Source organism: Catharus ustulatus, chromosome 1 (assembly GCF_009819885.2).
Source record: "Catharus ustulatus isolate bCatUst1 chromosome 1, bCatUst1.pri.v2, whole genome shotgun sequence".
NCBI classification, from domain to species: domain Eukaryota; kingdom Metazoa; phylum Chordata; class Aves; order Passeriformes; family Turdidae; genus Catharus; species Catharus ustulatus.
In genome coordinates, this window is record NC_046221.1 from 128,841,025 (window position 1) to 128,975,220 (window position 134,196).

The window sequence follows — 134,196 nt, forward strand, 5'->3', positions numbered from 1 at the left end:
TGATTAAAGGATGCCTATTTTTCACATGCACAGGAAAATTCTAGTAGAAAGTGCTAAAGGTAAAGCATTTAAGGTCAAAGAAATATTCACATTGCTGTTGCAACTGAAAACTCTTAAAGAAAGCACATTTTCTATATCACGAACAATCAACAAACTACCTCATGTTCCAATACAAACTGTGTTTTATTGCTGTGAGCTTTTGTCTAAGTGACACTGAGCAAAATAGAGATAAAAATCCCTCTAGCTTAACTCCTGGTTATGAGAAGTTTTCTTTTTCTCTGATAAATGGGAAGCAAAAAAAACATGTGTTGGTGATGAAATGGAATGAATAGTAGAAGGAAAGGTGTCAATTTAAAAATAAAAATAAAAGTGGGACCATGTGGAGAGTGGAAACAGCAATAATTATTTGTATAACAGAGCTTATCTATCTTGCTGTGCAGGAATACAAGGTTTGAGAATCTTTCTGTTAAAAGAGAAATTCTCCCATAATTCTCACTTTAATGGTCAGCACTGCAGCGCCCCCCTTCCCACCCTTCCCCACCTCCCCCCCAAAAAAATATTCTGATCTATATATTCTTATTTTGCCCTAAATATTATGTATTATTCTTATTTGTTTTCCTTTCCTGATAATGATTAATAATGTTTTTCAAAGAAAAGTTCCATGGAAATCAGTGGATGTAATTCTAATATACTTGCTTGAGTTCATCTGTGAAAATAAACTGCAAATCAACATCAGAAAAAAAAAAATCAGAATACTCTGTAATCTTCAGGTTTTCATTCATTGCAAGCTCTAATTGCACAGTCTGTCTCTTTTTTTTCACCAAAAAAAATTGAACCATTTTTCCTTTGCAGTTTTGAGGTATGATTAATCCATCTAAGCTCTGATAGCACAAATGCATTTTCAATCTGCAGATAATTTTCGAGGAGAAAAATTAGAACCTATTCTTAATCTGCAGAGGTTTTTTTTACAAGTGAACTGATTTAGAAGCAATTTGGATGTAAAATACATAATATTACTTCTGTTGGGCAAAAGAAATGAATTCTTATTATTGTAACATTAGCAGTAACCAAAAAGTTCAAAATAATGTTAAGGACATTTCAGCTGAAGAATTCAAATTTTCACACTAACCCTGTAATTCCTGTTTCACAGCAGTTTTAATAAACAGTTTTCTTCCTTATACTGTGCTCTTCTGTACCTACTGTGAGAGACAATAGACATGTGGGACTGAAATGAACACTAAGCTGCGGGTCAGCTTGTATATGCTGATTCTTAGGATTATAACAAGAACTATTCCTGAATTTCAGATTGAAATACCCACTGAGATCTCATAAAGAACTATTTAAAGCCTCCACAATAACTTTGCAACAAAAAGGTCAAATAAGAATTGCAAGCAGAGAAGCTGCTGGAGATCAGCAATGAGATTGAAAGTAAGGAAACTGAAACAAGCCAAAGACAACAAGCGTGTTATCAGCCTCCCATCTACTCTGAGAGATTTGATAACAAGTTTGAAGGTCCTCTGGCAGGCATGCAACTCTGCTCCTTGACATCTATAGGCTGTGTATGTTTAGATAATTCAAGGTTAAAGCAAACATTCTGCAAAGAAAGCATATTTTCTGCTGGTTTTGGTAGTCAAAATTATTATTAATTGATAATGTGTCATGTTTTATAGACTCTGTCCATGGAAGTACCCCAAACCCAGATCTGACCAAACACCCAGACCTTTCAGGTGTGCCATCTCCTTACTTTATTCATGTGCCTGCTGCCAAAGAGTGATGCACTGAGCCACCCAGCCTTGTGCTGTCTCTGTGCTGCACTGTCCCTTTCTCCTGTTTTCATTCAGTGGTAGCTGACATATGACACAGACAGATTCACAGACATTCAAGGCCAAACAATAAAGACCAGATGGTCTTTGTAAACTCTGTTTACAGGGAAGCAAGGAGTTCCTGTGAGGTATTAGAGAGCTTTATAGTACCACAGTACCAAGATGAGACAGCCATTATGTTTAAGAAGTGTGTGGTGCAGAGCTGCACCCATTCTCATGCTCTCCTTAGCAGCAATGCAAGTTTTGTTCTAGAAAAGAACTAAGAGCTGCTACAGCTGGAATGACTAGAAATCATATTTAATGAATAAGAGTGCCACAAAACAAAAAAAAATAATCCTGACTTCTGAGCTGCTATTGACATATTTCATAGCTCATGCTTACATGCAGATAGTGAATGCAGTTTCAGCTAAAGCCTTAGAGGTAAATTTCCTTTTATCAGTTTTAATTCCCTTAATGAACTAATTTAATAAGTATTTGCGTGGCTTCCTTCTATCCTACCCAGAATATATGTATGTTGACGACCATATTGCTCTAACTTATTAAGATGCAAAACTAAGCAAGCCTTCAACTTCATGGTGCCATAGGGGAACACATAGGTCATGATATTTCTTGAAATAAGCAATAAAATAAGCCAATTCATTTTCATTTTATTCAGGATGTAGTGTGGAGTGTTAGCAGTAGTTTTAGTAACTCACTAATTAGGGGATCAAATATTTCTTTTCTATTTTCCATTAAGGCAACATGCAAAAGTTTAAAGGAGGGAAAATTTTTTGCAGTTCATGTAAAATCCAAAACAGCAAAGCCCCTTTCAAAAGCAATTACTGCTAATGCAATTTTACCAGAAGCCAGTAGGCTATGCTCATGCTCTGATTTTCCAGCTGACACACACCTGGTCATCATTCGCTCTCCATGCAAACACAGGGGCCGCTTTGTTTCAGTGATTCACACAGTTCTGTGCAGCTTATCTCCACAATATGAAACGTTTACTTGTTCCAGAGAACACATTTCATAACATTTATTTCTAACACAATTCTCATCATCCATTTTTGTAGAGACAGTGACTGGAAAGTACCGTGTCCTGAGTATTATAATAGACATAATTATTGCTGGGATACTAAAAGCAAGCTGGCTTCCTCGCTTCCAATTGTCCAAGCAAGCAAATTCTCCTTGGCCAAGATAATTAAGTTGTCTGTCAGCTTTATCACCTCAGTGACAGGCTCTCCTCATTTTAGCTGGTGTTTTTTAGGCTAGGTAGGAATTTCAAAGAACAGAAGCCTTGCAAGCCACTGCAGAACATAATTTATATCTGTGTCATTTTCTGAATAAATTTTAATCAATTTTACTGTAAGATCATCTGTGCATGGGATCTTTTTAAAAAATTAGGATGATTCAGCTATGGATTTTATTTTCATGTGCATGTGCTTAAACAATTTAAATATCATGGGGATGAATTCAAGTGTGAAGTAGCTAGAAGCTGGAATGGTCAAAGGACAGTTTACTCCTGAGTGCACGCATCTGTGTCGTTTTAATACCCCTTAACTAACTTCACAATGGCAAGCAATTTATGCTAATTTTCCTTACTGTTTTCTTACTTTTCTTGATGGTAAGAAACTCAGACTCATACCTGTGAATGGGTCTGTTAAATTTCCTTTACCAGTTTTTATTTGCCTGCAGTAAGCTTTCAGTTGAAAGGTGTCCTGAAGGAGGAATCAATTCTTACACACTTCTCTGAAAGACCATTTGATTGGATTTCTACCTGAAGGTTCTACTCTTTTCTGGGATTCATGGGAAAGAATTTTGGAACTTCATGCTTACAGAGTTTATGAGAAAACATAGGAAATAATAAAATATGTCATTGAATAGTGAGCTGAGGTGGACTTGTAGGCTTACTTTCAACAGTTTATGGTCTTATTTAAAAAGGAAAGTAAATAAAGTCTTCTCCAGTCCTTGCAGGACTTCTGCCTTGGAGTAGCACTAAAAAAAACCTCACGAACTGTGAGAAGAGCTTTTGTTTGTGCAAGATCAGTGACTGAAGGGCAGGAGTGTTGCAGGAGATTTTATATGCTGAGGATAGAGAGGGGGACTCAGTGTCACCTGGTCTTTGACATTCCCCTCCCAGACAGCACACAGACCTTCTATACAATTAGATCATTTGCACAGAAGGGACAAAAAAGTTTAGTGATAGCAAGTTTTGGTATGGGTATTGAGCAGGATAAAAATGACATTCCCTACCACTTATATCAAAGAAAGGAAATGGAGAGGGTGCACAGTTCCTGACAGATGCAGGTTGAGGGCAATGGGCAGTGAAGGAGGTGAAGTGAGACAAAGCTGAGTCAGCACCAGAGGCAAAACCCCTCTGCCAGTGGTAAGGATTACAGTAATTTCACCATTATAAGCCGCACCATTTTAACTAAAATTTTTGTCCAAACCCGAAGTGCGGCTTATATACGAACAAAGAACAAAAAGTTGCTATTTTAGTTTGGAGGACAGGTGTCTGCTGAGAAAGGCAGGAGCTTCTCTTTGAAATGGAGAATGTAAAACCCCTCCCTCCAAATTATTATAATTTTGAAATCAAGGGGCTTTCAGGCAAAGATATGGGAATTAGGAATAACAGTTCTTTACTAGGGAAATTAAAATAGAAATACAGTACTACATAGAAACAAACTCCAAACCCTGACAAAGTCAGAGTACAACCTGACACCCCGTCAGGCAGGGTGTTGGTAGCAGTCCCGTTAAATGGTGGCTGCATCCTCCTGCAGTGACAGATGTGATTCAGTTGGAGCAGTGCTCCTGTACAAGGTACAGTTTCCCTCTAAAGATGATGTGGAGAAATCCAGTTTCCCTCTGGAGTCCAGTGGAGAAAGGGGCTCCCTTAGTGTCCCTTAGGGTCCCAAAACCTCTGTTTTTATCTTGGTAAGAAATGTTGGGCTCTTCCCCCTGGCTGGAGCAATTTCCAATGGGATGAAGTAATTTTATCAGTCCCACAGTGGGACTCAATGGGCCATTAGTAGAAATTGACTGCTGGAGGAAGGATGGGTTGTGAAAAGATAAAGAACAATGCCCTGCCTGGTATCAGTGGATGGCCCATTAGCAGAATATCTGCCACTGAGATAAGGATCACTGCCCCCACCCTGAACAGATGGTGATAGAATAGATACCTTTTATCACACTCTGTATTGTAACGTGCAGTTTATAATCAGGTGCGGTTTATGTATGGACAAAGAACAAAACATTGCCAACACCTGGAAGTGTGGCTTATAATCAGGTGCGGCTTATAATCTTGAAATTACTGTAAATTGCAAAGAGTCTTGTTTCCCAGACTCAAGAGAAGTGTCAGGCAAAAGAGGGCACACTTCCCACAATGGTGTCCTGTTGGGGCAGAAGAGCTGAGCTCTGCAAAAGGGCAAACCAGCATTGTATCCTTTCTCACATCATGAGATAATGACATAGGTTACCTTTGAGAATTTGAGGAGCTATTTACTTATTACTCTTTCAAGGACAGAAAGGAGTTCTGCCAGCATGTGCAGCACTGCTTCCCACCAGATTTAGGCTAAGCTAACCTGTGTTTATATCTCACAGGGGTACAGGTCTTTGACATGGGGGGAATTCCAGCCTGTCTCGCTCCAGGGAGCTGAGACAGTCCAAAAACATTACATCACCTCTCTGGGTTGCTGTCTGCTAGAAGTACAGCGTTGTCTTTGTGATGTATCAGGATGCAGATTTATATTTAATGCATAATTTAAGGGGAAGAACAAGGCTAAGCAAATAAAGAATGCTCCACGAACTGAAACATTCACAGCTGAGTGAGGAGCTCCTTGAAAAGCCCTCAGTAGAAACCAGCAACATGGCTTAATCAGTACCTTTCCAGGCAATGCTATCTAACCACTGGGTAAAAGGTTTCAATAACTGAGCACTGGCAGAGTATATTGACTGTTTGTCATTGCACCAAGATGACTTCAAAAAACGCTGTGCTCATATCAGAACAAGCCACAAAATGCCAAGGAAATCAATAGGTCACTTACACACCTTTAGAGCCAGCGGTATTATGAGAGTCACGCTGAACTGATGGTTATTAACCCTGCAAAATTAAAAACTCACTTGAGTTCAGCACTTTCAGTGCACCAAGGGAGGTAAGCATAACCAAAAGAAATAAGTTTATAGCAATTGAAGGATTTGTAGTTGTCCTTCTGCTTGTCTGAAAAGTAGATAGAGGAAAAAAAGAAAACCCCTTAAAGGTTATTGTTAGTTTGTTTATCACGAAAGTTCTAAAAATTACTTACAATATCCTATCCTTTTTAATTATATTAGATGTTTTTTTATCAACAAGTAAAACCTAAAAGACCCACAGTTAAATAAGACTACTCTATAGGACACGAAAAAGATGATGATGAAGACAGAAATTTTAAAAATCTGAACCTCACTACGATCTGTCAGTTTTACACAGAGGCATGGTAGATATCTAAGTTCTGAAGTGTTAGGTTGGAAATGCTACAAACTTTCTCTCCTCCCATTCCATTTAACATACCTGTACAACTTCTCTGGGGAATCTATCATGTTCAGCAGACGCAAGTGCTTGAGATACATTGTGACACTCAGCTCTACATCACTTTCTCATTCAGTAAATTAACATTCTACTCATTGCCAACCAATAAAACAAATTGCCTTAAACTACCCCTCCCCAGCTGTCCTGGAACCTAAGAGGGGTTAGTGCTATGACTAGGAACAGCTGGCTGGACTAAACTTGGGCACAATAAAAGCAATATTGATAGGCAGAGGAAAATATTTTGGACAAGTAACCAACACAGTAATAAAATTTTTGCTTGAGGGACAGCTGCTCTCCTTTCTTAAGGTGGCAGGCAGCCTCAGTGTGGTTCTGCATTTCTCATTACACCATATGACAAGGAACACCATAAAAGTCTTCTTTCATTTATGGCCAGCCATGAGATTGGACCTTCTCCTGACAGAATATGACCTGGCCACAGTTATTACAACTTCTGTGGCTTGGTTTGCAATGAACTGAATTTGAATGCACTGCTCTGAAATGAATGCGACGGGCCTCAGACAGTCAGGATTCCCCACAAGCAAAATTCTGCATGAAATCTCATGGATATCACAAGGATCCGCAGGTTTAAGACCACTCAGTGCATTCTTTTTTTTCATAAAACTCTTCAAATGCTTTTTTCAAACCATTGAAACTTTTAACATCCATATAATATATTATGGCAAGGAGTTCCACAGTTTAAAGGAGTGTTATTTGGAGCAATCTTACCCTTTTACTTATTTTGAGTTTCTCTTGTATTGTTTCTTTCAGCGTACCAAGGTTTTGTAATGTATAAGACAATGTTTTGTTGCCCTATTTTAATGCCATTAATGATTTTGCAGAATTTTATATGTTCTCCCTCCTATCTTTACAGGATGGAGAAATGCAGTATGTTTGTTGATGCTTTTAATGAAAAACTCATATAATTTTGATAATAATTTTTCCTTTTTTTTTTCCATACTTTTCCAGTTCTACTATACTTTTTTGCAATGAGATTACTGAAATTATACCTGTTCTTCAAGATGTGAGCTCCCCACGGAATTGTAAAGTGTTTCAGTAATGTTCTCTGGTTTATTCTCTATTTCTTCTCTAATAATTTTCAACACTTGATTTGCTTCTTCACAGCTTCAGAGAACTGAACTGATGTTTTCCTAAAAATATTTATTATAACCACAAGATCTTTCCTAAATGGTAATGATCAGTGCAGAACATATAAAAGAAATTTTTTATTTCAGTGAACAAAAGGTTTTACTCCATATCTTTCTTTACATGTTCAGAACAGTCAGACTGATGTTATTAATTTTTAAATTTAACTTTAAAGTGAAAATATCTAAGGTTCCTTTTGTTTAATGGAAATAGTCAAGATTTCAAACCCCTTTAAAAGTATCAACAATTTTTCATTGTGTAAAAGTAAAATAGTGAAAGTATGCAAGAGTAGAAAATGCAGCTTCTTCTCAGTTCAGTGACTGTATTTCAGAACAGTAGATGCAAGGACACAAGGATTTCCAACCACCTACAGAAAAATCTAAGTCTATGGTTTGGGTAGGTCATAAGAACTATCCAGCTTTTCCATGTTGACTTGCTGTTCATTGTGAAGCCTAAATTATGAAAAAAAAAAAAAGAAAAAAAATGAAAAAAAAATGAAAAAAAAAACAAGGAAGAAAAAAAAGTAGAACAGAAGTTCAAAAGATTAAATCTTAACATCTAACATCTACTACTGACCTAGTCTTTGGAAGTAAAACACCATCATGAATTGAACAATCTCTAAACAAAACCTCTGACTCTTGCACCACAAGAATTTCTTGTAGGAAGAGAGACCATCTCATTAACTCACAGAGGTTTTGCTCCTACTTTCAGCGCTCTATTCAGAGAAAGTGTCATCAATCAGCTTTCTATTAATTTGGTTGGCTGTATCTTGGCAGCAACATTCAAATTACTCAGGGCTTACAATTTAGAAATATCCTCACCACTATATTGAATGGTGATTTATCATTACAGCAAGGAGATGTTAATTAGAGCAGAACTACAGGCCTCACAATTTAATCATATTTTAATGGGTTTTCAAGTTCTACTAAAAATATTTCCAAAAAATATTTGGTGACAGACTAATGTAATTAAACTGATGCCTCAGTTTTTCAAACTTTGAAGGGTCACCAGCTACAAGCAATGCTTCAAAATCAAATCTCGTTTTACAGTACTGTACCGTAATTATGGATGAATAATGGAAATCGATACAAAGGCAGGAACAGAAGCTGTAGAAAATTATTCTGGTCCAATCATTCATTAGTTTAATCTTTTATGTAGAATGCAAAGACAAGCAACAGCTAAGATCTCTATTGCTTATATTTTTTTAAAAGAAAACCTTTAATGAAGCTGCAACCAGAAATGTATTTTCATAACTGTGACCTGAGATATTGTATTTCTTTAAGTACATATCATTTTCAAACACAGGTCTGCTTGGCAGGATGAATAGGGCTCTCCTAATAAATCATCCATCCTTTCCACTCATGCATGAAATCAGTGTAACATGCATGAAAAAAGATAACAGATTATTACACCAAATCAGAATGGAGTAGGGTGTACTTACATTTTTAAGGAAATATGTTCTAGTAGGATTACTGTGTGTGCTTAATGCTTCTGCTTTGTGCTTGATTCTGAAAGTTTTATGGAATAAGTTTCAGTCTGAGTGAAAGCAAAGACCAAGTTATGGAAACATGGCATTTGCTACGACATCATAGCTAGGACACAAAAAGTGCCATGGGTGCCAGGTTGTTGCACTACCAAACTTTGAAAATTAAAAAGGGTGTGGGGAGGAAATTAAAAGAGTTAAAATACAAAAGTTGTTTAAAAGCAATAAGAAGGAAATAGAAGCACATTTTAGACGGTTTTTGCTAATTGCACTGCTGTCCTGTGTCCCTTGGCAGACCCGCAATCCGCGGGGCTGCGCTGACACCTAGTGGTGCTGGTCCGGCTGCAGTGGCACCTTGGGAGCATCGCCAGGGGCTGGCTGTGTCCCCAGGAAGCCAGCACCATCTTCATCCTCGAGAAATCTTCTCCAAAAGCAGCAAGAAACACTGTTGGAAAGGATACTTTCAGCACCTTCGGCCGCTCACGCAGAGTGGCTTCGTGCGGAACACGAGGATGGGTTTTCATGTTGAGGAAAACACAGCTGGAAGAGATAATGGGAAAGTTCACCCAGAGAGGTGCAGCAGTGCTGAAGGGACTGAAAGCCAACAGGGAAGCCCATCAGTAGAAAACAAATGTTCTCTTTCACATGGCTATTAATTCATGCATACAGAGCACACAGCCTGAGCGTACCATCAGACAACAAAATCCAGCATTTCCCTGTGGTCACTACACCATAGCCAAATGTTATGTCTGAAGAAATTAAGGGAAAACTGCTGACCCAACCCACGTATATCCCATTTTACTTGATATGCCTCTCAGATACTTCACTGTGGCTGATGCAAATGAATTATGACTCTTCAGTTTTATGAGGCTGCAGTGTATTTACACAGAGAGATGCGTCTGTGGAGGCTTTGGTGAAAGGTGCATTACATTCAGGATTTCACTATATTGAAAAGTTTAATAGTGAAAACCTTTAATAAGTTTCAAATATTTTTAAAAAGAACAGCTTCAACTATTCTAACCCGTTTTATTCTTTCCATTGTCTTGTCTAGATAATCAATTACTTGGTATTTTCTGACACGATTTACTGGTAGAATAGCATTTGGTGAAATTAAGTATGGATTATGGACAAAATCCAAGGACTCAGTGAGATTGAAGGGTATTTTGCCTATGAGTTAAAGAGGGTCAACCTGAGCATTTCATTTAGTAATTTAACAGTGCTCTTTCAAATACTGTTCCTTAAAAACACAAAGAGTCTGAATCTGTTCTCATTGATTATTAAATATGCATTGAATCACATGGAAGTACTGCATTTATATGCTGGAATAGGAGACATCAGAACTCTCCTTGATAAGAGCAACCAGAGGAGAAAATTAGGTTGAGAAAGTTGTCTACATATCATTGTTTGTAGGTCTACATCTATATGCAATAAACTCCCCAGTTACAGGAACATTCCCTGTATGTTATTCAGAACACTATATAAGCTCATCAGGCAGCTCCTGTTCAGACAGGACAATATTCAGCAGAGCTCCCTGGCAGCATGTGGGTTATGAAGCCTGTGGTACTATTAGGCATGCTGAGGAAAAGAAAGGGATTTATAGGAGCACTGAACCTCCGAATCAAATCTGGGTGGATATATGTCATCCCTGTGAGGGCTTCTCACAATCTCAGCCAATTTTATAAAAGGGCAGAATTACCAGCAACATTAATTTTATGTAAGTCTTCTGAAAATTAGAAGATTTTAGGGCTTCCTCCCACCTCATCCCAGCAGAGATGCTGGCACATTTCTGCCCTGTTGGTGCCTCCCTGGGAAACAAAACAGGGCTGACACCAGCCAAATGTTGCAAGGAGACAAGCAGGGATGTGAGGAGAAGTGGAGGCAGAGCAGAGTCTGAGGAACCTTTGGGAATAGGGGTAGAGAAGTTTGGAGTTAGCTGTTTGCAGCTATAGGTATTATAAAGCCTATCTTTTTTTGTAGAAACTCTTTGTATGCAAGTGGTGGAATTGTCAGTGCCTACCACAGTCAATTTCGTGTGGTTTGAAACAGAAGAAATGACTGTTGGATAGAGCATAGGATAAGATGGGAAACTTGGGGCAGACACCTTGCACTCACTCTAGCTAGATAATTTCCATAGGTTTTAATGTTTTAGGAATAATTTCTTTCAGAGAAAATCTTCAGATGTTGAAATATTTACTACCCTACATTAAGATCATTTCTCAAATAGCCTATGTAAAATGCTGGGTGATTTATATTTGTTCATTGAGGAAGGTATCTCTGTAACAAGACAGTCTTTTAGGATTGATCAAATGTACTGTAGCTTTGCTCATTTAAGATGTTGAGAGTACACTACTTACAGAAGTACTTTTAAGATATGAAATGCCATATAAAATTTGGGAGTGGTTTGTTGTTTTATTAAAATTTTCTCCTAAATATATTTTTCTCCTAATATATTTAGGAGAAAAACTACTTCTAGTAAGAAAGGTGATGAAAAATTATTTCTAACTATTGGAAGATTATGAAAGAAAAATCAGGGTGAAGATATTTTTGAGCTAACAAGCCATATCTTATAAGACATCATGGGGTATAAAGTGAAAGATTTTGATGTAAAGTAAGAACCCTTCCCAAGCTCTCTTCTACTCTATGTTGTACTTGGGAGATTCATTAAAGCTATGATGGGGAAAAAAAAGTGAAGAAAATATTTCTCTTTTGGTTTGTCAAGCTGAAAATACTTACACCTTGTTTTAGCAGTTCGAACAATGTTAATAGCATCTGTGAAAGAATTTCCAGATTTGTAGAATACATTCTTGCAACCAAATGGCCTGTTTGAATAACACACAATTTTACAAATTCTGCTCTCCTGTTCCTTTTTTTTTAAATTTTGCTCTCCCGTTCCTTTTATTTTTTCAAGGTAAATTTAGCATTGTTAATGAAAATTCTACAGATATCACTTAAACAGAGAAGGGACAATTAAAAGTAGCTATGTTTTTCATTTGATGATTTTTCCTTTATTATCGGTATCTTTAGAAGTGCATGGGGACTTTCCTTCTCCCCCCTTCTTTCGACTAACCTTTGCAAAATCTTCTAAAACACCAAATAAGCAAATGTGTTGCTTTGTTCATGGACCATACCAACCTAATGTTCACTGAGATAATTTGAAATACTCAGCATTGTATCTACTGAGGCAGAACAACTCACAGATTTTTCTGAGATGTGCAGAGGTGTACAGAAATGACACAAAGATGGACCAATGTCATGTCTGGAGTAATAACCTGTTCCTGGGATATTTTGCTACTGGAAGCACCTTTAGCTTGCATGAAAAAATCAGTCCTGAAGGCACTAATACCACTCCAAACAACCCAATGCTTTTTTTTCTAGATAACATAAATTTGTAAATCCATTATGGTGCTCTACTAATAAACCTCCTGGTGCAGAGTGGAAAGATGGGTATAATTTGTTCAGACATGCAGACAGGAGGACGTATCTGGAAGCTGTTCTGCAGACAGGGTACCACTCTGTTCTGATTTCAACCAAATAAGCTGGGAGTCAGCTACGTTTGTAAGGTTTTGGGCTTGGTGGGATGGGTTTTTGAAGGGGATGTCTGTGGTTTTTATGCATATCACCTCTCTTTTTTGCCCTGTTTTTACCATTGACTTGCTTTGTTTGAAGGTATTGGATTGGAATATATAATCTAGAAATGATACTCAGTGATCTGTTAAAATAAAGATTTCTCATCATATGGAGATTCCTCATTTCCTTTCCATTTTCTTTTAGCTACCTGATAAATTCTTTGAATATCTGTCTCAAGCTGCCACTAACCAGTGCTCAGTTTGACTCCTGCTGTGTTCTGTGTATTTTTCTTCCAGCAAAACACTCTGGCCATTGTGCAAGGGGCACTGCCATCCAAATATGTCGTATTTCTTCAGATGCCAAAATAATTTTAAGTTATACATCAACTAAAGAATAAATAAGCGGTCTGAAATTTCCTTCACTAACCTGGTTCCATAACTACAAAAACACTTCCCGAAACAGCATTTGTAATATTTTGTGACAAAAAGCTGTGGAAACTGTCCCTCATGTTTCTAATAATACCTGAATTTTCAAGATATACTGGAATATCTGAATTTTTAAGACACTCTGCTTTGACTCCTTTGCTAACTAACCTTACTGTTCTCACTCTCAGCAGTACCCTAGCGTGTGGTTTGCTGGTAGGAATGCTAATCAAATCAGATAGTTTACAATACCCAGTCACAGGTACTGCTCACTCTGATATATGGAGATTGTGCTAAAAATATTTGATTTTCAAAAGTAATTGGCTCATGTGGTACAAATAAAATGCAGTGCTTTGCTTCCACTGAGTATCTCTCTCCAGAGATACTTAGTTCTTGCTCCCTGTATTAAGTACAGACAACATTTAAAATCTGATAACTTTTTTTAATATATAACAATGAATGTCATCTCTTTAAGAGCAGGCCAATTATTTAGGTTCTTTAACAAAAACACTGAATTCCTTTAAATGTAACACCATGTACTTTGTACTTAATCAGAATGAATCTGTAAAGCACTATTCAATAAGAGCAAAGACTATTGATAATATTTGAGTGAATGTTCTAGAAGGAACAATAAAAAGTTCAGAAAGTCAAATAAAATTCTAGATAAAATTATTGAACTTGTTCTATGAAAAAGTGAACAGCACATTATGGTAATGCAGTTCTTAGACAATGATATAATGGTGTTTTTTGATATCAGGATATTTATGTTAAATGGACACAAATAGTTGTGGTTCAGTAGTTCTAGCAGCAATTTTCTCCAGTCTCTTCAGGTTCACTCTGTCTCAGACACGACTCATAACTTCTGGCATGTAGAACTCCATCCAAGTGCCCTCAGGAGCTCAAGTCTTCTTCCATAGAGTAACTCCACAGGAATGGGTGTTCCTCTCTCCCATCCTTAACCACATTTGAAGACATCTTTGCATAACTTTATTAAAAACCTGAAAAGGAAATACAGATTGTCCTTTGGCTTCCTGGAGGAGCAAGTTTGACCTTTTCATGTCTATATTTAATTTAAATATTTATGGAGCAAAAATAAATCCAGGGTGTTTTACTGTGTTTTCTGGAAATTTGCAATATTAGGTTTATATTGTCTTTGATTTTCCTTTCATTTTCTTATGACTCAAAGTAGCTGGGGTTATTCTGTCTGGATATGCTGCTAGGTTGTAAACAGCCCTTTGGCAGCCAGTCACTAGTGGTGTTTCTTAGGGCTCATTTTTGGGGCCAGTCCTGTTTAACATCTTCATTAATGATCTGAATGAGGAGATCAAGGGCATCCATATCAGTTTGTAGATGACACTGGGCTGGTCTGGTCTGCTGGAGAGCAGCAAGGCTCTGCAGAGGGATCTGGACAGGCTGAAAAGGACCTGGAGATGCTGCAGCAGCTGAACATGATCCAGCTGTGCCCAGGTGGCCAATAAGTCCAATAGCCTCCTGTTGTGTGTCAGCAGTGCTGTGGCCAGCAGGGCCAGGGCAAGGATTGTCCCTGTACTTGGCACTGGTGAGTGTGTTCTCCAATCCTGTGTTCAGTTCTGGGTCCCTCAGGATGGAAAGAGAAGGGCAATGGAGCTGGTCTGGAGCTCGAGTCTCACGAGGAACAGCTGAGAGATGTGGGGTGGTTCAGTCTGAAGAAAAGGAGGCTCAGGGAAGACAGGGAAGGTTTAGACTTCATATTAGGAAAAATTTCTTCATGAAAGGGCTGTCAAGCTTTGGAACAGCTACCCAGGGAAGTGGTGAAGTCACCATCCCTGGAGGTGTTTAAAAGGCACGTAGATGTGGCACTTAGGGACACGGTTTAGTGTGCGTTTAGTAGTCTTAGTTTAAAGGTGGGACTTGATGATATTGGAGATCTTTTCCAACCTAAAGAATTCTATGACTGCATATATACAAAATATTTTCAGAAAAAGTGTGAAAACCTATTGTTTTAACTAGATCAGAAAAAAAAAGAAAAGAAAAGAAAAAGTTTCTTTTTTAAATTACCTAAAAATAAATTTTATTTATTTTAATTTCATGGAAAGGATTTCTTCAGTGTAGTTTTCAAATATTTTTTAGAGAAAATTATTTCAACGAAATGGTCCCCTTTTGCTTTCTATACCTGAATGCAACTTGAAAACTGGAAGTTTATGTAGAAAATTGAAAATAGAGTTTTGAGCTTACTCAGTAAGAGAGGAAGCACAATAAGATTAATCATGCAGTTTAATTAATTAATTAAAGATTAATTTAATTAATTAAAGATTACTTGTGCAGGTTTTAATAATTTTTCTTTTTTTTAATATTATTATTTTCACTGATTAATGATCCAATATCAGTAAGTAAAGCTTCTCAATAAAACCAAAAATAATTGCTCTTACTTTCTGCATATGATGAGAGTACAAAAAATGGGTACAGAATTTGCATAAAGGAGTTCACCAGTGCTGGATGCTTATGCTTCATATTTGGGATGCTCTGTGTTCTTGTAAGATCTGTAGTTCTGAGGCCTTTTCAAAAGGCTGACCTGAATTACTAACTCCAACTTTAGCAGCAAGGGAGAAATCGTGGGTCTTTTGAAGTTAATAGCCAGACTTTCAAGGTTTTCAAGGGAGCTGATTTTTCATCACAGATCTATCTAATGTAATAAAATCTAGATCATCTAATCCCTAGTCCTTGAATTTAAGCACTGGACTTCCTTTTTACACTGATCACTGAATAGTTCAGAATCATAAAGAGAATATTTTTTCCCCTATTGATGTAACATCTCAGGGATTGGCAAATCTAGGTGGTCCTACCACCCCTAAGAGAACTGAAAATTTTTAATGGAGAGCATAGATGAATGAGCTAACAGCAGGGTTCAATTTTAATGACAGCAACAAGGAATTCTGTAATTAAGCACATTAAGGCAGAACAACCTCTTTGAATTTCAGAACATCTCTAGTTCATGCTCTAACATCTGTTTTTCTTACACCGCTTTAATCTGCATCCTCCCTTCAGGCATCTTACACTAAGGGCTTGACAGACTCCTAGCTGACAGTAGCTGGCATCCTTTTAATTGACAAGGGAAACCACTGTTGAAAGAGACTGGGAAGAGCTTCTTCTCTTCCCTCAGGGTCTAAATGCTCTGCTTTTGCAGAACTCCTGCAGGATCTGCTAGCTACAAACCCAACCTGAAAACACAGATTTTGCAGAATCCAAGGAAAAGCTAACCTGAGCTTCTCATATGCTTTAGACCTTCTTATTTGTATTTTTGCCCAGTGTCCCAAGTGGGTTTGGTACTTTATTTGTCTCATAGCTGTTATTCTAGCAGAAAGTGAAATAATTTCTGTGTCACAAAAAAAAGGAAGCATTTGTTTATGTTCCACTGGAAGCAGATGGAAATGAGAGTTTATCTAAAACTTCATGTGCATAAAGTTATGAGATGTAAGAACACATCCAAGTTTTTTGCTGCATCAGGCCCATTGAACGTACCTTGGAAAAACATAAACATTGTATAGAAAGGTATTTGTATTGCTCATATGCAATCCCAAGAAAATATTTTATGCCCCATTATACCAAATACATTCATAAATTTTACATCCAGTTGTGCTGGCTTTATTTGACTTACTCTCATCATATGCAATAAAAACTCTGTTTAGGCTGTAGCTTCTGGTTTAGAAACTTTGCCTTCCTGTTAGTATTTAATGCATCTGGTGCCATATAAGTAAAAGCAGTGTGGTTTTTTTAATCCCTTGTTCTGCCATTTCTATGATCTCAGTTATTTACTCAGCTTGCTGTCTATGATTTATCCTTCTTGACTGTATTCAGCTCGTTGAATAGCCATTACCTGGTGATCTGCTCAGATTAATAGTGCAGGTGCTTTCCAAAGCAGACTGTTTGATGTCTGTTGTCAGTGTGCTACATTTCCTGTGATCTGTTCTCATAACCAATACTCCTGGTTAGGTGTTGCTGACTGAAACTTCAGTTATATTCACGCATAGCTTTCAGAAAAGACTGAACTCCAACTTGTCAGGACTATTGCAACAATGGTGGAATGATTATGATTAAAGATAAACTGATATTTCCATTTCTGCAGCCAGTGTTTCTGGTTTTATTATTTAAGTCTTCCAAAGAATGAAAATGGATTATCCAGATGATTTTTTTTCTATTTTCCTTTTTTTTTTCTTTCCTAAAAAATCCCCAACAAAACAAATGCTCTAACTTCATTAATCTATTCTTTCTTCACTTCTAAAACAAACCAGCTCCTGTATGAAATGCTAGACATAGTAACGTGGTTAAAATAGCAGACTGGTAAAGACATAAGACATACCCTGAGACTTGTTATTAACAGACTTTTGAAAACAGAAGCCTTGCTGAGCTCTCAGAAGCCGTTAATGGCATGGATATTTCTCATTATTGGCTCAACTCTGTATTCTGTTTGCTAGTCACTTCAAATCCAATACCTCCCACAATCCAAAGTGGGCATTGAGCTCATTACAGATTAAAAATGTAAATAAGAAAAGCTTCTGAAGCAGCAGTAATTATCACGAGATACCTGCATTGCTTTGCTTTTCTACCCCACTGTACCTGTTGGTTTTGTTTGCTGAAAATAAAAAAAAGACTATCTTTTCAAAACCCTCACATTTTTCATCAGAAAGATATGCTCTCAAGTACTATATTCCATTAGAAATTGGAAGCCTAAGGCTTAATAATTTGGAAAATTATGCGCAGTGTAGCGACAAAAACAAAGTAAGTGTTACGAACCACCTTCAAAACGAGATACACCTACCCAGGAAGAACCTGCTCAAGGGGAAGTGGTTTCCTCTGGCAGCTTATTCCAGAACTCTTAAACCTGGACCTTGCAGTGTCCAGCAGTCGTTCCACACTCTGTCCCCAGCAGAGGACTCCCCAGCACTGACAGATGCTTGGCACTGCATCCCACACCCACCTGCCCCCAGGACAACATTTGTTTCATCAACCTGCAGGAAGCTGAATACATAGATAAACCACACTATTTTGCACACCTCTGTTTTGAAGAGCTGTCCAGGATAAGTAATGTTGGCCGGCGTTGTGAGAGTCTCTAATTATTTTTTTTGCTCAGAAACCACATGCAAACTAGTTGGCCCTTGCTGTCTCTTGTCATCTGATGTTACAAAGCAATCTACACTGTCCGTGAGCTTCAGAACACATACTGACAAAAGAAGTAGTTTCCCTGGTAACAAGGACCATATGAAAGCTCTCAGAACATATCCTCCCCAGGAGTTAATTTGTTTCAGATGGGAAAGGTGATTACTTATAAGAAAAAAGAGAAAACAGCTGAGCTATTAAAGGATGAAATAGTAAAGAGTAAGCAGTGTTATTTGTTCCACTTCCACTGTTTTCATTTATATGCATGATATATATTTATATAGAAATATATACATTTTTGTATGAACTATTATTCCATAAGTGCTAATAAAACATGTACTGTATTTGACAGTAAAGAACTTCTTTGAGGTCTTCATTACAGCACCAAAAAATGAAAATCAATTCTCAAATGCAAATTCAGATATTTCACAAAGTTTCAAGGATAGAAAGAGATGAAAACACTACAGGACACATGAACACAGATCTAGCTGAAAGCTTAGGATATGACAGGATTGGGAAAATTAAAGAAAAAAAAGCAGAATAAATAGTGGCAAAAGTCACAATAACAGTCAAAAGCAGAGCTGTGTATGCCAGTATAATGTTCTCATGAAGATAACTCTTAGGAAAAGTAAGCCTTTTCCTCTAGAATAACTGAAAGGATTATTGATCTAGATGATCTTTCAGATGTGGAGTGTGGGTTGCTGATGATTTATGGCTCAGTAGGCATTTCAAACAAATGCTGTGTGACTGTGATTGAAAGGGAAAACTGCCTGAGCGTCCCTGAGCTGAAGAGTAAACGGTGTCCACAACTGGGCATGGCAGAGGCAAGGAATGTCACACAACTCATGGTGTGAAAGGTGATCAGAGCAATGAGCACTTCAGCTGATCACCAATTCAAGAGTGGGCATTTGCTCAACTGTTTAATCATCATATCCACAGAAATCCTTTGTCATAACGTTCCAGTGAAGAAGGATTCTGCTATGCTTTAGAAAGACCCATCTCTTAAAAGAAAAAAAGGTAAAGACATTGCTGAAAAGAGGAGCAGCAAATGAATCAAATATATTTTAAAATGAAAGAATGAAAACTACCTAGATGAGATTATTGAAACCAAGGGGTTTCTTTGTTGATACTTCAGAAGTATTCATCAGCTTGCTTTTTTAGGTAGGGTTTGTTAAATTTGGTATTGGTAGGGTTTTTTTTTTTTTTTTTTTTTTTTTTGGTTTTTTTTTTTTTTTTTTTTTTTTTTTTGTTTTTTGTTTTGTGGTTTGTTTTTTTGTTTGTTTGTTTGGATGGTTTTTGTTTGTTTTTGTTTAATTTGTTTATTTGATTTTGGTTTTGGGTTTTTGTGGTTTTGTTTGTTTGTTTATTTGCTTATAGTTTTGTTTGTTTGCTTTGCTGGTTGGTTGTTTTTTTTGTTTGGTTTTTACAGACATGTAAGGAGAACCAGCTCAAAAACTACAGATTGGCCTTGGTCTTTACAGAACAGTACAACTGTTAGAGTTGAGATAGGGAAAATTAGAAATGTCTTGATCTCTATATTCTTTTCATAACTGTGATTATTTGTCTGCCATTTTTCAAAGAGATATAGCAATAGCAATTCCTTCATAAAGTTAATATTTTTCTTGTTAGTTCGTAAGAGCATTAGCTTTCATAGTGTTATTATTTTTTTCTTTTCAGCTAATGAAAGTATAAAAATGAATACTGTTTGAGAAATTAATGAATAAACTGGTAATAATAATGGATATATTTCAAACCATTTTGTTGAAAAAATAAAATATACATTACAATGTCTCTTTAATATCTCTGTTCCTGAAAATGTATGACTGTTCATACAATTTTGCTACATATTTAAAAAGTATGAAGGAATTCCTATGAATCATACTTTCTACAGTGTGCCACACCTCAAATTAGCTGGAAACATGAACTGAGCTCTGGCAGGAATCTGTGATTTTCTTGTAGAAGAGTTCTACTTTCGGGGAGTGTGTGAGTATTCCAGAATTTCCTCTTGGTCTCAAAGTGTTTCTGGTTACAAAAGATGTGACTGACTTGGAACAAAACTTTGAGGAATGTCTGAGTGCCTTCTCCCAATTTTAAAAGTGAGTTAGGCACACTACCTAGAGACAGTTAGGACCAAAAGATTTCTAAAGTGTCTGAGAAGCTAAATCCTTGTACTGCATGGACCCATACTTGGGATTCTGAGATTATTCTGAGTTGGAAGGGACCCACAAGGATCATCAAGTCCAACTCTTAATGAATGGACCATACAGGGATTGAAGCCACAACTTTGATGCTATTAGCCCCATGCTCTGACCAGCTGAGCTAAAGTGTTCTATAATCTAACTCTCCTAGATCCTAAAATGATGATGAGATGTTGTGGTAGAGGAATAGTGTTAGATTAATGTTCCCTGTGAAACACTCCAGAGCATGCGTCACTCTCTCACTTGCCCATTCCATTCCCCTTCGCCCTCCTCCCTGCAGTGGGCTGGAGAGGAGAATTGGAGGCACAACAGGTGAAGATTACAGGTTAGCATAAGAAGAGTTTACTGGAAACAACAATGGAAAAAGAGACAAAAAGTAACAGTGACAATACTAACAACAGAGTGTACAAGAGAAGAGAACAGTTCACACAGGAAGGTTCACCGTGCAGAGCCAGCAATACCTGGGTGCCCACTCCACACTGCCTGAGTAGGAGGGACTCCTTCCCCTCCTGCCCCCTGCACATGCCCTCGGGTGGTACAAAACAACCTCCTTGTCCTAGCCATGCCCCTCCTGGCTACTGACAAAATGAATCCTGTCCTAGCCATCCTGGCTAGAACCAGGATGTGAGATGTCTCAAGCCTTCCCATCTGCTTTTCTGTCAAACTCTTGGTACCTGTTCATGCACTGGTGATGCCTCAATGACCTGTGACTGGATTGGTTTTTATATCAACCACTGGAGATAATTTGAATGTTTTAAATATTTCTTTACTTTTTTTTGGTTGTTTTTTCATTTACCCTCCCCGTTTGTTTTAGAGTACAACCTCTCTAGATAGTACAAGTATTTAGAAAGTGTATTGACTAATGCACGCAAAACAAGAAATTTGATTTCTGTCTCCTTTTCAGAGTCTTTCTTACTACCAGAAATCCTCAGATTCTTTGTTTTTTTCCTAGGGAAGATAAAATCTCCCACATGTTTACCTTCCCACTTTAGAGTCTTTACCATTACAAAAATCTGTGGGTTGAGGAATCCAGTGTCCTTCAAGGAAGATAAAATCACTTATACTGTCATTTTTATGGCAGTGCTTTCTGTTTCTGAAGGGCTGCCCCCTTATACAGATGACCTCTCACTCCTAAAATAATTTGTGACACATTTTTCATTTCTATTCTGTGGCTGGTAATTTTCATTTCATATCTGCTTTCTCTCCCTCACCCATTACTTTTGGACAAAGAGTTGTTAAAAGTCAGTGTCACAATTAGTAGCAATCTCATTGTCCTGGAACTTAATACTGATAAGCTTCCTCCTGTCTTCTTTGGGATTTTATTTTTGCTGCAAAGTGGAGGATCTAAAATACAAATTAGAGCAGTATAAAGAAAGGTGGTAAATTTAAAAAAAATAAAATTAAAATAAGTGCTGACTCCCAATATCTGTACAGAAATATTTTTACTCTCACACTAAATATCAATAATTATTGTTGCTTTTGAAGATTTATTCTGTCCTAACTAGTTATCTGGAGATTTTCATATATCCCAAAGAGAACCAAGACATACTTTTGAACTGCAAATTAATTCATACTATGATCTGAAGTTATGAAACCTCAGACTAAAGAAAATCCTCTACGTTATTATCTAACTATAGCTTTTTTTTCCTCCCCAAATTGATTCAAGATGCATTTTATCCCATTTTTCCAAGGGGCAGAGCAAGAATATATGCTATTAGAATAGCTGTTGATACCATAAAGCCATCAAATAAAGAACATAATTTCAAGCTAAACAGTGGAATCCTGTCACAAACTAAACACTCCATCTGGTGCCATTTAACTGAAATAACTTCTTCAAGGCACCACTCCCATGAAACATACAAACTTCAAACAACATTATTTTACTACAAATATGGGCTATAAAACTTGATAGGAAAAAGGGAAGCCATAAAGCCCTCAAGTTCCCTCTGAGCCTGAGCTAGAATCCAGATCTTCCTGAATTAAGTCACTCTCAACATGTTGTAGCAGACGACTGAAGGTCCCAGTAGATGTTAGTTTTATTTTCATAATTCATTTTCAGTTTGGCTGGGAGCAAAGTAGCCACCTCCACATTTTTGGCAAGAAAACTTTCTTTACTGGAATAAAAGTCTGCCTCTTCAATGGGGTGTTTGGCAAGAGACCAGGAAAAAATAATATCTGATTTCCCTTACACTTGACTTCCTCTTTTTTTTATTTTCAAGCTTTAGCAAGAACATTCTCTTCCTCCTTCAAATCCTCCAGTGCAGCTATAATTGCTCTGTTAGCTCCTTCTTGATCCACTCACATACCAAATATTTTATATCTGCTTTACAAATACTGTATTTTTAATGACACCAAAACGTGTAAGTTTTGGAAGTTTTTTATTTGCATTAACTTCCCGGTTTATTAGCATCTGAATTATTTTACCTACGGGAAGATTATTACCCCAACATCATAAACCTGCATTTTACTTTCCAGCATAACAATGAGTTTTCTTTTCTCTTACAAGATTTTAAACATTCATCAAAAGTCTCTGGTCAGTATATATCTCTTGTCCCTACATTGTCTTTTCCTTGGGTATTTTTCTATTCTAATTATGAGCCAATCTATGCTGTAGACCTTTTCATCCCATTAACCAAATTTATCCTCACCACAACCAGCATGATAGCCCTTCCACAGTAGAATCCCTTGTATTTATTAGTACTATAAAGAAATGTGAAGAAGTTGCTACAAAAATTCAGCCTTCATGAACTAAACATGAGTGTTGTTCCTGCACTAACCTTAAACAAAGCACAATATCCTCGGTTTTCGCTCATAACTGAAAAAATTATTCTGTTCAAAATGGTTTTTACACTAGTCTGAGCAAACATGAGGAATACTTAACTACTCAGATAGCAAACCTCTGAATTTAATAGCATGAGATCTCTGTGCAGAGACTTCTACAGAACACCCCAAACATCCTGCTATCTACAACAAATTTCCCCTGACACAGATCATCTGCCTCATTTCCCTCTGAAATAGAAACTGAAAAAAGTCCCTAATGGAAATACACTAGTGTAGGAGACTAAACTAGGGAATTTATGGTCTGTTTGGAGCTTGGAAGAAGCCATATTTTACCTGAAAGTCATCAAAGGGAGTGGACTTGGAGTGGAAGAATTTACATACTATGCAAAAAAACTTTACGCCCTGAACCTGGATGAGAACAGCTTTCTGAAAGCTGCAATTTTTACAGGGGTCTGTTATCCACAACATTAAAGTTAGGATGGTTAACAAAAACATGTATATGAAATATGGTACAGATAAGTGTGGAAATTTAAGCAAAACCAACAGCAACAAATAAAAAAAAATTTGAGAAATTTGCAACAAACTGAACAGAGAGTTTTACATTACATTACTGTTCTCAACTTTATCCTATAATAGAGTAAATTTGTTTTTAGGCAACTCTATAGTGCTACAGGGGAGTTACATATAATAAAAAACTAATAGAAATTTTAATAGTGGTGACGTACCAAAACCAATTTAAAAATGCTTATAACTGTGTTTTAAATTCCATAGTACTTGCAGGGATATATCTAAGTTTTTAACAGAATGAGATGGTGACGGAAGCTCTCAAGGGTTTCTGGAAGAAACTTGTTAAAATTCTGTCACCAAATTGAAGGGAAATTGAGATTAATTCTAAAGTCTCTAATGAAATTCATACTTTATCTGGGTAGAAAAACCATCTCCACTAGAAATGGTCCCTGGTAGTAATGAAAACAACTAACAAAGAATAATTTATTTTGTTTTTGGAATGCACAGCCCTGGTCCGAATTATATTGTCAAAATGTCTTGGGGGTACCATGACCCAGGCACCTGCAAAGTCTTGATGTACACCCCCATCCAATTACATGAACTGAAGTTTATGCTGTTGTGTCACTAGAATGCATATAATATTTCTTCCTCAGTTGAAGGAAGACCTATGAGGTTTGTTTGTTTATTTGTCATGGGTAAACATATCAGTAGATTTTTCTGGTCTAACTTCTTGAAGTATGAGGATGGTGGGTAACTTTAACAGAAGATGTAGGAGAAAATGTATGTTGCTGCCCAATGGTTGTAGAATGAGAAGATTTAATGTATTAGAGCATTGTCTTCTGGATGCATCTGAATATGCAGATGATCTTAAAGAATTTGTGAATGACTTTGAAGCAACTTCATGCTTTCATTCCATTTTATTCTGTATTCTACTATGCATTTTATCTATACAGAAAGAGATCTTATGTGAAAATTTAGATTTCATCCCTGTAAACACACAGGCACTTAAACAATGGAATAGTTCCAATACTTTCTGGGAGACCAGAAGAATGTACAGTAATTTCACAATTACAAGCCACACCATTTTGATCAAAGTTTTGGTGGAAACCTGGAAATGCGGCTAGTGCTCTGGGGCAGCTAATATATTAACAAAAATGTGATATCTGCCCTTACCTGGTACTGTACCGGTCCTGTCCCAAGCAAAAATGGTTTGAAATCCATGGTTTCCCGTTGTTCCGATGATGAACCAATCAGAGAACAGCTTATTGCCTGCCTGTGGATGGCGGCGTTACTGAGGGCGGGGGGTGTTATTGGGGTGAGTTACCTCGCAGTTTGATAAAAGTGTGTGATATTTCTCTGTACTTTTTTAAGTGTTTTCAGTCTTGAGCAGCTGTGTGGCTGGCCGTGCTCGCGTGGATCAGGGCAGGGGCTGGGCTGGGCCGTGCCCGCGCGGTTGAGCTGCTGTTTAAAGGCAATGCGGATCTGTTGGGAAAGCTCGCAAAATGACCACACTATTGTTCGTGTCTTTTTCAGTTTGTAAATAAAACTTGCAGGGTACGCTGCTGCAGCTATGGTCTGTGTCTTTTTTCACTTGGAAATAATGTTTCCAAGGTTGGCAGTAAGCCAGTAAGCCCCAGCGATCCCGCGATTTTGTTACTAAATGACGACTTTGTGAAAGTTCACCATGAACGAAAGTGCAGCCAATAATCGGGTGCGGCTTGTTTATTGACAAAGACATCAACGTTGCCAACACACCAGAAATGCGGCTTATATTCTGTGCGGCTTGTAATCATGAAATTAATGTATTTGAAGTGAAGCATTCGAATCTACAGTTGCAAGAAAGCAGTTTAATGGAAGTATTATGGTCAAGCACTCTAAACTGAATTCTGTTCCAGCAGAAAAGACTACATCCTAACATAGCAGTGGTATGAATTTGGAACTTAAAATTTGCTTGTTTTTTTTTCCTCAATAGCCATATAATCCTAGCTATTGACAGACCTCATACACCATTCTAAACCTTAGAGATTGCTTTGTTTTTTACAGGTCCTGTCAACAGGCATGAAAGCACCAGTGGAGGAATCATATTTTTCCAACTAACACAATTTTTCTATATATATGTGGGTTTTTTTGAGCTAAGGCAAAGTGTGAGCAGTTTAAAAAAAAAAAAATTTAAAGCAAAAGCAAGAAAGAATAGTTTAGAGGAAAACACTAGTATGTCAAGATCAATAAAATACCCTTAACAGATGACATTCTTATAACAAAACCATAGATGTCAAGTATTTACCTCTTAGCATAAAATGCACAAAGTGTACCCTGAAGTTACTCATCAGCCAATATTATATTTTTAAGTTGTCCTACAATATTGTGAGAAATTTTAAAGACAATATATCAGATGAAAAAAAAAATCACCTTGAAGGTAAAGAAAACTATGTGTCCTTGGCCACTGAAACTGTTCTGGTACAATTTGGCAGTCAAAACCCAAAATGTGTATTTAAATAATGTATTTCTAAAATATTTCCTAATATAGTTTCCATTATGCCTTTTTAACAGGCAGAAGATCCAATTTATTATTTATGACAGAGGCGAAACAATCTGTTTAAGTAAATAACATTAAGCTATGTGTTTTTTCTCTGTAAGAAATACACAAATATGTTTCACATAGGATTTTGGTAGTGTCTTATTCCAACTTTCCCACATTGTGATGGAATTCTGTAATTTGATTTAGATAATTTTCACAAAGATCTAGTAAATGTTCAGATTCTTCACCTTGAATATCAATAACAATCTGGCTTTTGGCTTTAATGGCAGTGAATCAATGACATGTTACAGCTTATATAATGAACATAGAACAGCTGAGAAAACAGGAGCTTTGTCTGCCAGTGTGAACATTGTCTTATTACCCCTCTGCATTAATTATGTTTTAAGTACCTGACTATATTTTTATTGTTAGTTAACTATTTTTATTAGTTAATTAATAGTATAACAATGCATTTTTGAGAACTGTTACCTTTAGATTGAGTAAAGCATGAACAATTTTGGTTCAAAAGGGAAATGAATGATTATAATAGAATACTTTATTCAGATTATTCCTTTATCACACCACAGTTAGAGACTGAGCATGTTTGATTGATTGTATTGTGGTACTAGCACTGCCTGATACGTCTGTAATATACTAGCAATGTAAAATTGTTTTGTTTTCTAATTAAATGCGATAATAGTATGTAGAACAGGAGTTTGCAAAGCCTAGGTCTTTGTTTATTACCATTAAAACCAGTAAGACCTCAGTAATAGACCTAACTGGACAATAAAACGCACTTGTGACTGTCCGACATTTAACTATGCAAATACTTTACCTGCACAGCTGCTGCATCATATTTCAAACCATCAACATTTTGTTAAATACTCTAACCACGGTCCAAAGAAGTGGCATCACACTCTCCAAAATTACTGTATAGTAGGGAATGAAATTACAGAAACTCTTGCTCAATTACATTTTCAACTGATAACCCTGTGCCATGCATGACCACAATACATCTCTATTTCTCCTGGTTTAAAGAAAGTTAAACCTTGTAAAGACAGACTTCAGATGTTCACCATATGTTAAAAAACCCTTCAAAATAAATGGTGTACAGTAATGGTCAGTCCTAAAGGGAGAACAATCTGCAAACACCACTTTGGACAAACCAAGTTTTAATTTTACAGGTTTAAGTAGATGTGACAACAGAAACACAAGTCTGTTTCTTGTGTCAGCTCTCCACAGGCTTCACAGCCATCATATAAAACATTGTACTTTTGAAGCCATATTCCTGACATTCAAGAGGAATCTTTCTCTTTAGATGCAAAATACAAGTCACAATTACACTGATCCATGGCAACTTATTTTCCATAACTTGCAATTCTACCTTTCATCAACATCTTTTTATATCTTTAAATTTTCCTCCACAACAGGCAAAACCCTTAATTCTTTTGAGAAAAAAATGGACATGTGCAAACAGTCAAATATCAGAGCTATACAGACAGTTTTAACAGGAGCCAGTAAATATCATTATATATTTGGTACAAGCTGCAGCCAAGGGGAGCATTTCAACTAACAACTATGATCATACCAAGGATAATGGTTTATGGTATGAGATGTATGGCATAAGCATTCTTTCTCCAGAAACAGTATTAAACTGTTGGTGAAATGGTGCCTCAGAACTAATAAGAATTAGCCACCTCAAATCTTAACAACTGTCAATCAGAAAAATGGAAATCAATAATCAAAGGCAGATCCTATAGCTATCCTAGCATCCTTGAGTTTCAAACACTTCCAAAGAATATTGGAATTTCAAACACAGGCATTTACGTCTATGCAAAACATGCAAAGCCAGGCTACGATGTTCATACAACAAATACAGCTAAGCTGGTGTAACTTCCTTGATGTTGCTTAGCCCAGAAAACATGCCTGTTTCATCCTAATATAGTTAAGACCATTTCCTCAGTCTGAGAATTTAAGGCTCTCCTGCAGTTGAAGTGGTCCAGGAACTAGAGTAGCTGCTAAAACTGGGGCTGCGAATCCTGTGTGTGGATGGAGAATTTTACAATTATTGTCACTCTCCATTATGTTTAAAATTTGTTTCCATTCATTAGAAATGTATTCTTGTAATTAGTCCTTTGACAAATAATGGCCCTGAAAAAAGAATTGAGAGACCAAAAGGGAGCTTCTTTGGTCTTGAAATTTGGCAAAATGCTTTTAAGATCACCCTTAGGAACACGTGTGGTGATGTTTCTCCACGCGGCCCCAAGCAACCACTGAGAGATTTGTTATTTCACTTTAGGCAATCCTCTTTTTTTCTGGAGATTGAATTTTAAAGATGAAAACATTATAGTTTAAGGACAAAGGTTCAACCTGAACATCCAGTTTCCCTGTGGGTTTTATTGAAATTGTTTTTGTGATCTTGTGCCTAAAAATGAATTGAATGCAACACAGCAGGCACTGGGTAACACAATACTGACATTCAAAAACAATTAAAGTGGCCCCAGCTTTATTAATAACTAGGGAATATTGTGTTTTCTAAAACAGATGCTTTGGTAATACCACAGAAATTTAATACAAAGCAGTTGTTATAGAATCAAGGCATATGGTTTATAATGGTGAAAATTATTGATCATTTTCTTAATTGAATTTACTTTGTTTGACCATTCACCCATAGTCTTTCAGAAGCTATATTAATTATTTAAGCCTGAGATACCTGACAATAATTAATTTCTCATTAATACAAGTCACGGAAATAGATGTTTTGATAAGTAGATTTTATCCCATGTACAGAAGTGAGAAATTAATTTAAACTAGATAAAGCCACAACTCTTCAAGGTATTTGGAGGCAGAATTCAAAGACCAGTGAAATTTTATGTAATCAAAATCTACGAGAAGAAATACACAAAACAAGACAAAATTTCTCCCAACTTTTTAAAAATACTACTTAAGCAAGATTGTGTTTGGAAGTTGGAATACCTGGCATTTTTCCACAGATGCATTCTGCAAATATATTCCTACTTCATTAAAAGAACACTTCATCTACTAACACATCCACAATTGCATCCTATCTTGCTGTCATGCTTCCTTATCTAAGTTGGTATTTTCAAGAGACAATCAAAATACTTTTGAAGATTTACTAGCACTTAATTTAAAATTTATCTCTGTACAGTCCTTTTATTTGCACAAGACCTGTATCACTTTTCTCTAAAATTCTCTTCCATGGCTTTTTTGTCTCTCACATCAAGCCTGAACTTCTGTTTTTGGTCTTCAACTGGTTCTTCTTTGTCATCCCATTACAGCCTGCCTCAGTCTCTGAGCTACTTTCTCATAACTTCTGTGTACCTGTTTGTCCTGGAACCAGCCCCTATTTATATTAACCAAAATAGCTTTTTAAAATTAACTTTTTCTGTCCACTAAGGCTAATTAATTTCAATAAAGACATTGCCTGCTCAAATGAAAACACAGCAACATGCTTTGCATTTTGGGGTGGATTTGTCTGATCTGCATATTTAGACTGTAAAGTTCTCATGGCAGAAGCTCTGTCTCCATTTCTTCCTGATTCTGTGAACCAGCACAATGTTGGCACCTAAAAATAATTTGTTACAAGAATAATAAGCTGTGTTTTGCCAGGCGTGATCTAATGGTGTCCTTTCTAAGGTTATGTGGCAAGAATGTGAGACTAAAGGTACTTTTTTCTTGAACGAGGATGGTTTCTCAGAAATATTCACATTTTAAATGGTGAAAAATGTCATCTTATTTTTTTTCATTTAACCAAACTTCTTTTTCAGACTAAAGCTGTTTAAACAATACAGCTGACCTGATTCTCACCTCAGATAACTGGCAAAAGAGGCACTTTCAAATCTGGGACTTCAAAGTGTTCCAGAAAAATCTCACATGGTTTGCTGCTCACATTTAAAGGTAAATTAGACCATTAAAAAGGACACAAATGAGCTCTAAGCACAGGGAATTCAGAGCCTAAAGTTAAAATAGTGATAATTAAATCATTATAATAATAGTAAAATTCTTCCTTATTGATTCTCAGGCTTTGCACCTTTTGACTGCCTGCGACTGTTCAAGATAATAAAATTAAGTACATCCATACGTATTTGGAAAATGTGGGTCTAATTTTATGTTATGTTTTATAGCACATGTGGAGTTTTTTCATTACTGAGATAGCCTTTTCATTCCCAGAACCCAAATTCTCTATGTGTACATAAAAATTATTAATTATTAATTATTTTCCCTAACTCACTATTAATATGTGATATATCTAAAAAATAAATCCTTTAAAAACCTGTTCTGAAAAATATTCCACATGTCACTGCTAGAGGTGCAAAATACCCGAGGAAAGGCTGCTCATCAAGAGTCTTTGCTTTATTTTTGAAGGTTTGCTGGTTTCCTCTACACAGCACTCAGGAATCTGCCACACAGCAAACTCACCCTGCCCTGCCAGCCAGTGAATCCACAGCATCAGAGAATCCACATGTGTATGAAAACATTTGTTAGAAGAGGTTACATGGCTGATAGCAGAAGCAGGGAAAAACACAAATGCCACTTTGTTCAGCCAAGGATTTTGCCAACCTTCTTATCAATTGCACCAGCTCTTCTACTATTTGTAGGTAGAAAATGACAGCTGCCACTGATATATTTATTTATACACAAGTGCATATAAATCAATACTAGGTAAATACTTCAAGAAGAAAGATATTGTGACTGTCAAGACAAATAAGTGTTTTACTCTTGCCTTTTAAAAAGTGCTAGGTCAGTGAAAGAGCATGTTAAAAATTCCTTCCCAAATATTTTGTATTATTATTTCAAAAGATAGTAATAATCATAGAAAGCCTAGAACTACCAACCACCATTATCCTCTCAGCATAGCAGCTATATTCACAAAGATGGATTTAATAAACCAGTCTGTCAGAAGTATTTTTAAGGAAAGCATGGCCAGACATATGTTTTCAGGTAATGCTCCCCATCCACTGCTTCTTCGTCATGAAAGGATTTTTTATGCATATAGTTATTTGCATATACTGTAGCTTCATACATATGTATGTATGTATGAGTGTATATATATTACAAATTTTAAACCTGAAAAAACATTTCTTCATATGGAGGTAGATACATATTTTATACCAGAAGCTGTGAAATATTAAGTAAAACACTCATATAAGTAAAACCTCGGCTCACTCACAAGTATGTAAAGGATGAGCGTGATCTTGGAATTTATATGAAACTTTCAGAAGGCAATGAAAAATATCCTATTCATTTCTCAGTGTGCTTTTCACAATTCTTTTCACCATTCAAGCATGTTGTCCTCAGACTCATACTGAAACAATTTTGGCGCCAAGCATACTTTAGATTTTGCTCTGAATTAATTGATGATATGTGAAGAAGTCAGGAGAGAAAATTATTCACAGTGGTAAACTTAACACTCCTAACCTGTGATTTCTTTTTCTATTTCTATTCAGAATTGTATACCTCCACTTATAAACTTCTCCAATAAATTCCAATGTTAGGATCTGGTTATAAATAGTAAGTTCATCAAATGGATTTTGGATTGAGCCCAAAAGCCAAATCAATAGTTGGAGCAGTCATAAAAAGGCAAGAGATCTTTTTCTTACTAGTGAGCTCACATAAGAACTGAAATCATGATTAATGACAATTTCTTATTCTAATGTGCTGAATGCCTGTCTGGAAAACATCCACATTACAATGGCTAACTTGTGCATTTATCTGGACTTTTACCTCTTTCAGAGATAATGAGGTCGTACATAAGCTAATGACCAACTATCTTCTGACTGAATTCTTCAAGGCCAAATGCAGCAAAAGGAGCTAGTGTTACATGATGGAAAGAGCAGCAAGTGTCCATGGGTGGTGTTTGTAAAGAAAATAAGCAAACATGCAAAACTATAGGGTGCTGCTCCCTGTTTCTCCTGGCCCTGGTCACTTGGGCTTCTCCAGAGAAGTCTCTGCAGATCCCTTTATGCTGGATAGAAAAATAAATTATTCAGAAATTCTTGAGCGTGTCCTTTGTGAAGGTTTAGTTGCCTGGTTTCTCTGATTCACCAAACCACTGATAAACCTCTGACAACCAACTCCAGAACATAAAACTGAAATGAGGGGTAAATTTATTTGGGCTGAACAAGTCAGCCTTCTGATCTGTCTGTCCTCAAATTATGTAAGCATCTTTGAAACTGAAGCTGTACTGTCCTGTGCCTGAACACTTTGAATAGGGGGCAGGGTTTACACAGAGAAAAAGAGCGAGGTTTCAGATGGAAGTATTTCATTTTTGCAAGCATTATTAATTTCAGTGGGAAATATATAAGTGGAGCTAGATCAGGCATTGAATTAGAGAGATGAAATAATGAAAAATGACAGCAGAAAATGAATGGAGACAACAGAAAGAAAAGACTAGAAAATAAAATGAGTGGAGAAATCTATGTTAAGAAGAGTATCATTTGCAAAGCACGGTTTAAAAAAAACCCCTTACATTCAGTACTAACAGATTAAAAATGAACAAAAGACTGTTAAATGGGAGTTCTGATAAGAGATCTGATGTAGGAGGTTGAATAACTCCCAAATGTAAAGTTACCTCTGATTAGTAGGAGGCAACACGAGCTGGGGAAAAAATGAGGGGGCTAAGGGCTGGACAACAAAACACAAATCACCAAAAAAAAAAAAAGTAACAGAAATGAGGAATGAAAGCATGACCTTGACAGCTTGAATTCTGGGTGCAACAGGGAGCTGATGGGCATCCAATGCAGTGAAAATGAACTATAAGGAGAGTGGTTTGCATAAAATGAAGAGACAAATGTATAGACGAAGATTTAGAAATGTAAGATATAGTTTATTCAGAAATTTAATTATTTAAAATGTAGCTCATTTTGCACAAAATATGCACTTTTTTCTCAGATATTTATTAAGGACATTTCTACATAAACTAAGTATATCATAAAACTTGTTCCTATCAAAATATTTTTCTCAATGTTGTTTAACTAGAGACTTTTTTCATACTTTACCATTTCAAAATAAAAATCAAGGTTGTCCAAGCAAGAGGAATCTCAGGAATTGTAAGGTAACTCCAAAAAGGAAAGATTTTATCAAGACCGCATTCTCAAAATAATAAATCCAGAAAACAGTAACTATTTTGTAACTTTAAAAAATAAATGAAAAAAATCTCTAATTACAGTGAATTCTTTTTCTAAAGGAAGTCTTCCTTTAAATAATAATCAAATCAAAGAAACAAATCTCTCCTTTGTGTCTTTATAAATGCAAGGGAAATATGAGTTCCTCATATACTAGGTTTAAGAATATTACATGAGCTTATAGTTCACCTTATTATTTAGGAATTAGTTCTATACTTCAGGAAATTCAAGTGCTTGTTTTAAACACAGGCATATACTTCATGATGGTTGGAATATAACTTATGAGAACTGAATTAAAAAGTTACCACTGTCATGGACCTTTCCCTTCTTCAAAATAAGACCAGATTATTTTGATGTTCTTCCCCACCTTTGCTACTCATATTGCATGTGCCTTGATGAAAGGAGTCTGTCTTGTTAGTTGTCTGTGGACTGCCAAGCATAGTGAGAATTCAGCCTCACCTGGAGCATCTAAAATAAATAAAATTATTGAAAAGAAAACCATCAAGATGATGTTCAAAGCTGTCCACAAATTCCCTATTCAAAAGAGCTGTGAATGGCAAATATTGACTTAGAGTATTCCAGACAAATCAGAATAAACCCATTGTGCTGTGTAACATTAGGATAAAAAAGCAACAAACCCTCCTGCTGAAAATGATCCATAGTAAAACAGAAGTATCCATTTATTTTCTTCACTGTCATAATCTGGAACCAGTCCTAATCCCAAATCATAAACTTTTATTATTGTCATATTTTTAGATGCTAGCCACCTCAGCACTTTTTAACATAATCATGAGTTGTGAGATTGGTATTTTAGCATGCAGTGTATCTGTATAATTGCAATCTATACTATACTTTTCAACTCCTAAATTGAACTGCAAACCTCTGTGGTATTGGTTATGGAAAATTCCATATGTTTTTAGACTTTTCACCTAGATTATTTAATGTTTTTCAAACAAGAACTTCCCAGGCCTTATCAAGAGAGTTGTAAGGGCAAAAAAAACCCACAGGTAATTAAAAAAAAATACATTTCATTGGGTTGTTGTTTTGTTTTCGTTTTTTAAGTTAAAGATCTTTAACTCTGTTAAAGTACAGAGGAAAAATAATTTCTGCCAAAACACTACCACTGTGGTGAATAGCCATCTGTATGGTGATAGGTGCCAGTATCCTTCTGTTATAATTAACCTGTGAACTCAAATAAACAGCAATTTATGCTGAGGAAGTTATTGATAAATAAACTGAGCTATATAAATAATTTTATATAGAGATGGCAGTAAAGAAGTGCAAGTGCAAGGAAGACCTAGTAGTTTATAGAACTTGTTTTCTTCATCTTGCTGCAATCCTCAAAATTATTTTCCTGTGAAGGACAAAAAAAAGACAAAGCCAGTCTTAGTACAAGAAATGTGTATTAATTTATAATGTAGCACTTAATGGCATCAGTGGATGGTAACAGCAGGGTTTAGAGCCTTGTGAATTATCAAAAAGGGTTATTTTTTCCCCTGAACATGTGCATGAATAAGCAGTGGTGGAAAGCTGAAGAAAAAACTTGAAGTCTCTGATCTCAGGTTACTAGAGTTCTTTTCTTTAAAGACTTACTTGACCTTATGACAGCATGTCAGCAAATTAGATTTAGGTAATGCTGTTCCCAAGAGCTCTAATTATGGTTCATATGTATATTCCGTGGTTCATTAAAAAAACATGAATTATAACTGCCTTACTGTACACTAATTTGCATACACATCAAAACAGAATCTGTAAAACCAGAATCTGCAGAATGGCTTTAATTTTTCTGAAGCATTTAGATATTTCATAAATTCTCCTAACTATTATTCATTGTTGACATGCATTTCTTGAACTGTCTAAGCAAGGATAATTTACATTTGTTTTTGGAAGTGGCTAACACAGATAACTGGTCTGCTCAAGAACACCTAATAAAATGAAATATAATTCTTTTTAAAAAATAACTGAACAGATTGCCCTAGGTGTGACATCTATGGAGGACAACGAGAATACAGTAATGAGAATGGCTTATGCTTGCTATTCCTCATTCACATTGAAAACTTGTCATAAAAATGGATTACTTGCAGTTCTGTACTGTTTGCAATTCTTGTCTTACCATGGTAATAAGACATTAGAAGTTTAATATATCCTGTGAAATACAATATCATATAAAGATGTGTAGATATCACAACATTTGCTACCTCAACTTCTTATCTTTTACTGTGTATATCCCAGGTTGACAAATCAACATGCTGCGTACTGCTTTCGGGTTTCTGGGAATAACAGTACATGCTTGCAAGGACCACAGAGGTCTTCTGTGACAAAAGGAAAAAGCCCTATTAAAGGTGATAAATTTCTTGGGTAGGTGACAATGCCATGAACTGGGGTTACCCAGCTGATGTTGGTGGTGTGTTGTTGTATTAGTGGCCCAGCTGCTCTTCACTTTTACTAACTCCAGAGGAAAATCTGCAAGCTACTGAGTGCTTCTCAAAACGAAATGTGAGTTCCTGCCTTCCAGTGACCACAAGGAGGCCCTCTGCAATTTATCAAGACAACTTTAATTCCGCTTATTTACTAATGGAAATTCAGTGTTCAGGACCGAAACAAATCAAACTAAGGAATCTGAGGATATGAAAAAAAAAAAGTCAAGAGAGATGTTCCATATTACATTGTAACTCACATGGCATTAGATTTGAATGGCCATACTTTAAACATATACTCTAAAGCTGATGGAAAAGAGTGCAGAACTATAGAGGAAAGCCATCTCTCCCTCTTCCCCTCTCACCTCCACCTTCCCCTCACCAAGGCTGGCAAGCTAGGATACTACAGCTTCTGTCACCACTACTGTGTTGAGGGTACTCTGTTTTGGACTGACACATTTATTTAAAAGACTGTTAAATTAACATTAGTAAGACTGACTGAGCCCATAGCTATCTGAGCTGCTCAGTTCAAATGAAACTTGTCTGAATAACCTCAAACTTGGAAAAAAAAAAAAAAACTGAGCAGAAAAGATATTAGAGTAAGGCCAAAAATAAGTCAGACCAAAAGGAGGTTTTCTGTGGCAGTTAAACAAAAGCAGCACAAATTTATGTTAATATTAGAAAATGTGCCACAATATTATCCTATAGAACCATTTCCCTAATGTAGGAGTATGTGTAATCCTTCCAAAAATGTCATTAGAAGAGAATTTGTCACCCCAAACTTCAGTTACATTTACAGTAGAATATTTGTACAAGCTGTTTGCTGAAATACGTCTGATTCCTCAGTAAAGAGAGGAAAGGCAAAAAGCTCTAGCCTGTATTTACCATGGCACACACTCAAGATAAGCCTTAAAATTACCTTTTGGTGTCCAAACAGTGTGGTTTCCTCATCAAAAGGTTATTTGTTATAAAAGAGCTTTATTTGGCAAAACGTTGAGAACATTCACTTTTTAATTAGAGCAGCAAACTTCTGAGCCCAGAGTTATGGCATTTTATAATGCTTCTTTTCCTGATTATAAAAGAAACAACAAGTGCAGCAGAAGCTATTTCATCCCCTGGGAATTTCCCATAGGTCAGTTGCACTATGAAAAAATAAACCAGGAGTTGTAACACTGAGTACACTTTCTTAAAATCTTGAGGACTTTTTAAAAAGTTGTGGATATTAGCTTCTGATGTTTTTTCTTTGTTTACTCTCATAGTGCTAGAAATTTTAAAAAGGCCTTTTATTAATTTCCTTTTCTTATATATTCATATTCTTTTTTTAAACTCCATTTTTATTTGGAGTGTATTTGTATTTCATTTTATTAGTTAGGTGGAAGTGGGTCAAGTGCAACTTTAAGTGCCTTTTTTTCCTCTGTCCTTGAAGTAATGGGACCTTTTGTTTTACTGAGTATTTTAATAATTCTTGCTGCTCCCAAGTGGATATTCTGCTGAGTGATTGCAAGTCTCTTGGTAAAACTAATTCAGATCTAGCTGATCAACTGTGAAAATTGTATTCAAACCTTCCCAAAATAATAAATGAACAGATAATATTATTGATTTTTTAAAAAATTCTACTAGATTAAACTAGATTTATTCTTTCTAAAAAAATAAAATAAAAAAATAATTGTGTGACTACATTCAGTTTTTAGACAAAACAAATTACATTATGCTTGTCATTTCACATATAAGACCCAGCAAGCTCATTAATTAAAACAGCCACAGAGCAAATGCAGCAGTTTTGCATGAGTGCAAGGTAAAAACTGTCTTTATGGATCAGTATTTTTGTGAGAAGGTTGAGGGCATCATTACCTGCCCCAGAATCCTCTGTAGTTGTCCAGGTTGTTTATTTTTTTAGATATCAAGTGTAATGGAAGTTCTGCTTGAAACAGCCCAGTACCTGACAGTCTAACATTTTGCAAGCCATGTAGGTGAGGTTCAGCTGTAATGTTTCAATATTTGACAGGTTCATCTGTCTAAAAACTGCCGTAGATCACCGAAGGCTGAGATTCTAGGGAAGATTTGTTTGCCTGGAAGCAACATGGCTCAGAGCTACAGGACCCTCAGACTGATGCTAAAGAATCTTTTCTGGAATAAAATAGTTAAACTACCAAGAGCCTGTTTTGTTTTGCAGTAGGAATAAAACCACTGAATTTGCTTGAGATTAATTTTGGATAACACAAAAGGAATTTAAAGACAAAGTCCTACGAAATAACAATGATATTGATGTTCTACAATAGCTTAAGTAGAAATAATTTAAAAGAGGGTTTTAAAATAATGAGATTGATAATTTCTCATGGAATCATCCAGTTATGAAACTGAAAGTGAGTTTTGGAAGACACACAAAAACATTCATTTGAGCAGAGATAATAGAATTAATCAAGGCAATTTGCAAAGGAATAAACCTGAAACACTAACGAAAGGGGAAAATAGCATTGTACAGGTGATGAGAGTTTTAAGATTCACTTATCAAAAAATATGTGTAATTGAGTTCTTCATCAACATTTTAAAATGAAACTTTAATAATAAGAATATTCTTATCTATAAGAATCACTGTTCAAGTCTGCATTGGTGCAACATCTTGAATAGTATGTCCACTGTGAACAGGTTCCAGCCATACTAGAAAAACTAGAAAGAAAATGTAATCAGTGTTATCCACCAGCTGAAGAGAAATTATGTAAGCTAGGACTCTTCAACTGGGAAAAGACAGTTAAGGAAAGCTGTAATAGAACATCATTAAAATGAATGATGGCTAAAACTTTTACAACCAAAGAGGAAGCAGCATGCAAACAAATTATTTTAAATACAAAGCAAAAGTTTTCACAAAGAAAATAATGAAATCATGGTACTAAAAAACAAAATGTTGTGGAACTCAAAATGATAAAAGGCTTCAAAAAAGACCAGGACACTGTCACAAAGGATAGGCCCATCAGTAAGTAATAAGCATGATGGTCTATGCCCACTCTGTGACAGTTAATGCATGAGACACAGCAAAGCAAATATTACAACGAAACCAGCACAGATTATTCCCCTCTGCAGTATGCTTCTCACTCCCTTTCTTCAAATCTGTTTTATGAGGACGATGATATTTTCAGAAATGCTCCAAACAGCCATGACTTTCTGTAAGTCTCTACCTTCTCCACAACAGGACTTGCAGTCTCTGCCTGGGGCCTTTAGCCCTTTCCCCTCTGGAAAGCTGACACACTGGCCTATTATTTTTACTCGGTTCCCACTTCTGGTCAACAGGTAGATTTACCCATGACAGAGGTTTCCTGTAATTTAATTTGCTTTGACAGCAAGAGACTACAGCATAGTTAAGGGATGGGAAGAATATCCTAGGAGAAGAGAACTTTATGCTCAAGTGAGCCTAATAGCATCCTCCCAACAAGATCAAGAGGAACATGAAGCAATGCCCTTTGCAGCTGTGAAGGTCTGGAACACAGGAGATAATGGACACAAGCTGAAACAAGAAAGCCACATAAAGGGCAGATGGGAAAAATCATCACCTTGCGGACATCATGATATGAAATGGATTGCCCAATTAGTTTGTACAGTTTCCATCTCTGCAGGTTTTCAAGACCCAAATGGTTAAAGACCTGATCTGACCTCACAACTGAATCCAGTTTGAGCTAGGCATGATTAGAGATCTCTTGGGGTTCCTTTCAGCCTGAATTTTCTAGGATCCTATATTTAGCACTATCATGAATTTGATCCACACACATAATCCATAATAATTACTATAATCAGCAATTAGTGTAAATAAGATTTAAAACCAAAACACAGTTTGAATGTGCAGAAAGAGTATATTGCTTGACGGACATGTTTCAGAATGAGTAGGTGGCCCAGGGATGTTTAAGTTGCAGATGGTTTCTGAGACGTAAAGGATGATAAAAACAAATAATTGGGGAAGAAATGTCAAGACTTGTAAGGCAAGAGGTAGTGTGTTGATGCTGTGGTGCTTTTCCTCCAGTTCTCTTCCTACTGTGAGGGATGTTTTCACTGGAGCTCATTTACAGATGTTTTACCAGGTATGTGAAGGATAAGGAAATTCTGAAACCCTGGAGACTTCAAAAGAAGAATGCATGCATCTGAAGATACACGAAAAAAAAGAAAGGTAGAGTCTGTCTATTCTTGTAGAAATAGTTTTAATTTGGCATAAGTAATAATTTATAAATATAAATTCACTAAAAAGAATTAATTCAGTTTCCCGTTATTGCTGAAAGTCATAAGACAATAGCCTAGGGGAGGGTCTTTCAAGAAGGAAGTCTTAAGAGAAAATTTATTTCCTGGAAAACATCATGGTGATACTGAGTCAATAAGATAAATTGGTATGGGTATGATATAGGCTCTTTCCCCTCCACCTTTCAGTTGGTCATGAGTTTTGGTCATAACACCTTACATGGTATGAAAATTTTCTATTCTTGAGAAGTGTAAAGGCATTATACGTCAATTCTTAAGAGATATAGCGGAAATTGTCACTTGAAACAGCTTGCATGTTCTATGAAGGTTGTGTTGGGAAACAGCTCAGCATTGTGTGTGATAGACATCTCATTTGTGAATGTAGGAGAACTTCTTTGACACAGCACATTCTTTGCAAGCAGTGGAAGGAAGTCTGCATCAGTGTTTTCTGTTTCAGAGAGGATACAACATCATGGTCTATGCACCCATCACTGAGGACAGTGGTGCTCATGCCCTTACTACAAAAATTTTTTTCTTAAAGAGTATTATTTGCTCCTTAAGCAGCTTCACCTACAGTACCATCAATATTTTATAAGGCCTTTGAATGAAGTATGTTCATGCACTCCAGTATCTGCTATTAGAGGAGATAGATACTTTTAAAGTTTCCATCCCCATCCCCTTTGTCTGTGACTACTTCTTCCTATCCTATATCTTAGGGTGCCATATCAGTTATGCCCACAGAATCCTTCATTAAACTGCTTTGTGAAGTGGATTGAGAAAATTATTTAGATTAAAAATCGTGCTCCGAAACCCAGGGTTATTTATGTCTGACTGTAGGAAAATGGAAATTTTATTGTAAATGTTTGAATAACTGGTAGATTGGATACCAATATTCCTTTCCAGCACTGCTTTGTTCCTTATTTTGTATCCATATACTTCCTACTAGAAATGGCTAGGTATGAGCTTCCATTGATACATGATTACAGTCTGTTAGACCTTAGTTTGCCACAGACATTGCTAAAAAGTTGATCTTTTTATCTTAAGAAAATCTGGAATTTCAAGCTTTTAAATGTCTATGGCTGAGAAATATTATGACCTCTAAAATATATCTAAAATATAACATCTATATTTTTTAAGTTGAATACTGCAAACAGAAATAGACCATAATTTCAACAAGAAATATTAAATAGAGAAATATAATTGGAATGTAGAGGTTTTTCACACTGACGTGACAAAAATAGCTCACTACACAGAAGAAAAAAAAATCTTTTTTATTGTATATTATATTTTATGGTCTTTGGATGCATAAAAAAATAAAGCATATTTTCATTCAATATTTGTAGTAACTAGCTGGAAACATGCAATTAAAACCAAATAGTAGTCTGGCCAGCTCTGCTAGGGTACTTCTCTGGGACAATAGTATGTGTTCGGACAATGAATACTAAGGGGATCTTGGACAGTGCAGCCAAAAAATCTTATTTGCTCCTGAGATTCAAGTGTGCACACTTAGCAAAGCAGACAACATAGTGAGGTCTCAGAACTAGTTTGAGAGTTATTTTGAAAAAGCCTGAGTATTTAACTGGGAAAACCAAGTCAAATTATACTTTAAACATTTCATACTGTCAAGAATTATATTAACTTCATGAAATTTTGGACATACTTTAAGCAGAAAGAAGTTTCCCTAATTCTTTACTAATTTGATGATGTTTGTTTAGTTATATATCAATTATATATCAGCTATGAATTTTTAGCTGACATCATCACTCAAGTTACATAATGTTTACTAGAAATACCTGTAACATGTTTTGTGTGTCAATTTTTTCAGCTGTGTGTCTATAGTATAGAGAATTAATAATAGTGGAACCTTCTTGGAGTCTTTCACCTAAAATAGGATAATAAATGTCACAATGCATCCTTAAGTGGAATATGGAACATAGGGTGTTATACTAAAAATCATGGGGGAAAAAAGAGAAAATGTGAGGTGTCAGTGACCATGAAAACATTGAGTTCCTAGTGTTTCAGAAAAGTGAACTGGGATAGAAAGCTTTCATTTCAGAATGAGCATATACATAGTGCTACTGTCAAGTGCTACATGAATAGTGAAAGAGGTAAATTACAAGCTCAGGAAATCTGCCTAAGAAATCCATTTCATAGAATTAAATATGATTGTGCTTGTAACCTGTGATCTCCACGAGGGGAAAACCTGCAATACATTCCATGTGGAATCAGTGGCTACAACACTGTGAGTTTATTAAACCCTCTTGCCACAATGTCAGCAATTTGAAAATGCACACGTAACAAGCAGACAACATGCATGCTGAAGAAAAATTATGTTCACAGGTTTCTCCAGAAAACAAAAATGGTCATTTTAATGTCAAACAAGGAATGTTTTAGGTTAGCACCTCAAAGTTTCTATAATTTTATTTTGTGTTCTGTGTTGCTCTATGTTTACAAGGCTCAATTCAGTAATTTACTAGAAAGCACCAAAATCCATATTTTTTGTCAGTTTACAGTCTTATTACTAGGTTAGTGTAAAATGCAGATTGAGAACATTTTAGAAATATCACCAAAAAACATATTTTGATTGTTTTTCTTCTAAAGTCTTGTGTTAGGCTTCATTTCTTTCCCTTGGATCACCAGGAAGAGGACTCTGAGCCAAATAAGAACTTGTGGTAAAGATGGTAGCAAGACATTGCAAAGGTCACCAACTCTGCAAAGTCAGCATGACCTTCCACCTATTGATTCTGCAAATCAAGAAAATCAGAAGCTACTGCAAGTAAATCCAAATCCTATAAATATCAGGAACATGAAGGTTCCAATAAATAAGTCCTGTCAAAGTCAAGTCTATAAACAACTTGTTAAAACATGTCAAACTGTCAAACGTTCTTTATATTTTCAGTCCCCTTTCCAGCACAGGAGACAAAACAAGGACTTGATGATATTACCCTTATAGAGGACTGCTGGACATGATGGTGCCTCTCCAAAGGTCCTTAAGAACTATGAAAGAGAAAGAAGGATCTGGAAAATTTCTTGACAATACTCATCTCTCTGGTAAACTATTCAAAGAATATATAGTTGGAAAAGTTATGATCTTGGAAGCAAGCAGGCAGTTAATTCTACCCTATAGAAGTCATTATTTTTGACAGTACAGTGCCTGTCATAGCTTTTTAGAGAGCTTCCTTCTCAAGTAACCAGTCATGATAACAGTTGCCCTAAGAGAACAATCAGAGATCATCTAGTAACAGAGTTCTCGTAAAGTTCTAGCATAGCCCACTTTTACTGAATACAGCTAATGTAAGAAATTCAAGCACATTTGCATTAGTTACATTTAATAGTCAAATTTTGCAGGGAGGGATGCCTGACAGTTAAACTTATTTCTATGTTATCAAGCATCCTTAACTTTCATACAACTCTTACACTTATGGTGCCCAACAGTAGAAAATCTGTATGCTTAATCAAATTTCTGAATGAAGGATTTGTTCAAGAGTCACTACCTGTCTCCCCAAGGATCTACCTACAGTCTCCTGCAAGTTTATGTCTGCAAATGACATTGCATTGTTATTGAGTCTGGTGCCTAGAAACCATTACGTCAGCTCTTTCCCAGAACAGGCAGAAAGTCATTGTTAGAAAAGGTAGGAACTGGTAGGAAGTCATAAAAAGTCTCAAAATGTTTTTCAGGAAAACAAATTAAATTCCTGAATCAGAGAATAATTCAGGTTGGGAGGTACTTCAGGAGGCCATCTAGGCCACCCTTCTGCTATAAGTAGAATCAGCATGGAAAAAGGCCTAGGTTAGAGTTGCCTGCTGAAATGTGTTGGAATCTGACTGAAAGCCACTCACAGCTGCCAAACACATTTTGAGAACAAGCCAAATACAAGAGTCCAGACCTACCCATTAGAAGGTAATGGGAACTACCTGGGCTAGCATTGTATATGCCCTGAAGATTTTAAAAGAAGGATTTGTCCTATCTACAGCAAGAGCTGCTCATCTGTTTGATATAAGAGCCCTCATACATAGTTGATCCCCTCTGAAATAAATAGCTCTTTGAGAGTAATAAGCAGTGCATTAAACTCAAATCCAATTCCTTGGCTTTCAATACTATTGAGCATTCTGCCATCCAAATATTAAACATGAAGCAGCTGCACTATAAGAGTGCCAGAAATTTATGGCCAATAAAGATCTACCACTCAAGGCTAACATAAACGAAGGTCAAGCCATCTACCTAAAATCCAGAAAACTGTTTAGAATATGTGTCTCAAATCCTTGGGCAGAACATAAAGATCTCACATCTTGACAGTATTTCATATAGGTATCCTGTAGTATCCTAAATAAGAAATGAATATTTAATCCCACATAGTAATGCCAGAATTTATGTTACTTTGCCAATAAAAGTCTATCTAAACTAATTTGCAGCCAAAAAAGTCACAAAACGTGTACACATCTTCTCCATAAGCAAGGATAACATTTTAAACACAATTTCAGAGAACTTAATAATTCTCATAATTAAACAATTCTGGTTTGTGCAGTGATCTAGGTAATATCAAAGACATTCAATAGGTTGTTCCAGAATCCACAGTAGGTTTTCTAAAAATAAATATTGTGATGTTCTTTTTTGGAAAGTCTAATTGTAAGAGAGAAAGTGAAGTTCAATACATAATTCTAGAGATAGATGTTATTTTATAACTTATTGGGTATTTCCAAACTATATATAAGGGATTTTTTTTTATCATTTCTGCATTTAATTTCAGTGGGCAATGAATCTACCATTTTCATAAAGGTTCTCTCTTACTGTAATAGGAACCAAAACCATATGATGGAAAATTCCTACTGTTTCTATCAGAGATAGTGAAAACATGGGATAATGAAATAATGTGTAAAAACTTTGTTCAACCTGTGGAAGTCAAAGGCCCTGTTGAAAACAGAAGGACTAGTGTTTTTGTTTGTTACTAGGAATTTCAGAACCATATTGCCTTTTCAATGAAAGAAAATTATACTAGTTCTACAGAAATGTGAGAAAATAATTATTTCCATCAAAACCTTTGCAATTATTCAAGTTTTACAAACAAATATGAAGAATTTACAGTTGTTCAAAAAGAAGATATCCACTGTAAAATGATAAAGCAAACTTCATCCTAGAGTTATGTGTGAGGATGTTGAACAGTTTTGTTTAATGTGAATTTTTTCTCAAAGACTCCCAATCTCTGTGAATGCAAATTATCCACAATATTCAGATCATCTTATAGTCTGATAGATATGAAATGCCTCTTAACTTAGGGATTGCCACTAAACAGATTGTGAACATTTACCTATTCTGTGCAGCAGTCCTACTTCATGGAAATATTCTATGCTACACCAGAATGTACCTTGAAATATCACATAGGGATTTTTATCAGAGAATTTACTTTTCTTTGTAAAAAGATATTTTTTAAAATTAGTTTTACTACATCTCTTCTAGACCACAGGATGTAGTTATCAGGTACAATAAAAAATTGTGTATTTCTGACCCTAATGCAATCAGTCTAACGTGGGCTAAATTTTCCTGAATAATTTCCTAATGTGATATTATTTATAGTCATTCAGAACACCACAGGGGCTATATCATAATTAAGGTCTAACACGGCAAGAAGAAAAAGGCCAGATGGCCATCTAGCGCTCACTGTGAGAAAGGCAGGCGATCAGAACGCCCCATTTGACAGTGACTTTGCATACCTTCTTTAAGAGGTATCTTCTTTAAGCGACAATGTTTTCAGTCAGACCTCACGTTATTTTGCACAGCTGAAACCTAAAATTCTGTCTACAACACTGACAACCGTAATAAACAAGCTCATTTCACTGCTTAGGTTATATCCTTGTGTCTAGATTTTTACAGCACACTCAGCAGGGTGGAGCAGGAATACTGGCACATGCAGCTAGAATTTTCAGCCTCTCTCAGGTGCTACATGAATACACTGAAATTTGGTAGCAGCCAAGTGCCTAACTCCATTTGGTTATGTAAATAATACAAGCTGATAGGGTGATATGCCCAATTACTATTCATAGACTCAGAATGGTATGGGTTGGGTGGAACTTTTAAAACCACATAGTTCCAACCCCACTGCCACGGGCAGGGACATCTTCTGCTAAACCAGATTCTCCAGGCAACCCCTTCCAGTGCCTCACCAACCCCAGTACAGTAAAGAATTTCTTCCAAATATTTAAATTAAACCTACTGCCCCTTATTTTAAAGCCATTCCCACTTGTCCTATCACTTCATGGCCCTTTAAAAAGTCCTTCTCCAGCTTTCTTGTATGCCCCCTTTAGTAACTGGAAAAGCTAAATGAAGATTTCTTGCCTTCTCACATGCATAGTGTCTCTGAAGCCTGTGAGTACTCTAGGCTGCTCTGCAGGAGGGTTATGCTGAGCAGCCTTGCAGATCTCTGCCGTGAACACACAACAGGCACACCCTGGAATGTGGTGTCCAAGAATGTTCTGCAAGACTCGGGTCTGGTCTTGCTCTGAGGACAGTTTCATAGCCATAGCAAAAAAGATAAAGACAGATGTAATAGGATTCTTCGGCTGCAATATGACCTGGTGCTGAACCAGAGCAAGTATTTACAGAAGATTCTTATGGTTGTCATTACATGTCAGGGTGGAGTTATGATACACAATTGTTACAATTGTATGTTAATGTTTGCCTGTACATTCTATAATGGATCCAGTGCAAAAAAATCACATTCCGCCACAAACAAAAGTAATTTTTTTTCCCTTGAAGGAAAAAGCAATCTTACTATTGACTTTGGCAACATTCCACTTCATATGAAATTAACTCATTTCTGCTCATACACATTTACCATACTAGTTTTCCTTCACAGAAATGCAACATTATCATAGACGCATAGAAAGTTTGTGGTTGGATGAGACCACTGGAGGCCATCTCTTTCACCTCCCATGACCTGCTGAAAAGACACCCAAGTACTGACAACACCACTCAGAAACTCAAGCTGAATCTCTCTTGAAAAATAACAATATTTTCAATAATAATATCAATATAATAGTTTCAATAATACTATCAATACTTTCACAGTTTCTACTTCAGTGTGCCCTGCCTGTCACTGTGTGGTTCCACATAGAAATCAGCGACACTGGCTGAAATCCTTCAGAAAAACTGACACCCCTTCCTGGGAACAGAAATCTTTCATGAAAGGTATTTCTAACGCATCTGAAGATGCAAGAGATATAGCTAAACATCTCATCAGTACATATTCATTAGGAATGGCCCCTTTGTGTATAGTGAATTTTAATTAACATTACCTTTGTCCCTGCAGGGAATACTGACAGTGACAGCTGAGTTCACTACCTTGCTGCCACTGGGTAAACACCGTGATGTCTGCCACCAACAGGGATCTCTTCTGCACTCACATGTGGCTTCCTGTCCCACCTCTGCCTCATATTTTAATTACAGCCATGGAGAATTATGCCGCCAAGCTTTATTTGAAGGTACTTCCAGCATAAAGATGGAAGAAATTAAGTGACATTATAGCTAATGAGGGACCACCTGAGCCCTATAGCAATTTCTGCAGGCATAGGGGATCTGGTGGGCGATTCAAGAATGTAGAAGAAATATCTAAAGTGATTTAATTCATTAAATAATTCCCTAGGTTCTCACTAACTACTACACATACACAGGTCACAGTGCTCTCCTTCTCTTTTTTCCAGTGTACAATTAATGGCATAGCATACTGGGGAGTAGTTGGATTTAAATGTAAGAAGAGATGCCCCATAAGCAAATGTCCTAAAGGCAGGCATTCCACAGGAAAACCATCAGTGTAACCTGGCACTACAGCATTGTCCAATCTAGGTAACTGCACTTATCCCAGATAAGAAAATATTACATTAAGACAAAGGGGGAATCTTTTAAAAATTATCTCAAGGGCTGGAAACACATCCTTCAACACATTTAATGAAAGATATGCCTAAGTCCATGCAACATCATCTCCTGCTCCGAATCTTGTGACCCCTGCCACATTTCAAAGGACCAGGCTCAATCTTAAGAGACCTGCAACGAACAGCTCACTGTAAAGAAAATAGTAGGACTTGATTATGATAGGAATACTACAAGGCCTTATGACTATGTAGAGTATATCCAACATATCCTCTAGCTCTTCTCACTTCATTATCTAGTAAGGGGTGGTATAAAAAACATAGCACTACAGCTCATTCCAGCCTAACCTCTCAGGTTTCCTTCCTATAAAACCACAGGAAAAGAAGCAGGGCATTTAACTCCTGTCTTACCCACATCTCTTACTGTAGACATAGTCCAAGGGCCTAAACTTGCTCCTGCTAAATACTCCCTTGGTTGCACTTTTTTTTTTTTCCCCAAAAGGATTGAAATGAGAGACAAAACCCCTCACTTTCCCCATAAAACTAGAGGACAATGTTCGTGGCAAAATTTTTTGCTTGTGAGAAGACAAGCTCATTGCTGGTTGCAACTACATCACTGACTAATGGAGAACAAAAGGGGAATTTATTTTGTGCAATCTGCTATGGTCCATGTGAACATGAAAATACAGATCCATCAGAAACAGGGGCCATTTCAACTGTTCTTCAGATGTTTCACTGCACCTACATTCAAGGAAAGAAAAACTCTAACCATCAAAGGGTTAATCCTGGTATGGTCTTACCTCAGCTTCCTATCTGACTCATTTATTGGTAGTGTATCAGAACAGTTCATATTCTCTGTATATTTGTTTGTATCCTATATTGCTCTGAAATAGAGAAGTTTTTGCATATTTTCAAAGACTGGTTTCAGTTGGAAAGGACCTTAAAGATAATGGACAGCATCTACTAGATCAGGCTGCTCAAAGTGCCACTCAGACTGGGCCTGGAACACTTTAGGAAAATTCCTTTTAGACGAGAGAGAGAGAGAGACACAGAGACATTTCTCTCTTTGACTGAGATCTGTGGCAGAGGGGACAAGTGAAAATCCTTGTAATCGCAAGGCTCAGAGCACCATTACCTTTCAGAATTCTGGCAAATATACACAGACTTGATTAGTACTATCATATGATGTAAAATCAATACATGAAAATACACTTGTAAGAGTAATTAAATTATCTTGCACTTTCCTGTTTGCTGAAATTTCTTCATTTTCCCCGGTAATGCATAAAGCTTATAAAGTTTTAGCTTTCTAAACTTCTAGCAGCTTGACAGAAGGTTATTACATTGCATCTAACTTTCTTAGTTGTTTCAAGGATTTCCTGATGCATTTTAAGCTGCTATCAGGTGCCTTTTTGCAAATGAAGCAGCTTAGGGCATAGGATACAGAACCTACAACTGCGTGTCTGTGGTGGCCATCTACCCTCTGCCAACAGCAATTACAGTAAATTAAAATGAATTGGAATTCCAATTCTGCTTGCTAACTGACATCAGCTGCATCAGAAACTGACAACTGACATCCAAGTTGTGATGCCTCAGTGAAATGGTGAAGGAGGAAGTACCAGACTCCATTCTTATCCTTCTGGGAAAGGTTTGGAACACTAGATAATTTGTGGAATTACATACTACCCATAGTCAATGACCAAATAAGGAACTTCACTTTATAGGATTGTCAATCTATCACCTTTCAGGAGCTTTAAGTTCACTTAAAAAAATTAACTTTAGCAGAAAAGGATGTTATTGCTTTTACTGAGGTCACTTAAAGGGTAAGATCATTCTCAGTGATGCTAATGTGAAGGTACAGGGGTGACAGGAGTTAATTGCACAGTTACCACTCTATTATTGATTTATACTCTCCTGACATTTACAGAGAAATAAAATAGAGTTTACATTTTACACACTCTCACAAAATACAAGACACAAACTACTGTAGAGAGTTGGAATTCAAATTGGTAAAACTGTTACATGCAAAGGAATAAAACTGAGAAAAGAAAAGATGTAATTTCTCTCTGTTTCCATCCATGAAGTATTAAAATATAATTAGGGATTTTGAATTAAAGCACAAAAAATGAGATTCATCTACTGAAAGACTTTACTCTTCCAATTGCTATGTGCATATACAGGTGTTCTGCCTCTGCGATTAGCACAACTCTTGTAATTTAGGCCCACAAGAGGGCTTCATACATGTATTTCAGCTACACATTTTTACTCTGTCAGAAGTAAGATGAAACATGAATAGGAATTAATTGGTGTAAATTTACCTGTTTGAACAAGCAGCAGTAAATTTAAAGCATATAAAGAGCTGTTTTCCCTTAAAAGAGCTTCTTTTGACAGCCTGTTCAGTGTAGTAACTCACTTTGGTCACTTTTGTCCCTTTACAAGTCAAGATAAGTGATTTTTTGAAAATAAGATTTCTCAAGAAGCTTCATCTAATACGTTCTTCAGTCATAGGGCTCATTTAAGTTTCATGTTTCTGAATCCCCTTCCCTGTTTCATACAACACTGCATGATGAATGGTATTGGGAAGAGATGTTTCCAATAGAGAAGAAAGTCTGAAGTTCACTTCATGGTACACATTTCCAGCCCTGAGGCTCAAGCACCATAACAGAAGATTAATCTGGTGTACACCAGTAGTTCAGATGCAACACAAGCCCTGGTTCCAGTGCATATGGTTCATATCAAGCACCTGAAAAAATATGCCTTGGATCTTCTTCCATGCATGCTTTGTAGTGCTGAATTTTTGTGCTAGACCCTGTGGAGTATGCTGTTTCATCTTTAGGGAGTCTGAAGCCTCTTTCCTTTCCTGTGTGAGTCTGGCCTTCTCTCCAGAAGTTCTGTTTGTTGCAACATGAGGAACATCCCATTACACTAGGTACATGAATAAGTAAACAGAACACAGTGAGCCTAGAAACTTGGCAAAATATCACACAGTAAGTCTAATGAGAAAGCAAAGGAAGTAATTCATCTGAACAAATGTATAAATATGTATATAGATCATGCCTCAAAGACAAATCAGCTGTTCTGTGATGATGTTGCAGAGACAATAGAGAAGCAGCTGTTTCCCAAGGACTTCTTTCCTAGAGCATCCAATGTATTCCACACTGGGGAGAAAATTTCCTTTCGAAATACTCTTTCCCAGCACGCTTCTTTCGGTTTACTTTTTTTGTATTAAAGATACAGGTGAATAACTCTTAAAACAGCTATTTTGTAACAAGTTTGGTGCATTTCATTTCTTCTAACCAACACATCTTCTGGACATCAATGGTCTTTTTGGTTTCTTTTCTCAAGAAAAGGTGGATACTGTCAAATTCACCCATGTTAGTATGCTACCAAACCATATACAAACTTTCTAGGAAAAAACAATCTGAGCACTTAACTAAAACATTGTACTGTCAGGCCAGCAAAAAGATGCATCAATCCTCCCCATTGTGTGAAAAGAAATGCCTGTGTATAAATCAGAATGAGAAAATTAACAGTATTATTTAATATAGTATGGTATAATTTATAGAGTGAAGTTATTTTTATGGTGACCTCAGTATATTTCATGGGGTTAGTGACTAAATTTTACTAATTATTTAGTAAATAAATATATATATAGTCTCTTTGCAACCTTAAATGGTTTGCTTTTACACTTTCTTTATCAAGCTTTTAGTTTTATGCAAAATATTTAAATAAATGACAAATTTAAGTTCACCATCTAGAATGTAAGAATGCCCATACTGCATTGATGTTCTAGGTTAGACTTAAGGGAGACTGTATTATTTCACATGGTTCTCTCTGAAAATGAAAATGTGGAGTTTTACTCTCTAGCTACATTAAACAGCAGTCTTAAAAAAAAAAAAAAAACTACTGAAATGCCAAAATGCCATTCTCCTCCATTTTTATTACCTTAGAAATAAAAATAGGCTCATATTATTAACATAAATCTGAACACAGAAGCGTTTGATCATGTATGTTGAATGTTGCTGAGATCTGTACAGAGTATGAGGAATATACATGAATCACTGCTTTCCCTGGATTCTTCATAGTTTTGGTAGTTCTATGACCACATGCAAGGCTGAGGTACATATAAAAGGGCCTGCCCCTTCTGGATTTGATAACTTCAGAACTTAAAGATAGACAGTCTTGCCCTCAGGGATGACTAAAGTTATAAAATGGTTTGGGTAGGAATGAACTTTAAAGATCATCCAATTCTTTTATACCTTCAACATCTCCAGCTCACCCAGAATACAGCCTTTTGCTGCAAGCTGCCAGCCCTCCTTTGATCTGTGTTTTGAACATTATACCTCCTGCTCAGATCTCCTATCATAACTTGCATGCCCAGTACTGTTAGCATCATCCAACAGGAAACAAGCTAATGTAATTTTGACACAGTTGGCAGCAGATGTGAGGAACTGGCAGCCTTAAGCTAGCTGGTGGGTAATCCAAGAAGTAGTTTTTGGAGCAAAGGTGGGACTGGCCAGGTTCTTCAGCACTCACCTGGCTCCAGCCCTTCAGCCTCAGCTCCTATGGCCAAGACTTGGGCCTTCTTCTGCACTAACAACCTGACCATGTATTTCTGAGCCAACAGTGCTGAATTGCTTAAAGTGCAACCAGTTCAACTGAAATCATTGAGAAGGAGTTAGCCAGATTTTCCTAAAGCAGCCTTTTCAGATGAAGATGAATCACTGTGGTTTGCATGGATTGAGGAGAATGCGAGGGAATACTATGAAAAATAAATAAAACCATGAGTATTGCCATGAGTCTGTGCCTCTACTTAAAAGGTGGTGATTTGCAAAGGGGAAAAAGTTAAATAAAAAAAAAAACCTCAACAACGACAATTTAACACCCAAATGAGTTCCAAACCTATTCTGCAATTTTTAAAGTTCAGTGTCAAGAACAATGCACTCTGGAATGCTATAAAAAATCTGGCAAACTTTAAGACCTAGGCAAAATTGAATTTTCTTGTCTTCTCTGCGTCATTATGAACATAAAAATATCCCAGACAGACCACTTAGTTTTAACCATCATTATTAACACAGAAATGGAATTAAAAGGTTCATTAGACTTCTAGGGTGCTTTTTACCCACAGAGCCTGACTGAAAACAAAAGTTTTCATCAGTTGATATAATGGAGATTGCATTATTCCCAACTCCCACCAGAAGATGATTTTCACATACCATGTCTACATTGCCAATATCAATGTGTACACACTGTTTAGCAGTACACACAATGTGAATTATACTCAGTTATCAGTGAAAGATAATTTTTTTTTCCATGCCTACATTTTGAATTCAATCTCCTCTAACTGAATCAACGAGTTGGAACTATTTTGTGCACAAATTATGTATCAGATGCATGCTCATCCTGTTAATCTCTCTTGCAGCCAGTTTCATTTTTGCTGTGTTCTCATATCAGTACTGTTTAAATCTCTTTCAACAGCAATGTTCTCTGCTTACCTATCCTACAGTTTCCAAGGTGTTTCCCTGAATCATTAGGCAGGCAGTCTAATGCAACCACTGCATACTCATAGAGGGAGAAGTCTCCGCTTGAGTTAGGATCATTTCAGAGTAGCCCATATTGCACAGACCATGTAGACTAGCAGACATATAATCCATGCTAAAATTGCCATACATATAAATCTTTTTGATCGTTTTTGTAAATAAGTATGAGGTATATTCTAAATCACAAGATAGGCATCAAATAATCACAGAACAACACACTTCACATGCACAGGCCAAGCAACAAATCCTTAGACAGCTGATCTGCTATGACCAGTGCTTTTACAGATGACATGTTGAAGTACTTAAAATAACTATGAAATGTTTTTCCTTTCATCTTTTGTCCATGTATGCATTTCTCGGCTGTATTTTGGGAGGAAAGGAAACTAATCCTAATTTGGGTAGGGTATACTACAAGTACGTTTTGGGGTTAGTAACAGGACCAAAACTATATCGCCAAATATGCAGCTGCTGTCTTCAGCTGGGGAATAATTTTGGTTATATGTGTTCTCATTTCATCAGTGGATCATTTGTACTTCCGAGCCCTCACTTCTGCTTTAGCCTGGCAGGATTTTTAATCAGAAAAACAAACATGGTGAACATGATTCATGCTCTCACACATTCACTATAGGTATGTTAATGACATCGTCCAAGATGATGATGTGCTCCACACCCTCTATTTACAGAACCAGAGGACGTGCTTTTTCTGAGGAAAGAAATGCTAGAACCCCCGACATAAGTCAGGTGGAGCAAACTGGAAGGAGATCCTGGGTATCACACTATTACTTAGCCATCTCTCTGTGGCGTGAAAGGGTCAAGATGGGGGGTGGAGTGGGATCGGGGGGTAATGAAGAATTCAGGCAGCGCCAAACCTTTCGGCTGCCCATCATGCTCCCTGTGGTACGTGGGACGCCTCGCGTGCGGCATCTGGCACAAGCTGGCAGGATTTTGCCCACTTTCTGACTCTTAGGCTGCGGCTGGGAGCTGCTCCCGTGCTCCCGCCGCGGGGGCGGTATCGGCGGGCGGCGGGCAGCAGGTGCCGGGCGGCGGGCAGCGCGACCCGGCGCCGCTAGGTGGCACGGCTGGGTCTCGCACGGCTCTCCCGTACCTGCGGCGCTGCCCTGCCCTGCCCGGCTCGGCTCGGCCCGGCCCGGCACACCCCGCCGCCGCAGCCCCCCCGCTCCGTCAGACAGAGCGGGGCAGCGGGAACCCCCGCGCCCCCCGCCTCCCTCCGCTGCTAATGAGGGGAACGGCCGAGGGAAGGAGGCGCAAATCATCTTAAAAGAGAGGCAGAAAATGACCGCGGGCAGCCGCCACGAGGCGGGTTTTGTTCGGCCGCTCTGGCAGTAAACTCGTGTAATCTGCAGTCATTAGCATAATCTTCAAAGATCTTTAGGGGGATAATCTTTAAAATGCCTGGGGTGCTCGCTTGTGAGGCTCCTAAATAGGATATCGTCGGAGGGCTGGCGATACCCTTTGAGGTGTCTTTCTTGGGATTCGAGGGGTTCCTCTCCGCCTTCTGCTGTGGCGGACAATAATGTGATCTCCGCCTGGATGGGGGTCAGGAGAGCACTGCGGCGCTGAACACTCAGACCTACTCTCTGGCGGGCTTTTAATTTACGAGGGGGAAAGGCATATATTTTCCCTCGAAGTTTACTTTTCGTCAAGGGTAATTATCTCACTTGCATTTGAACTCTTCGGGGGACTAGAATGAGTTTCCAAGCATTCGATTCCCCTGCCTGAAATCTATAGTTCTTTTGTGTGAACCTCCAGAGCTCTGGAAATGAACAACCCAACCCGCGGTTTGCAGAAATGTTCATTGCAGCGAAGGGCGTGTTCGGAGAACACAAACAGCACCCACAGATAGTTGCCAAGGGCACCTAATACATCTTTGCATTACACCTTGAAACAGTTTGCCCATATCTCCGAGTTTTTATTGCACGAATCATAAATGATTGTAAAGTCTGCAAATCTTTCATGAAATCCTAGCAATTAATAGTTTAGCCAGGGAAACTCTAAAGAAACCAGTCTCTAATGCAGCCCTTGAAATCGGTTCACAGCCGCGTGGTGCCGGCGTAATCTGACGACTCAGAGTTTTAAGGGGTTTACGGCTTTTCTTTTTCTTTTGAACAATACACTTTCACTGTTTTTCGAAGCCACCAAACGCAGAAACCTAGTTAGTACAGACTGCCAGGTGCTCTCTGATCAGAGGGAGGGGGAAAGGGCTCTGCAGAAGTCAGCTTGAACGCTCGATACCAGAACCTGTAAAATTAGACCGCGTTTCCCATTTATGGTTTCAGGTAACCACATAAAACTATCTGTGTCTTTAAACCGGTTTGGTCCTGATCGTTTCCTGTATTGCACTTTTAAAGGCAGAAGAACCCCGTGACCTCAAGTGACTGTAGTTCCCGGCAGCCGTTTAGATGGTTTTTGAAGGCACGTTGGGGTCCTTTATCAATTATTCGTGATAACAAAGGAAAGGCGCTTGCCTTAAGATGGGAAAGTTTTTCAAGGGAAGCTCCTGCGAGGAGAGAAGTGCCTAGTTCCCCATAAATGATTTACGAAGGATGGATCAGTAACAGGGAAAAAAGCAGCCCAGGGGAGGGAGAGAGGGCACACAAACAGTTGCTTCACCCGCAGGTTAATGATACCGGAACGAAGCGAGAGGAGACCGGGCGGGTTGCCGCGATGGGCGGCCGCCCGTTCCCGACCCCAGCCCCTGCCCCGCCGCCCGCAGAGGCAGCTTCGCCAGATCCCCTTGTGTTCTCCCCGAATAAACTGCCTGGCGAGGGGTTGACAAACCCTGCTGGGAGCAGGTCGGGAAGGGCAGACCCTCGCAGATGTTGCCCTGCGGGAGCGTGCCGGGCTGCTCGCCCGGCCCGGGCTGGCCCCGCTGGAACGAGAGGGCTAAGCCGGCGGCCGCAGCCCGGCGGGCAGCCGCCCAGCAGGTGTCTGCGGACACAGCCAGAGGCAGCCAAGTGATTAGAGGGGCTTCTTCTAAATGGCACAGGGATCATACTGTCTGGGACTTTTCCCTTGAGGTCAACGCCTGGAAATATTCGTTATATCCGCTGTAAAAGGCTTCGTGGGTTTTCTCCCCTCGGCACCATCTCCCAGCCCTGCTCCCTGGGGTGTAGTTAGGGAGAAATGCGGAGAGCAAAAGGGGCATCTCCTGCCTCCGATGGCCCAGCTGGTGCTTTCGGAGATCCGAGGCAGAGGGATCTGGCCGCTGCCCGAGTGTCCTGGTGCTCCATCCTCAACAGAGGGCGGGAGGACTGGAGGTGACGGGAGCCCCCACTCTAGAGGGAAGCGGGAAGGGCTCCCGGCCATGGGCGTTGGGGCAGTTTACAGCTACCACGGCTCTTAGGGCAGTCGCAGGATTTCACCGTGGACGTGACACTTGAAAATGCTGCTTCAGGGACAGCACTGGCGGCGAGGTGACCACCAAGAGACTCTGTGCCGCACCCCACTTTCCTCCAAAATGCTGGCAACTATAAGAGACAACCACTTCATAAAAAACATTTAAGGAAACACTGAAGTCAAAATGAAAACCACTAGTTACATTAAGGTTAAATCAAATGTGGCCTTATGTGATGAGAAATACCTGCGAATATTCCCCTCACAGGAAAGAAATTCCATTTACTCTTCTGCAAGCTATTTGCTTTTGGTACAAAGCGGTACCTTTCCCGCAGAAAGAAAATAATAACGTTTGTATACGCTGAAGGGAATGGAATCAAAACGCCTTGACACCCTCCTCCACCCCCTCACCCCCATATCAAATCTACCCGCATCTGGATGTAAGTGTAGGAATACAGTTGCCTCAGATGACCACATGGCTTTAGCGTGTTAACTTTTTCTAATTAAGACAGCAAAGAAACTCCGACACATCCTCTTTATTCATGTAAGAAAACTGGTTATTAGCCCACGGCATATGCCCGAGATTCTCTGAAGAGAGGTAAAAAACAACCCTCACGTAAGTGACAGTCACTTTTTAAGCCGGCTATTTGTGCCTGCGGATTGCTCCGAGGCGCGCCGAAGCCAGCAGCAGTAACGTTTATTTCACTGTCAGGGCTGCCCTTGCCTGCAGTATTTTATCTGCGGCAGGAGATGGGCAAGAACTCCTCAGAAACAAGTCTTCCTCGGCCACTTTTATTGGCCTTTTAAAAACCGCCTTTGAAATAACACCGGAGGGCTTCGGATGTATTTACACCTTCCTTGCGGCTATCTGGACAATTATTTCCAGTGATTATTAATGTTTTGTAATAGGGGGGAATTGTCAAGCAAAATTCTCTTTGTTCCCTTCAAGGGACAATCGAAAGCCCTTAGAAACTGGATCCAGAGTTTTCACGGGCAAATTCTGGAAATGAGGAATTGGCCATCTTAACGAGATCCAACAGCATGGCAAGGTACCGACGGTAAGAAAGTAGAGGAAACCCGCTGATCTGCTCGCTGGGGAAACCAATCAATCACCGGCCGCTTTCAGAGACTGGAGGAAGAGAACATTTTTCATATTTTTTTTCCAACCTCCTTCCTGTGTAGAGCCCGTGCAGTCCCTCTCCCGTGAGAGCGTCGTTAAATCACTGACACGGGTGTGCGGGTACGGATGTCAGGCGTGTTCGCGCACCCACGACGAGGCAGCCCCTTCTTATGGGGAGTTTTTGTCATTCTTACATGGGAACCTGTGCCAAATATCCACCCTTCATGCGACCGAGGAGGCCCCCCCGGATGACAAGACACCATCCTTCCTTGAATTATTTCCCTTCTTCCTGATGCCTCTGTGGGTGTGAGCGGGTAGTATCATAAGCAAGGCGTTAATTATTGTTTCGAGTCTGTGAATGTTCAATGTCTGAAAAAAAGGCAATTATTATTTTATAAACACTTCCTCGTGTCACGACCTTCCCAGCTCTAAGAGGCCGGCGAAGCGTCCCTAGCGCAGGGAACCCAAAGTTTGCAGTGGATCCCCGTGTTTGATCCAATTTCTTTACATAGCCAAGCACCGAGATAAAAAGAGGGGGCTTCTTTCCTCCCGTGACAGCTTCTGGGGAGACAAGAGAGCGACACGGGGACGGGAACATTAGAGGTCGGGGTACCCGCAAATGTGTGGCTACCCAGCACGGCGGGGAGCTGAGGGCCGCGGGCGGGTGCGGCGGGACGGCCCCGCGGCCACGGGTCGGTTCGCTCGGGCCCTGCGGAGCGCTGGGCTCGCCGACCGGGGCAGAGCAGGGCGGCCCAGGGGACATTTCCCCGCCCTCGTCACAGAGGCAAGGGTGACTGGCGGGGTACAGCCGCGTGAGCGGGGCACTGGCCGCTTCCCGACCTGGCGGCCGGGGGCGCTGCCGCGGAGCCGGCCGAGGGCACCGTGGCTGGGGCCCAAGGCCCGTCACAGCGCCGCGGCTCCCGCCGGCCGCGCCCGGGCCCTGAGGGGAGCGGCGGGCCCGCCCGCCGGCGGGGCGCGGGCTGCGCAGGCCAGTGGCTGGCGACGGCGGCTGCAGCTTTCAGTTTTCATTGAGGCTGCTGGTTACTGTTTAACGTCCCCACCCACGTTTAGTTTGTTTAGTAAATCGATCTGATGTTGGGACTGAGGCTGCTGCCCTGTCGCCATTGAGCAAAGTTAATTCACTCTCACACATACTCTCTCTCCTCCTCCTTTCTCCTCTTTTCTCGCTTCAGCATGTGGTGAGGACGGTGTCACCGCACCAAACAAGTCGCGCAGCCCAGCGCCGGGACGTCCGCGGGGAGCCGGGGGGTGCGGGGGAGGCAGGAGGCCCGGGGGATGCCGCCGGCCTGAGCTGCGACCGCGCCGTCGGAGGCCGAGGGACGGGGCGGCCCCGCCGGTAAGTTCCCGGGGGCCGGCGGCCGCCCATGACACAGCCCCGCGCCGCCCGCCGCGCCGGAGGGCCGACGTGCCCGGCGGCACAGCTGCTGGCCAAACGGACAGCAGCCGGTTTGGGGGGGATTCTGTGTTATTCTTTTTTAATTATTACAATTATTTAAATTTTTTTTTCCCTAAGTCGCCTGGTCACGTGTCCCAGTTATCGGCTCCAGGGGCGTTGCGGGGAAAGGCGCCGCACTGGGTGCAGCGGGGCGGGGTGTGTGTGCGTGTCCCTGGGAGTGCGTGTCCGTGTGTGCGTGTCCGTGTTTGCGCGGCCGTGTGTCCGTGTGTGCGCGGCCGTGTGTCCGTGTGTGCGCGTCCCGGCCGCACGGCTGCCTGGCGCTGTGCTGGCATTTGCGGCTCCTCAGCAGCCCAAGTCACGGCTTTGCACCGGGTTTAGGAACATTTTCTAAAGGCTTTTTTGGTTTTGCCTCCCTTATTGATTTCTCCGCTCCCGCCCTCACGGTCACCTGTGCAACAGATGAATTGTTATTGTAGAGCATGTAGATATGTGCTAGTAGTAGCACTTGGCCAGTGCTGGATGCCTTGTTGGAGAATCCCAAAATACTTAGGAGGGAAAATAATTCAAAGACAAAAATTCAAAGTGAAACAAGCAAAGCAATCCAAGGGCGAGTTTTGCAGGTGGACCCAGCTTTTACGGTGCTGCAGGTGCACTGTTTACAGGGCATCTTTGATGAAAACCAACTTTCAGATGTTACACTTGTGAGTTGAACATCTGTTCCTGTACCCTGAAATGGGCAATACAGTCAAGCGTTTTGGAAACTAGATAGCAGACTGCAATGGTATCAGTATCATAAAATGACTTCACACATTTTTAACAGTGAATCCTATTCCATAGTATACTATGGCTGTGTTAAATTGGGCCTTCCTTTGTGTAGGCCTTATAAAGTGCAGCACATGCTTTGATTTACTGTGATTTCTCATCCATATTACAAAGAAAGTGGAGTAATTTAACATAGCATCTCTGTTAATTGATGCTGAGTTCATGAAAACCGAGCTAGTTACTATGCTACACAGCTTTCAAACCCCAAATCTCTTGTGTGCTGAAGAAAACTATAAAGTGCTATGTAATTTCCCATATTCCTTAAGAAGTTCTTATATCTTATGTAGGAATAATATTAAACATTTATATATATGCAGGTGTTTTTCAAATATGGTGAACAGTATTTTTGTCATTTGTTTTCCTCTTTCTTTTTCATTGTCATATGGTAAGGGGAAAGGGGACAAAATGCTTAATGGTAGTTCAGTTCACACTTCTCATTAACCTTCAGCTTCTGAAATATTCAGAGTAAAAAAGAATTTTGAAAGTACTATTTTCATTGTGCAGTACTCTGTGTCCTGTACTCCTCTCTCCTACCGAAAGACACCTAAATTTAGATTTAGGCTACCTAAATCTCGCTTCATATATGTATTAAAAAACCCCCAGACAAACAGGTGTAGGATAGGATCAGGATGCTGTTATCTTGTTCATTGTGTTACCTTTGATTTTTGCAACTCACACACTTGGACTCTTTTCCTGGAAAACAAACTTGTGTTTCCTTAACAAAAAGCGAAAGTTTCTCTGCAACTTGCCTCATATAACAAGAGGAATATCTCTTCCAAAAATTTTAGTACATAGTAGCAGAAGTTTAAAACTAGAGCAATGCAGAGGTCCAGACTGCATTTCCAAGATGGCTATCGTAAGTACTCCTAGGCAGCATATTGGGAAAAGCTTCAGGTGGCATGGAGCTACTGTTGCCCTCCATCCTGCCTCCTACCGTGGAGGTACAATGAGGAAAATGGTTTTTTTGTGGCCTAGCTATAAGGGCCAGTTCCTTGGATAGTCAAGTGGTATTTACTTCTAATTTGTGCACAGAATTAAAGTATTGCTAAGCCAATTCCCTAACAGAAGTGTCCTTGTATAAGCACAGCATTGCTTCTCCCTTCACTCAAGACAATGGCCCAGTACTGTCTGCCCAAGTTTGAATTTCTGAATCAAATCCTGTTTGATTCTGCTGAGTTTCCCAAAACCTACAGTAGTACAAGAACATAACTCATTCCTTAAGTTCAACATGGCTTCAGTTTCAAACTTCATGGCAGACCTTATGTCATGGGCATATGGACTCCATACTACAAGAGACTGCCCGTCTGTTAAGCCTGTGATGGAAAAATGGGGTCTAGAATGTTATCTAGTGTTATCTGCAGATCTGCATCATGTACATCAATTACTACTGGTTATGAGAAAGAAAACAATCCTTTAAACAATTTAATTCTTGGCAGGTCAATAACTAAAAAACACTTCCTGAAAAAAATGCGATTCAAAACTAGCAGTATGGCAACCCATATGATGGAAAAAACATCAGCTTTTTGTTTGTTTTTGGTTCATTTGGGAATTTAGTGTATTATAACAAACAATAATTCATGACTGATTTGAGACTGCATCATTGGTACAAGGATGTTCTGAACTGAGCAGATTGTGCTTTTACATCTGCTGAATAGTAGAGGCAATGTACTCCATGTCTTAATTGATAAATGGACTATTTCAGTTCGGGGATCTCTGCCTCACTTCTCAGTGGTTTCAAAGACCGATCTCTTGCTTTTGAGCTTTGGAATATTCTCTGATTTATTCGTTTCAGCTTTTTAATTTTTTTTTCATTTAATGAAGTTGTTTAGCTCTTCAGAAGTTCTCCATTTCTGTGTTTGAGAATTAATATTAAACCTGAAAATCAGTGTGACTGTGTTGTGTTAGGGGGACAGGAGGTATGTCATACTGGGTTTTATTTGAGGTTTTATTTGTCTAGTAAGTAGTTACCTGTTGTACATGGTAGTATATTCTATAATAAAATTAAATTTTTCAGTGAAAGTATTGATGCAACATAAAAGAATATAAGATTGAGGGAAAGCATGGCTCTTAGGTTTTAATGTATCTTAATGAATGATGCATTATATACATATCATGATGAGAAAATAAGGAAAATGCATTTCTAACAGATTAAGATGTTTGAATGTCTTGCAACAGCTTTGATTGAATCAAATATTTTTCATTTCAAATTCTCAATTTTAAAACAGCACACCCTAAAAAATCAGGTCAGAATGGTGTGTGTAATGTCAGAACTGAGATCTATCAAACTGAAAGGCTCCAACAACATTTTCAAACCTTTCTCAATTGTCAATTTAAGTTAATTGAAAATGAAAGGTCTCGCTTTCAGGATTGGGCCATTTAAATAGAAGCCTGCTGCTTTCATTTTGTAGAAGGGCAATCTCCCTCCACATACGTGTTTTTAAAAGGTTCATTCATAATTCTCCCTTCACACTTCTATTGGAAATGACAGAATTCATTATTTTGAGTTCTTGAACTATTTTTCTGCAACTTGGGTGATGAATTGTATGAGATCTAGCTCATAACGTGGCACGGCAACCCACAAGATTTAAAATTCTCAAGGCTCGATTTGTCTCTTTCTGGCATTCGGCTGGCACAGGCGAGGGAAGCTTCCATGTGCATCTTCTGCCTCTTATAGAGCAGGAGGTTGGGATTTTTTTTTATTTAATACTGATCAAGGAAAAAAACTCGCACCCTTGCTCGGTAATTCACTAGAGGTATCCAGGCAACAAGGACATACATTACAGTCAGCAGTATACAAGGTACTGTGAGAATTTTCCTTGCCTCCTGTTTATCTGGGAATCCAACTGCAATAGACCTATACAAACAGCACTGATTCCACTGTCTATTTCTAACATGTACTTTGTCTGTAGACTTCTGGGGTTTTTATTTATATTTAGCTCTCTGAGAGAAAATTATTTCTTGGTGTGCATCTGTTTTTGCCTAAATAAAAGAATTCGGCTCAGGTGGGAGAGGGGGACAGAGACTCCATGAAATGACAAATACATCTCAGCTTGCAATTGATGGTGCATCTGTGGAAATCTTGCAATCAGGATCCTCTTTCTGAGGGTAATTTTTGTCTGAGATTGCTAGGCTACACCAGCCTGGGTTGAACTCGGTGGAGACAGTAGCAATGTCACCAGTTACTTGCTAACCAAAATAGGTCTCGCTGGCAGAGTCATGGTGATTGAATTTCCCTTTTTCTTTGTTAAATAGGCATATTTTCACTAACTGCAAGGCAATACCAGACATTATGGTAGATGACAAAACTGCCTCAGTAAAGGTCTGGGCACTACTCAGAGACAGTAGACAGAAAAGAGACGGTGAGATGGTGACCATACTGTGATTGCACATTAATACTCAATCCTTGTCCTCTCTTGGTCCCTAACCAGGTGTTGGCTTGTACCTGCTGTTGCAGTTACAAGGATAAAATTATGATTTCGGAAATGGATAGGATTTTGTGCACCAAATTATTAAATACTTCAACTGCTTACTACTGCCTACTCCCAACTGCTAAACAAGTTGAAAACAATCTTTTCTGCTGGACTGTTTGGTAGGCATGGAGTGGTCCTATGAGGTGGGATAGAGATCTCATACATTGGCTGCATGGCGAGTTTTACATGGTTTCTGGGCAGTTAGCCTTTGATTAATGTTTCCTCTCTGCTCCTCACAAAAATGGAAGTAGGTTTTATACTTACAAAGGAAAAAGCAATGCAGAGCTTTTACTGCTAATTCTGATTTTGGTGCTAGGCACTATCTGCATAATAAGTATGCATTATCCTTATGTAATATTTCTTGCCTTTTGGAAGAGCAGTGATATTTCTGGCTTTCATCTCCAAATCCAAAGCATTTCCAAAAGATTTACATTTTTAAAGAGACTGTAATGTCTTCCAACCCTCTTGTCTCTGGTGATGTTTTAGAGTGTCTTACCCTATATTATTGCTTTTATCTTTTTTTTTTTTTTTTGGTCTTTTTATCTGACTATCTGAGCTTCATTAACTATACTATTATTGAACATGCAATTTTAACCAGGGTTTTAGGGAGACTTAGGGACAATGCTTTTTAATTTACTTTATTTTAGAAGTGCCAGAACTTAGGTAGACATAAGTTTAAGGTAAAACTTTACATTTGATCATAGGAATATGAATGACTTTGACATGATAGTAAGAAGGAATGAATGCAAAGAAAGGCAGTCAGATTTTTATGAGATTTATATTATGCTAATTTCAGACTTTTCTAGAAAAGTTACCACAATACAAACTAGTCCCTTTAAGGGTTTGATTCTGACACCCAATCTTGTGTGGAAAAGTAGATCATTATGCCAGCAGCAAAACACTATCTTCAAAAATAAAGATTAAAAAAAAAAAGTAAAAAAATTAAATAAAAGGAAGTTTGGTTTGGAATTTCCCCAAAAGAGCAAAAAGTAGCTTCAGGACTAGCAGGAAGAAGTTTAAGTTGAAAAAATGCAAAATTCATTAAGTTAGTTTCAGGTGTAATTTATTAGGGCAGTGAATGGATTTTGTTTATTTGTTTATTATGGGGGTTTTTTTTAGTTTAAAATGAATAAAGATGAAAAGAACTTACCTAAATAAAAACCACTTTACGGGATCTGTATCTCCTTAACTGTAGTCATGTAGCATTCAGAGTAAAACCAAAGTAGTATGAACCAAACCCCCAGTGTCCTGGACTTCATCATGTGTACTACATATAAAAATGTGGGTGCATTCTGTACTCCAGGGAACACAAGACTAGTTTGAGCTTTTGGGTTAATTTAAAGTCCATCTTGGCCAGAATTTTCAGGTTTCATTCAGACGCCTTTGTTCGCACGTATGTAAGAGCTGAGAAGAAAGCGTACACGTTCCCTGGCGCAGCCTGATGCATTTTGCTTCCATTTTCTGTCTTGGCCGAAACAACGAAGGCAGTGTAAGGCATTAACACTGCTTGCTTCTCCACTTAAGCTCTCACCTGTCCTAAAGGTGATCATCCCTGTAACAAAGGTGCCGGCATTAATACAGTGCTTGGGCCCAGTGGAGGTGGTTGCTTAAATGGCCAAATACAGACAGACGTGCGTTGATCAAGTGAATGTTGAACTTACACAGCTGAGGTCTGCGTGCGTGCGCTGGAACCGCTGAAAGGAAGAGTCAGTCAACAAAATCCATAATTTCTTCTCTTGCTGAAAAGAGAAGATATATATTGGTAGATATATAATGGCAGGGGCATTTGCCTGCTCAAAAAATTATGGAGGACAACTCATTTCACATGCTTAACATGTTGTTGATTAGGACTAAACAGAAGAACAAGCAGCTCCACTAATGTAATCTTTCTGGTATCAAGTCTATAAAGATCTTTTAAATAATGGAGCAAAAGTTGAAAACTTTCAATTCCATTGGCTTTTATTTCAAGGGCAAGGAAATGTTAAGCAGTTTGCATTTTCTGGATGAGAAAGGGATTTAAATGTTAACATAAATTTTACCATGAGTTTTGTTAGTGCAGAATTTAGTAGTGGAGTTTTTATCTTATTTTAATCTAGTAGGTCAAGTAATTTATTTCCCAAGATGAATTTGAAGCTGAAAGAGGGCAGAAAATGAAAGACATTCTCAATGATAATTCCCAAGATTCTGTGGTTGCAGAGAGCATAAAGGACTATTCTGAAATTAAGATACATGTATGAATTGCAAAAACCTTGGTAGAAAATGAGCACAGTTTTGAATGGCCTGAAGAAAATATCTATGAGACTGCAGCAAATGTTTTAACCCTTTATGATCAGTGGTCTTATGCATCTTGTAGCTTTGAATTTGTAGGTCAGAACTCTTGCTTTCTCTAAAAGGATGAAAACTAGCATTGTGAGCAGTCCAAGCAAACAAAGTGCTTGTTAAACCTTAGCCATATAATGAAGGTCATGAAGGGAAATTCTCTTGCTATGTAAGTATTTTATTAGCGGACAAAGTGACATAGCTAAATAGTTGTAGGAAAGCTGCTGTTTAGAACTTAACTGCTTATCAAACATGGAAAGGCAGCATGGAAGTTCCTATGAAAACAGCTTTTTCTGGCTTTTCTGGTAATTTATGGAAGTCAAAGTAATAGATTTGTATTTTTCAGTTTAAAAGCTCTGTTCTTCCTCAAGTTCATCTGGAAGCAGAAACTTTGGGGAACATGGTTTAGAAATCTGGAAAATGGATTGTGTGGTGCATTCTCCACAAAGGATGCATCTGCTTGCCACAAGTGCAGCTTCTAATCCTGGAAAATCAAAGATACTACATTGCTCTTAGCTAGGTAAAGAATTCAACGTGTCCTGTAATCCTTGATAAGTCAAAAGATTTTTTTTTTCAGATATGAAGAAAAATCTATGGTTTGCTAGTGGTTCTTATTTGCAGGACTGCCTTTATTTCAGCTGCTGTGCTTTCCTGTTTACATTTTGGAATTGGCCAGCCAAAGACCACAAATATCCTCATCTTTGCTTCTTTCTCTGTTTCCTGATCCTAAAGTCATTGAGTTCAGATTTCTGCATCATTTTTTTGGGCCCGGTGTTGGCTTTTTGTGGTGACCCTGGCCCTAGAGTCAGTGTAGTTACCAGAGCTGCAAGACGTGCTTGTATATCTACAAGGGTATCTTTGTGATGGGAATGCTGGGAATTACTTATAGCATATGTCTTTACATTTTAGATAGATAGATAGATAGATAGATAGATAGATAGATAGATAGATAGATAGATAGATAAATAGATAGATAGCCTTAGGAGATATACATGTATTTTCAAAATCTGTGAATCATACAAGTCTGAAAGTTGCTTGCCTTCTTGCTCTGATACAAAACATGTAATTCTCTTATTAGTATGTGACATAGTTAGATTCCTGTTGAAAATCAATAACTTTCCCATAAAGCAAGTCTTACATCCTTTCTTAAATTCATTTAGAATCATTTTGTATGCCTCATTAGCCTTGTAATTTAAGAAAGAATAAAAGAAAAAGAAAACAAACCAGCCACCTAATATTAAACAGTGTATGTAATTTAATTTTTCTGACCAGGGGGGATGTTTAAGACACTAAATATATCTGCTGGTCTATAAATACCTGTTTATAGTTGAACAGAACAGTGATTCTCAAACGGTGCTCTATCAGACACTTAATGATAATACACAACGTGCTCTAGGTAGTATTATGCCACTGCTACCTTTCTTTTTTCTTTCATCTGCTACATTACTTTCATGGAAACTAAATGTACCAAATGAAATACACTCCTAAATATTCTGTGCAATCATCTATTAGAAAGTGGATGGTTAATGTGAATAAATACAGAAATTGTTTTAAAGAGAGACCCAATACTAAAGCACTGTTGACATTTAAAGCAAAAGGCATTAAGTTCCTGAAAGGAAAGCAGAAGACCACATAACACAGAAGAATATTGTTGACTTTTACGTAAAACTCAAAGTGAGTGTGTTTGAAGTGCCTTGAGAAGATTATGGTTTGAGAAAGAGTCACTAGCTTTTATGCATATTCCTTGTAGTAATCCCATGGGAATTACAACAAATTAAAGAAATGGGATGGGGCTGATGATGATTTACAGAAAAAAAACCCACCCAAACAAAGATAGGCATTATTTAAATCTCATATGTAATGAATGTGGGAAAAAATAAGAAATGCTTTGTTTATTAGTACAGTGGCACCTACTTTACCGAGCGGTAAAATGGGCCGCAACACCAAAGCAGATGCAGCTGTAGAAGACATAGTTGTAAGAAAAAAGTGCAAAGCATTTAACAGCTACTTTGTTATAAAGGTGATGCATTTTATAAATTTATATTTCTACTTATACTTACTTCCTATATGCAGTCAGTATTGAGAAATTTCGAATTAAGCAAACTCTTTGCATATTTAAATTTCTCTTTTAAGAATAGACAAAATAAAGGCAAAACCAATAAATATTTGTATCGTTTGTTGGGAGTTTTTTGTTGTGTGTGGCTTTTTTAACAGATCCTTAAATTATTATTTAAAATTTTAAAAAAAATTTAGTCATTTAAAATTTTTGAGTAGTCTCAGTCTTGACAGAACATTTTTCAGTTTGTAGGAACTTCACCTGTAACACTTTGGCATGATGTTGCACATGTAGAGAACCTTACCGTAGACTGTTACTGAAATAAAACATTAAGATTTAGTAGCTACTAAAACATTAAATTTAGTAGTTAAGAAACATTGTTGGTTATAAAGAAGGAAAGAATCCCACTCGTTTTGAATTCCCTGAGCAATTTCTTCATGCCTACTGATGCCCGTTGATTGAGCCTTGATGCCTGTTCTACCTATATTGTTACCTATGTCAAATAAAATTAATTCCAGACTTTCTACGTATATCACAAATATGTGCATTTTTATTTAAGCAAAATTGTTGATTTTTTAACCTCTATGAAGTTAAATCTTGAATTTTCCCATTATATGTATTTTCTCCCATTTTTAGTCTAGCTGTGCAGTTCCATAAGAATTGCCTCCCTGTAACAGAATGAAAAAAGTGTGTGCAAGTTATTTATAGATGTATTAATAAGTAAGAACAATGTGTAGAGGTATGTTTTTTCCATACAAGGGCCGATTGTATATGTCTTGTGCATGTATTTGGGAGTTTGTTTGGCTTGTTTTCTCTTTATTTTTCTTCATCTCTCAAGTAGCCTGCCAGCTTTTGCTAAAGGTACAAGAACAGCTGCCAGGGTGTTAAATGCAGTTTGTTGGTGGACAGTCACAGCATAAAAAATGTGACATACCATGTTCTTATTGAATTACTGTAGATTTCCAATTCTTTGGACAGAGAGGGGGTTAATCTTGGAGGAAATTTATTCTTATTATTGTAACTTACTCTTGAGTGAGGAGTAGGAATACCATTCTGTGTGCTAGGGCATATATTACAGTCTATGCATCTCTGTAGAGCTAGGACTGTAGAGCTTGGCTTTAGGGCAGAGAGAGACATAGCTGAACTAAAACCAGATGGAAGCCAAGTTGAGGAATTCGTTGAAGATGTGTATAGGGAGGTTGTAAGGCTCTGCTCTCCCACCTCAGGTTTGTAAGGGATGAAATGAAGTGACTGACCTCCAGCACCTGGTGTTGCTATGGCCAGGAAGATCACAGTTCAGAAATCAGTCACAGCAGCTAATGGGCGTGGCTGGACTTCAAGGTGGAACTATCTTTGAAAAGGGAAAGGTTTACAAAAATTTCCGTTGCTGGGTCTGGGATTCTGAGTAATCTCTTGTCTACAAAGTTTTTGGAGAAAAAGAGCACGCTCTGGCTGTGTGGCCAATTAATTTCTATATTCAGAGAATGCTTTGGGAATCAGCACACAGTTTGCAAGCAGAGGAGAAAAACTCGATTGATGCTGAAACTATGAAATATGGAATCAGTTTAGAAAGAGCACAGAGAAGGGGTAAAGAAAGAGGTGCTTGCTCTAGGCACATTTCAGGCTGTGGTGTTTTAAGCTAAGAGGAAACAGAACTTGAAATTAGGAGGCAAAGGAGAAGGAGGTATATTCATAGGTGTTAAAGTATCTTAAAAATAAGTATTACTGGATGATGTGGTGGTTGGGATTGTAGATGACTGATGACCTCACGTTGAGTGCTTAGGCAGTATTAAAGTGATGACCTGGGGGAGAAGATAGACGGCTCAGAACTGAGCCTTGTAGGAGTCCACAAGGGAAAGACTTTCTGCTTAGACAAAAACAAATATTGAGACAAGAAAAATGAGCAAAAATAGTAGCAATATATTTATGTTACAAAGACAGTAGGAGAGTTGAAGAATTAGAGAAATATGTATGTATTACAAGGCATGTATATGTATATGTATATGTATATGTATACCTGTTAGAGGCTCATTTTTAATATATTGCAATTTGTCAAATTCTTTAATTTGACATTCTACACCAAATGCACTCTTACGAGATCACTTTGGTGTAAATCTGATAAGAAAAAGGTTGAAAAGTCACCAAGAAATGCTGGCAATTTTTCATTGCAACCTAACTTTTGAAAAGCTCAAGTTGAAAAGTGAAAAATAGCTTGATTGATTACATTTCCAATTTGCAGCTGAATAAAGAATTCTAAGTACACCTTTTTAACTAAATGAATTTATTTTAATAGTCACAGAGATGCCGGAACATTGGCATCAATATACTATTACTAGTATGTCACTGCTGTCCTGGGCCATGTGGGAATATTTGCATCACTTCTGCACAGTCTGCTGTGGATCACCCTGCTGACCAAACTAAAGTTAATTAAGTTACACCAATTTAAAAATTACTGTGATAGAAGGTAAAACGAATCCCATCATTTTCATTAAACATGTTTTCATTGTGTGACACTAATTTTTTAATTCAGTCCTAACTCCCTTTGTGTGTTTACTTGATTAAAGTGATTTTATGGGCTTGCCTAGCTTGTACCTCGACAATGGAACAGTATGGATACAGACAATTTCTTGTTCTTGACTGCAGAAAGTACTTACAGCCACCATTATATGACAAAGTATTTTCTAGAGAACCTTAGTAGAGAAACCTTAATTTATTCTTTGCTCAGTCATTTTAACTCACAGGTTTGCATACAGTGGCTTAATTCCATCATGTATAAATGCCTGCTACATAAGTGTTTAATTTTTGGTGTTCTCCAGATACATGTTTGAGAAAAAAAGCTTTATAATCCAGTCCTATGAGTTACAGGTAATACAGTTTACTTGGGGAAGCTACTGTACTGTATTCTATACAAAGCTGTTAAGGTCATATCAAAAGAAGAAAAAAAATGCATAGATTGGAAATTACAAAGCTTTTAATAGGTCACAGAAAAAATGCAATAAATTTTGAAACAAAAGTAAATTTGTTTCTCTCTAAGAGTTCATTCAGCTATGAGTTCCTCTGCAGGGCAGTCCTTTGTGCTAAGGTATAGATAACATAAAGGTATTTCTTGCCTTTCTAGTCATTCAAACTGTTAAATGGCTGAGAGAAAACTCAGATGAGCACGAAGGATTTCTAGGTGTTGCTATTGCAGTAAATAATTACTATTTATGGTAATCATAGTTTAGCAGCAATAATTCCACTAAATGTACGACAGTCTGTATCCCTATTTAATTGAACGATAAAATTTCAGCTGTTTGTACTTAATTTGGAAATCACTTAAGAAGTGTATTTTAGCCAAATCAGCAATTAGCATTGACACTCTGATGTGCCTGGAAGGAGGTCTTGTTTTTATTAGCACTTTCTCATTTGGCAACAAAAGAAGTGACAGCACCTGCCCATAATTCGGGTTTACTTGATGAAGCAAAATAACTCTCAGACCTTGTGAGAATAGGGCCCATAGGATTGGTTGTGGTCCACTTTCTCATTTGTGATTTTTTTCTTTTTCATTTTGTTTGAGATTGAATTTGAGAGAGAGCTTTGTTCCGGACAGTAGTTTATGGCAGTCGGCTGAAGAGATGAGATTTCACTGAATCATAGAACGAATACACAAAGAGAAAATATGTGAAAATTGAAATGACAAGGTAGAGTAGCTTGGTTGTTGAGGTAGATAAAAATAACTAGGTTCTCAGGGAAATGAGGTGGGGATTTTTTTCCCTGAACTAGATTTACTTTGAACAAGAGCAGTTGAGATGGAAAACGTAGACACTATAAAAACTTGATAGAAACAACAACAAAAAAAATCATCCTGCTTTTTCTTATAACTTCTTGTTTTACTATATCTGTGTGATCCCAAAGAAAACAAACTAGAATCCATCTTCTGTCAATGTAATGCATCTAAAAGACTAATAAATAGATTTGATTAGAGTGGATTTCTTTTTACTTTATTTACTATGCAACATTGGTGTCAGAGCACCCTGATATTTTGAAATACTCTTGAAAATCTGTGTGTTCTGCCAGTTGTTTTTCTATTTTGTTTTAAAAACTAGAATAATAGTATATTTATTTTACTTCCTTTAGAAACACTGGGGCAAGTTGTGACTGATCTAAGATATGGGAAATACACCTTTGTGAACAGAATAATAAAGTCGGCTTGATGCCATCATTCTGCAGTAAGATATGCTGGTTGGAATTAAAAAAGCTTGGAGTGCTAACAAGGCTCTTCAATTTCCAAACAACTATCCTCTCCTCTCTCATGTGGCTGTAAAAGAGAGAATTATTTTGCTTTTGATTAATAAGGAGTTAATTTCAGGAAAACTGTTTTACAAAGGCTCCAAGAGAAAGCAGCCATCACTAGCCTTGCTGGCGTACACGGGAATTTGCTGTACCCTAGGAATGCGGACCCTTGTAGTGAGAGGAACAAGCCAGGGCCAAGCCCTAATTGGGACAGTGTTTCTGACTTTTTTATGTTCTTGATTTTAGTACCTGAAAAAAAAGATCCATTGCAGTCAAATCTCATTTACTCTGAATGTGTGAGGATTGTAACATATTTGTCAGGTTTTGCCAGTTTGCGGAGGTTTTCTGCAGAAATGTGGCCTCTAATATTTGTTTGCTCTTCAATTTCTGTTACTTCCACTAGATTTCCATGTATGTGTATTGCTTGCAGCTACTCTGGATAATTATTTTTAACTCTACCAAAATTTTCAGTCTGGCACAAAATAGCCACGTTCTCATCCAAGGCTACCAATTGCTTCACCGGTGAGGAATGCTTGTGTAATGTGACTGCATCGAGCTCTTACTTCTCCTGCATTAGCAAATGGTGACAATTTGCACTGTAGTTTACTCTTCTGTTTTGCTCTGGATAGTCTTATGCTGTTAGTTGTCTTAATTGAGAAGTATTTATAGAGCTGTACAAAAGTATATAATGGGACAGTTTAAAAGCCAGTAATCTAATTTGATGACTTCTAACTTACCTTATATCTGAGATTCAGATCAGACCCCAAACTGATCTGCACTATTGCTGTTTTTTCCATATATAATACTGTGATGCTTGTTGGCCTCACAAGGCCGAATGCCATTTGCTACCACAGTAAAAAGGTAGCCTTTGCTCTAGGATCTTTCACACTTGCTAAAGTATGATCAGGAAAGTTAATATTTCTACTGCAAACCTGACTTGCACAGCCCTGTCCCTTCTTTATTTGCCAAAATTAATTGGTTTCATTTTCCACAAGTGGAAATTTCTGTGAAAGTCGTGTTAGATTTTGAAAAACAGTTTACTCCATCCTCTTTTTTTTTGTCAGGGTAACGATTTGCAAAGGATGAAGAACTTTTAACTTTTTGAAAGTATTTTAATTTGTTGGTTTTTCTGCAACATTCCACACCTTTGTGTGTGTGTGTGTGTGTGTGAGTGTGTGTTTGTGTGTGTGTATGTAAAACTAATAAACTAATTAGCTCTGAAAACTTTGAAATATCTGATCTCTCTATAATAAATAGATCCAACATGGAAATGATATAAAATGAGATTTTTTTATTTGATTCTGACATTTCACCAATCTTGTTCCCCCCACGCTATTTGCTGCCACCTGCTGAGGTGGGTTTTTGTTTGATGTTTATATCTGACCCAATGGAACTTGGCTATAAGTGACTCCTTTGAGTCCTCTGGGGACATCTGGTTATTTGTTAAACAACTAACTAGGACTGCCAAGTTCCTTCCTTAAAAACAATGAAGTTAATTAGTCACCAAAGTTAGAGCAATGGGGTGATGGGACATACTTGATATGAGTGAGAAGAAGGACTGTCTTACGAGATAGAGAAGTTGACTACAGTAATACTTTCATTAATTTCACATTCTCATTCTCATGGCAACATAAACACCATAGTTACAAACAGCTCTAGTACCTTCTCTAAGTCTTCTTCCCTTCCTGGTCATTCAAACTGTTAAATGGCTGAGGGAAAACTCAAATGAGCACAAAGGATTTCTAGGTGTTGCTATTACAGCAAATAATTGCTATTTACAGTAATCATAGTTTAGCAACAGTAATTTATTTGAACAATTTCAGCTGTTTGTATTTAATCTGGAAATTATTGAAGATCAAGAAGTGATTTAAGCCAAATCAGCAATTAGCATTGACACTCTGATGTGCCTGGAAGGAGATTTATTTTTTATTAACACTTTCTCATTTGGCAACAAAAGAAGTGACAGCACTTGAAGAAGTTTACTTGAAGAAGTGAAGGAGAACACTGCTGCAGTTCAGGTTGCACTGAGGTGGCTGAAAGTAACTGCCTGTGGTAGTTTCAAAGACAGCAGATAGGATCATTGGGAGGTACTGGTGAAGAACCATGACAGTCCTGGTAAACCTACTCTTGATTTAACCACAAGTAGTATGTAGTAAGTTAGACCAGAATGGTATTTTCAGGCATTGACCACCACAACTCCGTATTAACTGTTTTTTATGAAGTATCTTTTGCTGTGTGTCGCAGTTGGAGCTTTAGAAAGTAGAATGTTCCTCCTTGGTTCAATGACAAGCCTGCCCAATATTCTAACCTAATTTTCTATGTATAATTACATATATGGATATATACATGTATATACATGTATTTTATGTGGTGAATATATATTATATTAAATATCTTATAACTATTGTCACAATTCAGTAGGATTGAAAATGTGGTGGTCATTGTTCAATAGCGAAGGAAGATGCAGCCCTTGCCCACAAAACATTTGAAGAATATCTTTGACTAAGTTGAGAAATTAAGTTGTTTACTACAGTTAGCTGGTCTTTATTCTTATCAAAACTGTGGGGCTTTCCAATGTCAGGACACTTGGTGGGTGGATACTTCTCAGAAGAATAGAGGACTTATCAATGTTTGCTTAGGATCTATTGCATTCTCAGCCATAAAAGTAGCTATGTTGCCTATAGCACTCATAAATCTTCACCTAGTCAAGGCTACTGTCTCTTTCATCATACAAAGTCGTGTTTTAAAAAATGAGCATAAATGTTTTTCATTTAAAATGAGTATAAAGCAATTACAATCTCAAAACATCTGAATTCTTCATTGCTGGTTTTGAAAAGTGGTACCGTAATTCAGTTTACAAAATCATCTGATTGCTTATTAGCCCTGCCACTAAAATGTCTACCCTTACAAGGCAAACATATTCTCAGGCACATTCTCACCAGAGGGCACTGTTATACACATTCTTACAGATCATTTTCTTCTGGTGAAAATAATGTCTGGTCCTGCAAATAATGGCATTTTAATGTTAGATTTGCATCCACATTTTTCATATGGGAGCTCTTGCTAATAAGGTAGTTTGAACTGGTTTAGTCTCTTTATCTAGTTAAACTACATTTTCCCTATTGAGAAGTGGCCATTGCTTCCAAAGATAAAGTTTTTGAAGATGGTCCATCTGTATGTGTGTGAATTAACTACATTGTTTTAAACTCCATGCAGTTTATAAAAAATTGCATTTTAAACAGTCCTCAATCTTTAGCTTTACACTGAAACAGTATCAGAAGGGTAAAGACATTTATCTGTTCCTATGGATTTTTGTTGAAGAGGATGGAAAGGTAATATTGAGCAAAATTGGTAATTTAGCTTTAGATAATTGTTATATCTGGTCTTTATTAATAACAAGCATATAATCAGGCAATATGCTTAGATAGAGGATCTCTACATCTATGCAGTTACACAAATTTGTATTTCTACTAGGTGAATGAAGACCATCAAGAAAACCAAGTAATGGTAAAATTTATGCTTCAGGCTATATATGGCTATATTTTGTTGTGGAAATAGTCTAGTTCTTCCAGATCATTTAAGAAAAATCTTATTCCAATTTATTTTCTTCCTGATTATGTGCCACCTGAATTTTTATTATATTTTTAATAGGAAAAGATGTTCCAAGTTCTCTAGGTTCTGCTTGGGCTTTTCCATGTGTATTTTTACATCACTTGGCTTTAGTATTTTCCAAAATATTACACCAAAATACTTCCAAAGTATTACACCAAAACACCAAAATCAGATAATACACACCATTTAAAAAGGAATCTTCCATGACAAATGTGTGCTGACATTTCTTAATGATCAGCTACATTTCTACTGAATGTGCTTCAGCATCTGTTGCTTGCGAGCTTCCGTGGCTGTTTGATCATAGAGCAGATTTTTTTTTTGTATTTTGGGTACAGTAAATTCACGAATACAAGCCACACGGAGTATAAGCCGCATATCCGGTGTGTTGGCAACATTGATGTCTTTGTCAATAGATAAGCTGCACCCGGAATATTAGCCGCACTTTAGTTCGCCACGAACTTTCACAAAGTCGTCATTTAGTAACACAATCGCGGGATCACCGGGGCTTACTGGCTTACTGCCGACCTCGGAAACATTGTTTCCAAGTGAAAAAAGACACACCCTTTATTTACAAGCCGAAAAAGACAGGAACAATAGTGTGGTCATTTTGCGAGCATTCCCAATGCATCTGCATTGCCTTTAAACAACCGCTCAGCCGCGCGGGCAGGCACCTGAGCTCCGAGCGGAGCCACATCTCCGTACTGGCACAGGAGCGGCCGCTCTGGCCCTCGCAGCCCCGTGGCTGAGCGGCCGTTGTAGCCCTCGCAGCCCTGCGGGGGGAGCGGCCATTGTAGCCCTCGCAGCCCCGTGGGGGGAGCGGCCGTTGTAGCCCTCGCAGCCCCGTGGGGGGAGCGGCCGTTGTAGCCCTCGCGGCCCGCGGGGCAAGCGGCCCCGTTGTAGCCCTCTCCATGCGAGCCGAGTGGTCGTTCTACCCCTCTCCCTGCGGGCTGAGCGGCTCCCCCAGCCCTCTCCCTGCGAGCCAATCGCCCACTTCATCCCTCTCCCTGCGGGGAGAGAGGCTCCCCCAGCCCTCTCCCTGCAAGCCCAGCCAGCCCCGTAGCCGCACAAGACTGAAAACACTTTAAAAAGTACAGAGAAATATCACACACTTTTATCAAACTGCCGAGGTAACTCACCCTGATAACAACCCCCGCCCCTCAGTAACGCCGCCATCCACAGGCAGGCAATAAGCTGTTCTCTGATTGGTTCATCGTCGGAACAATGGGAAACCATGGATTTCAAACTGTTTCGACTCGGGACTGGACTGGTATGATACTAGGTAAGGGCAGATATCACATTTTTGTTCATAGATTAGCCGCACCCAAATATTAGCCACACTTCCGGGTTTCCACCAAAATTTTTGTCTAATTACTGCGGCTTGTATTCGTGAAATTACTGTAAGTCCATTATCACTGGTCTGTCTGGTGGTGGCTGCAACAAGTGAGTTGCCATTGAGAGCCCAAGGTGGCTGGGGCTCCTTTGGGGTGACCAGCAGTGAGGTGATTTCCTGTGCCACAGCAGCCATCTGAAGGGTAGCAGAAGACAGGGAACCAGGATTCTTCTGTCTCTATTTTAAATGGTTTTGATCTCAGCTGTTCATGTTTTCCCCATTTAGTTATTGCACATAGTACTGGTGAAGTTGGCTTTACTTTCATGCTGTTCACAAGCGGGAAGGTATTTGAAGATATTATTTTAGCTATCTCGCTACAGTTTGTATTTACTAATCTGTTTCACTAGTCTGTCTTTCACCCTATATCAAAGGACCATGGAAAATGGTAAAAAACTATGACATTTTGATTTTTTAAAAAATTAATTTCTAAAAATGGTTGCAGGTGAAATCTGTGGAGCTACAGTCTGAGGTCACTGAAAGTCTGATAAAAATAAATTCTGCAGCAAAAGTTCACACTCCATAAGAATCACTAGGTGCAAGGATGATATGTTATTGACATGGGTGTGCCTCAGTGAATGTCCTCATGATGCGTGCTCCTTGTGTCCTGGGATCTGATTGCTTTGCCTTGGGAGAGCAAGCAAATACCATAGTTCTTCTCCTGCCAACAGGGTTAATGAGTGAAGCAAGGCTGCCAGTGCTCTTCCAGACATCCTCCCAATGCAATACGTAGCAAAGCCTGGGGTATGTCAGGCTCAGGACTTTTCAGTGCTTGCTGGTTGTGGTTTTAGACATTGTCACAGTATAGTTAATGTTCCAAGAAGCCTTTGGCAAATTTCCACAAAAAAGCATGTAAGGAAACAAAGCTACTATGAGTTAAGATGGAAGATTTTTCCTGGATTAATTATTGTTTAATAGAAAACAAAGGGCAGGGCTAGAATTAGCTTTTGTACTAAAAGGAAATTACCAATGAAGTCACACATAGATTTGTCCAGATAGACGGACATTCTTAGGACTTCTGTTGATCAATATATCCATGAGGACTTAAAGAAAGGAGTTGATTAACGAGGTTGCAAAGTTTGTCTTACTGCAGATCCACTGCTGCAGAGTACATCTAATGTGCATCCACATCTTAGGTATTGCATGCACACTTGGTAAACCGCTTAAAAAGTTGAAAGAGAGCTTGCAAATATACCCTTCACCTTCGTGTCAGTCAAGATGGCAGCCATCACAGTGATGCTGGATAGGATTTTGTAACTATTTCAGTTCTTAGGGTGAGGAGCAGGGTACTAATGAGAACAGACACATTCTACTCTTTTCTCCACAAACTCCACTGGAAATCCTGATAAAACAGATATGTTAAAGGAGTCAAACAACACTGCGTTCATGGGACTTCTATGCATGTTTCTTTCTTTTTCATTAGGTGTTTTGTAATTTCTGCTGTTTTTTTCTGCAAACTCCTTTGATTATACTTAGTGCTGCCTTGATGCAGTGTGCCTGAATTGCTGTATCAGTGAGATTGGCTAAAATAAATCGCACATGAATTGTAGGCCATTATCTGTCATTAACTCATCTAGAATTTCATGGCAAAGTAAGTACTATGTACAATGTGTTTTCTCCATTGTTACTGGCTATATTGCTTTAGTATATCAGAATATAGCTGATTATAAAGTCACATGCATTTTAGATATATGGAAACCAGTTTTGGGGGAAGAGTGGTTTTAATTAATACCTGGTAATATTTAGAATTATTTAAGTTTTTAAAGTTAATTTAGAGGTACTTAAATTAGAATTTATCATGCATTTATTTCCAGAAAATGCAAACTCTTATAATCATACTAGTCTAGAGAACACTTAAGGACTAGGGTCAGATTTTCATGCATCAAAAGTTGCAATTAGATATTTGTTAAAATACATTCTACCTACTTTATGTGATGTGTGTAGACGATCATCTGGTCTGCCAGCTAAAGTAAGAGTGATCAAAACCATCACAAATAGTTGTGGTTTCTAGTTCTCTTTCCTTTTGAGAATGGTGGTATAATGAACATTGTTGCAGTGTGCGTGTGTGTGTGTGTGTGTGTGTAGGAGGAAATTTTGGTTTGGAGAAATTGCTGCACTAGATATCTGTTCTTATTCAGCCTCTTCTGAATGCCAGCAATCCTGTTCTTCCTTCCCTTTTTTATTCTTTCAGTTGAGGATATTTGCAGCTTACTGGCTCCCAGCAGGGTGAGGCCAGCCATTATCAAGAACCATGGGTTCTCTAACTGCATATATGCATCTTAAAGGTGCCTGAACATTTTTGAAAAGTCTCCATAGCTCCTTTTTGTGGGGATATTTGATCTTTGCTGATTTATGTTTTGTTGATACTTCTTATTTCAGTTTGTCCACTGATATTTTGTTGAAAAGATGAGTTGTAAGGTGTCCTAGGTGTACCACCTTCCCTAGTCTTTGTGTATCACCTTTAGTGTTTAGAACTGGTGAGGGCGGAATGTTCTCTGTGAAAGGAACATTGGCAGAGTGGTATATCTCAGCGTTTCTTCTAATTTCTGTTTGTTTCATCTTATCATCTCATCTCAGTTAATTTTCTGAAGACTAAATACTGCTTTGCTCAGTGTTGTCCATACCATGTCTTCCAATTATGAAAAGACTGTTTTCACTAAAATTATTGGGAGCCTATAAACAAAACAGTAAATATTTTTTGTGGCATTATACAATTGCAGAGTTTCCTTTTTATGGCATAAAACCCCTTAAAATATTATTTTCTGGGTCGGATGAAAATTTTATTATCTTCTATCAGACTTGCATTCCATGTTGAAGATTGTCCATGTGAGCTCCTAGACTTATGTTTACTTCTGGGTTCAAGTTTGTCTTTTCTAATTCTACTTTTTACTGTGAGTACTGGATAGCTTTCTTCATCAGCTTGTTGGAAAAAATTGTCCTGAATGATACATACTTTTTGAAGATTAAAAGCATTTTGTCCTTAGTCCCTTAGTATTGCAGTGTTACTATTGTTTGAGATGTAGAGCTGCTTTGTAATAATTTGTACATTTTGTGTGTGGATTTGGTTACTGAATTGTATAATTATGACTACATTCAGTTAAACATTGCAAGTTTATTGTGTGATCATATTTGTTTAGCTTAGTGTCGATATGTTGGAAAATCAAGAACACTGGCTTGATTTTCTGACCTGCTAACATTTTTCATAGAATTAATACTGTTTTCTTTTACTTATTTATGATGAACAACGGTTTCAGCAATGAACTTGTCAGAGTGAGAAGTAAGTGTCTGTGTTCATTAACTCAGGAAAATAAAAGCTTAATAAGACTGTAAAGGAAGGAAGAAGAGGATTGATATAAAAGAGTAGCAGAATAAAAAATTTCAGGGACTTGAGTGACTTGTAAGGTGAGACATGATTAATCTCATATAGAGATTGTAAAAAAGCTTTTTAATCATTCTGCTCCTCACTGGTCATAAGTCCCCAAAGAGAAAAAAAGGTTAATCTTGTTGGCTGGTTGGACAGGTGGAAGGCACTGTACTGCAGCTCTGGACCTAAAATGCTATTGGGTGGAGAAGAGGCAATGAATTGGAAGAAATGGATGTAAATGAGAACTTTGTTTTGGTGTTGCATCTAACTGTTGTTAGAGATAGAAAATGTCTCATTTGCTAAAGTTTAAAAGAACCTTTTTAACTTTAATTAACAATTTTTCATAATTAAGTAACATTTTCTTCATTTTGCTTTATCCCTTGTTTTTAATTTTTCACTGTCATTATTTTGTAGATGCTTTTTCAGAAAGTGTATATATTAATCAAATTTTTGACTTAGCCTAGTAGTTACCATTCTTGTTAGGTCTTTTCAATGATGTTTCTGTAATGACTAAAGAATGTTTAAAAAATTCTGGAAGTTTTCTTTTAGAAATTCCACATTTCAACCTGCTGTAAAATGCATATGTTGCAACTTCTAACTTATCAGCACATTTCCTTAAAGATAATGGGATTGCATTGAAACAGGATCGTATCTAAATATGTGCATATTTAGATACGTGCATTTGCATAACCTCCTAACTCCCTATATACACAATAGCATTCTCTCTCTATATGTATATATATATGTTGAAAATAAAACTGTAATGTAAATTTTTTACATTCATTTTCTATATATTTTGTTAATTTACAATATCCAGATAAATTGGTATTGATTTTCATTTTGGAAACTAAAATTGTAACTATTAATGTGACTATATTTGCTTATCCAAGACCTCAGTGCCAGGTATTGCTATTAAGATTAGGTAATGTACATGTCGGCTACATTTTAACTATGAGTTTTTAGAATAGTTTAAACATGTAGGTAAACAAGCCACAGTATATATAGGCAGTGTAGCGTTTTTTTAAAAGGTCATCTGTGTAAGTTCAGCTACAAATAACTTTTTTGTTGCCAGTCGTCTTGTTGCTATTATTTATGTTATGAAAATTCTATTAAAATATATTAAAATGTTTTCATATTTTTTATGGCTGGATAATTCAGACCACATTATTGACACTGTTTTATGATTTATTTTTAGCTTCTTTATTCATAAACGTCTTCTAAATTTAGGGAGGCATAAAGTTGACAAAAAGCTACATATGTTTTTCCAACCCTCTTCCAACTGCCTGACTTTGTCAAGAGTGTAAAATTATGTAGCAGAGAGTAAAATATGGTTTAGGCAAGATTCAATCATCCTGAAAGGCACTGCTTTGTTTTGTGTTTTGGTTTACTTCCATTATTTTTTCTTCTTTTTTTTTTTCTTTCTCCTCTATGTGTCCATGTTTTGTTTCCCCCTGCTTTTAAGCAAAATTATGTGATTTATCATAGTGCTTTACTTTGGATCGTAGCTCACTGAAATAATTCAACACATAGCTCTTTTTTATTGTGCTTTTATTTCAGCAGGCTGCTTTTTTTGCACGATGGGATAGTGTTTGGACATCTAAAAATTCAAATGAAAAGGAGAACTTTTACCTGAGTAGTTTTTTACCAACTTTTCTAAGTAGATAGTGCTATTTGTAGAATTTTGGCAATCTATATTCATTTTCTACATATTGGATGCACTTGCTTGTGCAAACACAACCTGTTGTATGTTTTGCTTACAATATTGATGCAGCATATCACACGTTATCTGGGTCACATCACTTATGTGTAGTGATGAGTAGTTGCTACTTTATGGCCAGGCTTCCATGTTTGTGCATCTCATTCCAGTTGGAAAGATGACAGATACCCAGAGCTCAGTGTAGAGACAAGACCCTACCGAAATCTGCAGTAAAACCAATCTATCTGATAAAAGGCTTACCAAAAGAGTGAATATCTCTAGAAAAGTCTAAAGATGAAGAGACCAAGAGAAGAACAAGCAATGCACTGATCACTAATCATGGTACACTATAGTTAGTACAACTTTAATTTGACTGATTATTAAGTATTTTGGGGGAGAGAGAAATCTGATTTGCCATCAGATTCACAGGTGTGTAGTTAGATTTTAAATTACATTTACCACTAAGCATATCTAATATGCTAATATTATATATTAACATAATATAATAAAATGTAATATAATATGCTAAGTTTAATAACAACACCCACCCAATATAACATTCAATGTTTCCATCTAATTTGGACAGTGCAACCCATGCAAATTTTTCATTGTATCTAACTCACATCCAAGTAGATTTGGGCTGAATTTGCATAGCTTTCTTTACCCCCTTAAAACTGATTTTTCTTTCTGTGAGGGTTTTTTTTTTTTTTTGGCACAGTTCATGTGAATCAGGCTTTAAAACGTTGGGCATAAGTCTGAGAGTAATAGTAACCATGGATCTGAGGCAGAGGAGAATTTAGTAGCAGCTCCAGGTATCAGTGGGTGCGAAGGTCTCTGTCATTAAGGACCACACTAAATAAACATGCTGGAATATGATTGCTTTATTGCTCTTTGCTCATTTTATGCCATTTTATTGCCCTACTAATGACTATAGAATTAGGTGTGTAAGGGAGGTCTGAAAATGTGGAACTAAAAGAGGTACGTAGACAAGTGTGTGCTTCCTGTAGAGATTCTAACTTCTCATCATGGATGATGGAGAGACTAATTTAACTTGCATAGATGAGTGAGGGTAGGGAGAGAGGCAGAGAGGGACCTCAAGAACAGATCCATTTCTGGGCTTCATCATCACTTTAGTATCCCTGATGATTTCTATGTGCCTTTATAGTGATCCCAGTGGGAGAGGCTGTGTCATTTCAAGTAGAGTTTTTTTTTCCCCTCCACTATTAGCCACATGGTAAATTCCTGACCCAGGGGCTATATTTGAAAATAGGTAGATAAGAATTAATTTATTATATATTTAACTGTTGAATAAAATAGTCTAATTTATGATGATGCCAGAATCAATCTGGCATGCTGGTGTAACAGTATCACTCCTGAGGACAGAAAATACTTATGGGCTAATAATTTTACTGCTTTCTATTTTGCATGCACTGCAGTTTACAAAATCAATAAAGAATGTAGTACCTCAGCAGACTTACAATTTAGACTGTAAGAATCTCTGTTCTTGACTAAAGTCCTGTTGTATCTAAATAAGGGGAGTTAGTTTCATCCCTGGTGTTCAGCAGTGATTTTCTGTGTTGTCACTTTCTTCCAAGGGAAAGTAGGATATATTACCCATTAGGTTTTAAGTAATGCAAAAGGCAAAGCAAAGAATACTGCTGAAGCAGACAGATATTTTTTAAACACAGAAGGCTAAAAATGACATACTTTTATTTGGATCTTAAGAGCATGAAGTTATATTTGGGGTGCAGAAAGCAAATTGTCTTTCAGAACTTTATGAGTGACCAGTGAATATTTTGTTTGGATTTAAGACTTGCTCATAAATGCATAGACTACACATACATAAGAATGCATAGAATTAATAGGCAACATTGAAATAAATATATATAAAGCAGTAAATTGGTTGTGCCTGCCCAGCTAAAGCTTAGCATTTAAAAGGGCAGTTCACCCCACCCAAGAAAAGTCAGCAAGGCTGCCATAGTTGTAAAGTTCTCAAGGTTACTACAAAATGTCCCTTTGTTTCTTTCATGCCTTCATCCTTTTTGAAATGCTGTGCACATAGGCAAATTAAAATTGTTTTTCTTTCAGGCTTTTCTACTACAAATCCTGTTTTACTATGTAGTTTACCCAGTTTACCTAAACATTAGTTATCCAAAGAGCAGGGGATCTTTTATTCATATGCTTCTATGCCAACAGAACTGCAATCTTAAAAACCATTTTGTCTTCTATTCCCTACAAGTAATCCTTCCAGATAGTATTTCAAGACATTGTATAAATTCTATGCTTTTTTACTCTACAAGTGGAAGAAAATCTGGCATCAGTGTTGTCTGATGACTTAAGCATTTTCCTTAATCTTCAGAAATGCCTTTATACCTTGAACAAAAGCACTGTATTCTCAACTTTTATAATCCAAATAAGAATTTTATTTAGGAGCATACTTGGTTTGTATTGCAGGTAGCTTAGCATTTATTTTACTCTTATTGGCTGCAGGTATTACCTAGAAATGAGGATGGAAACACAGCCTAGAAAATCAGCCTTTTCTCATCTGTTTCTGAAGAACTGAAGTGTCTGTGCTTTGTTGTTTTCTTTTCTGAGTGTAAGTAAAATTTTGCTGCATGCTTCACTAACCTCCTTGCTTGCTAGAGACTGTATCATTGCCTGGTCTGTTTGAACATGCCTCTCACTCAGAAAGTGACAGCCATTTAGAGATGAATCAGTCGTGAAGATCGTGTGCTTCTGAAAACCATATAAATACCTACGAAATTGGTGGTAGGTTGGTGAAGATATGCAAACCCCAAAATTTTTTTTGCTAAATGGTATAATTATTTTGTCCACTCAAGGCTGTGTGTACTCTTCATCAGGCAATTGTTTCCTCATCATATCTTATTATTTTCTCCAGTTCAGATTTTCCAATATCCTTTGGGGAAAAATTGGAAGATCTGTGAGCAACTAGTTACTTCTTTCTTTTTTCTTAATTGGTATGCTTTAGTCAGCTAATTAAGGACTTTACAACTCCAACAAGTATTGACCATGAAGACCTTATACTTGAAAACTGATTATTTTTTCTACTGATTTCTACTGATTAAACTTTGAATGATCAGAGATTCTTCAGTTCTGGGCCTTAAATATACATAATTGGAAAAAATATTCTTCTCCTTTCCACTTGTTAAGTGAATTCTACCTTGAGTGTTTTCCTCTGTTCCCCCAGTGAGCTCCATGATTCTTGCTCCTTTTTACTCAGCAGCAGCTTGTGTTTTGAATTTAGTCCCATTTGGTTCATCTTGATGACGTTTTTGCAAATTTTTCATGTTTAATAACACTACTTTTGCTCAATTTGTGCAAACATCTTTTGGGCTTGTTACAATTTGATTTTCTGTCAGGGATAGTTCCAAAGAAGAGAAAATGATGGGCAGAGGAACTGATGTTAGCGTATATCTTATTTGCAATTCTAATAACAGCTTTGTGAATTTGAACACATTAGTGAAGAGCACTTCATTCAAGTGCATATTACCACAGAACTTGCTAAACATACCTAAGAATAACGCTTTTCCAATCTGGGCAAATTAGATGGATAACATCATTTACAGCAGTTGTTAATTATGCATCAGCTTAATCACAGCATAATTCTGTTAATTGCTTATCACAATGGGGTTAACTTTCTGTCATTTCTGTTTCTTTAATTTTTAATTAGAATAAGACACTTGATATTTTTCACTGGCCACTTTATAAAAAAATAGTCATGATGCAAATGTTCAGCACAATAAGACCCTAAGAGATCTCCTGAGTCACCAATTTGGCTGACATCACCAACTCATATAATACCTTTCATAAATTTCTCTCCATGTCTTTAAACCAGTTGGGTTCCTCACGTCTGCTGCCCAAATAGAGGTGGTTTGTTGCAGTACCGTAACCCTGACATGTTTAGAAGCTTTCCACTTGCCAGCCTCATATTTATGCCCTTGTTCTTATGGCAGAATTGTTTTCTTGTATAAATTTTTCCCTTAAGTAGCTTACAGTGCATTATTTATTTGTAGAACAAACTCCCTCTCACTTTTTACTTTCCTGAGATGGGCAAACCAACTCCTTTTAGTCTCCTTCAGTAAGATCTACATTCTCTTGCCCTGAACATGGCTGGCAAGCCATTAGCACTCCTTAATTCCAGCTGTAATGGCAGCTTTTAACTCCGCTTCTTGCATAGATGGAAGCAGAAATGCCATTCACTGTCAGATGAATGACAGATAGCAGGAGGTGTAGATGAGTTCTGCTGGCTGTAGGAAATGAGTCCAGAAGTGATTGGCTGGTCTTCTTATTCTGGCTAAATTATCAGATATTGCAGTGTCTTAATTACAGCTGTTTGAGACAGCTAAGTCAATTTTTTCAAACCAAGTCCATCCTGGTAATTTTATTTATGTATACACCTGAAAAATAGGGAGTGCTATTAATGCTAGTAATTTAGTCTGGGCAGGCTAGAAAGCTGTTGTGATTCTTAGGGAATAAATTCTTCATTGTGAATTTTAGTACTGGTAAACAACTGGAGAACAGTCCTGTACTGGGGAGAGAATTAGAGGAATAGCTGGGAAAAAACTGTGTATTCAAGATTCCTTACGTCCATAGTAGTGTTTGATTGGGTTCCTCCTTTTGGACTCATAAAACTTGCCAATGGGTGTTGCACAAATACCCAGCCATTTAGTTCTCTCCTGTATCTCTTCTTTCTTGACTGGTTTTATATTCGGATCCCTTTCAGGAATAACTTTCAAAGTAATATTTTCTTTCTAATTTTATTATTTATTTCTCTTTTTCCTTTTCTTTTTCTTCCTTCACTTCAAAACAATGTAATACCACAATCTCCTACAATATTACTTTAGTCATTTTAATTCCCTTCAGTCTTGGAAATTAGTAAAAAACATATCCTGTTTCACCTTTGACTATTTATTTTTCTCTCCTAAATAATGAAAAGTATTACTTCACTTATGTAAGATCAAAGTGGTCACAGAAAAGATTGTGTCTTTAGTATTTGGTATTTTTTTAGTATCCAATGATTCTGTACACTTTGGATTCCTAAAGCAATTACTTCTGCCACACTTCCCAGGAATGGTTGGTTTTCAGATGTTTTTCAACTGTTCCTTTCAAGATAACAATAGAAAACAGTACTGTAGTTTTGTTTCTTTTTCCCCCCCCAAGAACACTATGTAGATCAAATGAAACAAGTCACATCAGTCTTCAACTGGAAAATATTATGTTTCCCTAAGATTTATTATATGTTTTTTTTTTTTTTAAAGTAAGTGTAACAGTGTTGTTCAGAGTTTAACTTACTCAAAAGCCCAGGAAAGCCCAAGTTTTAGCAAGAAGTGATATCTTTATTAGACCAACCAGGAATTTCACTTCAAACAACCAACACTGCTATTCTTTTTGGTTCGGCTGTTGTGTTGTTGATAGATTTAGCAGTCATACACTACAACTGCTAGACTCTGACTGTAGACCTTACATCACTTTAAAAAGAAAATCATGTTAGTCCTATTTTTCCACTCGTGCAAATTCTGAAAGTTTTCAAATAGCTTTTTTGTTGTATGTATAATCTACTTGAACATAAATAGGATACAACCAGTAGTGACATTTCTGTCACCTAAGTGATCTTTGTTTCCTTGCATACAGCTGCTACTGACAACTTTCCAGATTCCTGAACAAATAGTAATTTTTAATTAGGACAGTCTTTTCTACTGCTTCTTTTCTGAAGCTGAAGGACTACATTTTCACAGGAAGTTACTTTTGCCATTCTCATAAATCAAATAGGAGTATTTAAATACTTATGTGTTTTAAATGCCAATTTATTAACAAAACTCACTTATCAAAAGTGGACTGTCACCTTAGATATTTTCTCACGTGTCTAGTTAAAGCGTTGTTATCTAGAAGATTAATCAACTTCAGGTGTTGTCAGGGCATTTAAACAGTAGCAAGTACAGTTCACAGCTGCTTTTTCTCCTTAATCAAATGAAAATATGTGAATCTTTACTGCATTGTTTTAGAGAAGGCTCCAAAACTTTGGTGTGCAACAACTTTTGTGTGTCTTGGGAGATAAATTTAACAAATCTTTTGTGGTTTCTCCTTTTTATCAAAATAGAGTATAGCTTTGAAAAGGCAGCTGAACTTCAAGCTGTTCCTGTGACTGTGTATGTGCGTCACAGTCCTGGCCCCAGGAGATGCATCTGAACAGTGTCCCAGCAAGGTGGGGAAGTGACCCGTGTCTTCTGCATACCTTGTATTTCTGGTTGTCAGGCCAGAGGAGGTATCAGGCAGGAAAAGAACCTGTGTGCTTTGTGCACCTTCTAAAGAAAATTATAGTCCTGTCCTTTGGTCATGAGGATTTTGGGTGCCCATTCACAAACCAGAAGTGCAGGCAAGACCATGCAGGACAACGGTCCCCCATTTAGATATAGTAACTTAATATTTTCTTTGTTGCTTTCTGAGGAATGCTCTTCATCTAGCATATTTTTAGTTTGATTTTTAAGTCTAATTCTGTTAATCCTCAAATGGTATAATACATCATTTTATGATTTCACATATTGCCATTTTTGTGAAGTTGACTCACTCTTTTCTTGAAGCTCACACTCTCTGAAATGTATTTTAAGTTGGTGAAAACATTAATTATTGAACTATGATATTAAAAATATTTTAATTTTTTTTAAGATATAAAGGATTTTTTCCTTGTATTCATAAGCTCTGGCAGTTGTGCCATATGATTATTTTCAGTCTTGAGAACATGCTCCAGTGGAAATTGTAGGAGGCGGGTCTCCATCCAGGCTCTCCACCTTCAGCTCTCTTCTCAGATTTTGGGGAGTATTTTGTGTAGATTCACTTACCTAACTCTAGGTGTTGCAGTTATTGGAACACTTTAGTTAGACAACCAGTGGGAAGAAATGGAGATGATTCTGTTCTTTTAACCTCCTGTTAAAGATAAGTTTGAGGAATCTGTTTAGATGTGCCTGTTTCTGATCATTATATACAGAGGGAATTGAATGTTTGGTTTGTGTGCAGGCAACACGTATTATAGACACGTGGACTCAAGTGTCATAAACCCTATCTTTAGTTGTCCTTTGCCTCATTTCTCTGTTTATTAAAAGAGTACTATAGTTTGTCCCTCTCTCACAGATGGGGAAATAATCTTACTGATTGCAAAGTTCTCAGATAAAATAATGGAGCCTTCCTACAAGAATACATTAAGAACAAGGAATACAGCCATATGAATATTGTTCAGGTCTGGAAAATCCATGCAGACCCCACTTTTATCTATACTATTGGAGGTAAACTTGATCATGTAATCTACATTATTGCAGCTACACATAATTTTTCCTATTTTATCTTGCATTGTGTTTTTTGCATAACTGCACTTATGACCATTTCTTATGACCATTTCCTCTTACGTCCTCTCAAGATAGAGACTAATTAAAACCTTACTAGACCACTTCTCTTATATCTTCCATGCCAGTGAATTTTTTTCCTGCTCAGATCAATCAGTGTTCTGGCTTCATTAGTTAAAGAGATGCAGCCCAACTTATTTTCTAATTTTTACCATTAGCTTTTAAAATGGACTTCTACTGATTTTGAGCTTGCTAAAATCACTGTTTAAAATCTGTTGGGAGCAGATATATCTGTACTTCTGTGAAAGTCACAGTATTCAATATTTTGTTCTTACCTGGGAACACACCTAACCTGTTAAAATTAAAGAGACAACCACTGGCCAATTGAAGGCTATCTGTATGTGTACAGCAAAGCAAAGACTTGAGCTCTCTCTCCAGAGGATTCACCTTTGTGCTCACTGGGATCTGAATTTTCTGTGCTTAGAGTATAGATGTCTCTGCCAATAAAGATACCAGGTGTCCTTCACCTCCCTGATTCTTAAGACAGCACCATTGTTTGAATTTTCAAGGAGATAAGTATTGTCAGTTCATGTCTGGTGAAAGCAATAATTACTTTGTTCTCTTAAGAAATATAATGTAATAATTTTAGGGAGAAGGCTTCAGGAAGACCCTATAGCAAGTGTCAGTATCTGAAGGCAGCCTACAAGAAGGTTGGAGAAAGATGTTTTGTAAGGACATGTAGTGATAGGACAAGGAGGGAAGGATTGAAACCGAAAGACAGTGGGTTTAGATTGGATATTAGGAAGAATTCTTTACTGTGAGGATGGTGAGACACTGGAAGAGGTTGAGAAGGCATCCACAGAGAAGCTGTGGATGCCCCACTCTGTGGATGCCCCATCCCTGAAAGAGCTCAAGGTCAGGCTGGATAGAGCTTCGAGCAGCCTGGTATAGTGGCAGGCGTCCCTCTCTGTGGCAGAGTAGTTGGAACCAGATGACCTTTAGGCCTTTTTCAACCATAATCATTCTATGGTTTTATGAAAATCAGGGTATTGTACACACATGCCTTCCTAGGCTGTGAATTATTCTAAAAACTTATTTTGATGCATAAAATAGAATTATTTTGATACTTTAAAGAGCTGATCAGAAGGATGGTGGAAACAGAGAATATGCCTTTATGCTTTCTCATTGTTCTTTTGTTCAGAGAGTATTTGAAGGTTTTGTTTGTTTGCCATAGTTGCACTCTAAACTGATAGCCTTTAATATGCTCTGAACTTCTGTTTAACTCATTTTTGTAACAATAGCAATTAGAGAAGTTGTTAAGCTAAGCATAACCATGCTAGTGTCTTTGAAGAGTTAAACGGAGTGTATTGACACAACGTTCTTTCTGCAGGAATGTGATGAGTCAGCTTAGGCTCTAGTTAAAAATTTTAATTTTAGACAGAGTAACTGAAAAGAATGGCACTTGTCTGATTTTTCAGTTATTTAATTTGCCTTTTATGTAGGACCAAGAGTTATATAGTCACTAGCATGGGCAGAAGTGTAGTGAGTTTGTTTTGACATGTTATGTAGAATACATAACTCATTCACCAGGGGATAGAATATTGAAATTAGAAGATTTGCTATTATTAATTGAAGAAGGAAAAGAAAGATTCCAGGCAAGGCTAAAAAAAAAAATACCAAACAAACCTTGCCTTGATACTGGCTAACCTCTTTTTGAACTCTTTTATTGTGTATGACAAAGGCAAGAGTGTTTATCTGTGGAAAAAAAAACCTTATTATATGGTATTTCTAAGATAACTATGGGTAAATTGTAAGTTAATTTTATCTAATTAGCTATATAAAACATTGTTTATGAGCAGGTTTGTATAAAACCTGCCAAGAAGGCTTATTAAGAAATTACTAATCACCTGGGGATGACTGAACAGGAGTGCTTAGTCTTGCTTATCAGTAGCATGATGGTTAGGTTTTATCTTATGCCTGAACTCTTTCCTCTTCTCATTTCACTGTGCTCTCCAGGACAACTCTCTGATTAATTTTCCTGTGTGTAGCAGAAAATAATAAGTTACCTGATTTAAGCAAATAATTAACAAGTGTATCCAGTCATTTAACTGTACTTCAGCAAATCTCAGCACAAAATTCTATGCTACAAAAATCCTTTAAGCCCTCTAAATAGTCAACACTTCATGGCTATAGTGAGTTTTCAAGAATAAAATGAACTAAAGAATATTAAGTTAAAATAGAAATATAAGTACCAAGGTGTACTTAATGGTAATTCACATACATAAGAGTAAACCTAATCTGTTGCAATGTAAAAAGTGAAAGTATCCTGGTTTTTATCCTTCCTCCCAATAAATATGTACAATTTTCTAATAGTGCCTGCTTACCTCAGATAGGGTTAGCAAATCTACTGTTAATCTGGACACAAAGCAAGCCCAGAAATGGATTGAACTGGCAAAATACAAATCTATTAGTTCATGAAGAGAATCTGGACATGGACAGTACAATGTGAAGAATTCCTAAGAATCCATATGTAGAAGGGAGAGCTTCCCCCCAGTCAGATTAATTTTTGTAGGTAAACCCAGTGGTAATACAAGAGGCAAATTCAGCTGTCGCAAAAACACTGACAATAGATTCCTGTGTGTACATACTTGTGTATAAACACATGTGTACATAAAACAAGATTTTAAATCTGCATAACCTTTGATATCTACATGGCTTGCAGCCTCCTGTGGACATCTTCCTGGAATGGCCAGAAAAAGGAGCATAACTATTCTGCATCCTTAGTCTTTACTACCTAACCCTTGCATCTGTCATACTGTGTTCTGACTGAATAGAAAATACTAGGATACACTAGACTAGGTGAGATTGAAATAGTATAGAATGTTTCAGTTGAAAGGGGAACAACAGCTATCTAGTCCAACTGCCTGAGCAAATCAATGCTGATCAAATTAAAACCTTGATGAGCATTGTCCAAATGCCTCTTAGACACTGGCAGGCTTGGGGCACTGATCACCTCTCTTGGAAATCTTCCATGTTCGACCACCCTCTGGTAAAAAAATTTATGCTAATATCCACTTCAAACCTCTTCTGACACTACTTTGAACCATTCCCATACAGCCCATCTCTGCATATGAGGGAGAAGAGATCACCATTACTCATCCCTGTCTACTTCCTGTCCTCAGAAAGCTGTAGAGAGCAAGGAGGGCACTGCTCAACCTCCTTTTTGAATGAGTCTTCAAGCTTCCACTTCACCATTACTCATCCTTCTAAATCTTCCCCTAGAAATGTGCTAGTTCAGCTGGCACCATCATGGCCTTGAGTCTCCCTTCACCCTGCCACAATGCTCTCCCCCAGTGCAGCTGTGCGGCTAGCTGCTGACATTTAGTGATGGCCCGTAATGCAACGGTCCATGTTTGACCTCTTGGCCATGAGATGGCTTTTCCCTGAATATTTCCTGCTGGTGGTGTTAATTGCTGAAAGGCTGTCACAGATACACCATGACTTTCACTAAACCATTAACAAACAGTAGCATGGGACATCTGCAAAATGAAGAATATACTGCCTTAATAATTTTGCTGTGTGAAACTTTTGAGTGAATACAATGTCAGAATCATCTCAAAACACCTTTCTGTTAAAGAGAAAAGACAAATAAGGGTTTGTGAACTGCAATGTGTCTTACACTTTGTGACATGCTACCCAGGTCACTCATTGATATATGTGTGCATGTGCAAGTGATAAATAAAATCAGATAAACCAGATGACTTTGTCTACCTTCACCTTAAGAGTGGATGCAACATCTCTTTGCATATGACACCATTATATTACTGTTGCTGTCCGAGCATCATATACCCTCAATGACACTGTGGTATATAAAGTGCATAAATAAATCATTTATCCTTTTAGAATAAGATGGAGTGAATTATATTTGGAATAGAGAGGGAGAATCTGAAAGCAAGCTATGTCCTCAGCAAGTGTAAATTATCCTTAAAATTATCCTGCAGCAACTATTCTTCAGGCTCAAAATATTTTAGAGCTTTCATATTCCTTTGATATTTTCCCTCAGCTACTGAAAAGGCAAATACCAAAGTGGATGCAAGATTAAAATTGTAAATTGCTCATCAAAGAATTTGGAGTACTAGATCTCTTACTCAGCTTTGAAACTCTGAAGTAGATTACTCATTGGCATGTTAATAACTATTTTGGGATTATTTCAAACTCTAAAGAGTGCTGTAGGGTGGGTCCATATTATTTGACAAGTCAGACACCAGGCATATTCTTTGTTTTTTGTATTTATTCACATACACAACCGTTGAAGTTGTAGCTGGTTGTTCTGAAAGACAAATAATATTTTAAGCCAAAAACATAAATATGAAGACAATCAGACCTCACAATAATTGTCTGTTCCCTGTTGCGCCAAAAAAAATAAACACAACCCTCAACATAATTTATAAAAAAACCCTATATATGCTGCATGTTAGAGTGGAACTCAACATAATGAATGACCAATTTAACTGAAAAAAGAGGCAAATTCAATATGTGTAAGGATCTCTTTTCTATAGAATGCCTGGGGTGGTCTAAGTGTCTAAAAATGTGAGTAATGAAAACAAGCTTAACCTGGATTTCCTGCAAAGATCTGTACTTCAGTTTCACCTGGCATGATTTGTTGCAGCTAATCTTACCACCTTGCCTAATAAGTGTGCCGTGAAAACCTGTTACTCAGTTCTGGTACTGATTTTGCTTTTCTGGTGTTTTGTTTAACCACTTTTTTTTAGGACAAAGTGAAAAGTCTAAGTGCCGTAAATTTACTTGTTGAAGGTGATAGTTGTTTCTGGGTTTGAATAGTATGAGATGATGCCTTTGGTCACCTTAGTGGAAACCTTTGTGCTATATATTTATTCTCATTATTCATAAATTGTTCTGAAAAATCCTTTCATATTAACCAGCTCAAAGGCAGCTTTGTCCTTGTTTGGCTCTGAACTTTTTTGGGGAGGGAGACGGGGGCGGGCATGACAACATTACAAGCCTTGGTGTAATATCTTAGATTTGTAGAGGACTGTAGCCGTATTTCCATCATGTTACCTAGGTGTTAAACCAAAAGGCTATTTCTTTTTGAAGAAGCATGGTAATGCACATTTTTTTAGATCTGATCCAACTCTAACATTTTTATTTATTTAAAAAATAAAAAGCCAGCAATCTCTATCAAATCAACTAATCCCACAGTGTTACAAAGCTTTCCATGTCAGACATGTCATAATTTTATGTTTTAGAATACATGCAAACATTTCCCAGTCATTACTCATGGACCATGTATGAAGCACTTGGGGGGTGGGTGTCAGCAGAGCTGATGTGGTGGTGACTAGCAGCGTTCTCTCTGGCACTGAGGGTGTGTTCCAGGAGAGGGAAGCTCAGTTTGTGGCATTATGTGGGTGTGTATCTTTGTAAGCCAAAAATGAGATTGCCCATGGGTATGTGGAAATTTTCACACTGCTTCCTAGGTAGCAAGCTTTTGCCAAATAAACTCTCTGGCTTGGAGGTCTTTGGGTTTACTGTAGTAGGGAGGCATTCTGGCTCAGCTCATATGGTTTCTTTAGGGCTTTTAGTATGGCCTCCATGTCCTACATGTGCCAACCATCAAGAGGGGAAACAGATCAAAATGTGTGTTTTGCCAGCATTCTGGATAAATATGACAGGTTATTGGCAAAAACAGGATGCCTTCCAAGTATGTCCACTACAACTCACTGTACTTGCAAAGCAGGAAATAGAGTGAAGGTGTGTTCTTACCCAGAATACGTGGGAAACAAGAAAAAAACCCCTTTGAATTAACACTTTTTTCTGGCAATCCACATTTCTTACTAAACTGGAAACGCAAAAGGACATATTGCTACTTATTAAAAAAAAAAAAAAAAAAAAAAAGGAGAGAGAAAACCAAAACTATTTCAGTGGTGATAGTAGTTTGAGATTTGTTTTTGTTTTCAGGAAGACTTTTTATGGAAATAACCTTGATTTTATTAGGTTGTGCTGTATTTTATACCCCAGTCAGAAAGAATGATTACATTTAATATGGAGAGCTGAACAATTAACAGAGTTAATAGTCTTAAAGATAAGATAGGAATGCTTTCTGTATGTGATCCTGAGGTCATCAGATTTAAAGAGAAAAAGCAAGAAAACCACATGAACAAAACCATTATTGTGTAGCTTACTCTTCACAATTACGGCAAAATTTACTTTGAGAAATAATTTCTTACTCAAATTTACATTTTCACTTATCTCAAAGAAGTGCTTAGCACTTTGACTAATTACACAGTTTTAAAACTTTTGCTTGCCTTAGGCTGATATTTCTTGGCTCTCAGCAGTAGATGACTTGGCTTAGACTATTTTAGACACAAGTGGCAGTGCCATTCAGAATTTTAAAAACAGTGCAGGTGTCCAATATGAAAAGAAATCTGCTGTGTGGGAGTCTGAAGACTAGTGAACAGTATAAAGCTTGAACTGACATAAGACTAAAAGCTGTTCATCATTAGCTTCTTTCGTCAACTGCTCTAATTCCAGAACTGCATTCTAATCCACCTAAGGCTGAAAGAAAACATATTAATATTTTACTATAGTGATTTAGTATACATTAATTGTTCATGATGTACTTCATGATGCCAAAAATCCCCCAGAAAGCACATTTTTATGAGTGCAAGATTTGACTGTAAGAAGTTTCCTTAGCAAAACATGAAAAAATAGTATAAAGAATGTCTTTCCTATAGCATACACTTTTCCATATTAAAAAATCAATTGAAATGAGTTTTCATATGACAGAAGTATGAAGGGTCAATTCATTCCCTCTCTTTAGCAGTCACTAAGGGACCTGTGTTGGCAGCATTGAAGAAGTTCTGCTAAAAGCAGAGGGAATAGCAGGATTTGATCATGTCATACATGATATCTTCCATCTTCCATTCATTCCTGTATTTTAAATTTACTTGTACGCCAGAATGTTTTCAGGACTGGCTTTTTGAAATAAAAAATTTCAATGGATATGTTTGTAAGCATGTGATTTTGGTATTAAAAAGCCAGATAATATTTCTAGAACATATTATCAAAACGTATACACTGACAAATAATAGATAATTCTAGTTAACATGTAAGCCTTTTTATATTATATTAAGTAGCATATTAAGGCAATGAATCATTTGTTATGCAACTAGTAGTTTGTTTAATAGAAATACTATACAAATACAACAAATGGTTGTAGCAAATGCAACAAATTCTGCTAGAGAAGACACTTCGCAAACTGAGCCATCAGGTAATATAAAATTATTTCATCTCATGATAAAATTCAGTGATTTCCTAAACAATATTGACTGTAAACAAATAGCTTTTCATGAATCTTAATTTAATATACTTCTTTAAGTAAAAGAAAGAAATATTAGCTGTATTTAAATATTGTGAAACCTTGTACACTTCCTGTACTGTGAAATGATACTTTCTGAGTAATTTTTTCCATGACTGTAGGCATGTAGTAAATATTCTAAAATTTCAGTCGTATTCTTAGATATCTTTAAATTTTACCATTTTTTGTATGTCTTCTGTCATGTACAGGAAGTATTTGTAGTCATATCAGTTGGTCTTTTTAAAAAGTAACTTCTGCAGTTTTTTGATATCTCATTAAATATAATAATGGAATTAATGGTTTAAAGGAAAATGGATAGCAGTAGGTTGAAAAGCACAGCCCATGTGGAGACCCTCCAAAATCTGAGGAGAATTTGTGCAAGCAGTAACACAACTGTAAATGTGCTTTGGTTTAGGGATGGGTCTGTGAATTATACAAGAATCCTGTTGTCATAATTATGTTACTGGGCTCTGCTGGAGTCAGGAGGAGAACTGACCTGAGACTGCATCTACATGTCCACAAGGAAACAAGATGATTTGTGACTCTCAGGTAACCCTGGAGACATGGATATTAGAAGGATGAATTTTTAAAGGCTTTTTTCCTAGGTCTTTTTGAGTAAATTTTCCTCCTTCATTGGTAACTTGTCTGTCATAAATTACTTTTTAAAATATTTATTTATTTATTTAATCAAGGAATTGGTTTATGGTGCCCTTTTACAGCTACTTTTACTGAGTAGGAACTTTTCCATTCAAATATACATTTCAACGCTGTATATACAGTTACTGGCTCTTGTTAATTAGGCATAAACTGAGTAGTTTTCCTACATATGTAATCTTTATGTAACTGTTTTTCAGCAGTGTAAAGCGTATTTTTCTGTAAAGAATGTATTGAGAATAATAACATTTGAAATTCTGCTATCCAACATTTGAAAACACCAGATTAGCAAGTGAGATTCTGCTGTTCAGTTATATATTTGGCACAGATTCAAGCAGCTTTAGAGGAGGGTTTTTAACTGGGTTTGTACATGCCATGTCTACAACTGATGAGCTGTGAACCTACCCAGAGATAGAGAAGGTGACTAATATTTCCTTTCCCCCTGTACATCCAAATGGTGCTGGGAAATGCTATGCAGCCATCACATCATGTATGAAGAAGGGTTAGAACAGGAAGCCACTGAGAGGCTGCAGGGTACAGTGCCTGGAACCATTGCAGCAGCACAGTGTGTGATGGAGGGGATTTATGAACTGGCCTTGCTGCTGACTTGTGTGACTTGAAGCCTTGCTTAAGGATGCCTACAGAGCTAGGTCATTGCCAGTGGGAAAGAACACTATCAGCTGTAAAATGGGAGATTTTACAGCTGTCTTTTAAAACGTGTAGGTGGGTGATTTGGGTAGAGTTGGAGATAGTCCATAATCATATCACATTTCCTTATTGTTCTGAAGTGAGAGAGCAAAATGGCATATGAACTTACATTCTCCCTATAGAACAACCAGAGTAGTTTGTTTAGAACTGTTTGTACCAACATTGACAACAAAATGTGCAGCAAAGCTTGAGGAATAGGAAGCTTCCTGCACGTCCTTGGGTTCATGCAAGAACTGGAGCCAATACAACTCCTGATAAGATTATTTCAGAAAGCATTCCAAGATTATCAGAAGGGTTGCACTGTATCATAAAAGAAAAAAAATACCCAGGTAAAATACAGCATACAGAAGCAGTTTTCCAGCTCCTCCCATTGCTTCACGTAAGTGACACAGTTATAGTTAACTTTGGATTATCAATCACTGTGAAACAGAATGGGAAGGTTTTACATTTGAACAGCTTTCCACTGCTTTTGCATTCAATGATGCGGCTCTCAGAACCAATTCTGGACATGGAAATGGCAAACTACAGTGAAGTTTTAGATCCAACGTATACAGCACTGGAGTTCGAAACTATGCAGATTCTGTATAATGGCAATGGTGAGTTCTGCCCTGTGAGGCAAATTCAAGCCAGTTAACAGAAGTAGTGAAGTCTAGTAATGCTATAAGGTATTACTTAAATGTTTTATTAATGGAGCATTTGGGGGTTGTTTTTAAACTACAAATCTGTTCTCTTACACTTCATCACTGACTCTGAGTTAGTAACATTATAATTCTTTAAGGAAAATAAAAGAGAGGTTATATATAATAAACTAGCTGTACTGTCACCAGTCTGTTAATCAAAGGCAAAAAAAAAGTCTATTCAGCAGTTGTTTTATTTACTATAAGACGAATGAATAACTAGTATTGACAGTTTGGACATGGAAGTATATTTTGTATATAACTTTCAAAAGGAAACGACAAAATTATCCAGAGGTTTGTGAAAGAAATTAGCTACTGTTTCTTGATGACTAGTTTCTAATTGTTGGACTAATAATTTTTTTTTTAATTTAAGTGTTAATCTAGCCTTTCTAGCTATGTGTATATATGCACAAGAGTGACTTAAAAAGAATCACATCAGCTTTCTAGAGGATAACGTTTAATTGAGAAAAAGTTTTTGCGTTTGGCTAATGTAACACTTGAAGCAGATTTTTTTATATGCAAATTTTAAGAAGTGTTGTCAATAATTTATACTTGAAATAAAAAGCATACCATTTCATTATGCCATCAAGAACTGACCAAAAAAAAAAAATGGCCTTTCAAATCTTTTAATACACTAAAAATGTTGGTTTATTGTGTCTTAAAGTAACATGCATAGATCTGTAGTAGTATGTTTTTTTAAAAGGCAGAAACAATATGTAGTGATTTGCAGGAAAAATATTTAGCACCTGCATTTCCACATATTCCTGCCATATAGAACCTAATTACGTTTTTATTGTTAGGCTTTAAGTTTTATCTGGATTTCTGATGTTAAATTACAGCAAGCTTAGTAAACAGAAGGGTAGATTTGGTTATCAATTTAGGAAGAAAAAACAGAACTTTATGTGCTAACTAAATTTGTAGCTGTCAATAATGATTATATACCTTTAGATGATTTCTCTGCTTATTGTTCTAATAGAGGTATTTCATTGGTCATTTTTTTTTTGCTGAATAGCACCCTTTTGGATCTGTTAATGTTAAATAAAATGGGAAGGCAGATTAGGGAGGTTGTGCTTGGTTGCATTATGTGTTTGCAATAGAGCTGGTTAAATTATCACTGTAAGTGATTAGCTTGATAATTATTAATTATCAGGTGCAGCCTTTTTATGTTTAGAGTATGTTTTGAGTTTAACCTAAGTATTTTGTTACAACAGTTATAAAAACATTGTCTTGTTACAGTGCTAGTTTGGAACTGAAAGCTGCCCATTATGAACCTTCCTGTGTATCTTTTCTAGTTGTTTAAATTAATAAGGAACATTTAGAGAAGTTTAACAAACCACATTCAGAAAGATTACACAATTCTGTTGAAATCAAAGAATTTGTCAACATCAAGTCAATTTTCTAGACATTTTGCTTCAGAATAATGCCAAAGAAAAAAAGTGTGCCCGTACATACATATATATATTTATACACACACACACTACTTATATTTCTGTGAAATATTTCGTTATAACATTTACATACTGTGTTTTTAATTATTCTATGACACAAAGTTACAAAACTCCAAAGGAAATGCCTTATATTTTTCTAAAGCAATTCTGTAACCTAGTTTAAAAATAGTTTATAATTTTCCATGACAATCCTAGTTTTAAAATAAGGTCTTTACATAACTGAATTTTTACTTCTAAGGTTTCTTTCTTTTAATAAATTTTTAAGTAATTCCTATCAATTGCAGCTTCGTAAAACAAACAAAAAACCCCAGAAATGTTGCTTCTCTCTGTATCTAAAGTATCTAAAAAACTCTTTAACTTTTAAGCTCTGTGGGACACAAGGAAAAATTTATTATGCATTTGTATTATACATTTCAGTTGGATCTATACAATATGAATAATACTATGTATCAATATTAGCCATTTTACTGTTCATCCTGTATCCTGTTCATGAGCTCAGGTACTTGACTTTTTAATTCATGTCTGCATATCTAATTAATGTGACATTTTTTCCTGTCCTGGACAAAATAGCTACAAATGCTTAGGGTATGTTTTCCTTCAATTTAAACCAGAAGCAAAAAAGTAAAAGCTATTTTGCAGTTGTTTGTTTGAACACTTCTGTTTACACTGTGACTCAAAGAATAAGTATATCTGGTTTGATTTCAGGTGAATTTATTCAGTAGTGTTTACCATATTCAGTGACTAATTGTTAATCACGTAGCTAATTTTCTGTGCAAGGAAAGACTGCACCAGTGCTCCTGTCAAAAATCTTCAAGGAAATAACAGACAGTGCTCTTAGCACATATTTTTGTTGGTTTGTTTTTTCTTTTCAATTAAGTTGTACAAATTCCTTCTTTTCTGTTTCTTGTTTTAAAGTCACAAATCTTTGTATGAGAGTTGCCAGCTATTGCCATTTTGTATGAGAACTGATACATGAGATCTTTATGAATTAAGACTGTTTTTGTGCCAAGGTTCCTCTTCATGTTATTAGGAATGTATAAATGCAGAAGTGCACTTCAATTTTTAACCTTTCAGCTGAAAAGAGTTTAGAACACAATAATTTGTTGTTATGAACTTCATAAATTCTTTTAATATCTCTATCACTTTGAAAGTGTTCACGTCAGTTAGAATCAGATATAATAGAATGGGTCATGCTGTATCAATCATAAGTGGCAATTAAAAGAGAAAAGACCAGGAAAAGCCTCCATTTAAGTACAACTTGCTTGTGGGGTGGTTTTTGGAAGTCTGATCCATAACTATGTATGTTCTTGTTTCTTGTCAGACAGTTCAGGAGAAGCTGTCAACATGAATGCTGCTGACAACGGGGTCAGTAGCCTCTGTGCAATATGTGGAGACCGAGCAACCGGAAAACATTATGGTGCTTCCAGCTGCGACGGATGCAAGGGATTCTTTAGACGTAGCATAAGGAAAAATCACGTCTATTCCTGCAGGTATTCCAAAAGTTCATCTAGAGGCACTAAATTAATGAATTTAAGCAAAATTATATTCAGACCTTATCAGAACTTTCAAACTACATCAGGGGATTTTCACCTCTTTATTAATGAATGCTACTTGATATTACACATTCCAGAAGGTATGTTCCAGATGCTTGATGATATTGTTGATATCATTGCATCACTCAGAAACTGTTTCACTCTTTGATTTATGATTAAATAGGTCATCTCCTAAAAAAAAAAGGAAAAATTATCACTGCAATGTGAAAACTCTAATTCTTAAATGTTTTCTGAAATTCTTTCCTTATGAAGGTAGTTTCTGAATAGAAAGTCTAAGATTTATGAGTCTTGTTTTAAGGGCTATACAAACACATCTGCACATATTTCCACTTGGAGTGACACGCAGGTCTTTTGAGCAGCTATTTCCCCCTGTCTGAATAGCAATCTGTTAACTTCTGAATGGTGCCCAAAATATCACACTGCACCATGTTTGATGAAATTATCTGTGTACGTTCAGATAAACTGTCCATTTTGAATCATGAGCAGAATATAGTGAAAACTCAATGAGTTTGAACAAATCACTGAAGGGGTATATTGGATTTTCATGCCAAGATTTTGGTAGCAATGGGGCTACAAAAGTGGATTATTGTGAGAACCTATCAGAAGGGTCCCCACTTTCTGGTGAAGCCAGTGGTAGCCAGCTCCAAGATGGCCAAAGCCGAGCCTATCAGCAATAGTGGTAGTACCACTGGAGATAATGTGTTTAAGAAGAAAGAACTATTATTGTACAAAAAAAAATAATTGTAGCCAGAGAAAAGAGGAGTAAGAACATGAGAGAGGAACAGCTCTACAGACACTAAGTTCAGTGAAGAAGGAGGGGGAGGAGGTGCTCTAAGTGCTGGAGCAAAGATTCTCCTGCCACCCATGGTGCAGACCATGATGAGGCAGATGTCTCTGTGAAACCCATGGAAATCCACACGGGAGCAGATATCCATTGCAGCCCATGGAGGACACCCTTCTGGAGAAGATGAATGCCTGAAAGAAGGATGTGGCCCTGTGGGAAGATAGTGCAGCATCAGTCTCCTGGCTGGACCTGTGGCCCCATGAAAGGAGGAGTCCACATTGGAGAAGGTTTTCTGGCAAGACTGTTGAACTGTTTCTGGAGCAGCCCAATCCTAAAGGACTGCATGCTGTGGAAAGCACCCATGCTGGAGCAGTTAATGAGGAACTGAGCCCATGGGAAGGACTAACATTGGAGAAGTTCGAGGGAAACTGTCTTTGTTTGGAGGAACCTGACAATGGAGCAGGTGAAGACTGAGAGGACTCCTCTCCTTGAGGTGGAAGCAGCGGCAGAGACAAAGTCTGGTGAACTGACTGTACCCCCCATCCTCTGTCCCCCCTGTGCCATTGCATGGGAAATGATAAAACTTTTATACAAATGGCTTGTTACTGGAAATGTTGTTTCCTACACTCTTCTTTGGTCGCATAATATTCTTATAAGAAAACCTCTCCCTTATAGACATAGCACAGTGATATAGCATAGACATACCCCTAAAACAGTGTGTCAAGAGCTGACGTAGGTGGTTTCAGGAAGAGCTGTGCTTTTGCACAGCCGGTTTATCTAAAAAACACGTACAAAGAAAAAAAGGCAGACCTTGGGCAAATGGCTCATATGCATTCCCTTTAGGCACACCTTTAGATGTGCATAATAGCCTGGGTGAGCTGGCATGCAGTGTCATGCTCCATGTATTTCCTCAAGTCTTTACTTCATTGTGTTGGTTCCTCTCACTTCCTGTTTAGGTTGCCTCCTGTAGGGATGAAACATGCATTCTTTTCATTGTTATCTCCCAGAAAGAGTAAACCCTGCCAGACAAGGCTAATGGTTTTGCAGCAAAGGGGCTTCTCCATGCCAGCAACATTTGGCTTTTTCCTTGATTATCCTTTCCTTTTCCTGTTTGCAGCTTTTCTTCTTTTGTTTTTTTCTTCCACGGCCATTTGATGCAGCCAGTTACCGACATACCTCACAAAACACTTGAGGTGTAAATGATGTACATAACTACAAAATTTTCCACATTTGCCTATTCCAATGCATACACGTGTTTATGCACACACATATATTCCTGAAAAATTAGCAGGTATGAAACACCTCTCAAAACTGGTTAATAAAGAAGAATAATCAATGTAACTGAAGATGAGGGTCTGTGATTATAGACATTATTCTGACAGGACAGATTAGTTGGTTTTCTTCTTTGTAATCAGGGTGCTACTTTATTAATGCTTTATACATTTACCTTTTCTTGTCTCTGATAGATTCAACCGACAGTGTATTGTTGACAAGGACAAAAGGAATCAATGCAGATATTGTCGTTTAAAAAAGTGTTTTCGAGCAGGAATGAAAAAGGAAGGTAATGCAGTAATTTATTATTTGATACATAAAGAGAAAAAATCTGAATCTGCTTTGAAATATAATGAAAATTCTAAAAAACTCCAGCAGAATAAACCAATGGAAAGTCTGCTACAATACCTTCATAATGGGGAAGTGCTTTTATATTGAGGTGAAATATACATCTTCTAACTTTCAAGTGGGGTAAGCAGCTCTAGCACTTGGGACATCAGCAAGTCCATGGATTTAAAGTGAATTTGCAACTGTTTAATTCATTAATTCTGGCACCAAAATTCATTGATTTTTACATATTGAGCCATATGCTGGAATATTTCAAACCATGAGAATTTACTTAAAATGTTTACCAAATCTGGTAAATTTACTATCTGGCTTTTTTTCCCCTGCCCTAAGTAATGTCAGGGCCAATTTACTGGTTCTTCACTTAAATTTAAACATATGAAGCATTTTAGCCAGACAAAAGACTGTGAAGTTGACTGAAAAAGTAGTGAGAAGGATAGTGGTTGCTGTCAGTGGAGTGTTGGCATTAATTAACCAAAAATCTCAGTTGCCTAGGGGTTAATATAGGAAAATTGCTACTTATGTATCTCACTGACAGATACGAGAAATGTGTCACAGTCATTCTGTCAAAGTGGAAGGACCAGATCACCACAGGAGCAGAGCAATAGAGAATGGAGAGCATTGCTATTATTAGATGGGGGTTTTTTTGTTGTTGTTTGGGCTGTTGTTTCAAGGACAGTGATGATGTAGAGGCAAAAGTTGTCCATATCCGTTTCAAATACACATTCAAAAGTGGTTTGTCACAAACTTTTCTACCATTTTTGTTTGAAACATGATGCATGTGCTTGCAGGCCAGTCTGAAATGTAAATGCTTAGTTCTCTTGTTATGTGGTTATCACTCTTTTCATCTGTACAAAGGAAACTTTTTCTTTATGCTCTTAAATCTCTGTCCTGTAGCAGTACTTTGCTAGTGATTGAGTTATTGGTTTAAAATGGATTTTTCTCCTTGAAGCTGGATAGGGATATTCTAAACAGCATTACACAGGGTATGAAATAGTTTTACCTGCTATTGTGAATCTCCTTTAAGACACTAGCCTTTTGCAATTTGAACCATTAAGTCAGTAACATATTGTATATACCTTATCAATCTGATGTGAAGAAAGGGGAAGATCTGTGTATAGATAGCAGCTCTAGAAGTTTTCCAAATAGCAGAGCTTTACAGACTTTCAAAACCTGGAATTAAAGAATAGTTTATCTCAGAAGGTACATCTGGAGTTCATCTAGTTCAGCCCCCATTTAAACCAAGGCTGACATCTAAGTTCAGTCAAGTTGCTTGGAACCCTGTCAAAGTCTCTGAGAGGGGGGATTCGACAACCTCTCACTCTGCAAGCTCTTCCAATACTTGACCACCCTCATTGGGAAGGGTTTTTTCCTTAGAACTAGTTAGAATATCTCTTACAGCAGTTAGTATTGTGTCCATTGCGTCTTGTCTTTTCATTATGCATCTGAGAAGAATCTGACTCCATTTTCTGTATGCTACAGAAATTAAGACCTTCACATCCATGTTGGTCCTCTTTTTTCCACATAAGCAAAGATGCCTGTCTCTGCTTCACCTTGTGCTTCTTGTGGATTACATCTCCATAGTCCCCTGCCAGCACTACACAATTTTCCAGCATCTTTCATGTGCTGGGGAGCCCAAAACAGAGAAAAGCTCATTTCCCCCAGGATGCTTATGCAGTCTGGTGCACGGCACAAAACTTTCAAGCCACTTAATGCTACTCTGTCCAACTCTGATCCCACTGTGTCTAAAACTTTCAACACTGCTTTTGTTTTGTTGTAACTTTTCTACATGATCAGGGCATGTTTCATAGTATAATTGTAGCATAGAGTCTATGATAGTTTCTCAAGTTTCTAGCAAATTTGTTTATTTTCTTCAGGACAAAGATAAGAAAGGCTTCAGTTATTAAAAGCTTTGCAAGTCCTCTTTGAGCAAATGTACCACCCTCCTCATAGAGTCTCTGTTAAGGCAATTGTAGCCTGAATTGACAAAAAACCTTTAGCCACATAGTCCAGTCTAATAATCTAAAATTATGTACATGTAGAAGAAAAGTAAAGCATCCACCTGTGGTTTTAGTGTGCGCCACCACTGATTTTCACCGGTGGTGTGTTGTCAGAATACCTTACTATTTTTGCAAAACTCATCAGTGCTGAACTTATTTTAATTATCTATGTTTGTGTCAGCATTGAATGTTTATTTCAGCATTCTTTTACAAAAGGTTATATTTTCTCTTTCCTGTCTGCAACGTGTTTATCACCATGCAAGATTTCTTCCTGTGACCTTAATAAAAGGCAGTGAGTGTCCCTGCAAAAAAGTTACTTCACCTCTGGAATAAACTGTGTGCACTGTTCAAATAAACCCTGAACCTACTCAGTACACAGAGTTTTTGGTTTTTTTTTCCATTGAAACCTCTTGTACTACTCCTAAATTCTGTAATGCAGATTGTTTCCCACAAAATAGCAAATGTGTCTTTGGAAATAAATCTACTGCTCTTAAAAGACAATTAAATTCCTCATGCAACAGAAAGATTTCCATTAGAGCAATTCTTTTTTCCTCCCTCTTTTTAATTTTACTTGGCCTAATCTTGGATATGATCTAGGATTTAGTAAGACCTAACTGTTAGTTTTCATTTTTTTCTTCTTTCTTTAGTTCAAGAATATGCCTTCTTGCTTCATAAGCCTTGCATGTGCTGATTACAAATTCCTTATCCAAAGATGTTTCAATGCCTGGTTTTGGACCCCATGAGACAAAACTTACTGAATTTACTGTCCTAAAACTTTTTTGGCGCACTGTGTTTTGGGCTGGATTGTTGTTTTTTTTCCATTTAACTTAGTTAATGTTCCATAAACAGGCTAGGAATGCAATGTCATTGAGGAGGAACATGAGATTTAAGTTGCAAAATTATTTTACTGGTGGGTTAAATTCATGATTCATTCCTGTTTCATTGTTTCCCACAGCAGAGCATGAGTAGGGCTTTCATACTTCCTCTGAGAGATATTTTTTTCAGTGGTGATGTTGTACCACTTGACCTGTTTGGCAGGCTGGAAATGTCCATTTCTGCTGTTATCATAAAGCCTGACTTATTACATTGGTTGAAATTGAGACCATGTGTTCAAGTTCAAAGGAAGAAAGAGGTCTGACTGTGATTAAGCCAGTGACAGAAGTGCTGATGATTCAGTGTCTATCTGCAATTAGTTATACATGCATTTTACAGGCATGTAGTGTTCTGATAGCGACTATAAACATGTATAATCATCCTTCCTCATCACTCAGAGCTAAAAGCAGATCATCTTCTTTGAATGTCATACCTTTCAGTTCTTAGAGTTATCTTCTGAAATCTAGTAAAGTTCTGATATTATTCTTTGTGTCAGTGTTTTAAAGTCAATAAATGAGATGATTATTCTTTTCCAGCTGTACAAAACGAACGGGACAGGATAAGTACGAGAAGAAACACTTTTGATGGCTGCAACAGTCCCTCTATTAGCACATTGTCACAAGCTGAGACACTCTCCCGCCAGGTACTGGGATCTATCACAAAATTATTTAGTGACGTTAAGACCACTTTTACTAAAATTAAATACTTTTCAATTTCTTATTGTATCAAAAATAATTATTGTGATTACTGTTGTCTATTTCCAAAATGCACGCAGCTTCCTCTTCTCAATGGAAGAAGCAGTAATAGAATACATTCTTGAAGCATAGTCAATAAAAAAATTCTACTTTGTCCAAGACAATATGTCTTAGGCACCTTTCTTAATAAAGGTTTATGGTTCTTGCTGCTTTTAAATCAGTTGCTGTCTTAGGCAGCTGGTGGCATCTATCTATCCTTGATGCAGGCTTTCCCATGAAACGGAAAAATTTGTCAAAAGCCATTACATTCAAAGGGGTGTGGACACTCATTTCCTTACATTCTTTTGAAAATCCCATTTTTAATATCCTTAGACATTATAAGTAAGGCAAACAGAAGTGTTCCAACTGCAGAGTCAATTCACATCCCGCTTTTAAATTTTCTTTGTCTCATCTGAACTTCATTTTCTCTTTTTCTTTTTTTTTTTTTTTCCCTATCCAATCAATTGCTGAATGGAACAGTCTCCAGTCCTTTTCTGCACCTCAGATAAATCATGGTCATTGATTCTGCATTCTTGCACCTCTTACTAACTTGCTTAGAATTTAACTGCCACCTTTATGATTTCATGCTGACTGATTTATACATCCCCAAATGTTTTGTAATCTCATCCTTTATCAGCATCTCTCTTAGGCTGGAACTGTCTGTAAAGAATTGATGCAGGAATTACTGGGTGATAGTCTTTGGCACATATTGCATGTCTGGGCAGACTAGAACATAATGTACCTTCCTACCTTTCATACCTATGCAGTATGAAAAATATAGCTATATTTATCTCCTTAGTAATTTTTTGGACTTGCTTATTGTGCTTTTTTATAATACTCCTTAATCATTTCCAACTGGTATATGCAATTCAGGAATAAGAACTGTCTTGAACAGAATCACATTCTCAGCTGTTTATAGCACAAAGTTCTTTTCACACAGTAGGTTCTCGGCCTAAAACTCCTTGTGTATACACAAATTTATTATACTTACTATTTGGCTTTTTTTTAGTAGAACAGAATTGCTTCCACTATGTCAAATATATATGAAGATACAATCTTGGCCTCAAAGTCCAAGAGACTCCCTTAACATGATGGAAAAGCAAAGAAAGTCTTAAAAGTACTTGTTTTTCCCTTGATTGAGTAGGTCTGTGAGATGAGTTCAGTCCTGAGAAGAGACTTAGAGGAGGTGGTAGTGTCCCAAGTCATTATCCAAGTACTTCAGCTGTGAAGAAGAGAGTGGCATTCATCTCTTTTGAAATGTTCATATAAAATAAGGAAAATTAGTTATTTTGTTCCTTAAGATCCCTTACAAGGGGGAATTGTCTAAGTACATTTTTTCTCATACAGACCTGGGAGAGGCTTCCATGATTATGCAAATATGAAAAGGGCATGCTGGACTCTCATATGAGCAAAGGCATCTGTCCCTGAAGGGTTTCAGAACAACTGAGATACAGTGTTACATTGCCATGGTCTTCCACTCATTAATGGGTACAAGTTACACTGGGAAAGATTTCTCCTCAATATAAGAAAGAAATTTTTTACAATGAGAACAAGCAATTACTGGAGCAACCTTTCCAGGGATGTGGTGGAGTCTTCATCACTGAAAATTTTCAAGGTGCAATTGGACAGGGTGTTAGATAACCTCTAGGATTCCTTTCCTATATAAGGATGGATTAGATGATCTTTCAAGGCCCGTCCTAACCTGTGCTAGTCTATGATTCTATCAAATCAGTGAGTCCTGTGTTGTACCCCATAAATGAGAGGAAGGTTAAAGCACTGTATAGAAATAGAAATTGAAAGCTTCATATCCTTGTCAGGAGATACAATCCTAGTGTTCATGATTAACTCCATGGGAGTCATCTCACAAATCCCCAGCAGAAGTTTGCCCAGCAATTTCAACATAGAGACTAATTTGTAATGTAAGATGTAATTTATAAAAATGAACAGCTTTGATTAAAATATAGTATGGAAAGGACAATGTATTAACTTCATGAGTCAGTATGTCTAATAGTTAAACAATCTACCTCTTCTTTACCTTCTTCTATTATCTTCTAGTTGGTTCATGGTTAGTATCATTTTCAGGTAGAACAGAGTGTGTCCTACTATCAGAAATCTCTTCTTTGTTCCTTTGAATCATGATCAAGACCCCTTTTACTCTTCTGGAAAAAAAATGAAATGTATTGAATTTCTTTACTGTCTTTCTGTACTGAAGGTTTTCTAGACTGAATCACTCTGGTAGCTCTCACCTCAATGAGTATCAGTATTTTCAACCTCCTTTTTGTAAAGGAGATGCCAGAAATGGATTCATGATTATAGCATGGATTTCACACATTCTCTCTCTACAAAGTGGCAATACCTCTAACCTTGTTCCTACAGGATAGCCTTTGAATTATGTGTCTGAGGAATTTTTCACCTGCCTACAGCTTAGCTGCTGTATTTCCCTGAGAACTAATGTTCAGCTGGCTAACTGACATAAATATCTAAGCTGTTTTCAGTGTTTTACACTACTGAATTATTTAGGAAGCACAGAGCTTTAGTTCAGAAGTACAACTCATTTTGACTACCTAAGGATAAGGGACTTCACCACAGATCCCACTGTGGGCTTTAACATGGATATATGAATGAAGGGAAGCCAACCTAAATACATTCCACCATCCTGAGAAGTGTAGGAACGTGGTATTGGAAAACCAAACAATTAATTTATTTTCCTGAGGAAGATAATCACGCAACATGATTTCCTGAGTATGCTTTTGGTAATAAAGGGAAAGTCAGTTTCATAGGCCTTTTACAGTGATCCTTTTCTTCTTTTTCTTTTTTTTCTTCTTTTTTTTTCTTCTTTTTTCTTTTTTCTTTTTTCTTTTTTCTTTTCTCCTTTTTTCTTTTTTCTTTTTCAGTCTCTCTTCTTTTTCTCTTCTTTTCCTTTCTTTTTAATTTAGTTTCCTTTTTTTTTTTTTCCTTTTTTTCCTGCCCCACCCTTTTCTGCTTCCTTTCTCTTTTTGCTTCCCTATTATGATAGCAACTATAAACTGAACCTTACCTCCCAGGTTTGGCTTTATCTTAAGTTGGCTTTCCCACCTGGCTTAAGAGAAAGCCTGGTTTCATTCCTTTCCTTGAAAAGTCATTAAGAATTTCAGGATTTGGCTCAGTAGAAGTGCCTCAGCTTCAGGCCCAGAAAGATATTGCTCTCTTGCCATTTCACAGAACACTATTCCCTGCAGGTGGTCTAATGCACATTCATATCTTTACATTTCCTCTGAAACATCTCTGGCCTCTGCCTACACTGCTGTTTCATCATTACAAACCATTCTCCTTCAGGCACTAAAACCCCCGTTTTACCTTCTCAAGTTAATGATACTTATCTTTACACTAGAAGAACATGCTACCCCTTTATCATTCGCCTTCTCTTAATATCTCTATCCCTTAATATTACTGCATGCCACTATGAACTCTTCTTTTTTTCTGAAATGAGGTAAATGTCAGCCATTTTAAAGGGAAAAAAAACCAAACAACCGCCTCCCTTCTAAAAATGAAAAGAGCTCTAGTATGTTTAAAACTAGTATTTTGGAATGAGAAGATCATGATATGATTAATTACAGTTTTAGAATATAACAATGCATGCTGGTAATAAAGAGGAAGAAGAAAATGATAATTTATATGCAGGGTAATGGTCCATATGGTCAAGGAATTTCTCAAGAATATCTACAATTACTGCTGTGATTTTTCTTAAATGTGCTGTTAACCAGTGAAAATAAAATTATATGAAATTTAACATCATTCATTTATTTCTCTCCTTATGGCCAGATCTCAATCTCCAGTCCTGGTGCTAGCACTGATATAAATGTTAAGAAAATTGCTGGAGTTAGTGATGTCTGTGAATCTATGAAGCAGCAACTTTTAGTACTGGTGGAATGGGCTAAATACATTCCAGGCTTCTGTGAACTACCACTCGATGACCAGGTATAAGAGGAGACCAAAGAGAAAACTCTAATTACTGCACTGTTATTCTTGTGATTATTAAATGTCATTCTTTTCTGTCTGAACAAATAGAGCTGAGTGCTAGATCCGCCCTCTTTATTTTTCTTAAGTTTTGAAATAACACCACCGCAACGGAAAAGACATGAACAAAAAGAAGTAGCAAAGCAGAATTTAAGTGTTTTTGTTATTTCTATGGTGTTTTGGAAGCAGAACTTTTTTCTGACCTTAAAAAGTATTTATTTCATGTTCACCTTTCATTATAATGTGGTTTAAGACAGCATATTATTTATGTTGATGCAAGTCTTCTCTACTGGCAAAAAACAAAAGCTATTAGAATCTCAAACTGATTCCAAATATACTGATATCAATCCATAGCAAATAATCTTTCATACAATACAATGTACTAAAATTATATTGTATGTAATAAATGTAAGGGGAAAAAGCACCAAATCTTGAAAATTCATAAGGGTTTTTATGACAGAGGTCTGATCTATCATCACATCTGTAGTATATCCTAATTTATCACTGGCTTTCAAAGTAGGTTATGCTGGCAAACCCAGAACTAGTATCTCAACATTGTGGTGATCAGTTGTCTGACAAGCACCCTCAGGAAGAGATTAATTCATTACTTGGGATCGCTTGATTCCACACCAAAATCTGATTTATCTTGAAAATCTTGACTCTGTGAACTGGAAATGTGTAAATCCTTCTTTTTGCTTCTCCAGTCTCTCAGTTTTTTAATAAAATCTTGCAAGTGTTAGGTCCTCCTTGGTTTTGGACTGCATCATTCCTTCTTATATCATTTCTCAGGAATATGGATGTGTTTCAGGCCACAGGAGACTCCCCAAAAAAGGAGTTAAATTATGTCTTTGCAGACCCACAGAGCACATATGTGCACAAGCTCTACATTAACTAATAAGTTAAAACTGTTCATGTGAAAGAGAATTTCAAATGCTCTTGCTAAACAAGGGCAACAAAAGCAAGCCAAAAATATTGCTGCTTTTATTGTTAAGATAATGCGGAGGAAAAGAGAAGGTATCAATATTCTAAAAATGTTCTTGTCTGCATTTAAAAAAATAAAACATCAGCTTAGAATGATAGATTGAAAACACCCCTTCTGTATTTGAAGAGTACATGTTGGGAAATACTCCAAAACCTTAAGTACCATAGAAAAGTAGGGACAAAGATGTTGAGAGATAAAACAAATGCCACTTTTTAATTTGTGATAACTTGTTTCTAAGGGGCATTGTGCATTCAGTTATAAAATAAGCCATCTGACTTTGAAAAAATGATTCCTGATCTGGGAGTCAGCCTGATTTACAAACGACAGAGGAGGCCAGAGCAGCTAAGGTAACTCTACTGAGAACCTTAAAAATCTTAACAGATGTAAGTATTACCCAAGTGCTGTGTACCTTTATATCTCTTCTAAAGTGATTGGCTTGGATGAGAATTACTTGTCAAGAAATGAGTTCCTTGAGGAAATAAAGGCCATTTCCCAAATTTCAAGCAGATATTAAAACCAGAGGAAAGTAAATAGGTGACAAAGAGTAAACTAATAAATACAAGTTCCTTCCCGGTGCAAATTTGGATTCCTCTTTGTGGACAACAGTGGCTCTGTTAGCATATCCGGCTTTGTTGGGAAAAAGCTGTTTTAAGTGCCACATAAATTTTTGGTTCAAGAGAAAAATGAGACACTGATAGAACCAAATTTACTGTAACAGTTCGTTCCAGCCCACTGGAGTCTTTAGTGTCAACTTAAAATGCCAGAGAAAGCTTTGTCAAGGGAATTCGCACTAGGAAATAAATGCAGGTGGTGTATTTATTGAGAAGTATTTTGCAGATTCTGATGTTTAAAATCTAGACAGAATGCTAGAAGTGACAGAGGATGACAGTTTAATTAGAAAGTGCTGTTTTTATGGTGTTAAGATTTTTACATTCACTTTGCATTTTACACTGGAATCTTAACAGTCTTAAACATGTACCTAACACACAGTACTATGTATCCTCTTTCCTTCTACTCTTACTGAAACTAACTGCTCTATCATCTAATGAGTCTGCTGTTTTTTTCATGAGGTTGCCCTGCTAAGAGCACATGCTGGGGAGCACCTGTTGCTTGGAGCAGCAAAACGGTCCATGGCATATAAGGACATTTTACTTTTAGGTAAATATTGGTTTTGCTTTACTTACTGATGATGATGTTATAGTACATTAGCAACGATGCAGTCACTTAAGTGGGACAACTGTTCTGGCACAATCAAAGCAATGCATTCTGTAAATGCTAAATAGCTATTAATGACATAATGTCATATGCCTGTTCTAGCAAAAGCAGGTGGATGGTTTCATGTGGGTTAATAAAGCTAAAGGTATATTGGACAGCAGAAACCACAATTTAAGGGAGTTCCTGGCAATTGCCTCCTTACATTTTCATCCTTTCTGCACCTTTTCCCTTTAAAAAAAATGGAACAAAACAACTCCACCACAAAAACAGGGTCAACACCCATTAGGAAAGGAGCAGCCAACCTGTTGCACATGTACTGCTTTCAATCTTCATGAAAACCATTTATCTGGAGCTTTATCAGGAGTCCTTCAGACTCAGAGAAGACTCTAAAATATTAGAGAACCTGTTCCCTGCAGCTCACTTTCCACCACATAAACATCATTCCTGCTGTCCCTGCCGCATGGCAGATGGATGCATCCATGGCAGAGTGCTGAGGCACGCCTCAGTGTGTTCTTGGCCAGCTGAAGTGGCTGCTACCCTGGGGTATATAAAGGGAACATGGCTTGAAGCATGTCTTCTAGTTCATGCAACAGAGAGGCCAGTTGCATGGTGAGATGTGTGCCTGTGTGGAGTGATGTGATGAGGCATTTGTTAGCCTTGGCACAGTGCTCTGCCACTCTGAAGTGTACTCTGCCAAAAAGGGTCTCATTAGACATGGTCAGCATTGGGGCTGTTTCCTGAGGAAGTCTGTTGGTTGAACAGGATTTTTGTTGTGAGGCCAGACTATATGGAATATGGACTCAGACTTGTCTCTTCACTGGTGGTGTGGTACAAGGACAATTTCTACTACTTGTTCTCCTTCCTCTTTGGGTGTGCCTTTTCATAGATCTAAATTAGCTTGAATTTATTTTTTACACATATTAAAACATTAAAAGGACAAGAAGGGCTTGGTCTGAAGATACCAGTATCTTTCACCAGTAATCCTTTCACCAGTAATCCTTTCAAGATCAAAGCTGTACAAATCACTTTCAATTACAAATTACTTTCTTAAGGTAATTATTTTCCTGGCTACAGTTTCACTACCAAAATTAACAGAAACAAAAAAAATGCAGTTATATTTGGAATAGTAATAAGGTAATAAGGATAACAACTATAAAACAATAGTAAGAAAATTATATATGATAAGCATCAGCAGATATACCAAAAGAAGAAAGAATTTGAGGCTTCAAGGCTTATTTTTGATATTTGGAGGCAGGTGTCTCTTTTATGAGTCATTTTGACATGGATCTCTTGTAATATAATTATCAGTTTTTCTTTCAAAAACTGCATGGTGGCTTCTGAAAGCTCCATGATATTCCTAGTGTTCTCCAGAAGGTGAATTAAGATGCTATAGTGGAGACCTCCAAAATAGATATTTAAAAAAACTCCCCAAACCCAAAAAACACTTGATAAAATTAATACTTAACTGAAAATTTTACAGTGCTGCTAAATTTTATTAGGGACAGCAGTAATATCCATTAGAAAAAGAAGCATTTCCAGTGTCTCCTCTACTCTACTGACAAATCCTTGTCATTCAGCTTGGGATATCTTATTTTAATCAAGGAAGAAGACATGTTAAGATCAAATTGTTAGTTTATTTATCTGTTATTTAAACATAAATATCTACTTGCTTCATACTTGTACATTTAAATACCAACCTTGGTCCTGTGTACTAATCAGTAACTACTTGTTGGCATACTGATATGTACAGATTATTTGCTGGGTGATGGCTATAATTTGCACATATACTCTGTTTGCAAAGAAAAGTTGTGTGTGATGCAAAAAATTATTAACTTGATCAAGCAATATGAAATGTATTTTTGAAAATTGTCTTCATCTAGCTAGTTAATGAAAATGTTTCTCTTAATTCATATGTTGGTATTCTTTCTCTCTAAGGCAACAATTACATAATTCATCGCAACAGCACTGAAATGGAGATCTGCCGAGTGGCAAATCGGATTCTGGATGAATTAGTTCGTCCCTTCCAGGAAATTCAAATAGATGACAATGAATACGCTTGCTTGAAAGCAATTGTGTTTTTTGATCCAGGTATTTTTACAAAAATATCTCTCACTTGTTTTACATGAGATTGCATTGAAAGTACGTAATTTTTGTTAATGTAGCAACTGTTCATGTTATCTAGCTGAATGGAAAATAATAAAATGAAAACCAGTAAGATGCTCCTCCCAAATTGTAATTTGCCCTGACTTTAAGTTTTGTCATTTTTTAAGATGCAAAGGGCTTGAGTAATCCAATGAAGATTAAGAATATGCGATTCCAAGTCCAAATCAGTTTAGAGGATTATATTAATGACCGTCAGTACGACTCCAGAGGAAGATTTGGGGAACTTCTTCTTCTACTGCCTACACTCCAAAGCATCACTTGGCAAATGATTGAGCAGATACAATTGGTTAAATTATTTGGAATTGTTAAAATTGACAGTTTGCTTCAGGAAATGTTACTGGGAGGTAAGCTAACAATTTGTTAAATTTACCATTTTGTGTCATGCTGAATTTAGCATGTTGGGATATGTAGGGAATCCTGATCTAAGCTACCACTCTGACTCACTGTCTGAGCTTTGTGTTGTGTAATTGTTAGCTAAAGCCTTCTTGTCTTGGCAGTTCAACTTGTTAACTTAGTCCTACAAGGACAGATTTTGCTATGTACTTCTCAGTAACTACTGAGCTGTCCTTAACTCCCTAGGCAGATGAAAGAATCCCTAGAAATATTTCATGAAACATATTGTTATTGCAGTCAAAACAGTGAAAATAAGCACAGTGCTTAATATGCTTGAAGTCTGCTTAAATTGTTTAATGAATACCCAGAGGCAATTATTCAAATTGCCAATCAAAATATTTACTCTGTGGAAATGTAATTACTGAAGTATAAGTCACTGGCAACAACATGCTCTTTTGCATTGATATATGCTCATTTTATTTTTGCAGGTACTTCTAATGATGCCAGTCATCTGCATCATCCAATGCATCCTCACTTAGCCCAAGATCCATTAACTGGCCAAACTGTCCTCATAAGTTCAATGTCTGCTCCTGTTCATACAGAACAGATACGTAAGTAATTGCAAGTTAGCCTTCTGTCATAACACTTCACTGTTTCATTTTAAAATATTAATTAGAATGGTGGCCTGTCAGTGTTCATAGAGCTATTTCATCATCATTCTTAAATTAAAATAATTGTGCATTAAAAATGTATGTATATAAATGGTGCTAAGTAATAGACTTTGACCTGAATTTAATTTAATTTTAAAAATTCAAAACCATTCTGATATATCATTGTTTTTACATGCACAATCTTTAATAATCTAAAAATTCTGGTCATAAAAATATCCTATTTCCTTAGCATGCCAAGGCACTTCCTTTCCCAGGCATGCAACAGGACTCTCTTTCAGTGCAGAAGTATGTATATGTAGAGGCTATAGGAATGTGAAATTATTTTTATGTTTTTTTTCAGCAACTCCAGAAACTCCATTACCTTCCCCTCCACAAGGCTCTGGGCAAGAATACAAAATGTCTGCAAATCAGGCTTCAGTCATTGCACAGCAATCTATTTTGAAACAAAAACCATTGTGATAATATTTTTATCTCCATCTCTGTCTTATCCTTCCTTCCCTTCCTTCCCTTCCTTCCCTTCCTTTTCATGCACTAGATAGATCGGTATAACACTTGCACATTTAAAATCTCAGGTTGATAAAGGAACTTATTTCCTCAGCAGCCACTACTAAGTGGGTGTTCCTTAAAACACCTCATGATTTGGAAAGTAATGCTGTTCTGACCACTGCATACTGCTGTAACTGTGGACACTGCAGTTTGACAAATATGTATAGAGGTAGATATTGTTTTTACATCTTATAAATGCACAGATTCATGTTTTTATTTCCTGTTTTAGTTGTTGTCTTAATATTATTGTATATATAATTTTTTCATCATAATGGAACTGGTTAGTGCTTGTTTAGCTGTGAACTGTAGACAGGAAAAAGTGGGTTATTCAGGTGAAAGCCAAGATTCCATAGAACATTAGGCTACCAAAAAAGCACATGAATTTAAAAAAAGAGTAAAACATACTTAATGGACAGAAAAACCCAGCTATTTTTAAAAAAATCCTGATTCGAAAGGACCATCTCTTTTAAGTAAAATTTCAACAAAAGCACTGAATCCTCCCTGCTTAACAGCTTGTGTGAAGCGGAAGGCCTGCCTGGATGAATATGTTTGAGGGCTTCTTAAAATCTATATATAAAACATATATAGATAGAAGGTCTATATGTAGTCAATTGGCCATTCTGAAGCACTTATATTCATAAATACTTAGAACAAGGAATGGTAGGCTTTTTGGTCTGGACTAACTAATACTTTCCCAAAAAAAATTATGGGCACACTTTGGGAATTAGGCCAGTCTAGGGACACTTTTAACAGCCCTTTGGACACAGCCCTTCTCTTTAAGGGTACAGAGAGTATCACAGAACCCCAGAATAAGCTGAGTTGGAAGGGACCCACAAAGGTCAACTTTTTCCAACTCCTGGATTTGCACAGCACCATCCCCAAGAGTCACACCATGCGCCTGAAAAGGGTGTCCAAACGCTTCTTGAACTCTCTCAAGCTTTTCTGTGACCACTTCCCTGAGGAGCCTGTTCCAGTGCCGAACCACCCTCTGGTGAAGAACCTTTTTCTAATATTGAACCTAAACCTCCCGACACAGCTTCAGGCCATTCCCTTGGGTATGGTCCCTGGTTACCATAGAGAAGAGATCAGTGCCTGCCCCTCCTCTTGGCCTCACAAGGAAGTTGTAGACTGCAATGAGGACTAACTAGGACCATGTCATTTGACATCAGTATATGGGGTATACTTTGTGATGTTTGGTTTACTAGTGTAAGAGTAGCCATTGTGTTTATTTGTCTAACTGGGTGGTAAATGCATGTTTCAGCAATCACTAAAATTCACCCAGAAAAAAGTTGTAATTAATGTAGTAGCTCTGTGTTTAGAGAGGTATGACTTACTAAGTGCAGTGGCAAATGTGCCTGAGTTCAGCTCCAGGTGTTCCTGGTTAGAGCCATGATCTTTCAAGCCAGAAGACAGCATATCTTCTCAATTCACATACTCATCCTCTCAATTTTTAAGAGTTTTCAGAAGTGTGGGATGACTTGGTTTTCTCCACTTCTTCCTTCCCCTCTAGTCTGGGGATCCAACATTGACTAGGCTTTGTGTCTGGAGTCCATGACAACCCATCTGGATCTGGATCCTCTGTGAATTTGCACAAAGTGGACTTTGTGACACATGTCACTTGGGGCATTTATACTACTGAGGTACAATTTGTGAAAGAATCTTTTATGATATATGAAGTGATGTGTTGTTCATACAATACTAACATCATAAGAAAATCATCACTTCACACGTTTTATTTATTCCTGGCAGCAATTATTTAGTACTTAAAAGCAAACTTTCTACCAGAAGATATGTAAGAGGGAAATAGACAAAAAGAGATAATAATATATTGCAGTTTGCTAAACTATTGCAAAGAGAAAACATAGTGGAGTCAGAAATTCTTCAAGGTGAAATGTTGATCATCCTGAACCAGACACCTTCATTAATCGCAGCATCCAGAGAGGGTGCAGTTACTCCCTTGGTTTGTAAAAGTTGCTAAAAAATCTGGAATTATCCTTCAAGTACATTTTTGTAAGCAGGAAATGTAACACAGTAGATGCTGAGCTGACCTGAACATTCAAAAGGCTTTAATGAGAATGCACCTACACTAGGTAGACACTGTGTTTCTTTATTATTTTAAAGTCGTTGCTTTTGTAAAGTCTGTATACAGTAGCTATTAATGTTTGCCTTTTGCTTTTTAAATCCTTTTTGTTTTTACTGTTTACTGTTTGTTTTTTATTAATGCATTGTTCTTTTTAAAAGCTCCTTTTAGTATGAGGTTTTATGACAAACAAGGTACTGAAGTTTTGCCATTAGCTTTAAGGGTATCCAGACTGTGCTATTTTTATAAATTGGCCACCAATGCTTTACAGTGATACTAAAAGGTAAAACAAGTGTGAGAGATACTGAGCAGCCCAAAAGTTTGCTGATTTGGCTTACTTTCTTGTACTTGTCATAGAAAGAGTGTTGGACTGTAGGCGGATCTGCATGAATTTACTGGGTCAGATAAATTGTCAGTTGCATAAACATGGCAGTATTGGTCTGACTAAAAACATATAATCGGGAATAAAGTTCAGTCCCCAGGCTGGCCACCCTTGCCTTATATAAGAGATGTGCATAATAGCTTAGTTTATTTTTCACAGTGAAATTTAGATATCAAGTGTAAAATAAAATGTTTTCACATACTGCCAAATATACTGAGGAAAATTTACTTTAGTATTTTATCTGATAAAAAGCTGTTGTCTATTTTGTACGATATATTACATTTTTGAATAAGAACACCACTGTAATTTATTGGGAAAAGCTGATTTATTTTATAAATGTACCATTATTTTTGTAAACTTAATTATGAAAAATCAGAAATGATTAGTGCTGTTAAATATTAAATTATAATGAGATGTAACTTTATATGTTTGAACTCTAACACCAAGTTTTTTGTATTGAGCATTTGGAATTGAAATGGTTGCTGGAAATATTTCAAATGGACTGTTTTTCATCAAAGCTCAATAAAGAAAAATGAATGATCCAAATGACACATTTGCCTTTTAGTATTTTTTTTACTATTTACATAAACAATGAGAATGGTTTATATTCCTTGCACAATAAGTAAGTATATCAATAATATGCTTTCATCTCTACAGTGTTCACAGCATCACAGAATGGCTGAGATTGGAAGGAACCTCTGAAGGTCATCTAATCCAACCCCCTCTGCTCAAGCAGGATATTGAAATAATATGAGATGGCAACATTTTAGTTGGTTTTTCTGTAACATGGCAAAGTATTACATAGCTATGATCTTAAATTTTTACTTCTGACTCAGAAAAGAACTGAAGCATATGCTTAATTCCATCTGTGTTTAAAAATAACCATATGTACAACAGCCTGTTTTTTTTTTTTCTGGACAGAGATAACTTAAGAAATCACTGCCTTTGCTCCAGTGCATTGTTATGTAGAAAAATTTAGATGCAACTTGATAAAGGCATTGTAAACTTTGGAAAGACTCTTTGCAATATATTTTTTTAGATAACCAGTATCTCCTCTGCATTGGAAATTGTGTCTAGTTGCACGCCTCTTTACTAGAATCCGAAGAGAAATGGGGTTGGGGTTTTTTTGTTTGGTTGGTTTTGAGGGTTTTTGTTTTGTTGTTTTGTTGGTGGTGGTTCTTTGTTAGTAGTAATAATACAGTGATTAGGGGTGCTTACTTTTGCTCAAATGGGCTGTGCTCTGGAGTGCAGAACTACAGGGAAAAACTGCCATGGTATATTTCACTTTGAATGCTGGAGATCTTCTGGTCCCTCTGAGAAACTTGAGTCAATGTCTGATTATTTAATGTGCAGGAAACCTCTACTTGTGAATTTACCTCTACTTATGATTTTAGGGAACTGAAGAGATTTTTCTTTTCAGCCTAAAAAGAAGGGAATATGGAAACCCCCTTACAACTTCAATGCTGTGAAGTGCTGACAGACTTTTGATAAAGGCTTTTGACAGGATTTTGATAAATCAGCTTTACGAGTAGCTCCAATAGGTGAATAAAGATTCTGTGTTTTACTGAGATGGATGGATGAACTAGCTTTCAGTTCTAATGATAACCCAGAATTTCTCCCAACTAAAGAATTCTGAAAGTGAGCAAAGATATTTACTAAGCTCAAGGAATCTTCTGTGACAGAAAATTTAACATTCACAAAATGTAAGAAAATTTGTTATAATTCTTTATTTTATTCATATACTTGAAAGTTCTGGTTTCACCTCAAGGATGTCTGTCAGTCTGTGATGGCCTAACATTTTTTTATGGCTTTCAATAGACTGTTTCTAGTTGTGCACCACCATTTGTGATACTTATGCTAAAGCAATACTTACATCCACATTTTAATAAGTCTATAAAAAATCTTCTGTATAGGTTTAAAAATTAAATTTTACATTTTTCTATTGGGCCTGACACAGATGCATAGCTTTCTTCTTTCTTTTTATTCTTCCTAGGAATAAACAAAAAGTGGAAAAAAATTATTTATCGCTGAAGTTAGTGTTACGATGTTAACAATGCAATTGCACTTCTCTTTCTTCTGTTGTTTTTCTAATACGAAATAGAGGAGATAGTTGTCATCAAGGTTGACATCAATCACTGCTTTCTTTTGGTTCCTTATTTTCTTGTAGCAAATCCAAGTATTTTCATTAATTGAATAGTCTATGTGTAAATAAAAAGCCCTCTAAGAAGCCAAAAGCTAAATTTGATTGCAGAGGAGATGAAAGGTGCTCAATTGCAGGAATATATTTTCAAAAATTGGTTTCATAAAAATTAAAATGCATGTCTGATTTCTAAACAAAATCATAAATATTTCCATTAAAGTGTAAGAAACTTGAAGACAGTAGAATGTAAAGATTTTTACATAATGACAGTGAAAGAGAGCTTCCGTTTTGTATCACCAACTATAATAATTTCCTTTTGATTATCATCTAAACAGGATGGGCAAAATCTCACTAAGACATATGCCTTAAAATGTTCTTACGACAATGATCTCTATTCCTTAATATTGGGTGGAGCTATGATTGCTACTGACATTATCTGGTAGTTCACGAGAATCAAGTGTCAGTCAAAGATGCCACAGCCACACTAGATTTACTGATGCTGCTGAAGGTTGCCATCTCCTCACAAGCAAGGCTTGATGTGACAGCTTCTCCAACTCACATTGTGTGACACCTTTGCATGAGCACAGGGCACTTAATTACCCAATGATTTTGGGCCTGACACTACTTCTTCCTTTTGCAAGGATGAATGTCACCAATGGCTAACATGATGAGGTGAACTGCAGCAAGTGTTGAAGATTTTCCTTTAGCCAATTTGATCAAGGGATAGTTTCATCTAAAGCTTAGCACTCTCCTCTGAGAATAGAGCAGGAAGCCTAGAAATCCACAGTTTTTAAATGTCTTTGGTTTTGATCTGAATAGTGCTGGCTGGTCTCTTTGAATCTTAATGTAACAAGAATTGAACACTTGAGTGTCTCGTGTCTGATTAGGCTAAGTGACATTTTGGGGTCTGGCCTCCTACCTAACCTCCTTTGCCAGTTTATTGGTGGGTTGACCAAAGAGTTGCTGTTTCAATTTTAGAATACTGAAGGTCTTCAAGGAAGCATAGTCATAAAGACTGCGCACAGAGATGTGACTCTGGGACTAATTACCTGAACAAGTTAAAGTAGTTAGTGATTAGTTAGGAAAAAATAGAGTGTCTAATAAGGTGTTCTTCAGTCTTTCAAAGGAATTCAGTGAAAGGAGAAAGGAAAGAAGACATTGGCTAACACTGTTGAGTCCACAAAGAGATTAAGAAAACCTCTTCACTGGAGAGATAAGATTAGACAGCCTTGTTCTATGTAGTCAATGTAGATTGATTTGTGGTTCAGCGTATCTCCTGTAGATTGCAAACTTCATACTTGGAGCAGCTGATTTATTTACAATTTTTATTAAGCAGTTCATGAAACATATTCCAGCAGCTTAACATGCCCTCAGGAGCCCACTGGCAGCTTGTTAGCTCTTCACAGGGCTGCTCTACAGGGAGGCCTGGCCCCATTCTGCATCACAGCTCTGGGACCCTTCCACTAAGTATTAAACATGTTCCTTATCAGTGGGCAGTAATGCCATGGGAGTGAAACAATGTCCTTCATGCAGCCCATGGCAGTTCTTACTGTCACCAATCCCCTTTTATCATCACACCTTGTTTCATGTGACACAGCTGAACTTCCCAGTTGTACCACCTGGTATATCATGCTCTGTTTCTTGATTCTCACAAGGCCAACTGAGACAAGATAAAACATTGGTTGGGTTTTTAGTTGCATTCAGAGTCAACATTTCATTTTGATACATCTTTGGAGCAAAAACCAAACTGTTGGATCTGGTGATGTTCTCATCTGTAACTTTCACATCAGCCACCCAATATCCAGTGCTTGTGTCACCTATTAGAATGGCCCCTATTTCCTGTCTTGTTCGAATAAAGCAAGTCAATAGGCTGGGTTACAACAGCTCTCTAGCTAAAAGTATGATGAATTCATAGTACATAGTTTTGAGATCACACTGAATTGTCTTTTTTCAGTCCATGCATTTTGCAGCTTAAATGAAATGGTGCATCTTATGTTACCTTTTGATCAGCAGGCAGTTTTTTTCTCCCCTGTTTTTTTGACCTCCTCACAATTGAATGAATTTTCATGACTATGACTGCCCAACAAAGCATCCAGTTTTTCAGATGCCTGCCTTTTGTAATTTAAATAATGTAAGCATATGAACATAGAGTTTGAATTAAGAGGCAAAAGCAATCTCACCAAAAGAGTTTATTCAATATATTTCCAACATCATCTATTTCAAGATATAATTAAGATTACCATGGCCCAAGTCTAATTTACTGTGGTCTCCAAAAAGTGGAGCAGATAGCAATTGTAATAGAGGACAAGAATTTTCCATATAAAATTTTTCATTGTCATATTAGATTTTTAATGAGCATTAGTCTTGATCAGAAATGTAATAAAATGGAACAATACTCTAAAATATGCAGACAGGGCTACTATAAAATACAAACTTTATATATTTAATTTATGTACTGTGAAGTACACTTTTCTTTTGCAACACGAACATTAATATCCATTTTTTATCTCAACACCAAAATCACAATTTAACTGTAGCACGATCTGTCCTCTATTTTAATGTGGGCTTTTCTGCAGATTGATTAAAATTGCACTGTGTGATTAAATACATAGAGACAGATATTCTGTCCTTGTGACAGTGTGCCTCTTCAGAGATTGACAGCCTGAGGTGCTGCTCATTAACCAACAAATAATTTGAAAATGAAAAGAGGGATGGGGTCCTTCTGCAGGGCAGGAGAGGAATCCCCATCTCCCTGTTCATGGCGAAGGCACTGCTGGAGCTTTCAGCTTTTGACTTATAGAAGGAGACACCTACTTAAGGAGAAATTTGCACTTTGAAGATAGGGGTAATAGTGGGGAAAAAAATCCCTTAAAAACTATAGTGCTATTTGTCTCAAGGGTCCCCAGTTAGAGAGGATCGATTCAAGAAGGTTTGATGAGCACAGAAGGGCAGTTAGTCCAGGAACTAACACAGTGCTATTGCCTTTTGCAATGCCTCAGCTTCTGGAGGTATATCAATATGTGCAAGGGAATCTTTTTTGTCATGGTCAGAGCAAGCTTGAAGTCACCATGGTTAACAGAGAACCTCCTCAAACAATGAAACTTACACGCAGAAAAATAATAATAATTATTATTTTGATTTTGAAATAATTGATTTTTTATACAACTCAATCCTTCTGGTATTCTGAGTGCACTTTTCAGATTTTAAATGCTTGGAATTAACTGTGATATGTCAGATGTCATCTTTGTGTTCTGCTTGCTAAGGGAGGGTAGGGGCAGTGAATGAGAATATAAAAAGGTCAATAAAAAGCCAGAGCCATGGAAACTCTCAGACCCAAAGAACATACCTTCTCCAGCACAATAAATAGACTCATGGAACCTACTTCAATTAAAGCATGTGAATAGAATAATTTCCTCAAATTACTGTCTTCAACCTTAGTATAATTTGCTGGTGATAAAAGGTTCTTTAGTGTAATAACTATTAATTGCAATCCCTGTCCTCTCTCTCACCTGAATCTTATCTATCCCTGAGTAAGTCCTTATTTATTTACAGCTTAATTTATATTGAATCCTGTGCCTGAGAATCCTTGAACCCATCAAGCTTACAGCACTTGTGTTGCCACACTGCCAGCCCCATTTCATGTGTATTCAGGCTGAGTTTCCTGGAGCAACCCTCTCTGCCTAATAGAATATCTAGAAAAGGCAAGATAAAACAGCAGCAAGTTTAGAAGGATGCAGAGCATCCTGTCATTCCTGTTTCTCACTGCTGCTGAATTCACTACCTGCTGTATATGACCTCTGAACATGTTAGTGACTGCATGGTAGTTCCTCATGTCACAGGGAGACATATGGTGACACAAAGGTCTGTGTGCTGCCACTCATTTTCTCTGCAAAAGCCACATCTGGATTGTCATGGGGAGTGTTCAGAAGGATACAAACAGCACAGTTAGTTTCATCCCATTCTTTTGTTTAAAAAGCACAAACATATGAGTCATCCTTTGGCTCTTTGCACTTAATTTCATTCATAAATATTGATATTAGCATATTAGTAAAAATAGAACACTTAAACTTCACCGTAGCTGCTTAAACTTCACCTTAGCTAGTGCATCTTACTTTATCATGCACCTTATTTAAATAGTTTTTTGCTGTGTTTATCTTCTAATACCATTTGATTTTATTGCAAGATAGTTAAAGATTTAAGTTTATTATGTGACTATGGGAGAATAAAGAAGTATACTAGTATTTCTGTAAATGAGGCATCATGGCATTCAGAGTGTGTGCTACCATGCTTTAAAGTGGCTCATCTCTGAAGTTCTGTAATTTGGGTGCACTGTGTATTACAGACTAATCCCCAGTACACACAAACCAATTCACCAATTTAAACCTCATTATTTCCTGTCACTTTGTTTTAAACTTCAACCACTGCAAGGCCAAAGCTGTGCCTGTTGTCTTCTGTCATTTGCTTTATATATGGAGACACTGAGAGTTATTTGTTGACCTTTGAAGTAAAATGTCGAGCTCCTTTAATATTCTTTCATTTCAGATGATGAGGAATACCACTGAGAGTGCTCGGCCAGCGCCACGTGACTCATGTCCTCCCTGGTAATGAGGCTAAGTGGCACGGGTGACCCCCAATGTTAGGGAGCAGCTGAGTGCCTGCTCCAGCACGTCTGTACGGCTACACCACCCTGTAACAGGAAAGGAGCTAGCTCCTGCTTCTTTTTATCTGGAATAAAGGTAGCTCAGCCTCTACTAAAGCTGCTGCTGTATTGGAATGATTATTATCTACGCACTGGGCGTTTTGTTTCTTTATATGAAAAATATTACAGTGCAATATTATGACACAATACAAAACATTATGGTATTATTGAAAGCAAAATTTTACTACAGGCCATAGCCAGCCTACCATAAAATTTGGTCACACTTTGTTGTATGAGTAAGCCAACTTGAGGAAAGATAATAGGAGTCCTAGAAATTAAGAGTATTTGGGTAACATTTACTCTTATAACCTTGTGTATAAAAGCACCTCCCTTCAGAACATAAGGCAGAGCTCTTCAGGTTAAGATATTTGAGATAGAATCTAAAAAAACTACTTATCACTCTGACCTGATCCAACAGAACACTTGAGCAATGCTTAAATTCAGAGCCATGTCTGACTTCACTGGAGCTGCTGGCATGCTGAAAGTCAAGCACACTGTGACATGCCGTACCTTGTAGAGATAAGCAGTGTGCACTGCGTGCCACCCTGTGGAACAGAAAGTACCGCAGTGCTGCAGCCCATCATAAAAATTATTGCTGCTTCAGCCACAGTTGTAAAAAATTCCCCACCCACTTTCAGCAGAATGGATGTTTTCTCCCACCCATGGGAAATAACGTAAGAAGGCAGGTCTGAGGGTCCTCTGTGAATCACAAAGGCTCCCCCAAATAATCGTATTTTTAATATAAAATTTAAAACAGTTGGAAAGTTATGATTTAATCCTTGGTCATGGGTTTTGAAGGAAATGTAGCTCTTTCCATCCACAGTGATGCTGGTCAATAGCTGGATGAACATGAGCCAGCAGTGTGCTCAAGTGGCCAAGATGGCCAGTGGCATCCTTGCCTGGATCAGAAATAGTGTGGCCACCAGGACTGAGGAAGTGATCATCCCCCTGTACTTGGGACTGGTGAGGCCATACCTCAAGTCCTGTGTTTAATTTTGGGCCCCTCACTACAAGAAAGACACTGAAGTGCTAGATTGTGTCCAGAGAAAGGCAACAGGGCTGGTGAGGAATCGAACATAAGTCTTATGAGGAGTGGACGAAGGAGCTGGGATTGTTAAACCTGGACAAGAGAAGGAAGTTGTGGTGAGGTGGGGATTAGTCTCTTCATCAGGTACCTAGTGATAGGACAATGGGAATAGCCTGAAGGTGCTCAAGGTGAGGTTCAGGTTGGACATTAGGAAAAATTTCTTCACTGAAAGAAGAATAAATAAATACTGAAACAGTATTAAATACTGTTAAATACTGAAACAGGCTCCACAGGGAAGTGGTAGTCACTGTTCCTGCAAGAGTTCAAAATAAGAGTAGCAATGGCACTTTGCTGTATGATTTAGTGAGCATGGTGGCGTTTGGTCTAAGGCTGGACTTAATGATGATGGCAGTCTTCTTCCACCTTTATGAGTCTATGAATTGATGATCTATGAGAGACATTCTATTAGAATGGATGTTTGGCCACCAGCTGGGTAGAAACTTGTCCGATCATGAAACTGTACCCACAATTAGTTGCACTCATATCCTTGCAGCAAGGCTGGAGACTGAATGGACTATGTGACCATGTGCTGTGTTCTAACACTTTTTGACACAGCCCCTCAAAATGGATCTAGTGATGGGAACTTTGGGCTATAACTAACACATGAATTTAAACTTTAGCACCAATCTTCAAAGATATTTTGTCATCTACTTACTCTAGAAATCAATGGAAGCTGGCTACCTAAATAGTAATTACCTGTGCTTGTATCTCTGAGTATCTGTGCTTTTGATCTAAAAATATGTCAGTCCAGCTCATTACAAGTTGTACATTTACTTTAAAAAAAATATGAGTTATAAATTAAGGATAAGATTAATTAATAGTGGCATTATAACTGTAGCAAAGCACAGAGACTGATTGCCCTGACAGAGAAACTAGAAAGGATAATGGATTTAATGGCATGTGTTCTAATGGAAAAAAATAACCTATTACATGAGTCTGTCATATCTGAAAAAAATGTGGCTACCATTTACAGTTCATATAGGGACGAAAAGGTTTATATACTAGCAGTATATAAATCACTGAAAAGAGTAAGTTGAGATCTTTATAGTAGCAGTGATATATTTTCCCTTGTAGAAACCTTACCCCAATTTTGTATCTACAGAATCTCTCTGTAACACAAGGGACTGACATATCTCAAACACTCACTGCTGGGGAAGGATGCATCATGAATGGAGACAGTGTCTTTGAGCAAACACCTATTGAGGAACAAGCATGAAACCTTCCTGTACTACTGGGTAAATCAAGGATCTCATAATTTAGCTTACTAGACTGCCGTGGTTGTCATTTAAAGTATGCCTTCAAGTATGATAAGGACAGAGAGCCAAAATCAAGAATGAGAATTTGATTGGTGGCTGGTGAGCTAGTGCAGATATCTCTCATGTGGAAATTCACGTGTGCTAACCACTGAGCTGGCTACTAAAATGAAGTACAGGTGTTTTCCTTCTTCTTCATCTCTTTTCAGATTTTTGGATCTCCTTGAGGAAATTTGATTGAGTTCAGAGCCATTGAGGTTAACATGCTTCTGGCTATGCATACAAGTAAAAATTTAGGAGCTTTTGCACAGGACTATGGTGTTAGACAGAATTTTGAGGATGGCAGTTAGCACCTCAGCTCCTCTTTGGTCATAGAATCATATAATGGTTTGGGTTGGAAGGGACCTTTGAAGGTCATCTGGTCCAGTAAAGAGCAGGGACAACTTCCAGTAGATCAGGTTGCCCAGAGCCCCATCCAACATGAGCTTGATTATTTCCTGGTATGAGTCATTTACAGGCCCTCTGAGTAACCTGTTCCAGTGTGTCACCATACTCATTCTAAAAATATTTTCCTTGTACCTGATCTGATGCTGGAGAATGGAAAAAAAACCCAACCTATAGAAATCCCACTCCGAAATTTGATGATGCTGAACAATCACTGCTCAGCAATATCTACATGCTGCAAGGATGATACTGTGGCCTCTGAACCACCTCTGGGCGCTCACTGTCATGCCAGCTGTCATACTGCAGGCATCATACCTCTGTCAGTACAACATTACCTCAAAGATATAATGCACTGATAAGGCTAAACTGCTTTTAGAACCATGTTTGCATTTTCAGGTATGTCTGTGTTAATTTGGTATTCTTCACCTATGCTGCACTGTGCAGCACAGGCATGTACTTGTGTTGGATTCCTTTGCAGACCTAGTTTTCAGCACTATGTTAAGAGGATTTTTTGCCACTTTCCTGAGTCTGATTTCTTAATTATCCTATGCATGCAGATATGGTGGAAGAAGTAAGTAAATTCTGAAAATAAATATAACTGAATATGATATGACTGCTACATGACTCTAGAGTCAAGCTGATACAGAATGAAAAGAGATGACAGCAATAATTTTACCTGGAAATAATGTGGTGAAATTAGTGAGACTTGAGGATGTATGGCGTTTCATCATGCTTAGAAGTAGAAATTACATGCCTAAGTCTGATAGCTGTGAATGTTCTCAGCTTGCTGTTAACATCCCAATTGCACTTGTTTTGCAAGTTCAAAAGTTGCAATAAAAATAATAAAATAATGGAAAAGAAAATAAGGTTTTGCAATTATAGTAAAACAAATTATGTTGGTTTCATATTCCCATGGCTTTTGATTTAAGGTGCTGGATGGTGAAGAAGTGTCTAAGGAGCAAAGTGCTGATAGTGCCAGGTGATGCTTAAGTGCATGGTTCAATTTGAGAATGGAGGGTGAGAATGCACAACAAGAAGAATTGTTACCTATGCCCTCCCCTTGTTCTGGGCCGCTGAGTGGGGACCAGCCCTCAGGCAAAGGTTAGGCCAGCCCTGAGGCTGCTTTGCTAAGTAGACAGGTCCCTCTGCAAGTACAAGATTACTCCCAAAAGTATGTTATTGACTGTTCTGTTCAATTTGGTTTTAAATGATTCATGGACTAATTGAGCTTCTACTACTTACGAGCTGAAAATATCATTTGACCTCCCTGTTAGGGAACTCTGTCTTGTTCCAGTGTCCTGACAATTGTCACTGTGTAATTCACCAGCACCACCAAAAACAAACAAGTGCCTGTAGAGTGAATTTGCTAGGCAAGTGTGCTTGGATAAATATCATGCTGCAGCTTAATTTTTCAAGAAGCGAAACTACTAAATGCTTCAAGGCACCAAAGCAAAGGGCAGAAACCAAAACGTAGCACCGTGCTCAAATGCCCTGGTCCATGCTAGTAATAGAAAAAAAAAGGCAGACAACTGTGTATGATCTTCTTCATAACTATCTACTAAACACCAGAATACTTGAAAAATGAGGTAACAAAGGAACAGGGATGTGATTTAAAGGATCTCTGCCAGAATCACTCCAAGACATATTTAGTTGACTGGTGGGGCTGTATTTTCAGTGAGTATATACTGACTGAAAGGACACTTTTTTTCCCTCCAAACAAGATGTTATCACAGATCCTTTTCTTTCCAGTAGTTATTTATCTTTTCCCAAAGTGTAGGTTTTATTGGTCTCCCATATGGCAACAAAATGCAGTACAACTAAACTAGTCTTTAAAACCTTAGAGTGCAGGGAGATGGCAGATGCCATCTAGTGATTGTCCAGAAGTTTGGGGCAGTTGCTGAAGTAATCAGACAGAAGGGACCAACGAAAAAAGCATTTTCATAATTTCCTGACATTTTTCCTTATTCTTTCTTCAAAAAGGAAGGCAAATTTTTATCCTTGAGAGGAAAAACATATTGGATATATGAAACCCTATTCAAAATATGACTTGAAGATTTATGAGCACTGACAAATTTTGGATTTAGCTTTGAATAGGATGAGGCTTTCTCTGGGGTTTTTTTGCTTGCTTGGGTTTTGCGGGGTTTTTTGCACATTTCATTATTTGTGTAATTTCTCTATTTTGTGTATAAAGAGGAGTCAGGGCACTGATATGACATATATGAAGCTAAATTATCTGTGAAAAAACTGAAGGAGCAAGTGCTCAGTGGAAGGAGAGCACTGCTGTGATTCTGTCACTTGTTGCAATTACAAATGCATGAGGATAGGGTGTTGTCTGGAGCCAGTTTGTCTCCAGGGCTGATATACTGGCAAACCAAGACCACCTCAGTACCAACAACTTACTGTGGTCTCCTAAGCCTTACAGGCTTGTAATATTTTCTGTGAGTGGGAAACATTTTTATTTCCAGTCAGACCTTCAAAGTACCATGAAATAGAGTTCGATGTGTGGAATACTTGTCCTCATGAATTCTACCATCTTCAGCGGGAACTTCAGCGTGAGCCTATGGGTTTCAATATGAGACTGAGCTCCAGAGGAAGTTCATCTGACCCTCCAGCAGTTTATAGGAGCTGGATATGCCTTGGGGAACAGCACAGGTTGGATTGTTTATTCCTTCTCTAGGGGATAGAGGTCAGGAAGTCATCTGACCACGCATGCTAAATGACTGAAAACCCCTAGTTTGCATATGTTGCTCAGAGAGGTGATGAAGGCAAAATAAAGATTACAATAACTGCAAAATAGACCCATGGAGGTAAATCAGCTTAACACACTGATATTAGGGTACTTGAACTATAATCATTAGAATCTGTTGTTCTTTGTATTAGGTCTTATGCAACTGACAGAGACAATATATGTTTTTCTTCTGAATAAACTATACAAAATTATATTGAGACTTACAGGTATATTAATCTTATCAGGCACAGTAAAGGGAAAAAAAACCTACAGAAATTAAATGAGCAATTTTGAACCAGTTCAATGATCCCTTCATTTTATTATAACTCACATCACTTTCATAAAAGAAAATCACATCTTGAAGAAGTGCCTCAGCAGAGCACCCACCTAATTGTGTGTTTAAAACAGATTTAAACTTGGGATTGGGTGATCTGATGAATCAAAGCTTTATATGCCACAGCACCCCTGAACACGCTAACAAAACACTGGAAAATGAAAGTAGAAACTTATTTGGTCACCCAAAAAAACTTTTTAAAGTCTGTTAAGAAAGTCAAGAGTTATGAAGGTAATATACTTTTTGTTTCTTTTTTCTACAGTTTTTGTTTCTTTTTTCCTCTCATTAAAAGGCAAAAAAAGATAAATGGGAATGAAAAAGTGAATTTTAGCACAGCTGAAAGGATGAGTAAGAAAACAGTTCTCATGTTTCTTGGTGATATGAAAATGGGATCAGAGGAGAGGAAGAAATCTGTATTTATTGTCTTTGTAACCTGTGGTAGTAAAACTAAAACAAGTTTTCCCTGAGGAAAAAAGAGGAATTACTCATAAGAGCAGGATATTTTTTCTGTAAATACACTTTTCTCCCATGTCATCTCCGTCTGTGTGATGGCCACTTTTCATCTCTGGGACTCAGCAGGCTCATGGGTGCCAGCCTGGCTGGCCAGCATCTCTGGGGGGTCCCACAGGTGGGAGGGCTGTGGCAGCGCAGTGCCCATGGAGTGTCACACCCTGCTGCAGCCCAGCACCCAGAAGAGCCCTGATGGAAGACACTGTCATTCTTACATCAAACTTTGTGTAATACATTCCTAAAATAAAAATTTGAAACTGATGGAACTGTAACAATTAGGGAAGTCCAGGACCTGTGGGATGCATACAGCCCCTGCCTACAGTTGGACAGCATTTGCATATGCTAACTTTGCTTATTAACCCAAAGCCCCCTGTGACAGTGCTCAGTTTTCATAATGTCTTCCTGACCAAAGATAATGTGTACATTTTTAAAATTTTCCACTTTTGATCTTTGACTTATTGATGTTAAGATGTCAGCTGGATAATCTATTTTGTTTTTTCTGTTGCAACCCAAAAGTATCATAAAAACTCCACAGGCCAGAGATTTGTAGAGGAGATGTAAAAGAAATTGAGATGCCATATTTCTAACACATAATGCTCATACACATCAGTGCACAAAATAACCCACAGCTCCAATTCACTTTAGTGTGACAAAAGCAAAAGAGAAGTAAA

At 37.4% G+C, this 134,196-nt stretch overlaps 1 protein-coding gene across 1 annotated transcript; it reads left to right on the plus strand.

Annotated features, from left to right (window-relative positions):
* The first annotated feature begins 59,068 nt into the window (after positions 1-59,068).
* Positions 59,069-118,027, plus strand: HNF4G (hepatocyte nuclear factor 4 gamma). The gene is made up of 10 exons (XM_033068988.1): positions 59,069-59,126; positions 101,723-101,891; positions 104,205-104,299; positions 107,765-107,871; positions 111,764-111,919; positions 114,011-114,098; positions 116,091-116,243; positions 116,426-116,662; positions 117,140-117,262; positions 117,663-118,027. The coding sequence occupies exons 2-10, from the start codon at positions 101,746-101,748 to the stop codon at positions 117,779-117,781; spliced, it is 1,224 nt and encodes a 407-aa protein (XP_032924879.1). The 5' UTR covers positions 59,069-59,126; positions 101,723-101,745; the 3' UTR covers positions 117,782-118,027.
* The last annotated feature ends 16,169 nt before the right edge of the window (positions 118,028-134,196 follow it).

Coding starts and splice junctions, on each gene's coding strand:
- HNF4G (XM_033068988.1), top strand. CDS start 101,746: ATGAATGCTGCTGACAACGGGGTCAGTAGCCTCTGTGCAATATGTGGA. Junction 107,872..111,763: donor CTGAGACACTCTCCCGCCAG/GTACTGGGATCT, acceptor CCTTATGGCCAG/ATCTCAATCTCCAGTCCTGG. Junction 111,920..114,010: donor AACTACCACTCGATGACCAG/GTATAAGAGGAG, acceptor TTTTTTCATGAG/GTTGCCCTGCTAAGAGCACA.